Source organism: Morchella importuna, assembly GCF_003444635.1.
Source record: "Morchella importuna strain M04M26 chromosome Unknown Morimp01GS042, whole genome shotgun sequence".
Classification (NCBI taxonomy): domain Eukaryota; kingdom Fungi; phylum Ascomycota; class Pezizomycetes; order Pezizales; family Morchellaceae; genus Morchella; species Morchella importuna.
The window spans coordinates 388981-490188 of NW_025763439.1; the positions used below are offsets into that span (position 1 = coordinate 388981).

At 46.5% G+C, this 101208-nt stretch overlaps 16 protein-coding genes across 16 annotated transcripts; 5 read left to right on the top strand and 11 right to left on the bottom strand.

Moving 5' to 3' along the window:
* Positions 1-719: 719 nt before the first annotated feature.
* LAJ45_10167 (uncharacterized protein) lies at positions 720-1323 on the top strand (the record flags this gene model as incomplete). The annotated part of the gene is made up of 2 exons (XM_046119696.1): positions 720-1005; positions 1061-1323. 2 exons carry the CDS (start codon positions 720-722, stop codon positions 1321-1323), a joined length of 549 nt encoding a protein of 182 aa, XP_045967146.1.
* Positions 1324-3878: 2555 nt separating this feature from the next.
* On the bottom strand, positions 3879-4453 carry LAJ45_10168 (uncharacterized protein; the record flags this gene model as incomplete). Its single annotated transcript, XM_046119697.1, has 4 exons — positions 3879-3922; positions 3977-4100; positions 4216-4251; positions 4334-4453. The coding sequence occupies 4 exons, from the start codon at positions 4451-4453 to the stop codon at positions 3879-3881; spliced, it is 324 nt and encodes a 107-aa protein (XP_045967147.1).
* Positions 4454-18459: 14006 nt separating this feature from the next.
* On the bottom strand, positions 18460-19368 carry LAJ45_10169 (uncharacterized protein; the record flags this gene model as incomplete). Its single annotated transcript, XM_046119698.1, has 3 exons — positions 18460-18581; positions 18634-18913; positions 18970-19368. 3 exons carry the CDS (start codon positions 19366-19368, stop codon positions 18460-18462), a joined length of 801 nt encoding a protein of 266 aa, XP_045967148.1.
* Positions 19369-21548: 2180 nt separating this feature from the next.
* LAJ45_10170 (uncharacterized protein) lies at positions 21549-27912 on the bottom strand (the record flags this gene model as incomplete). Its single annotated transcript, XM_046119699.1, has 5 exons — positions 21549-21564; positions 21625-21705; positions 21772-21773; positions 21841-27824; positions 27885-27912. The coding sequence occupies 5 exons, from the start codon at positions 27910-27912 to the stop codon at positions 21549-21551; spliced, it is 6111 nt and encodes a 2036-aa protein (XP_045967149.1).
* Positions 27913-27929: 17 nt separating this feature from the next.
* LAJ45_10171 (uncharacterized protein) lies at positions 27930-28437 on the bottom strand (the record flags this gene model as incomplete). The annotated part of the gene is made up of 5 exons (XM_046119700.1): positions 27930-27961; positions 28013-28084; positions 28143-28211; positions 28261-28345; positions 28429-28437. The coding sequence occupies 5 exons, from the start codon at positions 28435-28437 to the stop codon at positions 27930-27932; spliced, it is 267 nt and encodes an 88-aa protein (XP_045967150.1).
* A 9633-nt stretch (positions 28438-38070) lies between these two features.
* Positions 38071-39669, bottom strand: LAJ45_10172 (uncharacterized protein; the record flags this gene model as incomplete). The annotated part of the gene is made up of 1 exon (XM_046119701.1): positions 38071-39669. The coding sequence occupies one exon, from the start codon at positions 39667-39669 to the stop codon at positions 38071-38073; it is 1599 nt and encodes a 532-aa protein (XP_045967151.1).
* A 902-nt stretch (positions 39670-40571) lies between these two features.
* Positions 40572-41428, bottom strand: LAJ45_10173 (uncharacterized protein; the record flags this gene model as incomplete). Its single annotated transcript, XM_046119702.1, has 5 exons — positions 40572-40664; positions 41022-41095; positions 41157-41158; positions 41331-41346; positions 41401-41428. 5 exons carry the CDS (start codon positions 41426-41428, stop codon positions 40572-40574), a joined length of 213 nt encoding a protein of 70 aa, XP_045967152.1.
* Positions 41429-46024: 4596 nt separating this feature from the next.
* LAJ45_10174 (uncharacterized protein) lies at positions 46025-46810 on the top strand (the record flags this gene model as incomplete). Its single annotated transcript, XM_046119703.1, has 1 exon — positions 46025-46810. The coding sequence occupies one exon, from the start codon at positions 46025-46027 to the stop codon at positions 46808-46810; it is 786 nt and encodes a 261-aa protein (XP_045967153.1).
* Positions 46811-51297: 4487 nt separating this feature from the next.
* On the bottom strand, positions 51298-52059 carry LAJ45_10175 (uncharacterized protein; the record flags this gene model as incomplete). The annotated part of the gene is made up of 2 exons (XM_046119704.1): positions 51298-51329; positions 51420-52059. The coding sequence occupies 2 exons, from the start codon at positions 52057-52059 to the stop codon at positions 51298-51300; spliced, it is 672 nt and encodes a 223-aa protein (XP_045967154.1).
* Positions 52060-52842: 783 nt separating this feature from the next.
* On the top strand, positions 52843-53166 carry LAJ45_10176 (uncharacterized protein; the record flags this gene model as incomplete). The annotated part of the gene is made up of 1 exon (XM_046119705.1): positions 52843-53166. The coding sequence occupies one exon, from the start codon at positions 52843-52845 to the stop codon at positions 53164-53166; it is 324 nt and encodes a 107-aa protein (XP_045967155.1).
* A 13645-nt stretch (positions 53167-66811) lies between these two features.
* On the bottom strand, positions 66812-69175 carry LAJ45_10177 (uncharacterized protein; the record flags this gene model as incomplete). The annotated part of the gene is made up of 4 exons (XM_046119706.1): positions 66812-67384; positions 67444-68490; positions 68568-68601; positions 68676-69175. The coding sequence occupies 4 exons, from the start codon at positions 69173-69175 to the stop codon at positions 66812-66814; spliced, it is 2154 nt and encodes a 717-aa protein (XP_045967156.1).
* A 14186-nt stretch (positions 69176-83361) lies between these two features.
* On the top strand, positions 83362-84774 carry LAJ45_10178 (uncharacterized protein; the record flags this gene model as incomplete). The annotated part of the gene is made up of 7 exons (XM_046119707.1): positions 83362-83713; positions 83773-84095; positions 84155-84242; positions 84298-84396; positions 84453-84502; positions 84556-84591; positions 84655-84774. 7 exons carry the CDS (start codon positions 83362-83364, stop codon positions 84772-84774), a joined length of 1068 nt encoding a protein of 355 aa, XP_045967157.1.
* A 1458-nt stretch (positions 84775-86232) lies between these two features.
* On the top strand, positions 86233-87212 carry LAJ45_10179 (uncharacterized protein; the record flags this gene model as incomplete). Its single annotated transcript, XM_046119708.1, has 3 exons — positions 86233-86739; positions 86798-87110; positions 87169-87212. The coding sequence occupies 3 exons, from the start codon at positions 86233-86235 to the stop codon at positions 87210-87212; spliced, it is 864 nt and encodes a 287-aa protein (XP_045967158.1).
* Positions 87213-95211: 7999 nt separating this feature from the next.
* LAJ45_10180 (uncharacterized protein) lies at positions 95212-95629 on the bottom strand (the record flags this gene model as incomplete). The annotated part of the gene is made up of 2 exons (XM_046119709.1): positions 95212-95481; positions 95549-95629. 2 exons carry the CDS (start codon positions 95627-95629, stop codon positions 95212-95214), a joined length of 351 nt encoding a protein of 116 aa, XP_045967159.1.
* Positions 95630-97343: 1714 nt separating this feature from the next.
* Positions 97344-97766, bottom strand: LAJ45_10181 (uncharacterized protein; the record flags this gene model as incomplete). The annotated part of the gene is made up of 1 exon (XM_046119710.1): positions 97344-97766. One exon carries the CDS (start codon positions 97764-97766, stop codon positions 97344-97346), a length of 423 nt encoding a protein of 140 aa, XP_045967160.1.
* Positions 97767-98321: 555 nt separating this feature from the next.
* Positions 98322-99589, bottom strand: LAJ45_10182 (uncharacterized protein; the record flags this gene model as incomplete). The annotated part of the gene is made up of 3 exons (XM_046119711.1): positions 98322-98521; positions 98582-99175; positions 99235-99589. 3 exons carry the CDS (start codon positions 99587-99589, stop codon positions 98322-98324), a joined length of 1149 nt encoding a protein of 382 aa, XP_045967161.1.
* Positions 99590-101208: the final 1619 nt, after the last annotated feature.

Here is a 101208-nt window from a genome sequence, read left to right on the forward strand (position 1 = left end):
CCCAAATTAAAACAGCCGAACGACAACGCAGTACCACCAGCAACACCATAAACCATAGGCGCCACGTCCGATACCCAATAATCACTGCCTCGTATTTATATTTCTACTGCCGAAGGAAATTCCCCGTAAATTCCCCGGCCATAAATGTAGTCTAGAACGACAAAAAAGCATGACAAGACTGGAATCAAAATCGCGACGGAAAATGTATCATCGGCTAGCTATGGAAGTATCCAATATTCAATTGATCAACGGACTGACGCTTCAACGAGGTATACGATAAATGATTTACCTGCAGTGGCAGTACGTGTGTTAATATTACTGAAACGTAGATCTTTCCATATGGACTAGGGGACTCCGCACAGAAAGGTTGAGAACGGGGGGATCATTCGCCCGGCGAAAAGAAGGGTTAGGAAGGGGCTAGATGAGATAAGATGAAGCTGGTGTTCCCGGCGGTGCAAGAGTGGTGCATGGATTCCTTTTGGCTTTCTACTACGAGCCACCAAGGCGTACGTAATAAGTGCTAGGGTTAAGTGCTAGCGGGATCGGGAGCGGTCTTTTTTTTTTTTTGTTTAATTCTTAATTTGAGCGGGAGCGGTCCCATAGGAGCGCACCTCATAAAAAAAAGAAAAAAAAAGAAAGAAAGACATAAGAGAACAGCGCGCCCTTCCCTTCAGTTGGCTAAACACTTCTAAAGGTCCATAAAACTACATCCTCTTACAATGTCGTTACCAGCAACCACGACCCCAACTATCGGCGACATCACCACCGTTGCCGCCAATGCGCCTCTACCTCCCCCAACCTCGGCTCATCCACTCGTACCAGCCCCCTTCCCCACCTCCTCCAACCCCGTAGTTCTGGCCGAACACCTCCGACAACAGCAGCGCGCCCACGCCGCCGAGGTTCAGAGGCTTACCCAGCGCGCCGAGGCCGCCGAGGCACGTGCCACGCTCGCCGCAAACCGTATCAAGGCCACATCGAGAAGGTACACGGAACAGCACACCGGTGGTCCCCCCCAAAGCTGTTCCCCTCTTCCCCATACCCAACTAACAACAAACCCCAGGCCCTGGTACCAGCATCCTCATGGTTGGAGGCCAGCGCTTCACGGTACCGTACGAGCTGATCGCGAGGTTCAATTGGATGAGGGGCGCAGTGAAAAAGGCGCTGGCGGCCGTAGAGGGGGGCACGCCCACATTGAGGGACTTTGCATTAGTTTATGGGGTGGCCTTTGGGGATGAGGAGAGCGACGGTGAGGGAAGGACGGGGAAGAGGAAGAGGGAGGAGAGCCCCAATGATGATAATGAGGGGTCTGATGTGGCGGAATGACGGATGGGTGGGTGTGTCGTAGGGCGCGCGAGGATGGCACTATAGATAACCCAGCCAGTTCGTCCGTAGATGCATCAATATGATACGATGGAGATTGTCAAGTTTATTTTTCTTTTTCTTCTTCTTTTTTCCCCTCGCTTTTTTCGATTCTTGCCACTAGTTCAGCGTGGGGAATGCAACAGTCATCAATTCAGGATTGACGGGATTGGGCGCTTTTGCCAGCGTTTTTGACTTTTACGTACGTGGTGGTGCTTGAGCCTGGAGTCAGGTATGGTGAAGGCCCACTCCGGAAAACGGCGGAGCCGGATGTGGTGAAGGGGTGGTATATTGGGTACGTAGATATGGCGGGAGTGGTAAGGTTGCGGGATGAAAAGGAACCTGTGGGTCTCTTTACAGATGAAGCTAGACATCGGCTACAAATAAATGAATTCGTTTTTTTCTTTTATCTACCATTTCGTGCGTGTGGTGAAGATGATAAGGATGCGTTGGATCGGCGGTTAAGGGTATACCATACGTATATATAGGTGCCTATCTAAATGTGGCATATTTTATTCCAATCTTTGTTTGAACGAGATTTGGACAAGCCCGCTCGGATTAGCGTTTCAATTTCCCCCACGGCTGTTCCTCATCATGCCATGTACCATAATGCTCTTATTTACAAACACGGACTAAACCTCTGCTCAGCAGTGAAATATCCCTATTCGAATACACGGCTAGACCATCACTTCATTATGAACGTGAGCCCGCTGCCATCGCTCGTTGGAACTCAAAATGACTCCTGCTGTGGTCACGTGGGGTGGGGCTGTGCTGGGATGCGGGAGTGTGTAGTTCGTTGCAACAGGTCAAAGGGGTGTGAACTTGGTTAGGATTGACATGAATATGAGTACTTACGGCGGCATATTATTCCCTTTTCGTTAATCGGGATGCGCGCGGCAATTCGCCGCCAACATGAGCTATCACTCGGATCACACGATAGCACTCGGTCATAGATTATGAGTCGATTGCTTGCATGGGATGCACTCCGCCAAGCCTGGGCTCAACCTAGCACATTCTGGGATTAGCCTTAAGGTGTTTTCGCCGCCCTGCACATAGGCCGTTGATTAGCCCTAGTTCTTCGCCGCTTACCTCCATCCCTTAGTGCGTAATTTCGCCGCTGGTCTTTCCTTGGCACTGAGCTTTTCGCCGCTCGCACACAGCATATAACCGCTCTGTTCTTCCTCCTCCTCTTCCCTTTCTTCTCCTCAAGCCATTGGCAATCATCGTGCTTCTTTTTTGTTCCACCGTTGTCACGTACCTTCTCGGAGGAACGAAACAAGGCTGGAACAAGCTTGATGGTAGGAAGGTTTTGCAGGGTGGAGTGCGTTCGTTGGGTTTGCCGAGGATGGTGTAGAATCAGTGAGATGTGGGGGAGTCTGAGAGTTGAAATTAGTGTCTTCACTTTGAACTGCATGTGAAAGACGATGGTTTCATTGCTGAATAAGAAGATATTTTAGCTCTTGCTGTTGTAATAATCCTTAGTAGTGGAAATTGCAACAAAACTGCATCGCACAGATGCTGAAGCAAGGCCAGGGGTAAACAGATAAAATTTCATTTCCAGTTCTATTGGTATGCTGGCGCTAATCCGAGCGTAATATCATGCCTATCCTGACAACCGCTGCTTCGGCCAGTCAATATTTCCTTTTCCAGTATTAATTCTCCTTTATGCATGGTAAGATGATTCTAGTAAGATAATACCGGGAAAAGATTGATATCGCGTCCGTAATCCTCGATCCTTTCCTACTTTCATGTCGTTCAGGGCGAAATTCTTGGCATAGGCTGTAGTGGTATAGTAACCTAAGTGACCAAGAGCGGGAACCCTAACCCTGTGTGGTAGTCTACACACTCACAAGATAAATGTTAATCACTGGGGAGGAGGGGAAAATAAGGGTCCATAAAGTGGGGAATCCAGGAGAGCCGAGTTACATGAGCTGGGGGGTAGCTCAGGGTGATGCAAGCAGCTGTGAGAAGGGGTGGTTCAAGGCTCCTTTTAATTAATATTCGGTTAGCCACAGGCAGGTCAATGGGTCTATTCGTGAAATATGTGGTTATGGATGGAGGTACCTGGGGTCGAAAGGCCCATCTGAGTTGGGGGCTAAGCCTTATTCTAATCGAAGAAATTAAAGCTCAAGGAGTGAAAACATCACGGTGAATTGAACTGTGGTCTGAGTGTGCTAGAAGATATATTCCCTTTGAGTGGGGCCGAATTGAGCAAGAAGAGAATGATATATGTTGCATCTTGTAACCCCTCACGTTCGTAAGGTTGACTACAATTCATAACCTGAAACATAGCCTCCCCCTAGCTATCTCAATCCACGCCCTCAGCCTATTGGGGCGTGTAAGGCCAAGCGCCGCTGAAAGCTAGTAGAAAGGAAGGGAGCTCTCTCATGTCATATATTAGACCACGGGCTCGCCCATCTTTCAAAACAATAAGAATACGAACTACACCTACACAGCCCTCCATACAAAGGCATTGCAGCCAGGGATCCTCCTATCAAACATACCTACCACCAGAACCTCTATCCATCTAGCGTGCTCATAATCGCTAACAACGCCAACCCACCTATTCATCCTATCAGCACCATTCACCAGAGTACGTCACACTCATCACACTCACTTGCACTCGCTGTCAACATGTAACTCCCGAGCGCTACCCTAGTCGCTACATCTCCCATAAACATACTCCACACCACTGTCAGCAACACGCTGCCCCCCACGGTATCATAACCAGTAGCACAATTCTTTTACGATACCACGCCTGGACAAACTCTAGTCCCAACCGCCGAGGCGCGTTGTTGTCCAGTTCAAACATCGAGTCGACCCACATGCTCGAGGTGGTAATCTTGTGTGGCTTACGAAATGCGTATAGGAGGTACCCACGGGAGGTGACATCTAAGTTTGTGGTCAGAAGGTTCTCGACGTCTGTATACTATCGCGAAGTAGGAGAGTATGGGTTAGGGTTTTATGTACGTACATCGATGATGGTGATGTATTTTAAACTTTTCAGGGAGAGTAGTCGATTCCGGCGGGTGCGCAGCTCCACATAGTATATATCCCTGAACTTGAGAAAGATCTCTTTGTCCGTCGTAGGCATGTGGTCCCCTTGTCCTCGGAACAGATTAATCGAGGAATCAAGTACCGCCGGATTGGGGTGCCCGGAGGAGCGGATACAGAGGCGAATTGAGCAGGAGGTCTTTAAGCTTTTGTTCCTGGGCCGTAGCAGTTCGGTCTCAGCGCCCGACCGGTGGGTGGTGTCTGCATTGCCACGATCACTGGGAACAGTTTCGGCGGGAGATGAAGATGGAAACCCTCATCTCTGTAGATGGAAAATGCTGGTTAAGATGTGTGTTGGGTCTGTGGGAATGTGAGATTCACTATGGTCAGTGGGATAGTATATCACTGAGGGTAGGTCGATTCTGTCTCCTAAGTGGTGCGGTCTTTCTCCGCTGGAGTTTATTGTACCCAGGATGATCTGTGGCTGGTATCTTTGGGGAAGACCGATTGGTTCGGGATGGGAGGAGGAGTACTCCTGCGAGGTGCCTGTGCTATCAAGTCCTCATTGGGCAGTGGCAGCATGGGGAGGGGGGCGGTGCTCATAGCTGTTGACATGCGCAGGAAGAGCTAGGGACCTTCTCTGATTTTCGTAATTAAGCTCGCGAACTGGTGCATATTAGCATGACTCGGAGGTATTTATGATGGTCTAGAATTAGAGGCAGTTGGTATGATCATAATGATTATGGGTCCGTGCCTAGGCGTCTTGGTATCCGTAAGCTTCCTCGGTACTATACTATCTATTGCTGCACTTTGACTCGCAGAGTTCCCGCACCCGGCGACCAAATAGGACATGTAGATTTGAGATGGAGTATGGAGGCGGTTGGCTTTCCACGCCCATTGGTGCTCACAAATGCGCTTATGGTGGCGGACACGACAACGGGGTCGGTAAAAGCAGAAGAACGCCAAATCTATCTCTTCACCACAAATCAATGATTTTTGAATTCAGCCACTGTACTTCTGTAGAGAATCAGTAGGAGAATCAAAGTACGGTCTGCAAATTAAATTAGGTTGTGTTGTTGTTGAGAAAAAAGGATTTCAATTTTGTTAGGCAGGACAAAGTTTGTTACCCATACAAATTTGTTAAGGCCGAATTGAAACCCTCACGAGTCAGCACTTGCTCTATCCTTATTAGGCTTAAACACTTCCCTAAAGGGTACTGATCAGCGCCTGGAACTTTGTCACTCCTGCCAAGACCGACCCCGTTGTCGTGTCCGCCACCATACTAGCACATGTAAACAAGGCCCTGACATTTTGAACCGGGCTATTATTGCATATGGTGCGCCCACAACTCGAACCAAAAAAGTATGAAGGTGCGGCTGATAGATATCTTAATAAAAGATCACCCTGTGGTTGGGGACACCCCTCTACTATTCTGCATCCTCTACTATTCTGCATATATGTAGCACCACTACACATACACCCAGTTCTCGGCATCACCATCTCATATGTTGACGACTTTGCCTTCACAGTCGCCTCCCCATCCCACCAACAGAACATCGCCCTGCTAGAAAACGCCTTCTTCAAAGCAACAGATGCAGGCACCCCACGCAACATTCACTTCTCCCTCCCCAAAACAGACCTCATCCACTGCCGCACCAGCGCTGATAGAAGCATAACTTCCTCGCTCCCCATTACACTCAACCGGACCCCCCTCAACCCTAAAAGAGAAATCCGCTGGCTGAGCCTGCAGCTCACCGACAACCTCAACACCTTCAACTACTTCTCCAAAAGATTTTCCTCAGCATAAGCCTCCTTCGCCATCATCAGAGGATTCGCCTCAGCCGGCAAAGGCCTCACCCCCCTCAATTGCCGACGACTAGCAGTCATGGCAATCCTCCACATTCTCACATACGGCGCCTCCGTCCTCATCCCCACAGCACGAGCACTTAAGAGGCTCAAAACCACCTGGCACTCAGTCCTCAGGTGGGTCACCAACTGCTTCAGATCAACCCCCCTCTCCATACTACAAGCCGAAACTTCCTTCCCACCGCTCACCCTCTACATCCCCTCCCTACGCATCAGATACACCACGAGAATCCAAGCCGCGTCTCCCGCATTCAATCCAGTCACCGCGCGCGCTCCAGACTCCTTCCACACCCTCTCCACCTACAGAGAGACCTCTCACCGACACTTACTAAGAGGCCGTCCAAACCCCCCCGTCAACTGGAACTCAAGCAGGAAAGGGGTCGCCCGCCACGCCATAGACGACCTCTGCTACACACTGCTCACCAACTCCCCCACCTTCTCCCAGAACCCTAACACCATCCACCCAAGCCTGGCGCTCTCTATTAAAAGAGACACCCTGCAAATCTGGAGGAATAACCCCCTCTCAGACTACTACAAATTCCCCATCAACACACGCCCACACCCCCACCTCAAGCTCGATCGCTTCATCGCAGGATGTATATGCCAAATGCGCGTCCACAAAAGCTACCTAGCGGCCCACCCAACATGTATGACCCAGGACCTCCACCCAACATGCTCCAGATGTCTGCTCGAAGACGAAGACCTCGAACACGCCGTCCTACGCTGCCCTGAGCACAGTCCCCAGAGGGCAACCCAAATACCCTTTGCAAAATCTCTCGACGACCTTTGGTCACCTCCCACCTCACTATCAGCCCTCTCCTCCTATATAAGGGCCACCAGAACCGGGTACCCCCCACAAATGGGCCCACCCATGTCGCCACCTTATGACCTCTCCTCAGACTCCGACCTCACCTCCCTCTCATCAAGCTCGACCTAGGCCACCCATACCCATGCCAGGCCCAAGAAGCCAGCTACAAGCGTCGCGTCCACAACACCTAAATTATCCTCTCTCTGCTCTCCTTTGTTCTCCTCTCCTATGTCCTGTAATAAATTGCTTAGCTGGTGCCAATTTATCTTGAAATAGGGCGCTCGGCACGTTTCATAGTTCTGGAAGATTCTCATCATTTCATTATAGTATTTGTCATCGGCGCATGACTCACTTTCCTATTAGTCATTCTATTACTCATACGTCCATGACTCATTGTATCTCTTTTGTACTACCTTTCATTAGTATAAATACGGGGCATTCCCCCTTAGCTAGCACAATAACACGATCAATTACTTTACTTCTCCTACATACTTTCTCTAGGTTATGAGCCCGGAGACCACTCACGCTTATACACTCTTCACCATTTTTACCACAAAGTACACTTTTTTGTTTCACTTTCAATCATGTCTGAGAGGAGCATCAAAATTCCCGCACTCCCATGCAAGCTGGATGGTCAAGGGCATTACACTGTATGGAGGGACCTTGCTACCCGCATGTTGAAAGTTCACGATCTGTGGAACTTGGTCAATGGTTCGAGCAAGCGTCCCGTGTTGACAACCACCACCACTACTGTACCTACCACGGCACCACAAGCATCAGGAAGTGTAGCTGAGGCTGAAGAAGACGAAGAAGAAACCTCCGACAATGCCGAAGAAATCAGCGACTGGGACAAAAAGGACAACCTTGCAGTTGTATTCCTTCAATCTAACATCGAATTCGAAGTTATTCTCACACTGACACCGGCCGACACTGCTCATCACTTCTGGACTCAACTCGAGGACAGATTCGATCGGAAAACCGTCGCCTCCCTCCACTCGCTCCTCGCCAATGTCGTCACACTACAGTACACTCCCGACAAGGGTATCAAGGAACACCTAACCCAGTTCAACACTCTTTGGTCATCTCTCCTCACTAGAACTAGTAACTCTACGGACAAAACCAAAGACCCACTCGGTTACCACCTTCACCAACTCGCATCTGTCTCAGAAGCGAAGGCATACTTCCTACTCCTCTCACTCCGGCACGAATCCCTCGAATCAGTCGTTGACAACCTGCAAACCAAGCCCAACGTCACCTTCGATGACGTCTACGAAAAGCTGTTGGATCTGGACTCACGGCGCAACAACGATGGACAGGCGGCTGGAGAAGCCTACACAATCAGGCGAGGAAACCCAGGACACGGAAACAACAACAGAGTCAGGAGGCCACGTAACAACGAAACAGGAAATCGGGACGTCACATGCACCTGGTGCACCAAGAATGGAGAATATGCAAAAGGCCACACGCACAAAAATTGCCGGAAACTCAAAGCTTTCAGAGACAAGGAGAAGTCCGCTGCATCTGGCAACCTTAACGTCGCATCTGGTACTACATTTCACACAAAACTCGACCTCTCTTGGATCCCCGATCTTTCTGGCCTTCCCGCACTCGAAGAAACCGATGTATTCACAATGCCGGTTGACTTCGACCTCACCAACTTCTCAGATGACACCTCGGATATTACCATGGAAGACTACTTTGGCTTCATTGCAGGACCTTCCACCACCGATAACAAGGCATGGATCTTCGACCCTGGTGCAACCAACCACATGACCGGAACGCTGGTTACCGACCCCACTCCCCATACTGGAACAGTTACTGTTGGAGGAGGTCGCAAACTCCAGATAACCGGAATTGGCAACGTCACCATCAACGGATCACATGGCCTGATCACTCTGCAGAATGTATTCTTGATCCCCGAATTAGGCAACACCAACCTGATGTCTTGGTCTTGCATCGCTAAAAAGGGATTCACAACAATTGGGACGGAAGACGGCTTTACCATCTACAAACCGAATAGCAAGGAAATCATCGGGATCGCCAACGCAAATAGTACTGGTCTCTATATTTTTGAAACCAAGGAACCCTGCGCACACCTCTCTGCCGCCACCAGCTTCTATGACTGGCACCAACGGCTCGGACATCTCCCCGCTTCCTCGCTCTCACGGCTTCGCACCATGGTCGCCGACCCCAAGTCTCTCCCCACATATGGTCACATGGAAACATGCAATACATGTGAACTCGCTAAATCAACCAAGTCTCACCTCGCTCCCCTCACCGAACCACAATCCAAACAACCACTGGAACTAATACACTCAGATCTGAGCGGCAAGTTCTCGACTCCTTCTCTGGGCGGTTTCAGTTACTATATCACTTTCATCGACGATTACTCCAGGTACGCTCACCTCTACTTCCTCAAAAAGAAGTCAGATGCAGCAGCTGCCACAGAACGATATATCGCATACATGGAAAATCAATTGGACAAAACGGTTAAACGGTTTCGAAGCGACAACGGTGGCGAGTACATCTCCAATGACCTTCAACAATTTTTCGCCTCTAAAGGCATAAAGCATGAATTCACTGTACCCTACTCCCATGAGTCAAATGGAACAGCAGAACGCTTTAATAGAACTATAGCAACAATGGCACGATCTGCCTTGCTCGACCACAATCTCCCAAAAAATCTATGGGCAGAAGCCATCAACACCATGGTACACGTCAAAAATCGACTCCCGCACAAATCACTCCCGAATATGACACCATACGAAGCACTTACCGGAAAGAAACCCTTTATTGGGCACCTCCAATCCTTCGGTAAAACCATGTTCATACACATACCCGTCGAAGCACGACCAGCTGGAACAAAACTGGATGCAAGGGCCATAACGGGACAATTCTGCGGATACGGAGACTCTGAAAAAATCTGTCGCGTCTACATACCATCACAAAGGAAAGTAGTTCTCTCTCGTCATTTTAGGTTTAAAGGTACATCCGTAGGGGAAGAAATCGAAGTCAAAACAAAAACCGATACACCCCCTAAACCAAAACAAATCGAGATCAAACAAGAACCACCCTCACGTCCGTCAACACCAAAACAACGTAGGACATACGACGACGACCCAAGCGACGACGACATGATCAACCAACAGATAATGCGCGAAACCATGGAACATTTCTCCGACACCGATTCGGAAGACCACGCAAGTATAGTGGGGGCCGGCTATACGAGGCCCGCCACTGAACGTACCCCGAATGATAATAATGAAACAGATACTGATCAACCGAGACGTAACCCAGCACGGGAACGGAAACCTCCGGTCAGATACGGACACAACATTCAGCATGACACTACCCTAACAGAACCAACAAACTACCACCAAGCGATCAACAGTCCCGACTCCGAAAAATGGCAGAATGCCATGAAAGTTGAACTCGACTCACTCGCAAGGAATAACACATGGAATCTGGTCAACACACCGGATCACCGCAAACTGGTCGACTGCAAATGGGTATACAAAATCAAACTCGGGCCCGATGGCAACCCCATACGGTACAAAGCCCGACTAGTCGCAAAAGGTTTCTCACAGGTCCCTGGTCAAGATTTCGATCAAACCTATGCCCCCGTCACCCGATACGAATCCATCAGACTACTCCTCGCTCGCTGCCTTCAAACCGGCGGTCAATGCGATCAGATGGACGTCACAAGCGCATTTCTATACGGCGAACTTAAGGAAGAAATCTACATGAAATCTCCTCCAGGCTACCCCACTCCCGGCAAAGCATGCAAACTAATCAAATGCATCTACGGACTCAAACAATCATCAAGGGAATGGTATGCCCGCCTCTCAAAAGCGCTAATCAAAATAGGATTCAGAAAAGCAGACTTCGACCCTTGTGTCTTCATACACAAGACAGGGGAAGTTGTTATCGCAATATACGTAGACGATGTCCTCATCTTTTACTGGTCCGTTGAACGAAAAAACCGCGTCAGCCTCCTCCTCCACTCTGAATTCGAAATGACGGAAACTGGCACAGCCAACTGGGCACTCGGAATCCACTTGATCCACACTAAGACTGGCATCATCCTATCACAGGAAGCTTATCTCAAGCGTGTACTTATCAAATATGGCTTCAATGAATCCAGACCTGTGACAACACCTATCGACAACAACGTCCACCTCCAAAAAGGAACGGAAGCTGAAAAAATCGACGATCCAACAACTTATCAGTCAATAATCGGTTCACTCATGTACGCAGTCATCGGCACTAGACCCGACCTCGCCTACACCGTCACCATGCTCTCGCAATTTTCTTCCTGTCCCACTAAGGCTCATCTAGCTGCAGTCCATCGGGTCCTTCGTTATCTCAAAGGTACCCTCGATTGGTCACTCTTTTACGCCAAAACGCGACCAACTGCACTCATCGGCTATAGCGACGCAAGCTATGCCTCCGACATCGACGATCGCCGTTCATTCACCGGCCACTGCTTCATGCTAGGGGAAGCCCTCATCTCCTGGCGCTCTTATAAGCAACGATCTGTCGCCACTTCTACAACTGAAGCGGAATACATGGCCCTCTCGGACACCAGTCGACAACTGATCTGGTTAAGGAATGCAATCCACGAGCTGGAACGAAAACCAAATCTCTCTTTCATTCTTCGAGGCGACAACAACGGTTCTCTCTCTTTGGTTAAAAATCCTGTCTTTCATAAAAGGTCTAAACATATTGACGTACATTTTCATTTTGTTCGGGAACGGTTTGAGGATGAATTATTTGAACTGGAATATATTTCTACGAACGAGAACGTGGCGGATTTACTTACAAAAGGATTGGACAAAGGCAAACATGTTTTATTTTCTTCCACTATTCACTGTGGCTCACGAGGGGAAGTCTTGAAATAGGGCGCTCGGCACGTTTCATAGTTCTGGAAGATTCTCATCATTTCATTATAGTATTTGTCATCGGCGCATGACTCACTTTCCTATTAGTCATTCTATTACTCATACGTCCATGACTCATTGTATCTCTTTTGTACTACCTTTCATTAGTATAAATACGGGGCATTCCCCCTTAGCTAGCACAATAACACGATCAATTACTTTACTTCTCCTACATACTTTCTCTAATTTACACTGCCGCATATAGGGATGTCCGAATTTCTTAGTTTCCTAGTCGGTAGGAGGAATGTCAGGGTCTCTTCTCAGCGTCTGCTTCATGTATACTCTTTCATATATTTTCCCCTTTGTCTTGTTCACTCGGCGGTTTGGTAGGGGAGGGGTGTTGTTCACGCCATAGTCTAGGCTCCATGCGATATTCTTGTACCTAGAAATAAATGAAACACTGATTTAAAAAAAAAAAAAAAGGTTGGGGTCACCTAGACACAGAAGGGTGCGACATTGGTCCCCAGTGAAGATCACCTTCCTAATCTAGTAATTACTTGGCATCAAATCGCTTCAAAAATGCCAAGACAGTAGATTTATGCCAAGACATTGGCCAGCCATCAGTGGTGTACTCCCAATCAGGTAATTATGTACTAAAACACTTCCCAATCGGGTAATTATTGGTGTGGAAGTGCGACATTCAGTCAGCCCCTCACCAAAGACCCAACTTTTAGAAATTCAATAGCTCACCAACCACAACAGATAAAATTAATTGGGCTCTGTTACAGTGTTATTTATCTCTTTCTCTATCACCATACAGAGCTATTCTAATTTTAATGCGTTGTGGTGTTTGGCCATTAAGCCTCGAAATTCGGCAACTTTGACACTCCAGCTCAAGGTGTCCCCAACCATATTAGACTCGCTCTTGATATCCGATTTAGTTGATAGTGCTCACGATCACGCGCAGACTGAGCGCGCCGTGCATGCTCGACTCGTCAACTCGTAATACCCATAATTTGTGCTATATCAAGGCCTCGACCACCAACCCCGCATGCATGCATGGGCCTCACCACTGGCTCAGCGATCGAAATGTCTATTTTTGATATAAAATCAAGTCGAGAAGAAGCAGAGTAAACCGTTAGTTTCGTACCTATGCATACCCTTTAGGAAGATAAATCAACCCGGGGCAAAACTACTAGCTGTCACACGTAAGGTGCGGGGAAGTTGTCCCCATCGTTTTGGACACGGTAGATCGACTATTCAATTTTAAATCTTGACATGTCACCTTTAAAATTCAGTTCACTACACTCTTCCCTGATTGAACCAACAGTGAAATGCCTAATCTCAGAAAAGCCAAAGCTAGTGTACGTGTGTCTTTACTAACAGATATTGTCTTCGCCTTTAATCGACTCAACTCGCATCCTATCGCCTGATATAATACCATCTCAGCCTCATCTCAGCCTCATCTCAATCACATGAAATAGTCCATAACATACATTCTGCTTTGGCACAATTGAATATCAGACCCTCACAAGCTTCCGTCGACCCCAAACCTTGAAAGCTAAACAGCTAACAGCGATCCCACGATCGGTGGTGGGTCATATGATATCACTCGTTCCCTACACCTTCCTGTTCACTCTTTCTGAAGGTAAGAATGCGAAACTAAAGTGACATGTAACTCACTCGATCACCTATTGTAATTTTGGCTGAACAAACCTAAACAACTTCCAGAAAACCATTCGGAACTCTGCATTTTTCCCGGAATAGCAGGTGTTATGTGCCGATATATACTTTCCAGAACGTTTGAGTCCTTATGTACACTACGAAACCGACCAAATTCTCAAGCACAGACCTCTCAATACACTAATCCTCGCAGTTCTCATTGCATAATCGTAGTGTTGCACGCAATTAATGAATTAAACAAACAAACAACAAAAAAGTCCTTGCAGTTCTTCCCCCCACGACGGGAGCAACGCGTGTGTTGCACCGACATGAGGACACGTGATCGAGTGATATATCATGAAAATTCTAGAATCGAGTGAGAATCTATGGGTTGATTTATCTTGAGTGTGCGGTATTTAGTTCTTAACACACCAGACCGGATCTTGCGTGGAATCTAGATCATCTTTGGAAATATCTCGCAGAGGTTGTCAGTCCAGCTAGCCTTTTGGCAGTCGGAGGAGCGCCACATCCCCCGCTTCTCTGAGCCACCCTGATTTTGCTTGTAGAGACATATTTCGCGCTAATATATGAGGTATATCGCGGTACTCCCTTGTACATGAGATTAATAATCTCCAAGCATCGAGCTACTCGTAACAGACGTATTAATATGACGTTATTTCTAGACTAAGAATTACTGCCTTTCATCGATAATCGCTGCATATATTACGATGATTGGTTTACGCGTGTGTCTAGAATGCCGAACCTGGCTCGTCTAGTGTCTACGGTAGCGACTCCCCGAGCTCACTATGCGCGCACAACCAGGTTCTGGAAGTGTCTCGCAACCTGGTGTTTAATACTGGAGCTTCGGTGGTAGTGATTTCCTTTTGTATACAGTAATCGCCTATTGAATAACACATAAACTGAAATATGGCGTTCAGCAGCGGATAGAGGCTTAAACATCCGTCTGTATAGACTGAGTTATTATATACCTTGCACTTACGAGTTATAGGGCCACCAACTATCGCCAGAAAAAGTAAACACTTAGGAGACTGTGAACACCCCCGAAATATGATCTGTTCAAGTAACCAATAAGCCCTAGCCATGCGCTAACCACATACACCACGAACTCACCCTTAGTACATTCACAGAACACTAGCAGAACCAAACACAAAACTGTCTAAATTCTCGCAATAACATGAATACATTTAATTAGTTATCAATCAATGAATCGATTGATCAAGTAGGCACAAAAACACATCCAGCGAACAAGAAGAAAAAAAAAAGAGAGAGAGAGAGAGGTGAAGAGAGAAAACGAAAACCTAACCCAAATCCTTCTTACTCTCCAGCCTGTTCCATCATTGCTTCGTTACTGAGAGCGTACAAGGCAACGGTGGAACAATTAATCCAGAAGCACGATGATCAAGTCAGGCACCACCAGCCAATCCTTCCTACTGTCCAGCTTGTTCCACCCTTGCCTAATTCCTCTTGAGAAGGTACGAGGCAACGGTGGAACAATCCGGGAGCACGATGATTGCTGATGAGTTGAGAAGAAGGGAAGGCGGGGAAGGAAGGGAAGGTAGGTTGGTATTTATACTCGGCGCCAAGGTTGGGAGCAGCCAAAAGGAGGGGCGCTAAGGAAGGGCTGGGTGTGGGGCAGCGGCCAAAATGCCACAGGGCTAGGGTTTGGGCGGCGAAAACACGTATTGACACCTTTATGGCGGGTAAGTGGCAAAAATACCCACATTCTAAGCGAACGTAGGAGGTAGGGCGCCAAAGACTCCGTAGGGTTACGGGCTGGGCGGCGGTAGGTCGGCGAAATAAGGGATGGGAAGCGGCGAAAAAACCTCATGACGTAGGCCCGGAACCATCCGCATTGAACTTCCGAAGATCGGTCAGGTGTCTGGATTATTTGATACAATATCTGTCTGCTCAGCTGGTCTGGACACCTATCCTGAGGCATGATAGAGCGGGTAAAGCACCCATGCCCGCCACCTACCGCACCCCCCGACCGCCCCCGCACACAGGACTCCACGGGCGTTCGGCAATTTCCTTATCAGGTTGCGAGTTCCTCAGGAATTATATGTTGCGGCTGTACTTGTTTCACGCCTGACTTCTTTCTGAGGTTTCTTATCCGCTTGTCTACCCCAGCACGATCCATGCGACAGAGTGATAGTAGCTGACCGAGTGATACTTTATTTATGCATTACCGCTCTCTGCTGGGGTGCGGATTTCGCGTATTTTCACTAGAACACCGTATAGACTCTCATGGAAAGGTTGGAAGTGTCTCTCTCTGCGTCTTTAGTGCTTTAAAAAATTATTTCCATGAGAGAGTAAATTTATTTGTAGAACGAGTGATATCTCGTGATTCACCCTCGCCTTCGATAGTTTAGTGGGTGTGTGGGATGTAGGGCGGTAAGAGGGAGGGAGGAGTAGGGCTATATTTTTTGGGGCCCTTCGCCTAGTCTCAGACAGACATTCCACGAACAGCAGAATGGCTGGGACCCTGCTCCAGTGCGGGATATCATCTCCGGAAGGTGTTATTACAAACGCAAAAAATAGCGGGACCTCCGTAGGGTATGGGCAAAATGGTCACCTAATGCATCGCTTATGTATATATTGTACTCCGAATACGTCTTTATTAATTGCTTTAGTGGCATACGCTGTGTAAAGTGTTAATCAATGCCCTCGCCAATGAGAGTAAAAGAACCACAGCATGATCAGTAAAGAAATTAGTCGCTTATATATATGTAAGTGTTTAGGGTAAAGAAGTAGCGGGTGCTAGGCTCCGGGGTGTATACAAAGATTATCTAGCTATCAAGTTCCGCAAAAGATTCAGGGTTTCGGAAGTGCTATTATTAACATAGCGAGCGTATTAACTAAATTATTCAGCCTTGTGATTCTAGATATCTCGCAGGAAGAGAAGCTAATCCTTGTATTACCCCACATCTTACGAGTAGCTAAACATCCCTTCATTGTTCTCCGGCCAAAGGTGTGGGAGCACGTATTGTATCATGTAGTATGAATGTAGTAATGTCTTAGCATTAAGCCAGATAAGAGGATGATATGGCTTGTATAATATAGCGTGTTATAAATAGGGGGATAGGAGGAGAGAATAGCTCCCTCTCGAGTACATCACCATCAATACAATCAATCACAAGTAAATGGAATTATGGAATTAAACAAAAAAAAAAAAAAAAAGAGAGATCACTAGTAAGCGAACATTGAGGTTGCAACCAAAATTTGTAAGGAGTGGAACTTTAAACACTTATTTCTCTACAACTACAAGACTATAGAGAAAAACAGTCTAGTATATGAATTAGTAATAGTAACTACGGGTAAAATATCACAGTGCGACTTTGGAATTTTGGTACGGTTGGGTGGTTTCTATGGTTACCATTTTCATGTTCACTTACTTATCGTAACCCGCATACAAAAAGGCAAGACGCTCTATATAGCATCCTTACGTTCGTAGCTTCTGTTCACAATAATGCCTACTATAATTAAACTACGAGCACTGAAGCATAATCTTATATTATTCGGCAGGAAAGCTGTTGGAATAACGGATATGTGGCGTTGTAAGGATAATATCGGTAAAAACCGCAGTTGGTGAGGCCCGCGTGGGAGACACGCTTCCTGGGGTAATTGAAGGTAATTAGGTAAATGAATGGTCGGATAATTGGCAGGAAGTAATGTTGGATAATGTGAGTGTATAGAGTCGTTTGAAAAGTCATCATTAGCAGGAAAAGTGCGAGGTTGATCGCAGGAAAAGTATTAATGATTAAAAATGGCAGCGCATTGGGAAGTCCGTTGAAACAAAAATTACCGATAGTGGAGAAATGGTTGTGGAAGCAGTCTGGAAAAAAGTTACTCTATGTATTCGATCTTTATTGGACCGGTAGGCTCGCTTTTACCTTTGGACTGCGCACAATAAATAAAATTTCAGCAGCATGTAAGCTTGGCTGTTGCTTGACTGTTTCTTGCCATACTTGGGATCGTCAAGATATTGCCTCCTCGCCAATCTTATTCCCGAGCAACTATTACCGGGTTACCGAATCGCGTTAACTAAGCTTATCCCGGCAACACACACCCGGGACTCATGCGGCCAAGAGGATGATCATCGCTCAGGTCGACCTCCAGAGTGCCGAATGCTGGAGAAGGAGTTGGGGGTCATGACCCGAGCCGCACACCTAGTCGTTAAAGCGGGATTTCCCGTTTCACTCATGAAGCAGATGGAGAGATTACTTAGCGATAACAATGTTAGTTAAGTACGGTGATGCTACCGTCGGAAAGAACAGAAAGGCCTGGGCACACCAAGTGGACACGGCTGCCAAAGGGGTAAATGACAGATAGGTCAGACCGAGGGACCAGATGTACAAGTTGTCACTCTCCTCTCTGTCTCGCTCCGGTACTGTTGAACTATCCTTCGTCTCAGAAGTTCCTCAAGTTCGGATGCGCTGCGGTATCCCATAGTCCGTCAAAGCAGCCACCCCCTATAATACAGGAATTGAATTTTATATGGGAGAACTCTTATGTAACAAGGGATATAACAGGATCTGTTAATAAAGTCACACACAACTTGCTTTTTCTGGAGGGGGACGGCAGTATTGTTTGACGGACTATGGGATAACGCTCACTTCCGAGTTTCATAGGTCTACTGAGATCCCACGCCAAGAGATAGGGTATCTCCAGTATCAGATAAAATCTATTAATGAGTGCAATCGCCGCTTTGGCACCGTTCTCGGGAAGCCGTTAGACGGCTGGGGATAAACGGCATGTTGGTAGTCATGATTAGATGTGGCTCTTATCAAGTTTTGGCTGATATACAGCACAAAAGATATATCATTTCCCTCCTCTAGGGTTATACGGCGTGGGGATGGACTTGGAGAAAGTTCAATCTGGGGTCGGTGGCCGGGGCGATGATACTGTGTTTAATCCGACCTTCATACCCGTATCACCTATAGTATCAATCGATCCCTCTAGCTTGCTCACGATCGCTAGAAGCGCCAGCAAACCTTCACAATTATTAGTAATGGTTAATAATCGTGGGAATGCTAGGACACTCACTCCCGCTTGCCGTCAAAAGATAACTCGCCACAGCAATAGCGGACTGTACGTCGCCGAGAATGCCCCATATAATCGCCGTTAGCACACTGCTAACCCAAGTAACAGCGCCGAGTATCATGATCTTTTCTTCATCCCCGCCCTGAACGAACTCAAGTCCGTAGCGCCGTGGGGGGCTGTTCTTAAGCGCGAAGACCCAGTTGACCCAGGTATCTGTTGTTTTGAGCTTTGGCGGGTTGTGGAATGCATATTCACAAAAACCGGATACTACCCTGAATACTACCTGCAATCAGCCGGCAAGCTCAATCCAAATACAATCTTGACTGTAGCGAGTTATACCTCTAGAAGTCCGATATACTTGAGACAACGGAGCGACAAATAACGCTGCCAGAACCGTCGCAGCTTATAGTCATACGCATGTCTAATGGCCATGAATAGGTCTTTAGCGCACGTATTACCTGCATTTGCCGGTAAGCTACGCTTGACAATAATATGATATTGCTGGGCCGAGTGGAGTCGATGCCCCGTGTAGATCGTCAGCAAGAGAAATCTGTTATAATTTTCCGTAGCGGCGGACGCATCGCTGGGCCCGGGGGGTATCTCAAATTCACCGGCGTGGCCGAGCGCTTGAGGGATTGGGTAGTCCGGGTCTGAGGAGCAGGCGGACTGAATAATAGGCACCGCGGGCATGGGCCCGAAAGACGACCTGAATTTGTTCGGGTGGGAGCTTTCTGCCATTTCGTGGGACGGGAGTTGGTGGTGTAGATATCCCGACTGAGGTGTGCCCGTGCTAGTCTAACCAGCTCTCCCACATCGGCTTGGCAACCGAGTGATGAGATATGCACTTTTTGAGGCTGAAAGTTGCATTCCGAACACGACCAGGTTTGTACTATGCGCTGTGCTTGACTTGTGCCTAACACTTAGATTCTGAGAGATTGCGTTGACGTGTTGAAATTAAGCCTATAAGGTTGGCAAAGAGTTCTGACAGCGGGAGTGCTAGGAACGAACATGTATTTTGTTATAATCACATAGTTATAACATGCTTCTCTCTTTTCTCACATGAGCTCTGCCACCCCCTCCTGATTCTATCTACACCTTCTAAGACAACTAAAACTGTGCTAAATATAAATACCCCCCTCCCCAGTTGAGCGCGATTGACATGACTTTCATCTCTAGCTGCAGACTGTGCAGATTCAATAATTGTCGGAACATGAATGATCACTTGGTTAATATTCAAAAATCAATTTGGTCATGTTCACTAAATAAATTTCATCCCTGTGCGCCAAAATGTAATATGCCCGTATGGATTAAAACAATTGATTAGAAAGGTCATTCATTACATGCTGCCCCACGTGGACCACAACGCTGCTAAGCGCTTGGCGTAAGGTTAGGGTTCAAACTAATCTGTAAAAGCTCTATTGCGTGTAGCCTGAAATCCTAACCCACATGGTAACCAGCCCACCCCACCAAAATTAAGATGTATATGGAGGGGGATCGAGGGGGCCGAAGGCCCATAAGTGTAGAAGGAGAGGGAATTAGAGGGAAAGGGAAAGAGAGCTGGAAGAAAGCTGGAAGGGAAGCAGTGAGAGGAGCTTGCAGAAGAGCTGGGAGGAGAGCTGGGGCCAACTCGGGATATCAAAAGTAATAACTTGCGGTCGCGAGGTGGATGGACCCCCTAGTAGCATATACGAGAATATGAAAGTATTTACAATTAGGTATTTAATCGATTGGTAGTTTGAGATATTATTATGACCACCTATAAAAGGACGGGGCTGTGTACTTGGCTCTTGCATTAAAATAGGTATACCTAATATTTATGCCACATCTTTGCTGAAGAAGTGACGTGCGCCAACCATTTTAGGTGTCCAAATAATGGATTACTGGGATGGAATAAAATGATCTTTTTGTACATATCTTTGCGCATCTCTCATATCAATTGCACCGTTTGGATATGTACTCCCTAGAGAACAATTTCGAAAAGATAATTTACCTGTCATATGGGGTAGCATTCGAGGGGATGATATATCCCTGTGGAGTAACCTGTGTATCCCTTCTATCAGGATAACTTTGAAAAGAATTGCCCTGAATAGGCGGTCATTCACCTTGCTGGACCCATGGAGTATCCCAAAACAATAGCATGACTTTTTAAAAAGTAGGGTTCCAGGGGTTCGAACCCAGGCCATCCTGAGTTCATACTCAGAGTCTTATCAACTATGCTATCGAGTTCTTGACAGATTTCATATTTCTTGACCTGACCAAGTAAGCTATCAGGGCAGTTACCTCTCACAGGAGATGATCATCCTTTCTAGCAGGCAGCCATCCTACTTTTGCTGCTATCGACTGTTCAATCCCTTTTGGGACAACGTTAAAATCAGAACAGATATATTATCCCCCCCAGAGGCCAATCACCTTTACTGGAGGATATCACCGGACTCTATCGGCATAGTCCGGTAGATGAACGGAGTTTCGCTAAACACAGCGATTTCTGCTCTTTCTTGCACTATTCATCGCTCCGGCAAGGGTCATTTACCGCCCCACATACAAAAGATTGTACCATAGGGTACTGTACTCCCGATCAAGAACAATGCACATGGCCGGAAACTATTAATGGACCGAAACCCGGAAATCAGATATCATTGTTAGAGTTTATAGATCCTATCCCTGGTCGCAAATACCTGAGGTACAGATTTAAGCATCTCGCTAATTAGAAAGCTAACCACCCGAGCCGATAGAATTAGGTGCAAGCCTTGGACACGAGTGGAAACAAACTACATTAGACCTAGGATGATAGATCAAAGAGTAACGAAAGAAAAGAAGCGTAGGCTAGTTTATCTTATTTACAATCGCGCACTCGTTATATCATCATAAATAACATGTCCTAATGTTCCCCTTCTCAAATAGACCATCCGACCGGCCATTTATCCATAACCAGCCCTATCACACAGAGATATTAGAGCTTTTCAATAAATAAGATACCATTCCGGAACAACATACCTTCTCAGATCACGGTTACTCGACTGAAGTGTGATCACTACTCGATCTAGGGCTATCGTTCTCAGTTGCACCATCCCCGCGCTATCGAAATATTAATAATTATCTCAGCATTCAATTTAAACTAAGAGGCGATAAGGAGTGGGGTACCTCTATAGAATGTGGTAGCACTGCGCCATCGGTTGAATTCGATGTTGAACTCGAATTTGAACTTGCGACTTGGCCGTTTGGTGCACCGGTCCCTGTATCGGTCGTCTGGGCTTGCATGCCCGTGCTCGAACCCGGCTCCTGAGAAATGTACGGCTCATTGCTTGGGCCTACGCCAGGAATACGACTTGATTCTGCGCGTTCAACTCTGTTGTTCTTCGGCACCGGAGGTTGGATTGTGCCAGGGACCACGTTCGGAGGTGTATTGGCCATTTTTTCTTTGGCTGTACTTCCGCCTGCACTCGGAGGTGGTACGGAGGTAGAGGTATTAGTCCTTCCACCTGCTACTACCGAAGCTCGCTTCGCTTTGTTACTTAAGTTGACACCCCCAGAAAGGCCAAGGTGACGAAGAATACGCCCCGATGAGGATTCCTTCGCCGGCGGTTTCGTCTTTCCATCCGGGGTCACCTGAGTATCCGATGCGGCTTGTGTACTTGATACTTGAGGCTCGCGCGATGGTGGCCGGCTACTCGATCCTTGCTGGGGATTTGTACTAGCGCCCTGGGCCTGCGCTGTAGTGGGTTCTGGTGCTGGGGTTTTGGCCTTTGCTTTGTTGGTGCCCCGAGAATGATCTTTGAGAAGTTTCTTGATATCCGGGGAGGTTTCGATAGATAATACCGTTTTGTCCACTTTGACTGATTCACATTCTAAGAGCAATTCTACGATATCTAGCTTTTGCAGCCGAACCGCGATCATGAGCGGTGTGTTGTGCTCAGAATTCTGGAAGTTTGTCTCAACCCCTTCGTTCTCCAATCGCAATAGCATTCGCACAAGCTCAACATCTCCGGAGGACACAGCAATCGAGACTGGGCGATCACCATAGGTGTCCGCGGCGTTGAGTTGATTTCCGATATCGGGTCTTTTCAGTAATGTTCCCACAGCAACATCCGCTTTAAGACGCACCACTTCGCATAACAGTAAAGGCGTTTCCGAGATATACTCTCCAAGCTTCTCGTCGTCAAATTCAAGGCGTTGGTCGTTGAGAAGGTAAATTATAATTTCTTGATTCTTGTTTTCCAAGGCGGTGGAGAAAGCTGTTCGCTGCTGTGTATCTTTGGCATTTATCTCAATGTCTTTTCTTGTCAAGAGCTTTTCAACAACAGTAGTAAGGCCACATCTTGCAGCCATGATCAATGGAGTTACATCGTGTTCATCTGCAGAGTTCTCTAGGCCTCGAGTGGAATTATGGCTCAAAATCATTTCCACCATCTCGTTAATCTTCTCTACCTTGACTCCGGCACCCACATCCCCCCCGCTAATATTGGAAGCCACTGCTGCCAGAAGGCAACTACCCTTCGTTTTGCTGAGAATCATGGGATTGATCCTTGGGTTCTCTAGTAATGCTTTGACCACCTCCACATGGCCTTCTGAACAGGCTAGGGTGAGAGGCGTCAGCCCCTGCATGTTGGCATGATTGATAAGAATATATTGACGTCCGAGTAATATCTCCACAATCAAAGTGAACCCAGCCTTCGCCGCAATCGATAGAGCAGTATTACCATTATCATCCTTAATATTTACCTTGAGACTATCCCTCGCCACCAGCCACTCAACAACTTCGACATGGCCCTCAGCTGCCGCCCTCAACAACGCTGGGACACCACCTTGGCTATCAATATTTTGGTTAATGTCCAGTTGATCTTTTGTGAGTAGATCACTGGTTACATCGTCGTGTCCTTCGCGTAGAGCATAATAAAGGGCAGCCTCTAAGTCAAATGAGGCTGTTAAGATCAATCCAATTATCTTTTCATCACCACTTTGTAGTGTTGCCTGCAAGATGGTCTTGCCGTCTGGCTCAGGCTGGTCCGCAAAAATAGGAGCACCCTTGTCCAAAAGCATCTTCACCACTCCGTCATGACCTCTCTCCACTGCTGCGTACAGTGCCGTTCTCATCTGACTGTTGGCACCATGATTAGGAGTAGTCGTACGGCTCTTTATTAGAATTTCGACTATATCCCCCCTCCCAGAACAGACTGCGGCGTGGAATGCGGTGCATCCAGATTCCCTGGCAGGCAGTTCATCAACAAGAGCATCATTTTTCAAAAGAAACTTCACGGTTTCGAAATGTCCTTTTTCTGCTGCACCCTGTAACGCGCTGCGACCTCCACAATCAGCTGGTGGAGCATTGATATTGGCTTTGTGACGCAGGAGCAATTCAATAACTGCATTGTGTCCCGCCTCAGCCGCTGCCTGTAATGGTGTTCGTCCGTAGGTAGAAGGAATTGTGTTAACATTTGCTTTGTTCTCGAGAAGTAAATCGACAATTTTGATATTTCCACGCGCAGAAGCCGCCTCAAGTGCTGTTATACCTCGAGTTGGGGCTGGTTCTCCATTGACGTTGGCGCCGTTGGCGATAAGAAATCGCACTATCTCTTCATGCCCTCCCTCTGTAGCTGCCTGTAATGCCGTGCGTCCAGACGTCTCTGCTGCTTCGGCATCAATTGCCGCTCCAGCTTCAAATAAGCTCTTCACAATATCGATATCACCTCCTCCCGCGGCCGCTTGGAGGGCTGTCCTTCCGTCCGCCGCCGCCGGATGGTCGGATTTCACGTCGAATCCCCCATTTCCTCGCCAAAATTCAAGGATCCTATTCACAACCCACGTATTCTTGAGCTCCGCCGCCATCTGAAGTGGTGTTCTGTATCCTTCTATGAGCAGAAGATCAACCGGAAAGCTTTTATCGCCAGTTTCCCCAGAGTCAAAGTTGCTCGTCACGCTCGCTTCTGCCATATATTTGATGGAATCAGGATTGGAGGCGTATTTACCAAAGGCTCGTGATGTGAACATGTATGATAGTTTCTGACGGGCTTCAATCAACACCTTAGATGCTGTAAGGTGAGACAAGGTGTCAACGAAAACCTTTGGCAGTTGAGTAGTGTCGATATTCTGCGGGGAGGTACTCGGCGATTGAAGCATCCCAACCGTTCCAACCGTCCTACCACCCCTCGCATGAATCCACACAAACCTACTCAGTAAGTCGGGGTCCTTGAAAGTTTCTGCGTCCTCATCCCTAATCTTCTCTAAAACCTCCTCAGACGATATATCAGAATTGAGTGATCGTATTGTACTTGATAGTAACTCATGCAACTCCTGAATATCATAACCTGCCTTAATCCGATAACGGGTAAGACAGAGAACCATGAGCTCGAGACTAATAGACGAGAGAGGTCGCCTCGGTGAGATTAGCTTGCATCTCAAATACAAGCCACTCCACATGGGCTCCAGATCCTGTAGAACCACGTCTCTTCCCACCCTCACACAATCGGATATGAAGTTTTCCCTCAAAACACGAAGGCGCTGGTATAGCTGTTCCTCGACGGCATTTCTCTCATTTTGCGAAAGACCTAAGGATCCCAGGGCAGTATTGAGATAGATATCAATGTCCAAAGAAGGCCTCCATTCACCCGCCTTAGAGTTATTCAACGACATTCTCTGAGCATCTTCAAAGTCCTTCCGCGGCGGTGGCGGCTTTTGAACTTTTTGGAAAGCAGGGATAATACAACAATAGGCCTCCTCGATGGTGCCTAGATCATAATCCTTGAAAATAGCCGCAATTGATGCCAGGTTGGTATTCATCAGCTTGAAGTCTGGAAGGCGAGCTGTAGTCCGCGCTTGTGCCGCTATCTCGCCATGCAACATAGATTCTTCAAGGCGCTTTGTCGTTTCCCCCCCAACCATCTGGACATCCTTCGCCAGGCGATGCACAAACATAAAATAAAGTTGGTGTGTACAAATGACCTCTAATGTGCGATCGGTCTCAACATAAAGCGATTCATCGTCCTCTCTGGTTGGCCACCCAAAATGTCGCATTGTGTTATCCGAGCGCTTGGTACTCTTATGCGGTGTGGTACGGCGTATCCAAACTCTATGTTCTCTCCGGAATGCATCTGTAGCAGGCCCGATATGCCAAATGTTCTTGAGTGCCTTGTCACCATTTTCTTCCATATTTCTATTTTCTTCTATGAGGGATGATAACCAGAGGCCAAGCACTGCCTCCAACATACACTCATCAACCTTCCAATCAGAACAACCATCAAGCTCGTTTGTCTGTCTAGTCAAATTGATTTCGATCCATTTATGTACTCCGACCGCGGGAGAGCTACCCTTATTCTTCACAATGACAGGTACCTGCCAAGAAAATGAGGACCTCGACCTTTTGAGCCTCTCTTCCTTAAGGGTCATCTTCGAATACACATCGTTCATCGTCATCTCGATCGCAGTCTTCAGTGTCTTCACACTCTTCCGGAGATCAATGTTCCATTCAACAGATAGCTCCGCTAGACGGGAACGTACTTCGAGAGCCTTCTGCGCCGTATACTTCAAGGTGGGTCCAGTCCCCTCATCTCTTTGAATACCGCGTGAATAGTCTGATGCGGATATGAACTCCGTGCGCGCTGGTAATATTGCTGTTGGTGGTCGTGATTCGTGCTGTTGAGATCCTACAGGAGTTACTGTTGCTGGCTGTAACCCAGGTTTTAGAACAGGTACCGGAGGAACTCCTGTTGCTGGCCGCGACCCAGACTGTCGAGAGGTTGCAGGAACTCCCGTGGCTAAAAGTGACCCAGGTTGTGCGGATGCTGCAGGAGCTGCTGTTACTGGTCTTGTTCCAGGCTGCTGAGATGCTACAGGGATTGCGCTAGTGTCCACTTTCCAGTCGGAAATACCCCCAAGATACTTTGCAAGCCAATCCAATTCAAAGCCTTCGACCAATTGAGGGTTTTCGATTATGTTCTCTTTATTGCGCTTGAAATGGGCAGAGCAGCGGAAAACGGTCACGAGCAAGATGGCGGCAATCTGCACCACAGTGATAGAAGAGTGAGCTGCTCTCAAGCCGACGAGTTGGGCGATAAATCCTAGTAGCGTAAATAAAACGGCCACAATGACCAGTCCCCTTCGGGGCTTTCCATCACCCTGACGATAGGACGAGATTATGTCCTCATTGGAGGTTTGAGCAAAAGCATCGAACTCTTGGTCACCTACTTTCTGCCCCCCTTGCTGGAGCCATAACACAAACGTATCCGTATTTGTGTCCAGTTTGGGAGCCCAGGTTTTCTCCCCAGTGCTACTTTCAACAACGTGAGCACACAGAAGGATTCCCACGCTCAGAAAAACGGTTCCGGCGCAGAGAACAGGAAAAGCGTAGAAGGAAATATCTAAATCGTTCTTTGGGAAACGTAAAACATATTGTGAGACTGCAGCAAATGCCAAAACTGCACCTTGCGCGATGAAGCCCACAATGATGAAAAATACCAAGGTCGGGCGAGATACTGACTTCACACTGAGATTAAGCGAGACGTTTGGAGGGTTTCGATCTATCATCGCGTTCTGTGTTCGTTCCTTGGTGCTCCTGGGCACCCACTCTTTCCCTGATGCTTGCTTCTCGGAGTTCACTTGATGGTCAGGTAAATCACTCAGCGGATTGTCTGAGTGCTTTTGCGTATAATGACGGTTCCTACTATACATATCTCGGAAGTTGTAGAGACCACGAGATTTATCCGGATCTTCCACCTTCTTAGGAACCCAGATAAGCTGAAGAAGAGCAGGAGTCCCAATTACACGAACGACACCATCCCCACTCCAGAGCTCACACGTATCGCTCGAGGTGGAAGACATCAAATCTGTCTCCACTTCACCGCGTGTCTCCCTGCCCCTTCCAATAAGCGATTTCAACGGTCCTGTACCGGATACCCTGATTGCGGAAACCAATATTGTGATAATTCCGAGTGGTGCAAGAGCAAGTAGTATATTGTCGATCCAAGAGAGTGACTCGCTCATGTATTGAGTTGTTACCTGTTCTCCGAACAGCGCGAGGAATGGTGCCAGATCGCTCCCGAGGTTATTGGCAAAGTTATCCCACCCGTCTCTCGGGACACAATCTGGAGTGGTACATAGGGCATGTACGTGCAGAGGTAGAATAAGAATTATCACTAAAAGCGACATTCCCAGGTGGCCGTGGTGTGTAGAACGTCCGGTAAAGGACTGCCGGTTCCACTCCGCTATTGGGGATGGTGATCAGCTCTAGACACAAACCATGAAATCACGGTAGATATTCATACCTTCATCATAGAATCCGGTCCCATGCATGGCGTCCGAAACCAAATTTATTCCCGTCCTCCTTTGGGGTTGTGTTTTACTAGATATCATGTTAACATTAACGCCCTTGACTGTTTGGACAAAAGCATACATTTGTGTTTGTCGAAGATTGGTGAATGTGTAGGATGACCGCTGATTGCAGGCTCTGTTTGTGGTCCTAGTTCTTTCTTTGTCAATATGCCGCTTATATGAGGCTAGAAAGGCAGGCACTTCTCATATACCTTTACCCACGGGCGACAGGCGGTGATGGAAGGCGAAAACCTCTGCACTGGTGGTCTCCTCGTTTGGCTCTAGTCCAAGTTAGAAATTATTAAATTTAAAAAAGCGTATCTCTACTACCCGCAATGTAATGTTCAGTAGCGTTGATTCTATGTTTCAGGTCACACCCAGGAGCTGTTTTGCTATCGATGGGGGTGGGTGGAATCTATATGTACTCAACGGATGTTCGATAAAAAAAAGCAATGTTCGTAGCATGATGGTAGCTTCGGATATCTCTTGTCTTAGAACCGAGCACATTGAGTTTAAGTTTTAACACTGGCAACCTCCTGCTAATATCTAGGCATATTCCCAAAGGGGCTATCTCGCTGTTGTACGTCCAGTTAAACTGTATCTGCGAACGATCCAATGTCAACGTTCTATGAGGAATCGTCAAATATCATAAAGAATTACTGCGAGGCTGTAAGCCGGTGGGGGCGGTACCGTATGTGCTTCTGATTTTCACCCACTTATGTGTTTATCCAATCCCCACAAAGACGGGGTACTCCTGACGTACGGAAGATAGAGTAGTAGCCACTAAATTCATATCGCCGAATCTAATGCATGTTTACTCTAACCATGCTCTTCTTCTGCCCTACACAAAGTCGCAAGTCGATTATGTGAAGCCAACTGCGATATTTAAAGCCTATCATCTCGCCTCTATGCTCCATCTCTGCTAAGTAAGCTTTTACGTGGCATAGATGAGTAGATGCTAATGTAATATACAATACAATATGCGCAGTGCGCAATACAGGTCATATTAGTTCTCATGTGTGAGTAAAGTATTTATTGTTGCATGACCCCGAGATCAGCTATTGATGCTCCGATCTACATGCTCGTAGAGGTTCCTGCGGCATGGACCAACCAAACTGGATATAGTTGGATGCAGACTTACTAAGAGACTAAGGCAAAACACCCACTCAGACCGCGCCGCACCAATTGAGGCTCGGTTACATAAATGATTTCAATTTGTTAACGAAACCCCGAGTTCAGAGCTTTCCTCTTTACTAGAAAATCGAGAGGTGTTGGGCAGGGCATCGACTAGGTAGGCGGGTTTCATTTGTTCAAGGGTCCATGGGCCACAGTGAGGGGTAGCTATAAGGCCATTGTCTAAGACATTTAGTGCCTCTACAATTGGGGCTGGTCGATAAAAGATAGCATCGCTCGGTATGCTATGATAGGTAGTGCAAGAATTATATTCTTCCCTGTAACCGAGAGCAGACCAATCTGAGATTTTTATTTAGGCGTCATCCGAGGGTTTCGGCATATGCAAGGTTGATCGGGATCGATGAGAGTCTTTTAGGCACCCGCCTTAAACCTGTAGCGAGTTAAACCAAAGGTTTCCACGACTCGGACTCTATAGGTGGAGGGCCGAATTGGCGAACAACTCTGAATGGTACATATCATTAACTGCACTAGAAAGTGTAGTTTTCTCCAGACACATGCAGGCTGAATAGACATTTCGGCCTCTTCTCCATCGATTTCCCCTTCGCGATTGTAGGTAGAGTACGGTCTGCTGATGTTCTCTTATCGCTCACCCCACCACCGAGGATAGTTTAGGCGAGTCCATATTTCCTGCCTCGTGCACAAAATCGCATCCCATTGTACAAGGCTCTGGCATTAAGTGAGCGAACTACATGGGGTGTTGAAAGGTGAGGATCCGTTCACTCACTTAATGCCAGAGGTGCGTAGATAGGCGAAGAACTATCCCTTTGCCACCATTTAGATCCTGGTCCTGCGTAACCAGGTTTTCCTCATTTGTTGCGCTCGGTGCTATTCCATTAAATATTTCAAGGCTCGGTAAAGAGAGGAGACTAGACACGTATTCTCCTTCTTGGTCTATGGTATATCTACGCATAAAATTTAAACCTAGTGGTAATGGGTGGCTATCTCAGGCCAATAGAGAGTAGATAATTAGACCTTACAAGAGAAGTTCATTACAGTTGTGGTTCAGTAAGGGCCTATTATAGAGTAGAAACCGAGATACAATAATTCAATACGAACATACCAACTAACGATATAAGAGTTGGTCTCTACGTCAGACTTTGCAAGGAATGCAATGGGTATATATATACGCTTATTTCCCCCGTGTATACTCGCGACCCAAGTACCCAAAATACAGCTTCAAGGTTTTGGTATATTTTTGATTTCTATTCTAATGAAAATTGTAGATGAGGGCGTGCATCGTCGGGCGCTTGTTACCTACTACGATTACTTCTTACATACACACTTGTTGAATTGCATCTATCTGCGGCTTCTGTAGATCCGTTGAGGTAAGTATTTCCCCTTACGAATCTCAATTTATAAGCACAATATTGGGCCTCTAGCTGTGGACGCTCCCATGCCTTAGCGCCATCAATCCGCGAAAGACGTTACATGACCTGATAAGATATTAAATAACGTGGCTTTAGTGAATTCAATACATTACAGTCATATTCAGCACTATGTGGAATATGTGATTCATGGCCAAAGCCTAAAGTGTGAATAAAAGCCAATTGATGATAACGCACGGTTCATCCTGGTCAACTTATGTAAGTCCTTTGCAGACCTTGAGATCTCAACCTGGAGCTCTCTTACCTGGAGCTCTCTTACGCTTCAATAATTGATTCGACTGCACTAACTAATAGAATATTATCTTTCCTAAATTCCTCGCGGACCTTGTCAACCACCCTTTCTCACTTGCTAATACAACACTAGGAACTTAACCACTGTCGTCACGAATGGAATGGTATATTCTAAGTCTTACCGATTTAGATGATTAAGTTATCGGTAGCGAGGTGTTCATGTATTTGCTTCACCTAAGCATTAATATTGTTCCTCCTTTAGAGATTCTTCCTCTCGTAGTGATCAAATGCACCAGCATTACAAGACAGACTATAACATTGATATTAGATTTCTATCTGTGGGAGCCAAAGGCGTTTAGAATTGCCATGACTGTAAGGTTGCATGCAATTAATGAATTAAACCAAAAGAAAATCCGTTTAGGCATTTTGGCTAATTGTTGAAACCCTAACCCTGAGAGTCTTGGTTTCAGAATGTGAGTGGCATCAACGGTAGTTTGATCAAACCAGAGGTAACGCTCGAAGTAAAGCGGAGAGATCCTGGTGGCCAAAGAAGGGTCACAATTTCGAGCTATGAAATGAGACGAGTTGAAGGGCTAAAGATCTTGATGTGAGTAAAGTGGGACGAATTGGTGCTAGATCTACCAAAATATCTCAATTTTGAACATGTCATATTGAAGTTTGTTATTCTTGCCCCACCCAGATTTCCAACCATCCTTTTGGCGGGTGCAAAGGTACAGAGATGGATCATTATCATCATCACCATCATTATTGATCGATCTAGGAAACGTGTAGAGAGTAGAAAGGACATGTATGTGCACCGGCAGCTGAGCATGAGGCTGAGAAATTAAGAGGCATTAGCACTAGCACTTTGTTCAGCTACAAAGAGAGAGTAGCTACAATTGTAATACAAGCAAAGCTACGCCTCCGATCCCTCTAGAATACATAAACCATCAACGAATCAAGAATTAGGGCTGGATCACCTTTCGTCGGCCAACCATAGTAATGTTTTCTTCTCTCTCTATCTTTTAGCCGTTTTGGCCCCAAGCGTCACTTGCTTCTAAAGGCTTCGAAGCTTGCGGAGGTCCTTGCATGACTGCCAAGAAATGTGAGACTCAACCAGAACCCGCCAAGACCCAGCTACAGATGGTTAATGTTTGGCAGCGTCAACTAGAGACGAGAGTTTGACTTGGCTCCCAACAACACCAAGTCAAGCTATCTAATCCGATAAACAGTGTATAAAGGTATTATGATTAATTTCGTATGTCCCCCATCATCAAGGATGACAAAGGTTACTAATATACAATGACTAAAAATACGTGTCTTCAAGAGAAGGACACAATTCTGTTCCCTGACAGCCTCATTACCTTGGTGTTGGCATGTATATATATGGACACGTCTATTCATCGTGAAATTTATAAGAAATATGCCAAGACTGTCGATGGGGTCTTTAGGGTGGAATGTCACATACACGGAAGGATAATATATTCGACCCAGGCGACGAAAAAAAAACTTCCGATCCCTCTTGATCTCAATTTGAGAGCCAGCATTTACCAGAGCCACAAGTCGTACGTACTCAATATCTTGGATCATCTAATACCGATAGGTTCTGGCAGAACGTGGAGCAAAATCTGAACCGCACCGCTACTCGACCCAAGTCCAAATCTATTAAACCCGAGTCCATCACTGTTTCATTGGGAGGCCGTACCACAAGTCTGCTTGGGTATAGTGATTGCGGAGTAGGTTCTGAAACTTCCTCTGCGCTTGGTGCAGAGATATAGCCATCGCTTGCAACCTTAGGCAACTGGAGGGATTTAGATGACTCTCCCCGCCGCGCCGAGCGTACTGAGACCATGGCTCCCCAACATCGTGACCTAGACAGAGACGCTCCGATAACGTCGCACCGTCTTCGCTGGGTGCTACCAGCGTTATTTAATTAGAATCGGTTTCTGATTCGTGCCCATTGACCTCACATATTGTCGAATTATAATTATATCGGATCTTCCCCAACCATCAAACCAGGCTGTGTATCCGAGACATGGGGAAACTCGCTCCCATGTATTAGCTGGTTTCTCTATATGCGATACACAAAGACTTACAGGTAAAAGATGTCTACACATTTTCCTAATTATATCTTACATGATAATATCCTCCTCCGTTTATACATTATATTAACAGAATATAGCGTAGAATGAATAAAACAAGACCGTATTGATTTCTTTGATTCTTCCAGCCCAACTGAGAAAGAGAAAGACTACTACTAAATTATATTTCCCTTACAGCAGGTGTAACTCAATGAGCGGCAGAAAGCTTCGGAGGATATCAAGCAACTTGTGATGATGCGAGCTGAATACATTATAACAGTATTTTATTACCTTTGAAAACATGAGATAAGCCCCCATCCCTAAAAACCCTCCAATTGTCTTCTCCGGCGCTAGCTCCACATCACGGCGACTTCAAGCATTACAATGCCAAGTCAGGGTTAAGGTCGAGGGTAAGGGTTAATCACCTACCGACAAAATAATTTTTTTCGGAACCGCGCATCTCGCCTATACGGGTGTCCAGTCTTAATAAGGATACCTTAAAACGTCTTACTAGATGGTAGGTTGGAGCTCGGAACGTCGCGGTCATTAGGATGGACTGCCTATATACAGGCACAACCAGCCTACTCGTAGCTTTATAGCGTTTCCGAACACGACCAATATTGCATGACATACGAAAAAGCGCCAAATCCACCTTTTTGTATGTCATGCAATATTGGTCGTGTTCGGAAACAATGTCGGGTCGGACACTATTCAGGCTGCAGATCTAGGGTGATACTAGCTATAGCCGGGGATGGCATGTAGCAGAGGGCCGGGTATGGGATCTTTGGAGAAAGTTTAGGGTTCGAGGTGGTCGGCTGGGAGCCGAACTAGTTATATTTATGTCATAATATTAGGATGATATACCATCTTGATCAGCTAGCCCATCCAATTAGATCTACTATTGTTTGCTAATTTCATCCCCAAATGCGGGTAACATAGGTCAGCGCGTATCAATGGAAGTTTACCATTTCGAAATTGTACCCTAGGGAAGACCCCTGTCGGCTGGAAATTTAGCATCCACCTACTGCTTCTTCGCAGCGGCGTTCATGAGGTCTACCAAATCACCCCCGCAATGCATGTCCGTTAAGCCGAGTTGCCCCCGCCGAATACTCGAACTACTGTTACCGGACCGGACGCTAAATAGCAGCCTTCCAGATCCCGTCGCATCCTGCGCAAAGAGATCCCGACCCTGCCCCTTGTCAGGCGAAAGCCACCTCCCAGCAGGTTTGAACAGACTCTACTTCCCTGGCAGCGCTATAGCCCCGCTAAACGTTAGCGTACCGACCATCGACCGCGACGCGCGGTAACTAACTAAGCGATACCGCCAGCAGCGCCGTACCAAACAAGCGTGTCCACGTACCACAGCTGTAGCGCGGGGTCACGACCAGGGGTGACGAGCAGCAACGAAAGAGGCGTCGGAACCAGCGAAGAAGAGTGAAGCGGTGACGGGTGGACTAGCTGGACTACTGGACCGCGAGGATAGGACGAGGAGGAGAGGGAGGAGGGAGCCCTAGTCGACGCTAGTAGAAGCTGGACGCGGCAGTCAGTGATCAGTTGTACCCCACGCGCCCCACCCAGCCGGGGACGAACAAAGCGCTAGCCAGAGCTGATAGTGCGCACGACTGCGATAGCCACTGGGGTTGGTCGAGGGTGAACGGATTGATGACGGATCTGGGGGTGACTGCGCGACAGAGAAAGCGATCGCAGAAGCGGAGAACAGAGCCTCATCACACCTTCGGCTTGGCACGGCTACTCCCGTGAGGCTCTGCAAACGCGGGGTTGGCGACGTGATCGACAGGGCCTGCATCCCTGTCGGCGTTAGCGTGTGAGGATAAGCTTAAATAAATCTCATCTTCTCCGCCGCCGCTAGCGGGGATGGGGTGTGTGTTCGTTTTGGCAGATCGATATCTGCTGCGCGCTTACTATGTACATGTATATCGCTAAAGAGACCCTTAGCGGAACATATGGGATATTGTCGTCCCTCCGGCAACACAACCTTTGTCGATCAATCCATCGTTTGACTTTGCTTGGATTGGCCCTGCCCGCTCTGAGGGTGTTGGTGTAGTCGTGGGATTTGTGTCCATACCACAGCTGGTGGTGGCAGTTGAAGTCTCCCATTACCAGGCAGTTTTGGATTGTGGTTATAGTTCTGGAGATGTTCGCGAAGTGTGTGCTTCTCCCTCATCAGCAAAAAACGGGGTCTCGTCTTGGGGCACCTGGGCGCCCCAGATACCCCAGATGCCCCAGATGCCCCAAGACCTTTGCTTACCTGTAGACCGACGCCTGGGCGCCCCGCTACGAGAGCCCTTCGTCTCTTTGGCAACCAACGTTGTCGCGACAGGACTAGACGCAAAGTCGCCTCCTGGTGTCTAACGCCGTCTCCACACTAGTATCTTTGGTCCGGTTAACGGCTTTCACTAGCAGCTTTTGCTAGCAGAATGAGATCACTCGGCAAAAGGTACATCGACTAGGACATGGTTTCCGCGCGACTGTCACATATATTCGTCTATCTGTCTAATTCTCTATGTACATGTTTGCTAGCGCCCTACCTACCTCTGCGCCGCCTACCTGCCTGCCTGCCTACCCCCGCACCTGCCTGCCTACCTACCTCCCTCTGCACCTGCCTGCTTACCTACCTACCTACCTATTAGGAGCTTAATTGACGTTGATATTGTGCATCGTCAGTAGTCGATTTGACAGTAGATTTGAGCGTAGATTTGAGCGTAGATTTGATGCTGATTTAGGTGTCGACATGGTGCAACTAGTCGACGTTTTGGTGTCGTTTTGGGCGTCGATTTGCTGCTAATTTGATGCAATTACCTGATGGTGGCGGCCCCACAAACACTGGTTGAAAACGGGGTCGCGAGTAGTGAATTTTTGCAAAGGTCGAAAGTTATGAAATATTTGGGGATAGAAAGGTGGTCCTGGGGCTGCTGATCCCGAATATGCTATTTTCCTGTCTTATATCTTTGTGGTTGGGTCGCAAATTTCAAAAAGTCGTTCTATCGCTGGTGTCTCTCTAGTAAACCTTTGCTTACACACGACCTCAGCACGCCATACTCTCACCGTCTGAGGACACCTAGTTGATGAAAATCTGCTCTACCAGGTTAAGCCAGATAACTTGTAGTCGATTGCGGTCTGTCCATTCGCACCTGGCCACAGCGGGGATGCTGTAGGGATATTGGCCGAACATGTGTTGAAACACGTTACAACATACAAAAACGACGTAGTGGTAAGGAGGAGGCAGGCACACATGTTTATTTCGGGGTACTATAAATTAAATGATTAAACTTACTTTATGAGGTTTTCTCTCTCCTCCTCCTGCTTTGTCCGGGAAAAATAGCGGAAGGAACAGAAATCTCATGAACTAATCAATAATCACAAAACAGACGCTGACAACCAAACAAACAAGGATCTTTTTTTTTTTTGTTTAATTCATTAATTGCATGCAACCTTACCGTTATGGCAATAACCCCTGAACTACCCGTTCTCTTCCACCTCCTCTCGCGTGTACCTAACATAGGAAATAGAAAACGCTAGTAAATCCTCTTTTGTCCTATTCCTCATTTTCAGCGCCTTTCAGCGTTCCCCATCCGTACCCTAGTTCTCTCCTCCCTTCTTCCGCGCTTTCATCTTGTCCACTTCTCTCGTATCTCCATCTTGTGAACTGTTAACAAATAAGGATCAAATGCTCTAGTAGGAGTGGAAATGCATCAATTTTAACGTTTCTCATACAAGAACTTGCGAGATACACATTATTTGATGCAATAACCGCATTACTTTGTGTTAAAGGCATTCCTGTCCCATTACCGACACTTTACCGACACCTTTACTGATGAATTTACCTGTTAAAGGCAAGATACGACTTTACTGACGACATTCACCGTTACATGCATGTTAAAGGCATGTTAAAGGCAATAAAATGACTGTTTCCGGGGTTTCCTGTTTTCCGCCCGAAAATCAATGTTTTCCAATGAAGCCTCTCCTCTAGATCTTGAGATAGTTGAGTACTCAAACAAAATATTTCGGTGGGTTATCGAATGGTATCTGGCATCAATAGGCTTGTAACAGTTGGGAAATAAAATTTCATTTTGATGTATCTATTGTTTGGCATATACATGTAGGCAATTCTGGCTTGATGCACCTGGTATAATAGTAGGATACTCTATGATGATTCATTTCATCGGTGGTGGCCTTGGTCAATCATGTGAAGCATCACCGGTGGCCAAAACTCAACCCCCATGTGTATACGCTCAAAAACGGGTGACAGGAGCGTGACATGTAAAGGCATCAGTAAAGTCGTCTGTAAAATCGTCTGTATAATCGTCCGATTTCCCTTAAAACGACTTTCCCTCTGCCAAAATATTGACATTACCCACCCAAATCCAAGCTCGAAAAACGACTTTACCGACGACTTTACTGAATATTCTAGGTACACATTTCCACTCCCCCTAGAGATGAGGCTTGGCTGGAAATATCCTTTCTTTTCCACCACACAGGGGCAGGAGTTTGTCAGAGCTTTGTGCTGTGCTTGCTAGCTTGGTGGTCTGCTTTTTCGGGTGTTGTTTTGGTGTTTTGGGTAGACAATCCTTACGGCATAATTCTTTTGGTCTACGGAGCTTAATGTATCCGATTCCGGAGTGCAGTAATGAGCAGAACTTCTAAGGTGAAGTCGTACCATTTTTCATTTTTGAGGTTATTTACCGGAATATGACCCAGAAAAGTTACCCTTCCACTGTGTAGGGGTAGAGTAAATTTTAACTAGGGCATTGATATATCTGTGATTGGGATGAAAGGAACGCTAATGATGAGAGTTTCAGATACTAATCTCCTAACTTGGTCGACTGTTTCTTGCAGCAGAATATTGATTATTATTAAATACTATCATTAACTAGCCGTCCTTGACGCGTCTAATCTACAACAAAACACCTTAACAATTCAGAAAGATTCATCATAATTCAACTCCCTCTAAATTCCGTCGTTACAAAATCTCCAGTGCCCAGCTGAAGAAAACCTGTGTTTTGTTATCAAATACCCCCACCCCAAGTTCTGTCCTACAATAACTCCCGCGCGGAATTCAGCAACCGCGGGGGTAAAGCTCTTGTAAGTCTTCCTGTGTTAACACTCACTAGCCATTCCTGAGACATCTATCTGTACCAAGCCATCCCAACGATCATAAAGACCGTAGCTCCGAACTGCCCAGAGACCCATGAAAGCAATCAAACAAATGTACGCACCCAACCAGGGCCCTAAAAGTGTGGAATGTCTGCCGCCCACTTGGCCGTTTGAAACACCATCTTGTCGCTATGTCTCAAGCTCATAAACGACAATATCAACAACGCACCGGCCGCCACGATACTCATAGCCCACAACATCCACCCGAACAACTCTCTCCCTCCCGACCTTCCCGGAGTAATCTTCAACCGCCTCTCGAGCCCTCTCGACAAGGACCCAAGGAACAGCACCACTGGAACGGTCCCGACAGCGAGGCAAGACCCGCGCCAGACCCACCCCTCAGCGGGGGAGGGGAAGTCGGAGTTCCACGCGGTGGCGTGGAGCCCGGCGTAGGCGATGTAGAAGATGCAGGCGAGAAAGCGTTCCGTTGTAGTTGTTGTGCCATTGGGGCTGGGTATGATTTGTGGTTTGTCGTGGCGTATAGACCTTACTGCAGGGGAGGAGAGAGGTGGGATTTCCCCGCCGGAGTGAACAAGTGTGACCCCGCTGAACCTCATGCCCTGGGCGTCGTCCCCGTTTGGGTCGGGCTGTAGGTAGGGGCTTGTTTCCTCTTGATTTCCCTGACTATCGCCGGGTCTCTGGTGCTCCATTGCGCTGACTTCCCGGGGTCTTACTCCCGCACCTGTGGAGGAAGATATTCCATTCCGCTTACAGATTTCTATTTCCTCTACCGCCTTCTTCCACTTCTCGTCTTCTTCTTTCTCCTTTGGTTCCTCTGGCGCCATCAAGTCGAGCCACCCCCAAATCCCCCAACTCCCAATTCCATTTCTCGGCGCCACCGCATCCGACACCGCCTTCCCCCAGGTCTCTTCCTGTACACCGCATCCCAAGAGGCCCAGGGGAAGTATGATCGGCTCGTTCACATCCAACTGCTTATTCCACCACAGCAAATAGATGACCGCCGCAATGAGGATATGGATCGCTACATGCACCTCCAAAAGCGCTATCGGCAGCCTGGCCAGCTGCCGGCCGAGAAGATGGAGCACGAACCAGCTTCCCTGGGCACAAACGATGAGCTTTGCGAGTAGGTTTGCCTTCCCCTTATCGACGATATCCGCCTCCTTGACCATGCGCGATACTTCGGAAGGGCGTTCGACAAAGGCGTGGAAGAACTCCGAGCAGCTGATGGACTTCTTGCAGCCGTCGGTTCTTACGAAGCCGCCGGTAACGACAAAGTAGGCTACCTTCATCGAGATTGAGCTTTTATTGATCTCCTCTTGCGCGGTTTTCTTGGCATTGGGCCTTTCTTGCATCTTCTCGGTGATGATGGTCACAGCGACAAGTGCGCGGTGAAGCCGTCGTGCATCGCCCCACTGTTTCAAGGCTGACTTCAAGACCTCCTCGGGCGTCACAAGCGCATAGAATGACATTTGGAGCTTCTTTAGAAGACGTTTGTAGATGGTACCGTCCACAATTATGTCGGGATGGATGGCTGTCCAGACGCATAGGGCGAGTGTGATGCCGCAGGTGCGGAGGATGCTTAATGTTCCACGAGTATCTGGCTCCCGCTGCCATCCCACATGCTCTTGTTTTTCGGAGGTGGACCTCGCGGAAATTGTGGCACCGAGGACGCATGCCCCTAATTGGAGGAGGAGGATGAGGATAGGTAGCATAGCGGCGGAGGATGTTGGTGAGGATTGAGTTTGGAGTGTGCTCAAAATGTAGGGATGCCGGAGGTCCTAGGGGTTGGTAGAGCTTTGATTCCTGTTAGAAAGGCGTTTTAAATCTTGACATGGTAGGAGTACGATACAAAAAGGTGTTGGATGGGCAATCGGGATCGGAGCTCAAGAGAGCACTAAGAGTGAGAATGCTAACCTTTAGTGACAGTGATGAACTAATACCAGTTGTGAAGAACCAATTCTACTCAATCTTTCCTCTGGCGTCAGGCTTTCAAGTTGAGATTTGAGAGTACTGATAGTGGACTCGTCATTTGAAAGACAGTAGTTATTCCCCCTACTTATACAAACCAAAATAAGGACATGTCACGATCTCACCCCTTCCATGCTTTCACCTACTCCTTTGCTATTCCCTCAATCGTGGTTAAAAACAGCATCGGCTCCAAAAAGGTTAAACGCCCCCAGCCAGCAATAGAGGCATCAACCAATCATTCTGGCACCCCCGGCGAGAACTCCGGGACTAATGTGTTAATGCTGACGGGAGCAATTCTCTGCGCACACGCACGAGACATGCTTCTAGAAGGGGACCCGGATTCCGTTGATACCGTTGGCGTTGTGCGCATAGCCAGCCCACGTACAGAGCAAATTAGGGTTGGCAAAAAAGAAATTAGAAGACCCGTTAGCCTATATATAGGGAGGTAGCTTCCAAGCATAGACTCGGCGGAGTCGTCTCTCGTGGTTGGGATCATGCGCTGAATGGATATCTCACTGCCTTGCTCTCTGGTTTCGGCTCGGCAGGCAGGCACCGGGCGAACGTATAGCAAAAAGTGTATATTGCCGATATATACTAGTGCCTCTAGATCCTGTCCGATCATGAAAGCACAACCACAAACCTACCACTACAACCGCGCGGATGGGTTGCGGCATGGCTTGGTGACTGGGCTCGTCTCCGTAAACAGGCCTTGCACCGAAGTTGCACTTTTCGTTGAGGGCTGCGCCTTGGGAGGATGGACGTTAGCTTGCAACTAATTGACGCATCCTGCGCAGGCGGTGGTTTGGTGGGTGAGGATTTGGGATGCGATAGGAAGGCAGGACTCTGGGTGCATGAATGAAAAGGAGCAAAGAGAGGCTTGGGGGTTGGGGCAGAGCTGAACCGCGTGGAGGTGCGTTTTATGTAACACCCAGTGTGTGGGGGGGGGGGGGGGGTAGGAGCCCTTGGGAGCGGGTTGGGCATTGGACATTGTATCAATGTGATGGTACGCGTCGAAGAGTTGTTTGAGGGGATATTTCATTTTGGTTGTGATGTTACTCGACCGCTGCTGTGGGGGTGCGGGGTGCGGGGTGCATACCGCGGGGAGTGCAGGAAGGTAATAGGTACCTTCTGGGAGAGAGGCGCTGGTGAGTATATGCACATAGAGCTGAACTACATGTTGAAACGGTTATTTGCGGTGGTTACTGGGGAGGTGCGAATCAGATATCATTACCCCTAGACAAGGTTGTTATTTTATAAATATAGTAATGAGATAATAGAGTTATGATTTAAGCTGATCATAGAAAAGATAGGTAGACCAGTACCAGGGCGGTACGGTAGCGGGGGCATGTTTTCGGTTGACATGGACGCGGTATTGTGCTCGAATTCTAACCCCCACTAGTAGTACCAGATATTTTCACTTCCTATATATCTGTAAGCAGTCTTTACATTACCGTATTCCTCATCTTCAACGTTACCTCTTTTTTCTTTCTTTTTTTCTTTCATTTTTGGGCTATAGCACTCGGCGTACCTTCAAGAACGAATTGAGGAAACAGCAGAAAAAAAAATTTCCCGGTTTGGGTGTGAATGTATGCGGCCTTCAGAATCTCAACGTACTCGACGTCCCTACATACTGTAGCTAGCTCTTGCCTAGTGAGGCGGTATCAACCCCTGTGCCGATCACCACGATACAAAGCTACACCAGATTAGCCACCCCTGGTGCTAGCACTAGCGCGTGAGGTGAGGTTAAAGTTAAGGTTTAGCGTGCACGGTTTGATGGGAGGCGTGCGGGTAGGGCTCGGTTTTAGCAGATGTCAGTGTGGTGTCGCGTAAAGATGCGCACTAACCGAGGCCGTATGTACCTGGAAGCAGCACCGGGCCTGTTGGTCAATGAGTGAACGAACGGTGAAGACTTTTAACCGCGTCGTCGCACTGTTTGCTATATATCTTTGTTCGTAGCTTGAGTGGGCTGCACTGTCTGGGTTTGTTCGTGGTCGCGAGATTCGTGGAATAGAGATGGGGCGTGGGAAAGGGGGGTGGTGGGACGGAACAGATTACAAAGATGGCGCCCATGCCCTTGGTCTGCGCAATAAAGAAGTGTTTACACCCCTACCGAACGGGAAGAGGCTGGAAAATCCCATTCAAGTCGAGAAAATTGAAAATGATTTTATCGGGGGCTCTGATAGTACCGGTCGGAGGTCCCACCTGCCATGTTTTCTGTAGTAAGGGAATTCGGGATTTGATTGTAGGGGTTTGAACTCGGCTAGTGTAGCAGCTTGAGATGATCTGACCTGACACAGGCAGCCATTGCCATCCTTTTTTTTTTTTTTTAAAATCATATAAATTGATTCTAGGTACAATTACTGCATGCAGGCATAGCCTATGGCATAAAGACCTATCCCCAATGCCAGTTCCCCCAGTTATAGTAGCTATGGTACACTACCAACCATACTCCTCTTACAAGGTTGATGACTAAGGAAACCCCCACCTAAGAAAAAATGAAAAAAAACTTTCCGGATAACACAAAAGAAATACAAAATAAGGAAAAACTAATGGTGGCATAATGCCAGTTGCCCACATAGGGGACTTTGAGTGGTGGTCATCCTTCAAGTTATTGAAAGTAGGGCTTTGGGAGCAGTGAGATGCTGGTGGTCTTTGAGAGGTGACCTTCAGACTCGATATCCAAAAGGAGGAGATTTTAACTTGCATTGGCAAATGAAGCCAAAGCAAAGTCTGTAGTGAGGAGTGACTCCATACTTCATGAACTCTTGTCGGAGTTGAGTAGGGAGTTGACAAAGACAAGAGGAATCGCAGCCATTGCCGTCCATATCACCGTAAATTATATCTTCATCGCCTAATCAATTAATCATAAGGCCAGTGTTAGGCAGAAGCATATTGAACTAAATAAAAAAATAAAAAAAATACTCCCCTTGTATTCCTAATCCATGAATGGATCATGCGGATTAATTCGGAACACCGCGTTCTGAACCTCTAGTGTGATAATCCAATGAATAATCCCGATAATCAAAACGAGTATGTATATACTTATGTACCAGTGTTGAGGGTAAGTGATCAGAATCTGATAAGTGAATGTTACGGTGAATAGGTGTACAGTCGTCTCTAGATCAAGGACGAAACCGGTCCGATGGCGAATAAGCCAATCGAAGCCAACAAAAGCCAACAGAAGCGCTCCTACCCTTTTGCTTTGACTGATTGTTAACCAAAAAAAGTGATCATTCGTAATCGAGCCGGTTTTGTTGTCGACTCAGAAACGACTGTATTTGTCTTATCACATTCGGATCACTTTTCACTACACCCTAGTATACACATATATGCATCCATGGCCAATCTTATAGTATAGAATTTAGGCAGTACAATAAATAGTGCGATGGATATCCGGCATTTTTAAAATTAAATGTAAATGCAGTATTCATCTGAATGCCTCAAAGCTTGCATAATAATCTCACCCCAATTTTTACTGGTGTACTCTATCTGTATTTGTTGTCTAATGCGTATATGACATTGCTACCCATGTTTGGAACACACTTAGTTCAAAGTATCTAAATCAAATAGACGGAGCTTAATTATCAGTAGAGCTTAAATACTCGCACTGCAGGATAGGCTTAAAATACATCCCTAGATCCCGATAGATGAAAATTCTACTAAAAGCTTTAATTTCCGTATTTTTCAATACAAACCACCCTTCTCCAGTGGATTATATACCGCTACTCTACAAAAAAAAATACTATGCTGTGGAGTACTCATAGCCAGAGTTTCCCATTGGGGCAGCGTATTTTAAAATCAAATTCCCGCTGTCTTCCTAATTTTTGTTGGATACCAAGATAAAGTCTCTATATAAAGTCCCAAAATTATTTCTCCAAGTGCCCATCACTAAAGCGTTTGCTGTACCGAGCGTGCACGTTAAATACCAAGACGCTTTGGATTTTGAATAAAACTCGGAACTGCCAATGGGAACCAAAAAGTAGCCAATGAACTTTGGTCTTGGCCTTGAAATTTGTATGGGGGAAAAAAGTACGAAGACACTTCAAGTTCATATATCCTCACTCAAAAAAATCTAAATATTTTGCTAAAAATACAAAGAAATAATCAAATGATGGCTCTTGCTCTGGCAATCACCCTAATAGCAATCCTAAACTTTCAAACATGTTTTTTGTGGAGTTCGAAAAGAGTATCAGTGGAAAAGAGGGGATGGAGGTTGCGTTGCAAAAGCTGCAACATACAATTCAAATACTCTCTTGGCCGTCAAGTGTCATTTTTATTTGAATCGACCAATAGCAGATACCCGCTAGTCCTCACAGTCCAAAAGGGGGTTCTCAGTACTTACCCTTAACCCCCGGTACATATTCCCGTATATAGGGTTAGGGTTAGGGTTAGGGTTGTTGGCCCAAGATTGTCTTGTCGGTATTTCTACTACCATCTCGTGGAACGTTCAGAAATGGTCGAACATTTGAGCGGCGGTACAAGCTCCAGCCAGCTCGTATCGTCTACTACAGTGATCAAAGCCTTGGTTTACCACGTTACCGATGTCTTCTATAAGCATAGGTAACTAAGACAAGAGATCCTTTCCTTTGCCAGCGCAAGACTCATTAAGTACATAAACCTTTTTTACTACTTGATGAATTGAGGCAAGAGATACTTTCAGACCCTGACGTCTGCGAGGTATTTAAAGTTCCACTTTTAAAGTTACTGTACCTAAATGTAGAGTATCCCGCAGTATTTGAGAAAATTCGTTGCGCTGCAGCAGGGGTCTTCTCTACCAAATCTTGCATATTGACGTCCAAATACTACCTCTGGTTGGCCTACACCCCTGTTGCAGCGCAACGAATTTTCTCAAATACAGCGGTATGTGTTCTCACGCTTGCTCCCACGTGGCGAAACAGGTTATCGCATAGGTGTTAGGGCGCATTACAATACACGGTGGTAACCAGTTAAGCATATGTGTTTTGAGAGACTATCACTCTCATCGACGATATCCGAGCCAGAGAGCAATCAATCTCCCTGGTCTCACATCGATGCCCGGCCCTCGATCACCAGCTTTTAAACGTAGGTGCCTCAGAAGACTCCCGGTTACAGGAATAAAAGTGGGAATATGGGCTTGACAGCGGATAAAAGAGGCTAATCTGTCTTCGGTGCTACTGCATCACAATCTGTTGTAATACTCGGCAGGTATGAAGAACCTGAACATGAGTGTTGGCGGTAACAGTTTCTGATTTGCGCATAGTTTAAACTGCAAGTTAAATCTCTGCCTGCATATTTCATGTTCAGGTTCTTACCTCCTCCCCAGTACTAGAGTAAGTCAGTAGTTCGGCTCGCTATATATATATGTGGTCGAAACCTACTGATGGCAGTAAAAATGCTTTCGGGTATGTATCGAATGCTCCTCTTCATCGCATTTTAGAATACTTTTCTCTAACTCTGCTTAGCTCTGCTCATGACATGTACCTATGTATCTACGTGGCGCTTAACCTTATGAGACACTGCAAGATCTTTTTAATGCATTAGCGTATGGTCGTCATGCATGAGACCTCCCAACCCCGACTTCGATCCTGACTCAGCAGCTGGATTCAGAAACCTAACTCTACTCGTTCAGATGAGCTGAGAATAAGGCCGTGCAGAAGAGTGATCGAATAATATTCGTGACGGTATGTTCTAGCCATCACTGGCTTAGCAGAATAACCTATCATTACCTGATCTGAATCCAAATAGCGCCTTTACTATAAATCGGCTAATGCGGGTATAGCAGGCAGCAGCCAGCGCTTATTTCAACCCTGCCTAGTCCTGCAGCAGCACAGACACTACTGCAAGAATCAGCCCTAGATCTGCACCATTACAAACCTGATCGGGCTGGTTTACAACGACCATTCCTCTTCGGTCCCCGCTAGCATTATCCCCGCCCGCCAAGTCTCCCAAAACAGGGATGCAGGGGAAATGCAGCCCGGTTTGTGATCACTGGTTCTTCGGCTATCTTTCAGCTGGTTTTGAGGGAGGTGCAGATGGTCTGCGGAGATGCCACGTTAGTTCTGATATTGTTACCGTGCAGTATTCCTATATAGCACCCCCCCGCACCCCCAGGATACCACCATGACCACCACCACCACCACCACCAACATGGCCTCCACCGACAACTTCCCTAAATCCCTCTACTACGTCTATGTGCGCCTCGCCCGCCCCGCCGAGCTCCCCAACCTCAACTGCGGCCGCTACCTCCTAACCTGCGCCTCGCGCTACCACGCTGAGGACTTCTTCCGCGCGAACCAGAAGCGCCTCGGCCTCGCGCGCATCTCCCCACAGATGTGGACCTACAACGTCGGCGGCGAGATGGGGCTGCACTCTGTCCTGAAGGACGAATCACTACCGTTCGAGACGAAGGAGCCCATCATCATGTCGTGGCTGCAGAACGGAGACATCAGGATAGCATGGCCGCTTGCAGCGCCGCTGGCGGGCAGGGAGTGGATCAGTGGGCACGCGTACTATGTGAGGAATATTAGGCAGCCGGAGGTGTACTGGTATCTTCCAAGGGCGGGGCGGGAGGTTGTGCCGTCCAGGGAGCGGAAGACGAGGTTCGTGATGACGGCTGTGGAGGCGGTGGGGGAGGGGCCGCTGTATCTCGTAAGGTCGGATCGTGTAAGGATGACGACACAAGGGGTGGGAGGGGAACAGGTGGTGCTGAGGAGGGGGGTGGTCGCGGGGATGGGAGGACAGGTGGTGTGTGGAGTGGCGGAGGCGGGGGTGGTGGGGACGGGGATGGAGTTTACGTTTGGGGATTTGTTGGGAGGGTTTGGGACGGAGTGGGCGGAGTCGGATGAGGAATTTGTGACGTGGGTGCAGAGAGGAGGCCTGAGGGGTGATGATTGGGAGCTTTGTTAGGGTTGTGTGTTTCCTTTGATATCGGGATTTCTGGGGAGACGATGATTGTTAATACGCCGTGTTTTACGCGGTGTACTGAAGGAGCTGTAAAACGCTTCTCCACTGGTCGTTTATGATTCTATCCAAAATTCATGTTTCTTATATAGCTAGTTCTAGAATCAATTCACGCTCTGGACAAACCCAAGTCAAACCTTTCAGGAAGATATCATTTAAATCAACAATCCCGTCGGCTGGTAAACAACCCTAACCCCTTATTGGTTAGTGCCAAGACGGTCGCTAGCATAGTAAATCCTCGATTACTTATCAATCATTTACATAGTTTCATCAATCTCACCTCTATCTATTGCGTTCCCATGACTCACGAAACAGCAAAAGGTGCGTCTAGCGCTAAAAATGCCCACCCAAAAAGAAGATTTTGTAACACTTTACTAACAGGTCCTGTTATGTCCCTTATCAAACATACAATAGATCACCCATACAAATCTAATTCCCGTATTGTAGTGTGGCCAGCATCGCCAAACTCAACGATAGTTTGGGCGGAATTGCAGCATGGGTCCTTAGAAATATTTCAGTATATGGAGTTTGGAGACGGTTGGAGATCACGCTATTTAATCTTTTTATTTCGTAGTAGTAAATGAGTTAAGCTAATTCTAATTATCCCAAAAAACTCCATATATCTAATGAAATCAAAGCCTTTACCCGCCAACCACTCAAAGACGGAACAAAAGAAACTCCCATCGCCACCTCCCGAGAACAAAGACATTATCTTATCACCGAAGAAACGAGTGATATTTCATGACGCAAATTCGGGTATATATACTCGCATATCAAGTATGTATTTGCGCAACCAGCAAAACACACACAGAATCCAGAGAGCTTTCCCATCTCCCCTGAAATTATGTGTCTTCTATCTAGACACCTGAAAGACTCTACAGGCCACTTTTAGGCCATATCTACAAAGAACAAGCCCTGAAGGTGAAATGTGTCTAAAAGGGTCCTGTTATGGCACCTTTACCAGTATCTCAATTGGGCCAAGAATTTGAAGCATGGACCTCCTTTATCAAAATTATACTATACTTGGTTGTTGATATTTTGGTTTAGCTGTGGGGCTTTTTATGAGTTGTTGAAAACCTCGATTTTTGGTGTGTTTTGCTGGTTGGGCAAATACATAATTGACGTGCGAGTACAGGTCGGGCGAAATGGATAGTACGAGGGAGGGTTATGAGAGCCTGCCCAAAGATAGGTTCTAGTGGGGAAAAGGAAAGAGAATTAGCTTAAGAAGAGAACGGGAATTTGATATAAAGGCCTACAAATAGGATTGGTTCCGGTCGAGAGAAAGAGGTTAGGATAGGGAAATTGAATAGGGAAGCATGCCAGTAGATTGGCGCTACACGAGAAACAAGGAACATCAGGAATTTCACAGGGGACCCGACCATAGGACTAGTCTCGACCTAGAGAGAAGTAGTTCTGGTTAAGAGAAGGAAAGTTAGGATCTTGAAAGGGGGGCCTGCCAGCGGACTGGCGCCGGTCTAGTAATACTTGAAAACTAGGTTATAGAAGACTACGAGAGAACCAAGGAATTGTAAACTGAACAAAGACGCCTACGAGCTTACTGGTGCAGGTCAAACGAATATACAAAGGAAGCTAGGAGTTTAATGGCATAATAGGAAAGTCTACTAATGAGGTTCGTTCCGCCCGATTAAAATGAATGTTGGTAGAAAGGACTACCGGAGGATAGATAGATGCTGGTAGAGTAAAGGCACAGTGAAGAACTTGATAAGGAAATCTGCCAACTAACTGACGGCAGTCACCAGGAAGCAAGCAAGACGGCAAACGCACATTTGCTGATGGAATTTAACGCGATTGCCAAACTTCAATGAAGCAAACAACACAAGAGGTTGAGAATCAAAGAGGCATTGAGGTGCAGTTGCTATAGGCACGGCCTTGAAGATATAGAAAAGATTCGTTAAGAGGAGGTATGAAAGGGGAGAACCATCCGAAGGGGCGAAAAAAAAAGGAGAGACATGAGATGCGGATTGGGAGGACTAATTGATGAAGACTGAGATTGATCATTCATTGTTTGTTACGTTTCGTTTCTGTTTTATTTATAACGAGTTCGTAATGTCAGGGTGATGGAGGTAGCTGGGGGATCTGGTGTTAGTGTAGTATTGCTATAACGATAACGGTAAGGTTGCATGCAATTATTGAGTTAAATAATAACAACCACACCGGAAATGAAAAAGAAGAAAGAAAAAGAAAAAAAGAAAGAAAACTGGCGCTGGTCGAGTATAGGAAGAGGAGTAGATCCAGGAAAGCCTAACATCGAACTGGTGCTGGTCGAGCAGAGGAAAAACAGAAGAGGAGCCTGCCAGCGAGCTGGCGCTGGTCGAGCAAAGGAAAGACAGGAGAAAAAAGAAAGACAGAAGGGAAACCTACCAGCGAGCTGGCGCTGGTCGAGCATAGGAAATAGAGAGGAAAGCCTACCAGCGAACTGGTGCTGGTCGAGCAAGAGATTAGTTCTAGAAAAGCCTACCAGCGAACTGGTGCTAGTCGAGCAGAGGAAAAACAGAAGAGGAGCCTGCCAGCGAGCTGGCGCTGGTCGAGCATAGGGAAAAAAGTAGTTTTAGGAAAGCCTGTCAGTAGAATTGCCGCCGGTCGAGTAAGGAGTTCAGAAAAGCCTACCAGCGAACTGGTGCCGGTCGAGCAAGAAGAAACTGGGTGCAGAGCCATACCCCGCAGCTGTGTGTCTGTGGTGATGTAAGAGGGAGAGGGGGGAAGGGTCAGTATATATACTCCCGAAATACAATTCCATTTGAATTAGGGCTTTGGCCCAAAGTCGGCGAAAACTAGCTAGGGCTCAGGGCTAAGGCTTGCCAAGGCGGCGAAGAGTAGGGCAAAGGCGGCCAAAAGTAGCGTCTGAAATGTCTAGAATTTGCTAGAAGATTCCAGGGCATGCGGAGCAAACTTTGGAAGCAAATTTGGAAGCAAACATGGGATCAAACATTGGGTTAGAATCTTCTATTATATTCGAACAAACAGGCGCTATCAAACCTTCCCTAGCAACTCCGGCACTTCCGAGGAAGTAGAAAAGATTGAACATCTGAGGTCAGAAGAGGGGTACTATTTGAACTCCTCCCGCGCGCGGTTGTTTACTGTGAGTGAGTGATGGAACCCTAACCCTGATACTTTAATAGCGTCGATTGTGAGGAGTAGATTTGGGATTCCATCATACTGGCAGGAGTAGTCTTTGGAGACCACTAGCTTAGTGAGCGGATGTAGTAAGTCGTAGTAAGAAAGTACGCCTCTGCAATGAAAAAGAATAAACGATAACCAAACCCACAGATATGAAATTTAGAAGAAAGAATCTGCAGAGCAACGCTGGCTTCAAAAAGAGTAATCAACTCCAAGTCTCGAAAAGTGATCGAGCTATATATTTCTCGCACCAAAAGAGCTGCGTCGAAATATCAGTGTTTAATTAAGTGCCTCCGGAGGGATATGAACTAGTACTCAAAGTGTTGAAGTTTACCCAATTTCATAGCAATTAGACACCTTGTTTCATCGTCAATTCCATATTTCTTAGATATGTTTCCGACTGAATCCGGACCAAATAGGGGGCTTCTTTCTATCATTGTATTTTTCGAAGGAACCTTCCGAGTGATCGGATGCGCATGCGTTGCCATGGTTACAAGGCCAAAGGAGACTCGCTTGCGGTGCTCTGGGAACGACTGGCGGCGCCAGCCAGTCAAATGGCATCAACACCAGATAATTTGTTGATAAATTTCGATACTCATTAGAATACTACTATGCGTTAATACGTGACGAGTGTCCGCCGAAATTTCATCAGGTGAAACCAATTCTAGCGCCAAGAGCTCCAAGAGTAATATGGAGAAATACCGGGATACCCGCGCGAGAAGTAGTGCCCGCCCCAGAAAGCTTAAATTCACGTTATCTGTTAGTAGTATTAGAGCAGTTTAGAAATACAGAGTAGGAGCCTTTGGGCGATGCTGGGCTTAGGCTGTTTGAGAATCGCGTCCGCCTTAAATCCACGGTTGTTCGGGTCTGTTTTTTTGTTATCACAGAAAGGCGCGGCATTCCGCTCACATCGATTATGAATCATGGTAGGAAGCCTAATGTGTCAGCAAGTGTGGCAAAAAACGGGAGAAAATATTTTACGCTCCAGTGTTGGATCAGAGAGGCAGTCATCAGATATCGCCCGGTCTTGGCACCTTGGCGGTGGGGCTCGCAGGCGACATTTGTGGGCTTTGACGGGTATTGCTTTGTGTATCGAAGGAGCGTCTTGCTCAAAGAAAAGGGTTCAAGGACGAGTTTTATCTACTCTACAACATTTGTAAAGACTTGACCAATTGAACGCTACAATCTATGACAATTCTAGTCATATCTCCACCCTCCGACAGGATTCAGATTCAGTAAATTATAAGCAGGCTTTATTATTGGAATAGCAACGAAAAACAATCTAATAAGACCTTCTAACACAGCTCCCAATCATCCAAGTGCATCTCTGCCCTATCGCCCCACGTCACACACTCGCATGGCACGCCCACCCCCGGCGCCTCCCCTTCCCCACCCTCCCACTCCGTCCCAAACGCACCCGCCAGCTCACCAAACGTAAAGTCACCCACCGCCGTCGCCACCTCCTTCGCCGACGGCTTCACCACCACTACCCGCCCCTCATCCCCCCTCCTCACCACCATCCCCTTCCCCTCTCCCGACGCCGTCGTCACCCGTATCTTATCACTCTTTATCAACACCGTGCCTGTCTCCCCCTCATCCGCATCCGACATCCTTATAAAGAACTTTGTCTTCTGCCACCGCGATGCCAGAATGCGCTCATCCCCGCAGCCGGGATGGTACCAGTACACGTCCGGCTGGCGCACGTTGCGGATGAAGTATGTGCGGCCACTGATCCAATCACGGCCAGCCTGCACCGGCGCCTGGACCCACCCCGTGGTTGTATCAGGCTCGGGCAGGCGGCTGATCATAATGCCGCGGCGGATGTCGTCGGGGAGCGTGGAGTCGTCGAGCGTCTGCTGCATGCCGAAGTTGGGGTCGACGGGGTCGTAGGCCCAGAACTGGGCCGAGACGCGTGAGAAGCGCATGCGCGCCAACAAGTGGCGATAGAAGGCGTTGGCATGGTCGCGGGAGGCGCAGGTAATGAGGTAGCGAAGTATTGTGGGTGGGTCGGTGGGGATTGTGGGGTGGTAGCGTGCATAGACGTAGTAGAGGGACATGGTGTGGGTTTTAGTGGGGTGTGTGGGAGCGGCGGTAATGCGGTGATGCGGTTTGTAAAGCTGTGGAGGGTTTGTGGGGATTAGCGGGGAGGGGTGAAGTGAGCGTCTTATACAGCTACCGCATAGTAACACTCCATCAGTAATTGCCGTATTGCGGAAATGTATTCCGACGATGTGCAGTACATATTCTCCATCCAGGAGATGGGGCGAGCGACCTTGCAGCCAATTGGAGTCTGTATTTGCTTATCCCTGCGCCTTCGATCAGGCATCCAAAGGTCCAAGACCGAAGCCACTCCCGGCGAAGATCAATGCCATTGAGCCAGCCAATCCCGCCGTTTAGCTATGGCAGGCGCGGGTTCTCAACACAACCGACTCTGCATAAAGTCAATGAAGGTCAATTCGGCATGCAAGCCGTAGCAACCATACAAATCTCAAACAAGAGTAAATACATATGTCGGTGCCTGAAGTGTAATAAAATCATACGATGCCGACCAGGCGACAGCAGATAGTCGATCGGTTGCATGGGCTTCGAATACGAGTAACTTGATAACGAATAGTGCCTTTCCCCCGACACCGGAAACAGGTCCGTGCTGCTCCAGGTCAGCGGTAGCAACAATTAAGTAGTCAGCCATCAACCCCGCAAACCCCATCTCCTCACTAGGTATCCCACCTCGACTCCCTCAATCCCCTCCATCTCATCCCAAATCTCTCTTCTCTCTTATAACAAACCTCATCTCAACGCCCCCAAGCAGTGGCAAGCACACCCAGCCCATGACCGCCACAATGCCCACACCCACACCCACACCCACGCCCACGCCAACTAACTGCTCCAACATCGGCACACCCATCATCATCTCCGGCACGCCATACGCCGCCGCCCCCCACCACAGGGCAGAAGGCCGGCCCATCATCGTGTCGCACTACGGGCCCGGTGGGGTAATGGGAGGAGGTACTGGGGGAACGCCGCTTATCGTGCGAGGGGGAAAACGAAGAACGCTGGCTGTGGTAGATGTAGATGAAGAGGTGGATGAGGTAAAGGTGGATGGGCCGGATTGTACGTGTGCGGCTTGTACGTACGAGGTGAAGACGGAGCAGGGTTTTTTGTGATTTTCGGGAAAGGGGGGGGGGGTAGTTTTTCTATCATCTGTATGGACAGAGTTGGTCGGTACTTAGTCTATATACGTACCACAGACTAGTTTCATTGTTTGAAAAAACTATCAACAGCACGGGCGAGTGTGCATTGAGCGTAATTTAATCGCATGTTCAAAGCGTTTATCAACACTAGGGTACACTTTCGAAATGGTAAACTACCATTAATACGAGGTGACCTATGTTACCCACATTTCAGTGCACTCCTGAAACGGATAAATTAAGCTCCTCACACCCAAATAATTGTACCGTAGGGAACTGTACACTGCACACAATCTGGTAGAATTATTGCGGAAGTCAGAACTAACAGAGCGAGTGGGCTTCTTGATCTGTACTTTTCACTGCCAAAATTCCTTCAAGGGCAGATAGGGCTATCTGGTCACGGAAAACCCACTTTTGCAATAATTCTACCGGCCATTGTATAAATTTTGCCGAGTATATATATGTCACCTTTCACTGATCTAATAGATGTAGAATTCTCTATTGTTCTAATTCCATTAACGATTCTTATATTCCCACAATTGTTGCGGATTGTACCCCCTGTCGCGGGTGACAAATGAACTGTGGGCCGATATTCCGCCCCTCGCATTGCAGGTACTCAACCCATTATTCCGAAATTTCCCTAGTGATTTGATACCGGAATGGCCCCGCGAAATTCGCAAAGTTTGAAACAGCCACACCGGATTTAAACGCTACCGCTGGGAAAACTCTCATAGGTCTCAATGGCGTGGGCTGTCCCAGGCGCGATGGCTCGTATTTAGCCTCGGTACATCTAAGCGGATCATACAGGCGATCTTGGTAGCCGTATCTAAAATCGTTATAAGAAGCCATTTCATAGCAATTTAGTGGAACACCATGCTATCGATTTATATATATCTTAATATTGCGTATTTACCTCCGGACTTGGCGAAATGCCAAACAATATTCTGTTGAATAAATCGCATAAGGTGTGTCTATGGAGGCCCAGAAAGAAATTATAAGATCATTGTAGTGATCTGTAGCTAAAAGAATAAACTATACATCTTAACAACTGAATGGCTCAGGGTAAGTATACTATTTTTACGTTGCTGGTACTCTGGATCGGGGGACTTTGACCAGCAGTTCGCGGTGTAATGAGGCTAGCTGGAGCATAGAAGTTGTGCAAGCATTACGCTTGAGTAGTGCTATGTTTTGATAGGACACTACGCGGCGCAAATTGTAGCAGAAAGCAAGGGGGAGGGCTCCCTAGACCTGGAGCAGTAATATATAGGTACCAGCAGGTAACTAACGCAGTAAATACATCCTTATACATATAGGTTTAGCAGTATAAACTATTTTAAATGTTAATAATTCTCGGTTGTGGAACTATCGGGTTCAATGCGAAGGCTAGACAAATCTCAAATAAATATGTAATAATTTGAGATTCAACTCGTAATCAATGAATTAAACAAAAAAAAAAAAAGGTGCTCCAGTAGCGGTTATGTCTCAGACTACCGAAATAACTACGCATGTTGCCAGGTAAAAGAAATTGCTATATGGTGTTCGTTCCTATAAATTCCCCAAGTATCTGAGGGATGGTACCTTGCAAAGAGATAGCGATGTATCACGTGTCGTCGTATTTCTGGGAAGCTAGCGGTGTGCTCTCGAATATTTTAAATACAGTGTATTCCGGAATAGTGTGTTTATTGTGAAATGAAGTGACCGAGTAAGATGTGATGCTCCGGCGGGCCGGGGAACGGGCTATCGTGGATGAGATGTATAGCTGGAGAAATAAAGAGAACGATCTTTAATATGTCGACGATGTTGCTGTGCGGTGGAGCCACCATCTGCCTGAGACTTTTATCTTTTTGCCAAGGGTTTGCAGCACAGAACTTAATTTCTCTAAAAGCTTACTACCCGGGATCGGAATTTAGGCTTAGAAGAAATGGTCGGGTCGGCAAATCAGGGTTTACCCTTGCTTGTAGTCATGCAAGGGTTGCTGTCCTGGGGCCGGGAATTCGGAAGGGCCCAAGCCACCTCGCTCATTAATTGGGCTCGAATCGTCCAGCGAACTTAGGCATAGAGCTGAATTCCCTTATTGGGGTATACCCTAATGAATGAAATCTACCTTAGTTCGTTTCTCTGGAACGCAAAGCGGGTAACCGCCTGAAGCCGTTGCGCACGCGCTACCTCTGCAGATCCTGGGCACTTTATCAGTCTACCGTGGGGATGTGAGAGCGCATCCGTGGAACGCAAAGCTAAGAGCCGCATTTCTACTGTGATGTCGTGGTGTCTGCAAGGCCTTCTTAACCCCCAGCACAACGATACTATTTTCGCGACTTACAGGCCCCCGCACCCCCGGATCGTTAACCCGAGCAGCTGAGTTGGTTGCACATGAATGGTCTAACCTTATTTTATTTCATCCCTTGGTAAGCAATAAAATGCACGGTCCGTAAACCTCACCCTCAAATGCTGATCGGCTGATCACACACTCCCGGCGCCAAGCCCGAGTGACCAACTATGAACGCAAAGACGAGTGATAGTCTGTGATTACGTGCCTCCCGCTAGCTGCGCCGCCGGAACTCGGCAGTACTGCTTTCCGCGAGTGAGTTATTCAGCATTTGGAGATGGAAGCACCCCTTCCGATGAAAGGAAGGCAAAGGATACTATGGTACTGATGGGCTTGGTGACTGCGTTGAGTGGAGCACATGGCTAGTTTGGACTGACCCCCTGAGGCATATCGACGCCTAATAAATAATTTGCTCAGTTCTTTGTGGGCTTATATCTTATCGTAACACTGTCTTAGCTCACCTGTGGGAACCCACCCTGGATACCTAGTCATCGAACTAAAAGTAGAATTACTTCCATTCGGGTCATGAGTACCGAGGTGTCCATCTCTCCGGTACCGCGCGCCGGTCGATCCAGTGCAGATAGCGATGGCACAAACAAAAAGGTCTTGAGAGAGACTAGGATCGGGAGTCTGGAGGGATCAAACTATGAGGGTTCCGTGGTTTCTCCCCAAAACATCATCTCACAGAAATGCCGCTGTGTGCGGAATCCCGTTCTGTAAAAGTATTGTGAACCTGATGGCGTAGCCCTAACCCTAAGTTTCCAAGAATTTGGCCCGAGTATTATAGATTGTGAAACCTCCTTCAGTAGCTCACGAGAAAAGACGAATTGGCCTCGAGTAGGAGTTTAATGGTGATACCTTGGCGCTTGGCTGCGCATCCCGGCGGAATACAGGCAGTCCGAAACCACACCTTCGGCAATACGTAGCAGCGGAGCTCAAACTGTACCCCGCACCTTCACCCAAGTTAGAACAAAATTTCCATCAGCTTACTTCAACCACTACAACCAAGCTTGATAAACACAAGGGATTAATACGAATAAAGAACTAGTCTCACCCTCGCTCTATACGACGTTGCGCGTCTCTCCTGCCTTATCATAAGCTCTCTCGTCAATAATCACCAAGTTTCATCATCTTGTTACGTCGTCTATGGTCGTCTATGGTGGAACTATTTGGGTTCAAAATGCTTTTCGCTGGGGAGGACCCAGTCCTGGAGTGTGTATATGTGAATTGGATCGTTTGGCGTGAGTTGCGCTAACATCCTCAATTACAGTACCCTACGGTACAATTTCGAAATGGTAAATTACCATGAATATGAGGTGAGCTAGGTTACCCACATTTAAGGATAAAATCTCGAACAATAGTAGAACTAATTGGATGAACAATGGTAATATGGTGGTGCATTATCCTATGATACTAGTGAGCCACATACTGGTATTGTCTTCAAAAAATACTGCAGCTATAACCGGGGGTTGAACCTGCATCATTGTGGATGTACAATAGAAGCTGTACCATCTAGGCCATGGGAGAAGATATCAGGTATGTGTTCTATCATTATATGATGTAGGGTAGTGGGAGGGAAAGAGTTCACCCTTCCCCCCGATAACTGCCCAAAGACTAGCCTGCTACTTTGATAAGAAAATTCGCTAAGTCCCAAAACAGCAGGCTGAACCTTATTAACCCCCCATTACGGAAGGACCAACCTCTACATGTTATATTTCCGTTAAATTACCACTCAAGAGCAAAAGACCACCCCCTACATCTCATATTTCCGGTAAATTACCGAAAAAGTGCAAAATAGTACGACTTTACCCTACTGCACTGATTATCATCCCTTCCACGAAAATTGTACCGTAGGGTGGAATCGTTCTCATAAAATCTCATATCGATAGCTTACATAATGTGGTATTGTTCGCATTCGGCACAACTGCAAAGTGTAATATCGATAAAAATGGTTGACAGTTCAAGTCGAGCGAGATAGAAAAACTCGAGAATAGTGTAGGAAAATATTACAACTCGAGGGGCTAATACTTGGCGACAACCAAGACGACTAAGAACTTGTGTAAAGCATAGAGAAACATATAGAGATAATAGGCCTAAAAAACATCTAGACAAGATTTCATCTTTACTGCAAGGTCCACAATCCCCTTCCTTTCCATTTAACCTCGGTCAATCTCTGGCGGGGTCGGTGGTTACATGACTGGCGAGACTCGGTAACTGTCAGATTTTTATTTGCGTATTTAACGCGCAACCTACGGGAGCGTGTCTAAACTGGTAGGAGTATACAAAACATCCCTACTCCCTGCTCCCGCTCCCGATCGATTCCCGGTCGTTCTGATGTGCATAAAACCTACATACCCAACTGGGTCTGGCCGACAGTGCTTATTTCGTCGCTTGTGGTTGTGCTTGGATCACATTGGAGCGGGAATGCCGAGATGTGGGAGTAATACGTCATCCTGCAGCAGGGCCGCACTCTTCTCGCGTGGCCCGAACGTAACAGCGCAATGTCAATAATCATTCTCACTTCCATACAATCTACTCTTGCTCTGCTGTATTAGTTTACTCGACCCCGGAACCTCAATGTCCAATGTGACATAGAGAGATAGAGTTCCAGCTCGGCGATTGCTCGGACTCTGTGCTTCTACTCGATAACAAAACACAGAATGCGATGAAGGATATGCTGGCTAAAATATTAGAAAAACTAAATTGACAAATAATTTTCTATAAGAGTCCCTCTAATCACATAACGTAAAACCAAAGAACTGGACGGAAATAGTTTCCTCGAAATGCTCATACCCCTTCGCCGGTCGCGTGGGGAAGTTAAATTCCGGTGCGCACTGCGCACATCTGTTAGGCCTGATGTGGATGATAGTTTCGCCGGTTCCTCTAGATGTGGAACTGTTCTTTGACTATGCAACGAGATGACATTACCAAACGGATAAGCCGCAGTGTCGGAAATAGAGGTGTGGTAGGAAATAATCGAGCCACGGGTTGTCCCGTTGCCACATGCCCGGGAACTAATTGTGGTACCGAGACCGCCCCGGAAGCAGCCACCTACATTTGATATACTCGAACAAACTCATATGCTCTAGCTGCAACTATGACTCGATTGAACTCGATGGGTAGGTATGTTCACTTGAGGGTTTGTATTCCTGCAGGAGGTCTTTTGTGAAAATAATTCACGTATCCATTAAAGAAACAATATTGAAATATATCAAGGGTAGCTCGGCGGTCCGAGCTGGTATATTAGTCCTGGATACTGCAGAGTTTCTGGTTTCAGGGGTGGATGTACATAATAACTTCGGCGGAGGTTTCTTTGTATGAGAGCCGCAGAACATACAATTTTTGAAGACCATTTGGTAGAAGATCTTCTAGTAGGATGATTAGTTGCTTTTTTGCATAAAGTCAATGTTTACACACTTGCCCGGCGCCCCCCCCCCCCCCCCCCGGACGGGTTCCCAAGCCATAGAAAACCGCCCATATCAACCCTACGGTACAATTTTTTCGGTGCAGAGGGGTCATTTCATCCTCGTGGGCGGGATGATAATCGGTGCGGTAAGGTAAAGTCGTACTATTTTGCACGTTTTTGGTAATTTACCGGAAATATGAGATGGAGGGGGTGGTCTTTTGCTCTTGAGTGGTAATTTAACTGAAATATAAGAGAACGGGGGTAAATAAAGTTCAGCCTGCTGTTTTGGGACTTAGCGAATTTTCTTCTCAAGGTATCCCTGCTAGCCTTTGGGGGGTCACCGAGGGGGAAGGGTGAACTACCTTTTCCCTACCATTACCCTATATGATATACTGATTGAACACATACCTAACATCTTCCCCTATGGCCTAGATGGTACAGCTTCTACTGTACATACAGAATGATGCAGGTTCAACCCCCGATTATTCCAGTAATATATTTCTTTTAATACAGTAGTGTTTGGGGAAATAGCCAGTGCTAAGCGATAATTCTGTAGCGTTTAAACTGATGATATTGTAAACCGGATTCCCTTGACTTGGTGGTTGATGATACCCTCAAGTCTTCGCAGAATCCAGCCCTATTTATACATGTTGGAACCTATGCCAAGGCCCGCTTTCTAATACTAACTGATACAACGATAATAGAATAAGATAATGCTCCCGAAGATAACCCAGATAGAAAAGCACCCCGCATAGTTCTGTCCTCCATTCTAATTCCGACACGTAACCATGAACCTTGCAATTGCCAGTCATCGGGCTGTACCATACTACTATCCTAGACCTACTTCCCTAAGTAGAACAGCCTACCGCCGTAAGCCCCGCTTCCTATTCTATTCCGGGTGAGACACCCAATAGTAAGCGTGCCGTCATAATAGTATAATACTAGTGTGGTAACACCGCGTGCTCCCACACTACCCGATACCTTTCTATGCCTGTCCTTTCGTTACCCGACCGTCCTCGCATCACAACCCGTCACTCGTATTCCTCACTATCCTAAGCCCCTAGAACAGAGCTCCGTAGTTCCTGTAACAAGTAGTTATATTCATGTCATGATATTAGGATGATATACCATCTTGATCAGCTAGTCCATCCAATTAGATCTACAATTGTTTGCTAATTTCATCCCCAAATTCGGGTAACATAGGTCAGCGCGTATTAACGGTAGTTTACCATTTCGAAATTGTACCCTAGGGTCAAGTGGTCTTGTAAGTCGCCTTTTTGAGTCTCATGGACGTCTTTAATGTCAGCAGACTTGGAGTAGTTTATTCGGAACATGGGGCGAGAGGTCCATCAACATGCGCAGCGTCTGCAGCTACTGGTGTGTGTGCGGCTGCTTTGATGGACTTTATCCATGCAGCAGGCGCTGTTATAATTATAACAGCGCAATCAAGTGAATGTTCCGATAGAAAAAGATAACAATGTCGACAACCGGTAGGTTAATGTCAACTCCCACGAGTGTCTTTGATTGGATGCTGTCTTCGAATGCTCATACATAATTAATTACTCTTTCTTGCGTCAAGACCTAGAGCGATCGAATATAATTGCTCACGCAGGAGGGAGACAAAACAAGGCTGCAGCTAGAATTAGCGAGTGGTAAGGTGTGAGCTGACAGGCAGAAGGACCAATATGTTATCAATTATGTTACTCTACATACTCAGCCGTGCTGTCAAATTCAACGCACGAAGCCCAAAGAAGCCACCTCACCCCGCCCGCCTCATATTTTGCCTTAACTTAAACCCGCATGAAGCTGTATGGCTGGCATGTGTTTGGTATGTTTACCGAAAGATGGAGAGTCAGGGAGATTTCCCGCGAATGTGATGAGGAAGAACTTCATGGGACAGGTAGTTAGGTAATTGGAATTCTCGGGGGTCGACTCAGAGCTTGTATAAAGACCTACTAACTCGCATCCTGAAGATTCCGGTAATCAGCAACATCCAGCAATACTTGGAGTCATCAGCAACAGACCAGATCAAATAGTACAAGGTGACCTCATTCTACCACTCCGATAATAATATACATAGTCAATATAATTAACGCAATTCCCACCGCCTCTAGGAACCACCACCAACACGAAACCTAACTATGTCGAACCCCCTCGAAGATGCCAAGAAAGATGTCGACTACTTCTACACTACGAACCCCACAGGCGAATTGGCCCCTAAGGACTACATGTATGAAGGCATTGCTGGCTATGTCTACCTTACCCCGAGAGAGAATAGGATCCCCATCTATCGTTTCTGGAACGGAAAAATAGTGGATCACTTTTACACTGAAAGCCAGGCTGAGGCGCTGAAGGTGGTAGCCGATCTTAAGGATTATAAGCTTGAAAGTATTTGTTCCTATCCTACTGCCTCTCATTCTTCCCACCCCGGAACCTCCCCTGTAGGATTCCGGCTGTTTGTTGCAACAGAGCTGATAGCCTGTGTGTCAAGGTATGCATGCGTGGTACTCCCCTGAGAGCGCGGGGGGAGCCTTTGTGGAGTTTAAGCGATACTATTGGGACACGCCCTACTATGACCATTTCTACACGGCAAATCAATCGGGGACTGCAGACACACTGGAAGATAAGGCCGCCGTTCAGGCTGAGGGGAAAGCAGGGTATATCTATCCAGTCTCTGAGGGAGTGTGTGAATGCACTCTGAGGGCAAGAGACTTGTATCCCCTGTACCGATGGTGTCGGCCTCTGCCGCTTTCATGTAAAGCATAAAAAAGGGCCAAGATCCTGCAGCGGTAGGGTGAGTGCTGAACAGGCTTGATGAAGACAAATTGTGGTGGAATGCGAGAAAAAGATATCACGTTGGAGATTCAAGTAACTTTGTATGTTATCAATTTGAATTATATTTCGTAATCTACGCGGTGTATAAAGATATGATCCAATTTTGTTAGAGGAGAGCTAGTGGTCACCCTGCGGTATAATTTCTTTGGTGTAAGGGGCTTAATTTATCCGATTCAGGAGTTCAGTAATGGACCTGGTAAGATGAAATCGTGCTCTTTTCCTTTCAAAGGTTATTTATCGGAATATATTCCCCCACACCAATACTATCATTTCCGCTCCTCCTCCCACCTTTCAATTCTAGCAATGCACATAATACAAAACAAGACAAGACTCCGATTGACCCCGCCCCGTCCTATATCCCAGAAGGGAAGGTCTTGCAGCGAATAAAACCTGAGGCATCGCGCAAAGTCTCGAGCCCAGACCTCGGGGTCTCCAGACCACGGGTTCCAAGCCCCTACTTCCATTACGTGTAGAGTACGATTAGATTGATAAATTAGGGTTAGGGTTTGTATGAAATTTTGGATTTTTACACGAATTAATCTACGTATCAGAACCTCCACCTGGAAAATACTCTATTTCTGAAAACCTTATCGTTTTTCGGGACGTCTCGAGACTGCCAGAATGAGTCTCGAGACTAACTATCTTGCCTACCCGCAGGTCTCGTCTTCTCTCCATCTCGCGTCGTCTAAAAGAAAATAGTCTCCAGATGTTCTGTTCCGTGTGCATTACTACCCCCAATACAGAAACAATGCACAATTTAGACCTGCACTCATTCCTACCATAGATGTCTGATCCTCACGAGCATATTCCAAATTTTCTCTCTACAAATCATACCGCACAACGAAAGCGGATGAGATCAGTCTGATCGCACGTTTATCAACCTGAGCGCTAGCTTTCTCAAGTCTTTCCTACCCCTAATACAGGGAAATCCCGCGCAGTAAACAAATGCTCGATCGGATCTTGGATATCACTCGGTATATATCTTGGCTTCGAGAATGGCCGGAAAAGACAATCAGACGCAAACAACCGGCCATTACCTCATTACTATTCCATCCCCATCCCGGCGGTAACCCCCCCGTTCCCCGCTCCCCGCTTACCGCAGCTGCTCACATAGCTCATCCTGGCTGACTCAGCCCCGCCCCCGCCTCTACCGGACCCGAGTGATACCTCATGACCGCGCGCCCATCGTAAATGAACAAATAAATCGGATGAATACCCCACGTGACCGAGGAGGGTCTGTGGCCCAATCGAAAGACGTTTTCGGTGATGGTGTCAATCGTATTGTTTCTAGATGGTAGTCGGGATCGGAACCGGGGACGCACCGCCCTGCCCGGGCCTGCGGGCCACTAAGGGGCCACTAGCTCGGCGGTCGACTGGGGACGTTGCGGGCAGGGGCGTCGTCATCGCTTAAATACTCCGCGCGCGTACGGCCAGACACTGTGGCCGCGCGTTCAGTGTACATATGGCGTACGCGACGCGGCTGAGCGAGCACGTGCACATGTGCCTGTACATATGCATACAGCCACTGGACCGCAGTTCCAACCAGGGCATACATCCGCGCGCCAAGCGATATGGATTACACACTGTAGCTGGAATCTTGGTCAAAGAGGAACTGGTGTGTCGGCCAATTGACATGGTAAATCTATGGTGGGGTGCGGCGGGTATGGTCAGGGTTAGGGTTTGAGACTATCAGCAGTGCGGGCATGGGCTGTCGTGTAGGCCGATGCTGCGCGGGAATGGGGGAGAGGGCTTGGGAAGATTCTCTGTGCGGACATGTGGCGTTAGGGTTAGGGTTAATAATTGGTGATTGCAGAATTTAGAAATGAAATGGCGGGGTGATGGTGTATGCGGAGGGACACAGCCGTTTTTTTTTAATTCGGGCAGGGGGGAAGCGATTGAGCTCATTCGACAGCGAGGGTGAATGCTTGAGATGGAGGACTGGAGCTGACTAGTTACATTGTGAAACCCAGCCATTCTTCGACTTGGTAGACTCTACCGCGCGCCCTCAGTTCCGATAACGATGGACAGCTGGCTTGCGCTACTTGTGGTGATGGAGAATACGGCGAAAGGCTTGCGACAATACGAGATAAAAACAAACGACAGAAGGCCCTTTCCAAAATGCGAGTGATCGTTCATGATCCACATATCACCCAACGAAAACCCAGTTTTTTGTCGCACTAAATGGGGTAGGGGACTACAGCATGTACGTGATAGGATTACTGTAGAAGTATGGGAAAGGTCCGATTGGTCGAGCCAGCGACTTAAACCCTGTTTTTAGTACAACAATTCTTCCCCTCGCTGTAGGTACAGCGCCACGGCTTTTTGTCATGGCAACCAGCGCTTGCGCCAATGATCAGACCAACCAGTTTTAACTAACCAACTAACTAACTTTAGCTCATTGAACATTGTAGACTCTGCAATGAATTGTGTAACGTAAGAGCACCACAGGGTCTACGGTGCACCATACGGCCAGCGCTACCGTCAACCAGCGCGTGCACCAAAAAGATCTTAAATTTAATGTCAAAATCGTTTAGCGAAGTCTCTGGTTTTTAAGCAGCGCTTTGGGGTGCGGGTGTGTTTAGCGGCTCGGCCAACGGAAGCCAGCCTCGCTTTTCGAGTACAGTCATCAAAGATAGAGTGAAAAATAGCAGAGAATTAGAGAAAGAAAACTCGAAGCTGAACCTCTCTTCTCTCTCTTTTATTTCTCAGTCTTGGCCACGAAACTCAGAATTCTGTGTTGATATTTAGTAGTCTCGATATATTGCGTAGCTTTGCCGGATCCTTGGCCCTACATCAGTAGTAACACAATTAGGGTACAGCCCCCCCGAGCTCTCAACTCCCACCCGCACGCAAACGTACGTGTACCACCCGCACCCTCAACCCTATGTACCCCCTGGTAGAGAATACGGCGCTGCGAGGGCACTGTGTGGTGGTTGCAATGGTATCCGGGGGCCAGATATCCCTAACCCTAGTCTTGAGTCTTGGCACTAGTTATACCACCTTGTCAGCTAAATTGTGGGGCCCCAGAAAATAGCAAATTTGGTGTCACTTTACTAACTGATTTTCTTCTCTTTCCTATCAAGCAGTAGGCCTCCCATATTCTGTGTCTATATAGTATCGGGGGTCAGCAACTGACGGTTGAAGGGATAATTATAATATAAACTCACGTGAGGAAAGACGAAACATGGTCCAGTATCGCCCTGTTTTTTATTGCGCCCATCCTTGATCAACTGATATCTTTGTGTGGCTTGCCTGGGCCTGGATATGGTGGGGATTTGGGAGACCTGGATGAGATTATGGAGAACATTGTTTCGAGTTTTTCAAGACTCCTGTTGGAGAATACAAGGCGAGACGGGACTTGAGAAGGTCTTGGACCTATCACTAAGGGAGGGGATAGCTATGGGACCCGGATGGTCTACGGTGGGGAAATGGCTCAGGAAAGGGCACAAGAACACGCTACGAAAAGGCAAGTAAAAGTCAAGGGAAAGGAAATGAAAATGGCATAATGATACATTTCTCACGGACGTACTCCTGTAAACAGTTTTAGATTATCCTCATGCCTGACTACCAGGGCGCTTAGAATTGGGGTGTTCGCGTGTGGGTTGAGTGCTACTGCGGGCGTTAAGGAGTAGCAGGGGGGTGTAGCATAATTACCGTTCGCCAAGACCTCTTCCTGTCCCTGTCCCTGTTCCTGCATGGAATAGTGGATGCTTCCAGGCCCTAGCAACGCGTGGGAGTTGACACGCGGTGTGCGTTTTATTCAACCAGTGGATAATAGTAAAAGCTCAATATCCCCCCCCCCCCCCACTCCTGTAAAGATGAGCATTCTGCAACATTTTTAATCTATGTCCATGCCGCACGGTCTCTATCGTTCGTCAAGCCATGAGAGATATGTGGATTACGTTGTATTTGCTATCGTTGGCCCGGTATGTGGATGGTTAACTGCATGTAGTACCAACTACCCTACTGGTAGATGCCTACACTCGACACCGGGATCGTAGTGGGAGTGGCAGTGCAACTGTTCAAACCCCCTTCTTGGCCTAAATCAAGAAAATATATAATCCAGCTGCAGTACCATCTATTGATACACAAATCTGTGTGTATGAGCGCAATTCTCAAGCTTCGAAGAATGGAGTGGGCTATTACTGTGGATGTAGAGATGCAATATTTTATCTACTTCGTACCTACCAGAACTGTCTATGGCCAGCGAAATACTGTCACCGTATACCTCACAGCTGGTCTGTTCACCTGTTTAAATATATTCAAACACGCTCTTAATTACGAGGTGGAGTTCGCCCGTACGACCCTTAACCTGAAAACCAACCCTGGATAATATGGTAGAGTACAGGATACGTCACTGCCAGCTACGTATACTAGTACTATAGTTGTGGACTTATAGCGAGAAATAGGTGGCATGACAACCTGTCCTCAATGATGCAGTATAAAGCTCAAAACTCTAGTAGTCCTATCGATATCGTCATCGTCTCTACCAATGGTCTAGTCTCGCTACTGCCAAGGCAACACATACCGGCTTACAACACCTAACCCTAAACACCTTAAACATCAACATACTTGAGCTAGCGTTTAAGTTCTATGTGGGCCAAATCTTGAGAACAGGTTCTTAGTTTGAATCAACTTTATTCTGTCCCTTCAATTATCCTTCTTCAATCCTGCTCAATTCGGTTTAGCAAAGAGAACACAGTTTTGTGGTCAGAAAGAAAAAGAAAGAAAAAAAGGTTGGGGACCCGGTGTAATAACCTCGTCTAACACACAAAGCAAAAAGAAAATCAGCTCGAGAGGAATAGAAAAGAAGGATGCATGTTACAAAGAAAATCTGGCGACAGCCACAACGTTTAATCCTCCCTGCATCACAAAGAGGAAAATAACAGCTAGAAGGACAGAACACAAATTATACCCATCACCAAAAGATAAAGAAATAGCTGGAAACTCCACCCCTTGACGCCTTGCGATAGAAAAGAAAAATGGAATGTCTTGAACGAGACGGGAAAGCTGAACAAAACTCAAGTTTTATACCACATCGATCTTTCAAGTGCTCAGGCCCCCGTCCCTTGTGTTGTGGTACTAGCTGCGACTTGATCACTCTCTTGTTGTTGGTTAGGTGTTGCTACTGTCCCCCTCGCAGGCCCGATGCCGCCCGCAGGGTCTCTAGGGCTGCCTCCAGGTCTGGATGTCTGTGATTCGGTGCTGTGTGGGACTGATAAAGTGGTCCCGGCCGCTCGTCCATTCCCCCCAACGCCTCCAACTGCGTCGGCAGTAACTACCTGGGTGAGGGGCGCAGTTTCTCCACTTGCAGATATTGCCTTAGAGGGGCCTAACCATCCCCGGAGCCATCCCGGTTTCCGACTAGTCGGTTGGCCGGTCGCCTTACTTAGCTTCTCATTCTGCCCTGGCCCTGCCGCCACCATTTTTATATCCCTAATCCCCAGCTTCACTTGACGCTGTCTGTATTCATTCCTTGTCCATGGCGTAACCCCTGCAATAAGATCTTTAATTTTGTCGTCGTCCCAAAACATGAAGACAACTAGCAGCATCATCACACCCACGGTGACAGGCCCCGCGATCATCCAGAACCCCCTGTGTGTGCTTACACCTGTCATGGTTAGGTACTACACCACCGTTTGATCAGCATGTGTAGAGGAGAAAGGAGTGTAGTTAAAATACTAACCTGCGCAAAAAACTCCAGCGGGAGAAAGACAGCTGTTATAAACGCAAAGAACGATACCGTCTGTCCCTGCCTTGCCATTATGTTCTTCATCTTCACGGTAGTCTCCCCCTGCCTTTCCAAAGCGGCACTTAGATCTACGGTAAGATTGTGCCTCCCTTCCTCCTGCAGCTGTTCTCTAACCATACGTAGCTCACCCCGAAGCTCACTCCGTCTCTTCTTCACATCATCCAACATCGTATTCATATCAGTCAGTACTCTTCCCCTTTCTACGATTAATTGTTCGAAGACTGCCCGCGCGTTTTTCAGCTGCTCACTCTGCCCATCGAATTTCGGTAAGGGTACGGGGTTACCGAACGCCGGCCGGTAGCGCGGATCCTGTTGGTTAGTGGTGATAGTTTCTAAGTCTCGAAGGATCGACAACTGTTTCCTCAGGATGACGATAATGGTCTTCAGATTCAAGATATGCCTTTCGAGAAGACCATCCGAAACCCTTATTATGCCTCTGTAATCCCTTCTCACGACCCCGGTAAGTTGATCAGGCTCGAGTAAGACATGCTCACTCATTTTCGCTTCTATATTAGATATGTCTTCGTCCACTTTCGCACGGAGTACCTCAAGCGGTTGTACTTCATGTCGGAACAGGTTCCCGATGATCAATGCAAGCGCGTGCAAGGGGCCAAAGGTAGTCTGGTGACCGAATAGTGGAGCACACTTAGAGCCCGGGGAGTCGGGAGACTTAATGAGGGCAAGTCTGGTGTCGTCGAAGAGTATCTGCCACGACTGCCAGACACGCATGCCATAGTCTGGTCCTCCTTCAACCCCCTCACTTCCCCCGTAATACGGGAGCTTCATGCCATTCTCGATCCCATCTTGGGGGATGCTATCATCGTTGGTCTCTAGACCGCACCCTAGATACGGTAGTCCGACGAAGATATTGTGTGAGCTTTCCTCAGCACGAACCCTTACAGCGTTGATAAATGGGTCTTTCCCATCTGTTTGAAACAGCTCGCGAGAGTACAGAATAGGAGGGGAGGAATCAAAGAGTTTCTTATCCCGAGCTTGTATTAGTCTGAGTTCTAGATGTAGGGAACGCCCTCAGAGAGCCGCAGGGAAGGGTAGCATACCTTGATATTTTCTAGAGTAAAGGTTTGAATATATCTAAGCTCACAAAGAAGAACTTGTTAGCGAACGGAGATGCCAAGGAAAACGAACAACGATGGGTGGGTACTTACGGAATCTGCACATGAGCCGGGCGATTGTCCTTCAGCCAGGGTATATTTCCACCACGAGCACCCGTGGCGCTATCAATCTCAGCCAAGGACACAATATCATACGTAGCTCGAGGAGGCTCAGAAGCGATCGATGGGGCGGCTGGTTGTTTATCCTTTGCATCGGTTCCAGCCTCCTCTTTTTCAGCCTCCTCTTTCCACTTCTCCGCCCCGCCAACATAGCGTAATTGATAGTCACCAACAGAGCGTGATCTGCTCGTTCTTCTGTTATCAGACTCAGGCTGGTATTCCCCATAGTAAAACACTACAGCATCCGTAGGGCTAAGACCTTCGATAATAGGAAGTCCACCTGGGCGAGACAGGCAAAGGTTTTCGAAGGGGGTGGGGGGGACAGCTTGGATTTCTTGAGAAGCAGCTCCCGAACCCAGACCAGCACTGGTCGAGGCCGGGTGAGGGATAGCGCTGGAAGAACTCCCGGCCGAGGCTGTTGCACTGCTCGACATAATTGTGGCGTGTGGTGCCTGAACGTGGCTGGTTGGAAGGTTTGACTAAGACAAGTTTGTGAAGGACAAAGACTGCGTAGGCTGAAGAGTAAGACACAAAGGTAGGAGATCTGGATCTAACGCCCGGGAATCCGGAAGATAATGCTATAAGGAATTTCTAGTTTGTCACTTTTAATTCTTTCAGAGGAAACCCCCCGATAAATACCTCGCTGCCAAGAAAAAACCACAACCTATGTTCGCGCTGGTTTCGTACGTGCGTAGATAGTGTATGTGTATGTAGGTCTGTATTCTTTGCAAGGCTCAGTTAGCCTGTCGAGAGAAAAAATATTCATTATCGAATCACCTTTTTTCAAAAACCACCACTAATGTCCGCTATTTCATAAGGTTGTGAGCGAGGCCATCCTACTGCAAGGACAAAACAACAACAGAAAGTCAAAAGCGGACAAAGGCAGACTTAAGCTGCAGGTACCTGAATATATGATTGGCTCCCCGTCGAAGGTTAATTGCATTTTGCAATTTGTTAATTCGGTTTTACTACAGTAATTACCTGGCTATTGGCGGAAGATCATAGTAGGTGGGGCGAGGAAAAAATACCTTCTTCTGCGTTGGCTCCTAGCACTCGGAATATTTGGGCCATTCCACACTCAATGGACATGTAGCACCTGGCACACCTCTCACGTTCTGGGAAGTGTTATACTGCCATCATGAACTATCACTCGTCATTACAAGGAAGGTTGGTGTTATTCTATACACTTTGAGAACGTATTTGATGTTCTTTAAAACCTGGAACAACATGAGCTCTCTCGACGGAAAGCATCTCGGGAAAGTTGTGGACTTTGCTATGCCACGAAAGGTTCGATCGGCCCTATCGTGTGTAGATACAAGTCTGACACAGGATCGTGGATACCAAGTGTAAACTCCTCACTGGGTTCGAGCCGATATCAAAAAGGTAGCCTTCGCATCGATCTATTCTGATGTAACAGAGAGTCATATATTCAAGTTGAAATCATCGAGTTACAAGTAACGAGTGTTCCTCAGCGCGGGCCAACGCCCGGCGATCAACCTTCCCATTTCCAATCCTCCACACCACCGAAAGTACACTGTGCCTAATTAGGGTTCCTGCAGTTATAGTCCCCAGTACTTTCTAACATCACTTATTCTATTACACTCCGCGCTTCAGAGCACCCCCGGACCTACCCGTAACGAGGATAACAAGGATCCTCATGAACTACTCATTGGTTAGCCTTCATAAGGTAGACAGCGCTAGAGGGCCGAGACCGATTAGTGTGCGGTAGTCTAGTCATCAACTGACAAGGCTAAGTTAATTGAACTCCAGTATGCCTCCCCATGATAACTTACTACGTGTAACGAATCACAGTAATCCAGAACTTCCTAATATCAACAAGCGCTTAGGAGGTTATTTCCATCACATTTTCGATCTTGATATGCATAACAGAGAACACGAGGCTAGATCAAGGCAGACAATGCAAAACCCACGGCAGATAGCGAGCTACGCACCCTCGTTTTACTGGGTGTATACACCGACAGTAAAAATATTTCATTCGGTGCCCGTAGGCAGAAGCGGCCCCTTGGTGCGCCAGTTGCGAATCATATTATGGCACGCTGGGTAGGTAGGACTGTTTGACAGAAACATGAATTTTGATACATGACAGCTAACGATATATTGATCTATCTCCACGGAGGTGTCTAACATCATCTTGGTGATCATCAAACGGAATGCATTCCCCTGAAGTTACACGTGCAGAAATCCCCTGTTGGCATCTTCACGTCCTGGTTCTGGAGTAACTGGGAATCCAAGGCATAGGCAAGACCTTAGCAGGAAGGACGAAGTTCCAGGCCAATGGTTTTCCCCTCAATCTCATGGTGGTGTGTCATCATGTCCTACTCACGAGAATGAAATGTCAAGTTATATTGCAGTAATACCTGTTATTGGGCTCAACTATATATGTCCATGCAGGGGCTATTGTTATATAAGTGAAAATTTCGATGGCTGCATAGATCTTCCAGGCATATAGCACATAGTACGTACGTATTACCAGCGTCCAAAAAACCTCCCCACAGACCGAATGGTGCTTGTGATCAGCCTCCACTACTAAGATCACTGAAACAAAGAACTCCAACCCTTGCATATCTAGAGCGCGTGGTTTCATTCTTTAGTGGTATAATGGACCCCATAATGCTTCTTGGGCACCCGCAGAGACCCTGATATGTTCCGGAATTTCCGTACGCTAACCCAAAGGACACGTTCGAACATCTAGTTGGCACAATTCAAATAAAGGTTTGGATTGTTATCACATTAAATTTCCAGATCGTCGTCAGCTTACGTCGAATATGACAGTGGAAAACGCGGCGAGGGGTGGTGTGTAAGACGTGTTACGAAAACATTTTCTCTTGACACTTTAGTCGTTGAATTTATAATTCAGTTCGTACCTGAATTAACGCAGTGGCGTCCATGCAGGGGAGAGAATATCCCATCTCAGAAGCCGACCATTTTCATACAACCCTTACAGCGTGAGTTAGTGCTCTTTCTCCTATACTTCAGCTCCTCATGGGCTGTCTCGTTTCAATTTCTCGAAATGCATGTAAGCTTGACTTGATTTGTATGTGGGTGATGTCTCAAGACCAGCTGTCTTCCAGCGTTAATGCGTCCGAAGACCCCTAGTCTCCCAGCACTTCAACAGTTTGGGAACGATTAAGGTAAAGTTTTTGAATCCTGGGCATTACCAGCTGCAAGTTGAACTCAGCCCGCGGTCCTTTGGGCACGAAACATCCGGATCCGCCGAAGGTCCCCACCTTCAAATCTCTAACATGTGAACCTGCAGATGCTCATGGAATCTTATGGAGCAGTTTTCCCATTCGCGAACATAATTTTTTCGACGAACATGTTCGAAGACTATAGATTGATTGTATATATTTCAAATATCTGCACCATGCGCCACATGCACAGACCCTGCTAAGCCTCTCCGCTTAAATAACTTTTAGGTGTTAATCTACAAAATCGAGTTTAAGGAATATATAATACTTTTTGAACTGTTTTAATTACCAGATAGCTTCGCGGTATTCTTGGACGTTCGAAAATGGGATAAAAGAGCTTAGTGATCTGAGGCTCGGTTTAGACATGAGGTTGTGTTAGCTGCATGGTGGCTATTCTGAACCACTGCTGCGGAATCTGTTCCGGCTCGCCTAAACTGATTAAGTAGGCTGTGTGGCACTGATCTGTGGAGGCTCTGTTCTGTTGTATGTACACATGCAAGGGCGGTAATCGATCCGGGAGAACTTGGTTCATCCGAAAAAATCTAGTCAATGCCTTGGTTTGTGTGATAGCCATATATTTTATCCACCTCTGGATGCAATTTTGTTTCCGCTACGGTTTTTGAGAACAACATTCATTGTCTCAGAGGCGATTTTTGACCGCTCTTTGTATTCACTGTTCACGACTCTATCATTTTCGAGTCTCGACTAACGCCGGATAAACATGATACAATTATGATAATAGATGATGATGAAGAGCATGACAGGAACTAAGTTAAAGTTTCTCTCATCTAGACACCTACATACCTGTGCTCGCTCGCTTAGCAGTTATGCCTACAATTTCGCTCGCCTCTTCAGCTCCGCCACCGCTCAACCATGTGTACTAACCAAATACGGCTAGTGGGTGCCACTGCACCCCACACATAATCTACAGTATGTTTTGGGGCGAACTGAATCGAATGCGCGACAACCCCATAGACTAACAAATAAACTCCAGGATAGCTGGACGCTGCGGTGGACGGTCTATTGGCACTGTCATTTAGACTTCAAGCTGCGCCCTGACAGCCCCCAGTAGACATATTTACCTGCAGAGAAACCTACCTTCTGAAATCCCAGCGCTCGAAGAGAACATTTTGGTTTGCTAGCAAATATCTCTCTCTCAATCCCATCCCTCCGATAATTCTCGCTAAACTTGGCTAATGCGGTGACGGAACTATGTGTATGAGATTTGGCGACCCTTAGCCATCCGGCATAGCGAGGCGCGACGATAGAGAAGCCTGTAGAAATAGGGCATTGCGACATCGGTTATGTATGGAATTACTGATGTATAAGGGATGACTCATAGAAGGAACAGGGGATTCAGACAAGGTTTAGTGTAAGGGATTATGGAATCAGGAGATGACGTGGTATTAGAATATCTGTATATATAGAGCATTCAAATGTTCATATTGTTGCTGGCACAATAGTATCTTTTTCGTGCTATAAAACACATCCTCCATCAAGGTCACGTGTGCAAATCACACTCAAGTCAATTTCTCCCAAACTCCAAACTACAGGTTATGAGCCCGGGTTCTGCCAGATAAAATCCGCACAACACTCGCCACCGCGGTTAACTCAATTACACTTCATACAACATCATGTCTGACACTGGTGAATCATACAAGGCCGTGGAGGTTAAATTCTCAGACAACACGAGCCCTAATTACATACGCATCAAGTTTGATGGACTCCCAAAATTAAAGGGACAATTCAACTACCAAACTTGTGTATCTGCCTGGAGGATTACATTCGATGCAGCAGACTAGTGGGAAGCTTTGAGCATCGAAAACCCTACAGAAGATCATACAGACCTCACAAAGGCCGAAATCAAAAAGGCCCGAAAACAAATGCACAGCCTTCTCATCGGAGCTGTAGCCGAAGACATACAACCAACAGTCGTTTCCGCCAAAAATGCTTACCAAAAATGGAAGACGCTCAAAGACCTCTACGATCGCGTATCACCAAATATGAGAATTACCCTCCTCAGCCGTGTGTTAGACACGAAGATACAAGATAACGGTAACCTAAGTGAGCTTCTCAAAATCTTCAATATGAACTGGAACACTCTCAAGACCAAGTGACAGAGCGGTGAACTCAAACCTGCTCAAGCCCTACTACCTCTCACCAAATCCAACGAAGCGATGGCAGCATTCCTACTAGCCTCACTGCCGAAGTTGATGAGCAACATCGTCGATAACATACAGACTATACAGTATTTTAAATACGAAGAAGTATGCCAATGGCTACAACACCTACAAGAGGAAACCCCCCTCACCGGCAACAACAGGGTACTTCACACCAGAAATACCCCCAAATCAAACGGCAAGGAATGAACTTGGTGCAACAAACAGACTCAACCGTACCAGGGTCACAAGTACAAAGAGTGCAGAAAGCTCAAAGAACAGAACAAGACAAGGGAAACAAATAGGAGGAGACAAGGCAGGGATAACTCAGCATCATTAGTTATCAACGAATCATCCACAACAGTATGCATGGTACGCACCGACAGCTCACCTTCACTGCTCCTTATCTGGATCCTTGATTCTGGAATTACTTCTCAAGTAACACCTTTCAAAGACCAACTCTTCAACATCCATCATCACATCAGCACAGTCCGAATAGCTGACGGCATCACCCACTCTGTCACCGGATTGGGAAATGCTAGTTTCGTATGCTACGTTCCCAATGGAGATAGGTCTCCCATTGTCCTCACTGACGTGCTGCGGGTCCCAACCATGGGAAATATGAGATTGGTTTCAGAAATTGTACTCGATGAAAAGGGGTTTAGAATGAAGCCAAGAGGAGAAAACAAATTGGTAACGAAAGAAAAGAGAGGAATAATTTGGGCGAAATTGGATAAAGGACTTTGGAATGTACAAGTAGTTAACAATACAGTTCGCTTGACCACTTACTGTGAATGGCATCAAACTCTATACCAAACTGCGATACTAGAAAACTTGTATGAAGACATCCATAAACTACCCCCAAAATCAGAAACATTCTATTGCAGTCAATGCGCACTATCAAAAAGTATACACAAGAAATTTGCACCAACTAGTAGAAAATCCCAGCGAGCATTGGAACTAATCCACTCAGACTTACCTGGAGAATTTGGTACACAATCCCTAGGAAAAGCCCTATACTACATGTCCTTCATTGATGACTATACTCGCTTCGCCTGGATATATCTGCTAAAACAGAAAGACGATTCGATAAAAGCCATCAGAGACTACATCACGCAAATCGAGAAACCGTACAATACAACAATACTGAGATTCAGAACTGACGGTGGTGGTAAATACGTCAACAAAGACACATTGTATTACTTCAACCTACAAGGAATAGTCCACGAATAGACTCCCCCATATACTCCTGAATCAAATGGAGTTGCAGAATGATTCAATAGGATGATAACCACAATGGTCAGGTGCATGATCATCGATCATCCTAAGTCTTTATGGGGTGAAGCATACTCAACAGCTGTCTACTTTAAAAACAGGCTACCTCATAGTACGCTAAAGGGAAAGACCCCCTTCGAAGCCCTAAAAGGTTCAAAACCTACTATCCAACACCTTCAACCATTCGGAAAGAAATGCTACTAGTACGTCCAAATCCCAGAAAACTCTTAGCTAGCAGGAAGCAAACTAGCACCCCAAGCACATGAAGGAATCATTGTCAGATACTCAGAAAGTACCAAACACTACCGTACCTGGCAAGGTTAACAAAATAAGTTAGTTGTAAGTCGAGATGTCCTATTCCCCCATCCTGAATCAAGAGAAGTCTCCGTGGAACTCGACTACACCCTTATTCTGAAACCAGAAGGTGTCCCTGCACCAACAGACGATTGATATGAATCAGAAGACAGGCATAATCAAAAACCTGAATCGTCAGCAATCGAAGAAAACCTTGAAGAAAACCCAAGTAGAGTGGGGGCTGGGCTTACAAGGCCCACTCCTGTAGGTCACCTCGAAGAAAGCAATAAACAGGAAGCGAATCAGGAAAACACAGAAACACCTCTCCCCGAACCATCAAGGAAAGCAAAACCTTGGATGCCAACAACCAAAAAAGAGAAAGAATCTGCAGTCCCACATCCTGTCTAAGTTACAACAAGAAGATCGAATCGCATCCATAAAAGAACGAAGAAACAAGCATCACTTGACATCAAAGGGAAAAGGGAGGAAATCCGAAAGAAAATATCGGAATTGGGAACCACCTATGATAAGGAAGTATCAGAAATACTAGCCAACGAAGATATGAATGAACAAATCAAACAACTAGCGATAGAAGCAGCCAGTCTAGACCACAAAAAAGACAAAGCAAAACTACAAAGCCAGTACGAAAACTTGGACCCCACTATACATCGGTTACATCTAGTAACTGAACCTACCACCTTGAATCAAGCAATGAAAAAAATGCAATACAGATTGAAAAAGACGCCCTTGATAAGGCCCACACCTGGGGTATTGTCGATAGACTAACCAATCGAGCAGTAGTCAGAGGAAAATGAGTGTTTAAGGTAAAACACAATTCGGACAGAATAATCGAAGGATACAAAGGTAGGTACGTCACCAAAAGGCTTTACCCACATACAGTATCAAGACTATGATGAGACCGTCACTCCCTTTCTCCGATACGACTCCCTACGACTTCTACTAGCACCTGCTGCACACAACGGTTGGATACCACAACAAATGGACGTCAAGTCAGCCTTCCTAGACTGTATACTTAAGGAGAAAATTTACATGAAACTACCTGAAGGCTACAGTCAGTACTACAAGGTTTGTAAACTTCGCAAGGGCATATATGGATGAAAACAATCACCCCGTGAATGGTTTGCTTGCCTAGCAGACTCCCTTCATCGGAAAGGATTTCTCCAAGCCAAATTTAACCCATGTATCTTCATACGTAAGAAACATCAACTATATATATTGGTGTATGTTGATGGCTTCATGATATTCGGACCCGACTACCCATTCAGAAATGAAATCAGACAACTATCCAAGGCAGATTTCGATTATACGGATCTCGGTAATGCGAAATTCCTACTGGGAATAGAAATAATAGTAACAAAAAATGGCATCACGTTGTCACAACTAGCATACATCAACAAAACCCTAGACAAACTTGGAATGAATAACTGCAAACCAGTCGGCACACCACTCGAACCAAATCTGAGCCTCCATAAAGGGAAACCGGAGGACCAAATCGAGAAACCAACTGAGTATCAGTCCATAATTGGATCACTCATGCACATCAGCATAGTAGCCAGATCTGATATCACCCACACTATTACCGTCTACTCTCAGTACTCCTCATGCCCAACTAAGGACCACTTACGAGCTGCCAAATGAACACTCTGATACCTTAACGGAACCAAAGACTGGAACCTGTCCTACCCAAATGGAAATGCTAGAACACTCGATGGTTTCTCGAACAGTTCCTACGCTTCAGACCTAGATGACAGAAAATCGTTTTTAGGATACCTGTTCAAATTAGGAAAATCAGCAATCAGCTGGAGAAACCAGAAGCAGAAATCAGTTGCGGTTTCAACAACAGAAGCCGAATACATGGCTTTGTCACTTACAGCTCGACAACTGATATGGATTCGTAATGCCTTATTCGAACTCCAACAACAACTTGAATATCAATACAACATCTATGCCGACAACATAGAGTCTATAGAACTCTATCGGAACCCACGTATCCACGACCGGCCCAAACACACCGACGTTCACTATCACTATACGCGTGAACAACTCGAAGCCGGAACCTTCAAACTCCTTTATGTCCCAACTGAGGACAATGTTACAAACATAATGACTAAAGAACTACCGGAACCAGCTCACCAAAGATTGTCAGAATTGATAAGATGTGGCAAGTGATGGGAAGTGTAGAAATAGGGCATTGCAATATCGGTTATGTATGGAATTACTCATGTATAAAGGATGACTCATAGAAAGAACAGGGGATTCAGACAAGGTTTAGTATAAGGAATTATATAATTGGGAGATCACGTGGTGTTAGAATATCTATATATATAGAGTGCTCAAACGTCCAACTTGTCGCTGGAACTTCAGTGGCGCAATAGTATCATCTTCGCACTACAAAACACATGCTCCGTTAAAGTCACCTGTTCAAATCACATTCAAGTGATTTTCTCCCACACTCCAAACTTCAAAATCAAAATACAATATACTAGTAGTTGCAATTTGGAAGAAGCAACAAGAATTAAAAATTGAACTACTGGTCGAATATACTACTAGTACTTTGCAATCAGAAATTGAACACACTAAATTGACTGTTTGAGTCGACGACACCAGTTTAAAGAATCTTCCCTCAGGCTCCGATGTCTCTGATCCTCAAAGTTTGAAACAGAAAAGAATTGGCGAATGAGCCATTGCTCTTCAGAATTTTCAAACTTTACTCTGCTGAAAAACCGACCAGAAAGTCAAATTTGATACTGAAGGACTACGTGATCATTTGTTAAAAGGATCTCAAATGGTTCATGCCTTTTTGCTTGCACAAAAGAAATCTCCAGATTTGACAAGAAGGACCGTCTCTTTGAATGTAGCGAATTGTTTTGGACGCGGTGAATTTATGGCCAGAAATATTATTAAATTGGAAAATTCTTGGATTCAAGATGGAGCGATCCCGCAAGCTAAAATTGGTGGAAATAAACATCACATATCAGAATCATTGTTAAATCATGAAGGACTGCAGCTAATCCAATGAGACAATATGCAATGAGTTTGAATGATGGTAAGTAAAACAGGATTTAATTATCAGATTTATTCTAATTGTGAATAGGTATCACATCACCCAAACTAGCTGTCATGGTTTGCCAAAATATAAACATTACTGTTACCGCGATTTCAGATCAACAAAATACGAATGAGAATCTTCAAAATGATATAGCAAATCTTGAGACTCAGGCTATACAAGTATTTGACAGAATGATTACTAACGACGATGAAACTTGAACTAAAGAGCAAACACAACGACGAAAGGGAATAGTAGTACGTACCACATAGAAATGGTTGAAACAGCTTGGATTTAATTGGTGGAATATAAAAAAGGGTGTCCATTTTGATGGACATGAGAGAGGGGATGTAATTGAGTACCGCAATTATTTTGTCAATCAGTTGAAGGAACTATAGCCCTATGTGGTTGAATTCAATGATAATGGGTCAATGAAAGATAAAACCTATTCAGAGAACTGTGTTGTTGGCAGCGAGAATAATAATTTCTGGCCCATAATCATTATTACATACGATGAGTCTATATTTCAATCACATGATAGCAGACGACAAGGATGGCTTTACAAAGACCGACAATTTATTAATCCTAAAGGAAAAGGTCAAGGAATAATGGTTTCTGATTTTCTACTCCCAAACCATCGATTGTCAACAATATCCGAATCCTTAAAACAGGAAGAGAGGGAACAGCTTGTACTACCGGAATTTGCTAGTATTTCATTTGAATATGGGAAAGAGGAGGGCCATTGGGAAGGCAAGGATCTTGTCAATCATTTGACCAAAATTGCAATCCCAATTGCGGAAGAAATTTATCCCAGTTATCGATTCCTATTTCTTTTTGATAATTCAGCAAATCATGGTACATTTGCAGACGATGCCCTATAAGTTCAGAATATGAATCTCAACCCTATTGGAGTACAGTCATTCCTCCATAATGGATACATGAATGGCGACCCAACTCAAATTCTAATTATATGGGAATATAAATATGGAACTACAACAATAACTGCCATCTACTTTGGGTTATCACTTTGAAAGATTTACTTCACTTCAATACATACTTTAACTAAAGCCACCTTACATCTACTGTCCCAATATGACTATCACCATAGTCATCGCTGTCTTCTGGGTGTTCCTTACCCTCGCTGTCCTGATCGTAGCCCTTGCTACCCTCGTCCCCTCCTCTGTGGTCATAACGATCTTCGCTGCCTAAATCGCTATCCTCGACCTCGTGCGAGCCACCCCTAGTATCCTTCCGTACATCGCTGCTATCACTTCAGTGCGAACCTTTCCGATGCCCCTCAACCCCTACAGCTATGCCCCGCCCATAGTTCTTTACACATATGGAAATTCTCAAAATATGAGATTTTGTTGATGATTTTCCCTTAGAATTCAACAGCCAGCCATCACGGGTAGGATATCACTGTATGGTTAGAACCGCATCAAGAAACAGACCTAGAAGCAACCCTCACTTGTATGTCTACCTTTGTCAAATGTGAAGTTATGTTGGAAATTGTATCCCCCGAAATATTGAGCAGGAGGCCAACCCTAACCCTGGCAATGACCAAAACTATGCCCTGGCAACCCTACAACTAAATCCGGGATAGCAAAAACTACTCATGTACCGGGTGTTGATGGTAAGTGATCAGAATCTGAGAAGTGAATGTTGCGGTGAGTACATGCACTTATCTTATCATATTCTGATCACTTTTCGCTACACCCTAGTACAGAACATAAACTTTCCTGAAAATTCACATCCGGTACGAACTGGCCAAAATCCGGGATAGCTAATTTATTTGGGTGAAAAAAAGAAGTGTCCACCAAATCCATCCGGGATAGCAAGGGATCCGGCGTATTGAGTTCCTCCATAGCGAGGTGCGACTGTACATGTAACTATCAGAGGTTCATGCTTTTGTGGGTTTGCCATTGCCCCACTGGCAGGCTGTAGTGACAAAGAACTGTTCGACCCAATAAAATTTGGAATGATAGTATCAATAATTATTTATAAAGAAAGGTATTCTTTTAGCGGGTGTTGGTATTGTAAACCTTTTCTCGCTTACGGACCATTTTCCACGAATTTCTAAAATATCAATTCCTAGTGGCCTGCCCCCAAGGAAGGTGTGGATCGTGAGACTCGGAACGAAATGTCGCCTGAAGAGCGACTCGCCGGACAATAGTTTTTAGACATCAGTCACCGTTGTGGCGCGTGGCGCGTGGCGCAGGATAAGGTGGAACATCTGGCCGGGGGGTGTGTGGCTGAAGGAGACATGTCGAATGTTTTCTGTACTTCGTAGATGATCATTAATACCTGCTGAAACTGAGCCAAGACCTCGAATTTGTAAGTAGTCATGGCAAAATTCGACCAAATCCCAAAATTTGCCCCATAACTCTCCACATATTTGATGAAAAGAGCTACAGCTGAGAATCTATGTTCTTTCACAATTATATTCTTATAATGAAAGCTCTATGGTAGTTGATACAGAATTGAGGGTTCGGGAGTGCCCATTTTGGCCAATTTTGGTGAGTTTTGCTTCAAGTCGGTGACTTATGTCACGGTACTATACGTACATTACTGTATACACAGGATCGATAAAAGGAATGCTATTCTTTCAGCATACAATCTCTGAATAATATATAAAGGATTGAGAAGCGTTGCATTTTTTGCCCTTGATAATGATTACATGGGGTACATGTAGGCATGTTAATCATCCAATAGGACGGCTCTGTACTCATGGATGTTGACCTCACCTTGCGTGTGAATTAGCACTAATCTCAAGCTATGAAATCTTGTGGAGAATGATCTGCGGGACGATAGCTCAAATATCATCTTCCCCTCTATGCAGCATGGCTTTACTGCGGCCTCATGGCGCACAAGGAACCTTAGATTCAGAAGACCTGAGACCATGGATATAATACCACGGTTCCTCTCTGCCGATTGGTTTCTTCTAGATCACAACGTATTAGTAAATAAGATGTGTGTCCCAATAACCGCCGCTTGAGCCATCAAAACAAACATTAACCTTTTCTCGAGTAAGCAAAAGAGTTTGCACCGAATCAGATACATCTCTAGCTCTGCGTCTAAATAGGATGTCCATCTCCACGGGATCAAATGTTTCTTTTGACAGAAGACACAGAGAACCCCTGTATCGATAACTGATATAATATTTTGTTCTGGACTCTTTGCTGGGATACCCATCTCCAGAAATGTTAAAATTAGGAACTGTTTGTCAGACCTCATATTCCGAAAAAGAATGAGGACAATAAGGTAACTAACCCTAACCCTAACCGCTGCTAAACTCTATTTGCTCTAGAAATATAGTTCCTCAATAACCTTAATAGTTTGCGGCGGCTGATAGTTGGGGTTTGGCACTAGTTGAAAAAATGCGTTCATTATTCGATTCAAATCTACTAAAAGATATATCTCACTATTGAATCCTCTATCATTTGTACTTGGCCCCGGAGCTAAAGCGGCCAAGACATTGCTAATTCTGTCATGTTCGTAATTGACCGAGTTCTGCGAATGATAGCGTCCAAATAGACCAGCTCTACTCTTAATGGGCAGAGTATCGAGATTCGCAGAGGACTTTTTCATCCATGATGCATACATCCGGGAACGAATTGTTTCTCCGTGATCAAGTCACCGTCACCGTGTACTCGTATTTCACTGACGTTTGTGGACGCGACTGATATTGGATGCCATACAAAAATACGCCAAGCTCATGATTTCGGGTGTATGCAATAATGGCCCAGTTCAAAAATGTCAGAGAAATACGAGTAGTGTCGGCAGGCGGGGCTGATCTGCAGGCCGATTAGAAATTCTTCGATTGATCAATGTAGTCCCGACGATCACGATCGAGTACTTCTACATCACCAAAGACCAAATAAGAATAGTGTGCATATTCAATGTCATGCGCAGTCATTAACTATATATTACTATTGGTTGGTCTTGAACCTGAAACAGAGATAGGCTCAAGGCACTGAACAACGCTCCAGGTGAGTCAACAACGATAGGCTTTGAGATATGTAAGGTGAGATCAACCCTCTTCTGCATCAATTGAAAGGGGAATTGGCGCGTGACATGGCCCTGTGATGGAAATCTTCACAAATCGTCTCGATAATCTTTTGTAGCCTCCCGAGACTCCATGGTGATTTTTGGAGTTGAAATGTAGACGGACAAGGTTTCCATATCTCTAGTCAATCCCGTGAATAAAGGACAGCAGAGCCTGCATTTCAAAACCTATCTTATCTTGTAAATAATTGAAACTCAACTATGTGTGTAACTCAACGCAAATTTAGAGGAAGATGACGTCTAAGGGATGAAGTTTCCCCTAGATTACCTCGCACAACATACGAGCGCTTTTCATTGACCTACTCATAACCACTATAGCAAAGTTTGAAACGATGGCTGTAGCAGGATAAAAACTATCACCCCCGGATATTTCTCGTGTATTTAATTGGCACTTAAATGACACCGCTTTATTTCTCGGTCTGCACGCGCAGTTACTACGTGTTTTGTTTATATATATGTCCTTTTCCCTCTCCCACTAAATAAGGAATATAGACCTACCTGACTCTCCGAGCACTGATCAACCTCTTTATTAAAACCAGCAAGGCACCAAGATGCCAGGCATTCAAGAGGAGGCGACAGGCGAAACAAAGACCTATCCCCAGCTCGAAAGTATTAAGACCAAGTGGGGGTTCGGAGTCAAAGATGGTCGGCCACCTACGCCAAATGCTACCCCTCACCCCGATGATATTGAAACTATCACCGCTGAGGAATGTTTGGAAAATTTCAATAAGTTCATTGCCCATGAGAAGCCTGGTCTCAGGAGCTTCTATGATAAGGAAAAATTAGAGAAACTCTCTGTTAACGCCACAGACATGGTAAATAAGCTCCGCGAAAAGAAATGCGGGAAAGAGACGTCAAAGCAGCTTTCCATACTATGTCTTTACGACCTGGTAATGCTCATTGGTATGAAAGGATATGAGTAATCCATTCCTCGGAATACCGATACTTACGCCTGGTGCTAGATGACTCCTCATCCATGAACGATGAAGAAGGGGGAAAGCGCATAGAGACACTCTCAAAGACAATGAAAAAGATCACTATGGTGTATGACCTGGCACGACCTGCGCCTAATCAAGGATTGGTATCTGTCAAGTTCATCAATTGCATGAAGGGATACAAGAATATCGATAACCGGCGGGTTTCACCTGTACTGAAGAAGCATGCTTTCTGGGGAACAACGCAGATCGGCTCAGCCTTGCAGAAAAAGGTGCTTGATAACTTTGTCTTTAATCCGAACGCACCGATGGAGAAGCCGCTCTTAATTATGACTGTTACCGATGGAGGGGTAGGTAATCAAATCCAGTATTAGTCAGGCTTCCGCTAACGCTTTTACCTTCTTTATAGCCGGAAGGGGAATCAAAGAATCATCTTCGCAATGTCATCGACCAATGTGTAGAGAAGTTAGAGGCACACGGGGGTGCAGGAAAAGACGGTGTGTAAATAACCTATCCCTCTTCATGCATGTCATACTGACAGTTTCGGGATAGCCGTTGCCTTCCACTTTTCACGCGTTGGGAACGATAAGGGCGCCGCAGATCTTCTCGCTGAGCTCGACGAGTCTTGTGATTCTGTGGACTGTTTGCGAGGTATTTGTCCTAATGAACTTTCCCTAACCTTGGATATATATTAACACTTACTTCAGCCGAGTATGCATTAGAGAGACTTAGCGATAAGGAATCGCAGTGGGATGTGGTCAGTATTTCTCCTCGCTAGCTTGAAGCCGCCCTTGTTTTAACAGATAGTAGTTACCGAAGCTCCTATTGGGCGCAATTGTTAGCACCGTAAGTGGAGTTCATCGTTGTTTATGATATCTGGGCCCGGCAACCTGCTAACTTAATTGATAGATCAACCAAAACGACGATGAAGAGTCGGGTAAGGCAGTAAAACCACCGCCAGTACATGCTGAAATTGTGGAAGATGAGACTATAGAGCTGGATGACGGTGATATTAGCGATGATGACTGATTTCCAGTTTCTACTTTCTCGTTTTTATTTTGTTTTCGTAATGCTTGGGCGTTCTGTGTCTATCCTGGGTAACACCCATAATTTAATTTGTTGATATCATGATCAGTTACACGTAGACCGTGCATTTAACAGGGCTGAGGGGCATGCCAAAATGTCGCTACCCATGGGAACTTGTGAGTGAAAGCAGATGGGTGTAAAGTAGTCGTTTACAGCTATATATGTCGACGTAAATTCGGAGCCAGTGGTGGCGTTACTATTCCGTGGCCACCTTTGCCTCGCTCTTGTTTAACTATAATACAGGGGGTCTTCCATTCTGATAGAAAATAGTCGCTTTGCCCCCGATTATTGATTGGTAGATTGCCACTCAAAAAAAGAACCTGAATAAGTGTTTCAGGTTTCTATAAAAGACTCGGTGTTGCCATAGGTTGGCCTCTCGATATCAAAGGATCTTTACAAAACAAGAGAACCGCTTAAAGTTATTAAGTTCTTAGATTCAAAATATTCTACCATACAAACTCTACTCTCTAAAGTGAACTCCCTCAAGTTCGTTTCAAATACTTCTATCTATTTTTCATCTGAGCGTAAATCATGGTCATGCCCCATCATAGCATCCTCGTTACAGCAGGAGAGAGATTTTACTAATATCTCATACATACAGAGGATAAGGATACTAATCCATGGCTATTTACCTCTTTCTTTTTCCCTTCCCATGATAATACTTTGTTATCCCTTTATCTGGCAAAAAATGCTAACTTGAATCCCCCCCCCCCAAAAAAAAGCAAAATTTTCAAGTTGTACTAGGGTATAGCGAAAAGTGATCAGAATCTGATAAGAAAAATACACGTATTCACCGCAGCATTCACTTATCAGATTCTGATCACTTACCCTCAACACCCGGTATAGCTTTACTAACAGATCCTGTTATCTCTCTTATCAAACTTAATTCCTCTATTATAGGGGGCCAGCATTGCCAGACTAAGGGATAATGATACAGATCCTCGGTCTAGACCCCTAATGATTTTAAATATTATTTATGCTGGAGGTACTGGTTGCGTGCTCGCCCCAGGTAGTGAAAGGCATTCTCTGATTTCGGAACTACCATTCGGCTGTGAAGGGGCTATGCAACGGGATGTGTGGGTATGGAATGGATTCCAGGCAGAGTTTAAGGCTGGGTCACTTTGGTTGAATACATCCACGCAGCCTCTAATTGGTTGTGCTGCCCTATGGTTAAACCTCTTGGATCTCTAGAGTATGCATCATCGTCCAGCACACCCACTAGTGCGTAACTAGGCAAAATTGATTGCGCACTTAAATGGAGAACCTCTTACAAGTAAATTGGATAGCCTTACTTGGTAGCACCATATAAGTTCTATCTTGACAAGCCAGGTCTATCATCAGTAGATCAAACCTCCAGGAGAACTTATAGAAATCCATTGTCGATATCGACCCTCTCGAGTAATGGGTTCCGGACGCGTATGGGCACCTCCCTCACCCCCCCCGACCGATAAGGGAAAATTTCCCCGTGTACCTAATTCTCACCTACACTTCCCAAGATCCTCCCCGACACCATCACCGGTGGGCGGTTATGATATTGCGACAGCGACCGCACCTACTGAGGTCCTCCCTCCTACTCTGACCGATTCACTATCGATTAATAGCGTAGACGACATTAAATTAGCTGGAGGGGTTATATTTCCGCCCAGGATCGGGAAGGTGGAAGATAGTCGTCGCACACCGCTTAGTACATTGACTGCGTGCTCCATCCTGCTCTGTATCCATTCCTCCGCCCAGATGCGCACTGCCAAGAACTATCGTGTAGCGGTTTTTCGCCGAGATCCCCAGGGGGGAACCACCACCGATAAGGAACTATTTCAGGAGTTCCAGCGAACATACAACGTTGAATTGCGATCGTTTTGGCAGCGATTGTTCTCCCTCAAAGGACTTAAGTATATCGGAGTTGTGGAGGTATGTAGGTCGAGGTTGATTCGGATGTGATGGATTATCTCTTGCTCACAGCTACTAGTATACACAACCTGAATCCCCAGCTCTGTTGCTGCTCGATACGGCCTCGCGAAACTCGATCCTTTACGCATTCAAGAAACCTCATAAGTTATCTACGACTGGGGATTGGGTTGATTGGGTATTCAATATCAAATCATTGCCGCCGCACCGTTATGGGCTAGAGTTTGTACAGGGCTGGAATGGCCGTAAGATAGTGCTGTTGGCAGCGGTACCATGGATCGGCAGTGTAATCACAGCGGTCTTGTGGAGTGGGCTTACTGGCGATGTGCAGACCGCCATGGCAATAGCCAGTTATATCTTGACTGCAAGCGGAGGTAGATAGATTCCCGGTGTTCTGTATGATATATTGACTGACATTTACATGATGGACAGGTATTTTGGCGTTACTGGGTATAATAAGCACTTTGGAAGGTTGAAGACTTTGTGACAGCTAATGGACTGGGTATATTTCTTGTTATATATATATATTTGGTACATGCTCATGTCATCCGTATACTTCTTGTCACATATACAGTGTGATGTCAGAAGTGAGGGTCAGGCGCAACGGTGCAACGCGCGCACAACCAAATCCCCCACAACCCCACCGATGGAGACGATGTCGCAAGGGTTGGTACACAAGATATTGACTGTCAAATTATTTTTATATTCTACTATTTAACAACTATACAAATAACCAGCTCTCCAAAGGATCAATTGGGGTTGGTGTGGTGGTACTCGTGATGGTGGTTCGTGGGCGGGTTGCGGCGTTGCGACGCCGCGCCTGACCCTCACTTCTGACATCACACTGTACCTATATTAGTTTCTTTTGTTCTTTTGTTTGATATCCGTTAATCGTAAATTAAAATGTATTTAACATCACATGGCCGGTGAACTAATATTTTTACCGTATTAAAATTCTACTTCTGAGTGTTCAATATATAGTCATGGACAGCTCCTGATTGAGATAACATTACACTTTTCTCCACGTTGCGTTGCTTCGTGCTCGGGCGGGCGCGGAGTACCGGACAAGCATGTTTTTTCCCTGGGCTTTTTTTGCAGTTCACGCCTAGCACGCGCACCCATTGGTGAACCAATTGGTGAACCAAAAACCTGCATTGTCCAATACTTTATCCCTGCCCCAAGTACAAGGCTCTGGGATTAAGTGAGTGAACGGATCGTCAACAGCCAACACCCCATTTAGTTCACTCACTTAATGCCAGAGCCTTGTACCTAGACTATTTACTAGCACGCCACATTGTGACTAGCAAAGACAACAAGGTCATGCAGCCCGATTTAGAACTGTTATACTGCATCGTTGACTACTCGTAGCTTTATAGCGTTTCCGAACACGACCAATATTGCATGGCATACAAAAAGGTGGATTTGGCGCTTTTTCGTATGTCATGCAATATTGGTCGTGTTCGGAAACGCTATAAAGCTACGGGTAGAGTAGAGTCGTAGGGGTGGACTAGCCGGCGGGAAAAAGAAAGAAGCGCTGCTAAGTCATCCCGTCAACACCTATGGGTATCAAGATAATTGTTAGAAAAACTGTGGTTCATTAGGCAATAGATATTATACATAATCACTGGCCTTACAAACTGAAAAATATCATCATTGAGAACTTCAGTTTTATCAAGAGTTAGGGCTGCGTGAGTGCTGTTTGGTCAATCGAATGCTAGATGGGTCTCCCTGTATAAAACCCGTACCGAGCCGAAACAGCGATACAACTACTGAAAGGTCTCTTCGGATTTAATGGAAGGGAGGCCACTTAAGGTGCCGCCATAGTACCGCCACCCCCACGATCCCACAGTTCCCGAGGCTCATTCCTACCCACGCGTTACTACTACAGCTGAGGTGGCGTATGGGTTGACGAATATAGATAAATAGGCGGGGTGGATACATGAGGCTGAGAGCTTCCGCGTCGTAGATTATCTAATCGAAACTGTAGAGTACCTAGAGTAGAGCGTGTCATAGCATTCGATATCCGGGCGGAGGATGGTTGCCTTTTCGGATCAATGCATCGCCCCGCGCAATAACAGCGCGCCTTCACTCCATACTAGCCCAACAAAGTCGAGTCAATAAACGAATCAATTATCTACCCGAATTAGGGAGCGCATTGTAAATTTTCTTTTCCCCATCTCTTGTAAATTTATCTCACGATTGAAAGATTCCTTGCATCAATCACGAATCCATACCTTAGAATAACCCTAACCCTATCAAGCAAGTTAATTCCGAAAGATATGTCTCTAATGGTGGCAGTAATGGTGTTAATTAGTACGATCGTTCGGTTACTACGTGCGACTACATTTGGTTGCGTGTCTAGAGACAATGTGTCGGACATTGTCGTTTTTGCCCTACACTTATATACTTGGGGACAGCTCAAATGCGTCGGGTGTACAAGCAGGCATGCTCCAGATTTCGGTAATCGCACAGCTATTTAGATAATTATACACTTAATAAAGCTGGTACTACTCTGTGCCGGGTGTTCACCCTTAGTCTGAAGAACTCTGCTTCATTGGTTGAAAATGCAGGGATTTTATATGGGAGCCACCAATTATCATCGATCACACCGGCCAGGTCTGGCCTTAGCGCACTAAATTTGTATGGGGGAAAAAAGTTTGAAGAACTTTCATATATCTTCACTCAAAAATCAAAATATTTTGCTAAAAATACAAAGAAATAGCTGCAGAATAGCACTGGCTCCCAGCTTCCCCTAGATAGTATTTTGAGCTCATAAGCCCTTGTGGGGAGTATTTTCTGATGAAACTGGGTATAAACAGCAGTCAAATTGCGGTCTCGGATGTTGCGTTGTAAAAGATGGGGGCCGCCTATTCAAGTACTTTTTCTGGCGCCAAGTATCACTGGCATTTTCTGCAGCTTCAACCAATCATACGCCAAAAAGGGTTCTTCAGACTAACACATAACCCCCGGTACGCGGTGGTTAAATTATGCATTTACCGGATCATTCCCGGTATATACGATCAGCGCGTCTTCCCTTACTCGTAGCATTCTGTGTCAATTTGACATATTCATCGATCGACCAGCCATTCCTTCAACTTGCTTGAGGTTGGACTGATATACTTGCCGTACAATCGGGCCAAATGTACCATCGCAGGCAGAGGATTAAAGCTGGTAATGAGGAAACCGGCATGACCTCCGCGTGATATCCTGTGTCGATATTCATGTCACGCAGACGGGTTCAACCATTACAACAAAGGACAAATATAAGCCCCTCCCATACCATGTAGTTCCAACCAATTGCTGGCTACACAAGACCGAAGTCACTTCTCAACCCTGTTGGGGGATATTCCGGGGCAAATGACCAAATCAAAATATTGAAACATTACGTGCGACTGGTTGCTTGATTTGACTGCGTGTATTATTCTAATGAATTGCGTGCGTCAAAAAATTAAATACACACCTTTCAACGTACACTCGGGTACGCAGGAAGATATCTAGGTCAGTCTCTTGATTGGTAACTGTGGACAGATTCTCTCGTAAGGTGTCAAGTCAAGGTATGAAGCATCCTTCATCCACCCAGCCCCTTAGTAGTGCTCTTGCACCTTATTTATTCGCGTGCGGGGAAATAACTGTCCTAGCATCCCCATCGAGCGCTACTCCACAATCGACCCCACAATAGAAACCAAAGGTAAACTGTTGCGCCTTTTGTTTTAATTTGTTTAATTCATTCATTGCATGCAACCATACGATTATGGAAATATCGAACGGTTTCTCCACAGACTGCCTCCACATCCACCGCCATCTCAACAAAGAAAAATGGCTATCTAAGAATAATTTGTGCCTTCTTAAAAACCATCCCGCTCCTTTGATTTCATGTCTTCTGCTTTCCTGCTGCGTTTTTCCCCTCATAGCGATCGCGGATACTAATCCTATCATGTAGCTCCAGAATCCGGTCAGCGATATAAAAAGTCTCTTTGCTCTCGATCTCTCCGATCTCGTATGGTTCTCTGCCCTAGCTCCTTCTTTTTTTCCTTTCATAGGAAACCGTTCCGCTTGATACATTACCTCCGCAAAAAAGTACTTTAACAGCCTCTGTCTGGTCAACATCGCCTATCTTAACGAATTCGCACCCATATCTAACGGATCCTTTAGGTTTATTCATGGAATATCGCTCGAAACACGTGGTAGTGGTATTTTTTTTGTGTTTAATTCATTAATTGCATACAAGCCGTAGCTTATGGCAATGGTAGCGGTATTTTTTTCATCAAGTTCGAATGCTGATTCAGTTAGTTACCATGAAAAGAAGAAAGTGGAGTGGGGTGGTGTAGGACTGGCCATGGTAGCAGGCAAGATCGCGCGGTCAGTCCGAATGTGGTCGCAAGACTAGCCGCATGGAGATGTTGCGTTTATTCTCTTATCTCTTATTTCTTATTAAATAGATTAGATTACGCTAAGGAGCTACACTAGATCCATGACTGATTCGGGTCTAGAGTCTCTTGTACTATTAGGCCCGGCGGGGTAATACAATATATAGAACGCTTCTTGGAAAGTCAAACAAGACTACCACATTAGGTAACTCGAGATACTCGTTGAGGTATCTTTAATTAGTGTTTCAGCAGGATTGCCTATAGTGTGGTCGATGAGCCGGACCAGCTCGAGCCTGACGAGCCTTTACTTTGGACGAGCCTGAGCCGGCTCGAGCTTAGGCTCGAATTATTAAGGAAAGCCGAGTGATATACCATGACCGGAAAAGCAATCAAAGACATCCGAGCACCGTGTTCAACCCCTCAACTAAATGGAGCCTGCGCGGGGCCAGATAAAATAGAGTGATCAGTACGAACTATTCCTCCTGTCTACTTAAAAATCTTCGAATATCAGAGTTGATTACTTTCTAAATAACTATTAGTATTAGTATTCATACCCGGCATGGAGGATACAGATGACAAGCAACTATTGTTGAAGAAGCTGGCGGGTAGATGGGGTAAGGCTTATAGTAACTGGCCTGCTCTCTCTTATTGGTTACTCAGAGTTCACAGAGGAGTACAAGACCGAGCTCACTATGATCCCAACTATATCTTCATCATATCTATATCAACGACATCAGTTAGTCAAAGATAAAGTACCTATGATTGCAAGCAATAGTCGATCCGCCTCAGACCCAATCAAAATCCGGCGCAGTCCATCCCTCTCCATACACATTATGAGGTCTGATACAGTCATTGTCCTGTCAGTAAGCTATCTTGGGGCCCATATACGTTCAGCTATAAAACCTCCAGTCATTATCTACGGCATTTTCAGAAGCATCATCCGGCTCTGGCTACTTCTTTTGAGGAGGAAGAGAGAATTCTAAATCAACACAAAAAGACACCCCAAATCTGCAGTAATCTATGGACTTTTGCACTCAAAGCCAACGGAACCCGATCACCTGGTGAACCACTTATAGAACAACAATTCCGGAAATTCCTTGCAGCTTGTATAGTCGATACCAACTCCACTTTCCGTATAGTGGAATCAAAAGCTCTCAACAACATACTGAAATATTGTAATCTACCAATTCCTGTATTTTCTCATCAAATGGCAGTGGCTGCAGATGATATTCAAAATATCCACGAAGAATTGTTTCCAGTCCTCAAGAAACAATTACATTGTCGTGCATCTACCGGTAGTCGTTACGATCTCACGCTTGAGACATGGGCATCTGGAAACAAAATACCCTACTAGTATTTGTGTATAACAACATACTGGATGGATGACTCAGAGGCCTACAATTCTCATACTGTTTTGCTCGCATTTCAATTTCTAAATGGGTCACACACTGCCGAAATCTCGCCAACGTTACTCATAAGATTTTACTTGATTGTAGAATTGAAAACTCGGTCAATTGCAAGTTAGAGAAAAGTTATCGAGAAGTGAAATGATTGAGTGTATTGATTGTGTTAGTTAAGGGGGAATGCTTCATTTTCATGATATGGAGAGGTATTACAAAAGAAATAAAATGAGTTGTAGAAGTATAAGTAATAGAATGACTAATAGGAACGTAAATTATGAAAAGGTCATATGCCAAATCGGATAACAAATACTTTAATGAAATAATTTGAATAATCCAGCGGCAATACTATGAAATTCGCTAAGCATCATAGTTCAAGACTTTAACTCATGCATCACAGTGAATGATGATAGTGGAAGAAAATAAAACATTTTTGACTTTATCCAGTTTCTTTGAAAGTAAATCTGCCATTTTGCATTCGTGGAAATGTATTCCAAAGAAAATAAATGTTCCTCAAACTGTTCATATGTGAAATGAATATAAACAATAATATGTTTAAACCTTTGATGAAAGACAGGATGTTTAATCAAAGAGAGAGATCCATTATTGTCACCTTAAAGAATAAAAGAGAAATTTGATTTTCGTTCCAAACCGTAAGTTACATACTTTAACCAAATCGGTTGTCAATTGGTGTCAAAAAAGATATGTAATCTGTCTCAGTACTAGAGGCTGAGGTGGTGATAGCGCATCAAGATATGAGAGCTTCCTCTGGCATGAAGTATTAGCAAGTGTAAGAATGACAGCTGTTAATATCGAAGAGTTAGCTTGCATCATAATCAGTGCAGTTAATAAGGATTTTACGAGAGCAAGTGGATGGTAGCTGAGAGTTCATGATTATGGCTGTTGAGCTTGCCAGTTCATCCAAGAGGAAGGTCAGACGTGACGATCAGCGAAAGGGGAAGGCGAGACAGCGACAAGAGGAGGGAAGGATAGAAGGAGATGCTTGGGCGTGAGTAAGGGGAGGAATGATTAAGGAGGCTGTTCATTCATACCGTAGCTTATGTTATCTCTTCCTAGAGAACCATGGTTGCGTTGTGGACCTCTTGCTCAAGTCGGGAGACTGACATCTAATGAGGAGAATAAGTAGTAGCACTAGGTTTTTCCGTGATCTCCACAAGTGTGGAGAAGGATACTCGTACACCAGACTTCTATAGTGGATGTAGGTGAAGCTTTGAATTGATTGAAGGGAGCTTGAAGAAAGCTGATATACTTGTTAGGCTGTAGAGGGAAGGGGGCCTGTGGGTTATGCGAATACTGATTGGCCAGGTAGGCGTGGGGCCAGGTAGGCGTGGGGCCAGGTAGGCGTGGGGCAATAGACATGGTGATGTTGCGTGAGGGGTGGTTCCATAACAGAGTAATTAGAGGCAGCAAGGGACGGTGAGATAGGTCCATATGAGGAGTGGAGATCTGTGTGTATAGGAAGTGTAGCAGGGCGGTGGTATAATAAGGGTGCTATAATGGGGCATGAGCATGACTTCGATCAGGTAGATAGATACAGTACGATGCCAGCCATCAGGGTCAGGCGCAGCATCGCAACGCCCCCAGAACAATCATGGGTACCAGCACAGGAACCACAATTGATCCTTTAGAGAGCTGAATTTTTGTATAGTTGTTAAATAGTAGATAAATAACAATGATTTGACATTTAATATCTTGTGTACCAACCCGCCGTGAAAAGGTTGTGGAAATCTGGTTGCGCGCGCGGTGTTGTGACGCCGCGCCTGACCCTCACGACTGGCATTGTACTGTAGATAGAACGAACGAGTTATGATAGAACTCTTCCCATAATAAAAGTAGAGTCTGTTTGAGATTGTTTTCAAGTTTAGGAATTTAATAAGTTTAAGGGGTCTTCTTGCTAGTTAAGATCTGCTGATGATGATGAGAGGCCAACCTTTGGCAACACCGAATTCTTTATACAAGTCCAGCGTCCTTGTTCAGGTTCAACAGCAAACCCGTAACCTCCGTCAGACGCTCTGAGACGCTCCAGGCGCCCTGGGCGCTGGGTAGACAAACTGCCTCTCCAGACAAGGAAGGAACGTTCTTGGCATTTTCTGGCGCATAGCGTTCCGCTTTGGGAAGCACTAATTTACCCTGCACGCACAGGTGCGCACCAGTGCAGCTAGTGCGTCCCGAGAGCAATACGCTCACCCTGACGGGGTGAGCTCGTGCCTGACGTTATCCAGAAAGTGTACTCCTTCCCGGACGCTCTCGCGACGGAATGCTTTTCATCCTGACGCTATCCCGACAGAATGCTCTCTCGCCTGACGCTATCCCTACTAAAGGCTCTCTTGCGTGACTCTCTCCTGACGGAATGCTCTCTCGCCTGACGCTCACGCGACGGAATGCTCTCTCGCCTGAGACTACTACCTATCTCCTGGGCGCTTTTGGAGCTCTCTGACGACTCCTGGGCATATCGCTAATGTTTCTGGAGCACTCCCGACTGCTCCCGCGACGCCCGACGCACCGAATTTTACCTTTCAGCGCACTGTTTCTTCAGGCATATTACTGTTTGCTTTAGTAGGCACTGCTTTGCAGAGCATCCAGAACCGTAATTCTATTACTAAATACTAACACTACAATCGCCCAGAAATCGCCAATCGGATATAATACAGGTATATAGGTATCTCCTCGAAGCATTCGCCGGTGCGCTATAGATCATTTTCCACCTCGCCTTCCTCGCGATCCTTCTCTTCATCCCTCCCCTCACCTTCATCTTCCGCTTCAATGCCCCGAAGTTGAGCGTAAACCACCTCTTCCTGCCCGTTACCGTTGTCGGAACCAGAGATATACCCTAGAGCACTCGGGGGTGGTCTTCGTGCCTTCCGGAATGTTGCAAGATCCGCCGCTAACTCTTCATCGTCCTCACTGAATCCATCTTCGGGTATCACCTCGATAGTGATGCCCTTCTTCTCTCGTATCTATCAAGGTTAGCCTCCGTATTTAGAAAAGCACCACACCATTGTAGCATCCATCCTTATAGCACACCGTTTCCCGCAGGTTATCCTTGATCACCTCCAACGTTGCCTCCTGGTTCTGCCTACTCCTCCCCTTGAATATGTTGCTCATCCTGTTGAACGTTTCTACTCGTATTCAATGTCAGCGTGGAGATACACTATAGTCCTGGGAGCACCCATCACTGCTCTCAAAGCACTCGCTATACCTGTAAGGGGATGTGAGAGGATCGGGGATGCTTACTAACAACACTCTCATTGTGTGACTGGAAATGGTCAGGCTTCACGTATGTTCCGGCTGACTATGCCCGAATGCGATGCCAAAGAGCAGTCGATATCAGGCAAATAATGGTAGGGGTAATCTGCTCAAGGAACTCGGGGTCTTTTACCCCTCGCATCCTGACCCCATCAAAGTATTTATAGTACAATATGTCGATAATCTCTGGTGCAAGAAACCGTAGACGGTAGGTCTAGTATCTGTTAGCAGCGTTCGCGAGTGCTCTTCAAGCATTCCGTGTGTCCGGGTACTCTCCGAGCATTAACACCGGAGTGCTCTATTAGCACCCCCGGATGCTCTCTGGGGATTGATCATACCTCATAATGCTGCGCAGGACTCAAGAAGCGATCATTCTTGAAAAGATACTCTACTTGAGCAGCCTTCGCCTCAGGACTCGAGAGCTTTCCAAGCCCATAGATGGTCGAATCCACCAGGCGCCCTTTAACCTCATGCATCAAGTGCGAACGCACTTGGGAGTGTAGACTTCTGACCTATCGTTGTCAATTATGCTTCCAGAGCACTCGTCAACGTTTCAATAGCATTCAACTGTTTGATAACAACCTCGTCGAGATCTACCGTACATCCCACCCTGCGACTGGCAGCTGCCCACATGTTTACTACCAGGGCCGAAAGCCTCGCTGCAGGTGGAAAAGGATCGTGTAGAAGAGTGTGGTCCCTGATTAGCGTGCTGCACTCCTTCTCAATCCTTTGGGCTTGCATTGAGAGAACGTTTGCACTCCTCCAGTTAGGTAATAGGGATCTCTGAGATAGGTTGCTCGCATGAACGTTAACTTTGCTCTCAAAGCGGTTGTCAGTGCTATCGGGAATACTACTAACCTCGCTTTCTGCTATAGAAGCATTTCCTTCCCTAATTGACGACGAAAGCTGTGCAATATCGTAGACTCTTGGCTGCGCTCCTGGTAAATATACCTGAGACCTTGAGGGAATCCGGGGACTGCTCATAGAGCTCTCGCCAACACCCTCAAGAGGCGGGGAGGAACGATAAGGGCGGTAAATGGGTGAGGAGTCGCCGTACCTCGAACGAATCGAGGAAAGATTGATGTGCCGTGTAGAAGAGCTATAGTCAATATCGAGCGAATAAACAGGTACAGAAGAAGGCATGGACTGTGAGGATATCGGAGGTGCTCTCTGAGATGCTGGGAATGCTCCTTGAGATGCCTCCTGGCTGGGTACCGGAGTGGGTCTGTGGGATGCAGTGGGCACCCACAGGGATGCATTCTCTCTGGCTGCCGAAGTGGGAGCTGCTCTCCGTACTACCTTTGCACCCGAACGTGCTCCCCTCTGAAACGTTAGCATCTTGACCTTAACATTAATGGGTGGGATGGAGTCGAACCTGTACCACATTCACCGACACGTCAGGGGAAGCAATAACATCCGCTACTGCTCCGGTTGGTCTCCTCCGAGCATTGCCCAGTGCTCTGGCAGTAGTCGGCTGTACTGTACAAGGCCTCTTCCCCGTACTCTGGGATCTCTGCTGGGTGGAATCTTGAGATTCTTCTTCCATGTCATTCGGATTCTCTTCAGAGCTGTCCTAGGCGTTCTCTGGGGAGGCGTCATACTCCGAGTGGCTGGTATCAGTGGTTTCCTCTACCTCTTGCACTTCAACGCTGTCAGTATTGCCATCGGGGAGATGGAATTCTACCCTTCTAGGGCTTCTTCTTCCAGTCGATGTGTCGGTACAACGGAGAAGCCCTTTACACGCTTTTGGGGCAGTGGTCGACTGACTGCTCCGAGTGCTGGTCGATTGACTACTCCGAGTGTTAGTTGACAGTGCGGTCAATCCTCGGAATGGTATTCCAGACCCGTCAGTCTGTGAATCATCATGCTCTTCGGGTGGTACTGGGAGTCGTGGTCGCTTTGTGGAAAGAGGTGTAGAACCTGCGTATCGCTTGTTGAGAGGCATTCTGCTTGCTGGCAGGAGTATCCAATGTGCTCTAGGAGCATTCTTCTGCATGTTTTGATTACAAATCAACTCTTGGCGACAGAGTTTTCGTCGCCAAGCGAGAAGAATTTTCACCGCTAACCTCCTATGGTATCGGCCCGCTCCACCGCATCCCGGTCCGCTCACCCGCATCCGAGTCATTTCTAATCACTCGTTTTACTGCACTTTCTAAAGCGATAATGAGTGCTCTGAGAGCAATATAGAAGTTTGAGCCGATTGCAATTCAATTAAAAAGAAATGGAAGAACGTAATCATATCTAATCTAATCTAATCTAATCTAATATAAGAAAATATAAAACGATGAAACTCATCTGTTCATATAAAGAGATCTAGACATCAAATAGCACCGAAATAAATCCCAGGAGCACTGGCCAGTGCTCAGAAAACAATACATACCGCTATTCAGAGGTAAGCGATCGTTGAGTAGAAAGAGAGACGAGAGATTATACCAAAGAACAGTAATGATGCCAATAGCACTCGCAAGTGCTCAGAAAACAATACACACCCCTATCCAGAGGTAAGCATTCGTTGAGCAGAAAGACAGACACGAGATTAAAGCAAGGAAAACTAATGATGCCCGCCATCACCACCACTGCTGCCACCACCATCACCACCACCACCGCCCAGAGGTCCGCCCGGAGGAGGATTACCACCACCACTGCCTCCACCACCACCACTGCCTCCACCACCACCACCGCCTCCACCACCGCCTCCATCACAGCCTCCACCACCAGCAGCCGCGAGTGCATCAGCAGCTCTCTTGGCTGCTATCCTGGCAGGCGTTCAGATTACTCCCTGTACAAAATTTGGGTCAGCAACCCCAACACCCAAAGGATATTTCCTCAGGTATTTGAGGTCTAAGTCGTCGATAGCATCCTGCTGTCTATCGCGACGTCTAACAAGAGTCTGGATTAGCCTTTGATTACTGGCATCAATTCTGGGTAAATATACCCTCAGTCTTTTAGCATTGATGTGGTGGCTTCCCTCCTCGTAATCAGAGTCCTCTGCAGGAATATCGATCATGGTATAATCGTCTTCTTCGATATGAGGGAATGCCCGGTTCAGCGGGGGTGATTCAGCGCCACCCAAATTAGCACCCGCGCCTGCTCTGTGGAGCACCGCCAGTATTCTCCTAGGCCTGCCAACGCTATTCTTCAACCAACCTTCGACCTCTTCCGAATCACTGATTTGGACCTCCATTGGCCGAACAGGTGGATTGGATGCCGCTGAAACGTTATCCAGTGCTCCCCAGATACTCCTGATTGCTCTGCCGGGTGCAGTGTGCTTCAAGATCAAATTGCAGAGCTCTGGAAACGTTATCTTTTTCAGAATTCCAATGAACGAAGGCTCATTTTGTGGATCGTTCCAGTCATAGGTAGGAGGCGGAACAACGTTGAAGAATGCTCCTAGAGCATCGGAGTCTACCACCGTGACATTATGGAAGGTCTATCGAGATCTGCGAACACTGGATCCCGTTTACACTTCCTAGAGCGTTGGGCGGGCTGTCCACCGTCGTAAACATCATCACTATCACCGGCAACTTCTCTGTACTCGCGATTTCCCTGCCCTCTCGATAGCTTTTCCTTCTGTTCATCATCACCAATCAGCCACTTCAAAGCATCCGCGAGTGCTCCACGGGCTTCGGAATCGACTCCTGTCCAAATAGGTAGGAAAGCGCGTAGGGAGCGTAAGTTCATCAAATACAGGCATAGAGCATCGAACGCGGCTGCCCCGGAAACGCTTTTATTAACCCAACCGACGTTCTGCATCTGCGCTTTGAGGCTGTTGCGGATGTTAGTGTACACTTTAGGTAGGTTGAGCAAACCTAAAGTCATTTTTGCTTTATTCGTCTGAGTCATTCTGAATTGACCTTGAGCCGTGGGAGATGCTTCCGGAGCACTCGTGTATGCTACCTGAGCACTCGGGGGTGTTTCTGGGGCACGGGCTCTGCTGCCTCATCTCTGCTCTACCGGTGAAGGAGTGTCTAATGCTCTGGAGGGGCCAGCAACTGAACTCTGTATTGGTAGCCGGCGAGGGGGTCGGGTTGGTGTCTTTGGTGCTCTCTGTGAAGCACTGACGGTTGCTGCTGGAGCAGTGGAACGAACTGGAAGCACGGCTCTATGGACAGGGGCTGGTGGTGGTGGTGGTGAGCTGCCGAGTTCTGGAGTATCACTGGGGACTCGTAAAAGTGCCCGTCTTCTTCTTCTTCGGGGTGCGGGGCTTGCTGCCGGGCTTGCTGCTGGGCTTGCTGCTGGGCGTGGTGCTGAGCGTGCTGCTAGGCGTGCTGCTGGGCGTGCTGCTGAGCATGCTGCTGGGCGTGCTGCTGGGCCTGCTGCTTGGCGTTTTGCTGAGTGTGTTGCTGGGCCTACTGCTGAGCTTTCGCCGTTGGAGTCAGAATCAGATTGCAATGATATCCACTGCTTTGGGAAGAGTCCTTCAGCATTTTTAGGGCTCTGGCTGAGGGGTGCAACGCTAGAAGGTGCTTGCGAGTGCTGAGGGGGAGGTGGTGGGGGCCACAGAGGAGGTACTTGATGCTCTACTGAAGGCACTGCGGGGCGCTGTGAGGACGGTGGTGGGAGCTGCTGGGGAGGTGGCGGGAGTTGCGGGGGAGGTGGTGTGAGCTGTGGGGGACTTGAAAGCACTGGCGAGTACTCCGAGGATGTCTCTGCTATCTCTTCCGGGATAGCTTTTAGAGTTTTCCGCGACTTTCGACGTAAGGAACGGGAAGATCTATACTTCTTGTGTTTTCGGCGGGAGCATTTGTAGCTACTACTGCTACTGCTGCTACTGCTGCTACTACTGCCACTATTATCAGTACTGGATTTGTCTGAATCTTGATCTCGATGGCGTCTCTTTCGACTTTTGTGAGGTTTTTCGATATTCTGTTAGCGCTTGGGAGTGCTCTGAGAGGAGTTTAGAGTCTATTGTAAATGTGTGATGAATATGGTTCAGAAAGCAATCGGGTTAAGGAAGATAGACCATCTTATATATGATTGCAAAGTGTATAGCTTGAAAGCTTGAACTTGAAATGAAACTTGAAAGCTTGAACTTGAAACGAGACTTGAATGCACTTTCAAGAGGTAATCTTGAAAACTTAGATAGCAGAGCGCTTGAAGTGATAGGTAGTGCTGGACTTGAAATTCAAGATGGTTAGGAATATCTCATGAACTGGAACATCAGCAAACCTGTAGCCTTCGCCAGACGCCCGGGGCGCTCAGGGCGCTCAGGGCGCTCGGTAGGTAAACTACCTCTCCAGAGATACCGCCAGTGCTCCTGGCGAGGTCTGGCGCACATTATTCCGCCCCAGCGCACACTAGTCCGCACAACGGGCCCCGACACTAAATAATAGCGCCCGGTGTAACTAGGACGTCACTCTACCCGCTAGAGAACGCCAGTTGCACGGTTGGATATCTTGACTGCTCCTGGAGCACTCTTCACTGCTCCAGCGGGCTCT